Source organism: Trachemys scripta, chromosome 6, assembly GCF_013100865.1.
Source record: "Trachemys scripta elegans isolate TJP31775 chromosome 6, CAS_Tse_1.0, whole genome shotgun sequence".
NCBI classification, from domain to species: Eukaryota; Metazoa; Chordata; order Testudines; family Emydidae; genus Trachemys; species Trachemys scripta.
The window spans coordinates 93,088,236-93,219,680 of record NC_048303.1 but is presented as its reverse complement, the minus strand read 5'-3'; the positions used below and the strand labels follow the sequence as shown (position 1 = coordinate 93,219,680).

At 39.4% G+C, this 131,445-nt stretch overlaps 2 protein-coding genes, 1 long non-coding RNA gene and 1 pseudogene across 3 annotated transcripts; 1 reads left to right on the top strand and 3 right to left on the bottom strand.

The window, feature by feature from the left end:
* Nucleotides 1-11,158: 11,158 nt before the first annotated feature.
* On the bottom strand, nt 11,159-20,556 carry LOC117879375 (cytochrome P450 1A5-like). Its single transcript, XM_034774519.1, has 7 exons — nt 20,228-20,556; nt 16,873-17,712; nt 14,403-14,526; nt 14,068-14,157; nt 13,864-13,984; nt 13,184-13,270; nt 11,159-11,750 (listed from the first exon to the last, which is right to left on the bottom strand). The coding sequence occupies exons 2-7, from the start codon at nt 17,692-17,694 to the stop codon at nt 11,468-11,470; spliced, it is 1,527 nt and encodes a 508-aa protein (XP_034630410.1). The 5' UTR covers nt 17,695-17,712; nt 20,228-20,556; the 3' UTR covers nt 11,159-11,467.
* Nucleotides 20,557-26,677: 6,121 nt separating this feature from the next.
* Nucleotides 26,678-31,847, bottom strand: LOC117879310. Its single transcript, XR_004646234.1, has 3 exons — nt 31,741-31,847; nt 27,556-27,678; nt 26,678-26,760 (listed from the first exon to the last, which is right to left on the bottom strand). It is a non-coding gene; the product is annotated as an uncharacterized LOC117879310 (long non-coding RNA).
* Nucleotides 31,848-49,357: 17,510 nt separating this feature from the next.
* Nucleotides 49,358-50,162, bottom strand: LOC117879633 (annotated as a pseudogene).
* Nucleotides 50,163-84,365: 34,203 nt separating this feature from the next.
* On the top strand, nt 84,366-130,863 carry ALDH1A1 (aldehyde dehydrogenase 1 family member A1). Its single transcript, XM_034773729.1, has 13 exons — nt 84,366-84,542; nt 95,819-95,923; nt 102,425-102,565; nt 108,320-108,449; nt 109,592-109,653; nt 110,937-111,065; nt 114,020-114,133; nt 116,670-116,772; nt 117,494-117,678; nt 123,518-123,682; nt 125,276-125,433; nt 127,018-127,092; nt 130,250-130,863. The coding sequence occupies exons 1-13, from the start codon at nt 84,447-84,449 to the stop codon at nt 130,320-130,322; spliced, it is 1,536 nt and encodes a 511-aa protein (XP_034629620.1). The 5' UTR covers nt 84,366-84,446; the 3' UTR covers nt 130,323-130,863.
* The last annotated feature ends 582 nt before the right edge of the window (nt 130,864-131,445 follow it).

Genomic DNA, 131,445 nt, shown 5'->3' with positions numbered 1-131,445 from the left:
CTGACTGAAATGGGTTTGCTCTGATGAAAATGACCTGATGCAAAATGCTCCCTCACAAAAGTCATTCCTTCCTGTGGTAATGCAGGGAGCTGTCAAAGAGGCCCCATTGCCTGGAATCCTAGGTCAGCCACAATACATTGTTCATTAGGAATTTTCTCTCTCCCATAAATTATACAGAGATGGCTTTAAAGACGACATTGTTAATATCAAACAAGGACTAACTATTAAGTCTCTAGTTCAGCAGTTACTACTCCAGTGGGGTGTCCCACTTCTTATACCAATTTATTGTTAATTCACATTAAGTCCTTCCCCCAAGGCCTCACACAGGGTTGCATGTATATTGCAATCCTACAGCTAAGCTAATTCTTCTAGAATTGGACTGGCTCCACGTTGGTGCCTGGTTGGGTTGCTGCACTGACAAGTGATGAACATGAACTGTAAAACTTTTATTGGTTAGTTTAATAATATTTATATTTTTAGGATGTGGATGAGACAAAGGAGCAGCAAGGGATGTACCAGCTTTGGGCAGAGACCCCCATCACAGATGAGGGGGTGTTGTGTGGAAAGGGTGGAGCAGAGAAGCACATTATGAAAGAGCCCTGGAGCGAAAACTGATTGACAGTGGGCAAAACTTTCAAAAGCACTTAAATGATGCAGGAGCCTAAGTCCCATTGGCTTTCAATGGGACTTGGTTCCTCAGTCACTTGGGTGCTTTTGGAATTGTGACCCCAAGTTTAGAAGCATTCTAATATAATTTTTAAAAATCTGGCCTGAACCCGCAATGGGATTGGATGGATGGGACCCCTTGTGCCCCCCCGAACCCCATTAACTTAACAGGGTCTGTGAGGGATCAAAGGGATGCACCCACATTGATCACATCGCAGCATCACAGTATGTCACATTCCTACTTTCATTAACAGGAATAGAGCTGGTCAGAAAATGACTTGTTTGCAAAAATAAATGTCCACTCTTCCGCAAAATGATAGAAATTTTCCCACCAACACTAAAGCTGGTTGAAACTCTAGAGAAAATGTTTGCAATTTTCTATTTGTTTGTTTTTAAAGAAATTGTGTACAATGAAACATTTCCAGTCAGCTCTAAACAAGAAAATTGAGTTTTACAAATGGTTCATCACTTTATTATTTTTGTTAGTGAAAGAAAACCACAGTTCTGACTGCTTTCCAACAATTTTTGGACATACAAATAAAAATATTGTAAATGTTTGTATTTAGAAAAGTTTGTCTAAATATTGATAGTTCCATTTGAGTTTAAATTCATGTTGGTTTTGGCTCCTTTCTGTGTAAATGTGACTGAGTGCAGCATGACTGGGAAATGAAGCCAGGCATGGTAGATAGCTATCCAGTACTAATATACATGCATGTATTTCTCCATTGTTTTAAATGTCCTTTTTTCCCCCTGGCCTGTAATATTCCAGAGTAATAAGAGGGAGAGAACCTTGATTCAGTTTTGTAACTTTATTATTTAAATCTGTAGCATAAAGCCTGTTTATAAAGATCATGTTACTGTAGTGTTTATATAATATATGTATGTGTTGGGGTGAAAGGAGCCCCTGCAGTTTCTGACAGGGAAGGGGTTAAACCCCATTTCACCAATTAGCCAGCTCCTCCTAGATTCTAACTAGAATAACTGGATCCGAGAGAGGAGGCTGCAACCTAGAGAAAAGTCAAGAGTCTCTTGTTCTTGCAGTCTGAAGAGTAATTGTAGGTCTAAAACAAGCCCTTTTTCTTTTACTCTGAAGACTGTAGCTGTAGCAAGACTTTTTTTTTTTTTTTTGGCTGTTAGTTCTCTTTTAAAGTAAACTGCATCAAAAATTGCTGAACTCAGGACAAGTGGCAAAGTGTCTTTTTTAATTTTACACAGCTCTGACTGGTACCCTGCAATAGAAAATATGATTCTGGGTGTGGACTTTTTTCCACTTAGTTTGTTTTTTTAAATGGGAAAATGGAATATAATTATCTCTTCTCCCTGTCCAATTTTATAATTAGACTTTTTTTTAAAAGTCCGATATGTTTTTCTTCCACACTCTCCTGAGAGATGGGTATGTTTAAAGTACATATATCGTGCCTAAATCTCAAATCTTGGAACAGGCCGAATGTTCTTCTGGCTAAAGTCTGTTCCTGGATCTGCCAAGGGATTCTAGGCCCTACTCTTGCACCAGGAAGTGTGTTCTCCTGAGCTCTGTGCTTCCACTGACTCTTTTTGGGGAACACTCCACAGCTCAGAGGGCGGCTAAGCAAAAGGTAATATTGGGTCATTAGTAGGGCTCTGTGTTATTAGGGCTCTGTGCGACCTCCTTGACTTCTGAAGCAGCCAGTCTGGCTGACCCCAGCTGCTCAGGCAGCCCTGGGGACAGACACACAGGCTGCTGCTCGAGCGGCTCTGCAGCCAGTCACTCGGATGGCCCTGCAGCCAGCCGCACCAGCCACTGCTGAAGTGATCCTACCCTCACCGCACTGGCCCCTCCTCTGGCAGCCCGGGCAGCTGGCCTCGGAGACTACCCAAGCAGCAGCCGATGCGACTGGCTCTGGGGACCGCCTGAGCAGTGGTCCCAGGGTGGCTGGAGCAATGGCTGGCCCTGGGGCTTCCTCTCTCCCCTCCGCTCCCCTCCCCCGCAGCAGTGGCTGAAGCTGCCGCTGGCCCCCCTCAGGGGTTCCTCCACTCTGTCCCCTCACAACCTGCCCCTCTTCATACAAGCACCACTAGTTCCCAAAAGGTATTTTGCAGTGATTGGGGGTTGATGATGTTGCATGCCCTCTGGATGGGGGGTTTATCCATTGGCCTCTCTATTAAATGGAACTTCACATTAATGTGGCGTTCGTGTTTTAAAATCTTTTAACATGCCTTCATCAAAGAATTCATTACACCTCTGAAGATGCTAGGAGGAAGAAATCCTTGCACTCACTGACCTCAGGGGTCTGTGGTAGTGTATGACAGTTGTGCTCGTTAGTTTCTTTGCACCAGACCCTGACACAATCTGAGCCAGTGTAAACACTAAGTACAGAAGGGACTGATTTACGGATGTTCGGGGGTGAGGGGGGCGCTATTATTTACATAGAAAAAAATTGAAATACATTTGATGGCAATAAGGGAAAGAAAATTAATATAAAATAAACTTCCTGACAGTGAATTGTGGCAGGGGATGGCACAGATAACCTAAAAGATCTCAGGGTCGAATGTCCTTGATTCGATTAATATAACTGGCCAGCATTATTTAGGGACACACTGTAAAATAAGCTGTAGGTCTCAGTACACCTAGATGAAGTGTTGACTGTTATGCACTGATGTAAAGTGCTGTACAAAGGAAGCCATTTGTAGTGCACAAAAAGTTTTATTAGTCCCCCAAAACCCAGGAACTATATACTATGTATGCTTGAGTACCATTTACTGGCACCTTATCTATAACTCGATAGATAGATAGATATATACACACACACACACAGTTATGCTGGAGTGAAACCTCAATAAAGCTGAATGGTATAACAGCCACTCTTCATTCAGGATAAATGTAAGAAGCAGTTCTTCTCTTTTTGGAGTAAGATACCTGAAACAATAGGAGCCATCACCCAAAACACAGGCCACATGCAAGATGGTTTCACTGGGTCAGAATGCAAACACAAAGAGTTAGCTGGACATTGGTTTTGGTGGACCTGAACCCAGATGCAGCCAGAAACACCAAAGAAGCAGACAGAAGGCACCAGAAAGCCATGGAGAGACAGAGAAACACTAGTAGCATGACCACGAGAGAAAGCTAAGATTGCTTTTTGGGTAGAGTACTGGCTAGAAAAAGAGGCTTGGAATATTAAACAAGGAAACTGTTTCCTGCTGTTTGATTCCTACTGTGTTCACTGAAACAGTACTTGGTATACATTCTTGGTAAATAAACAGGATTGCATCAAAGAAATACTGACCCCATCATCAATTTCTCCTCTTAATGGAAACAACCCTTAAAACACTGACTATAGTCTAACCACTTGGGTCAAAATGGTGATCAATGGAAAGGTCTCTTGTAACACTGTCAGTCTGAAAATGAAGAAAAAAAACATGAAAATGTTTGCAAAATTCTGGGCTTTTTTTTTTCCCCACATGTGTCAAAAAATCTAACCAACTCTATCTGTGTCACTTCTGGTTTATTACTAATAAAGCACTTACCTCTGTCACAAACAACCATGTGTCTCAGCGTGCCATGCTGCTATCTGCACTATGCAATGACATGGTGTCAAAAGTGACTGGATGCCACCTCCAGCATGGAGAGAAAACAAGGAAGAAGGAATAAAGGGGATGAAGGGAGAAGAACTCCTATGCAGAGATGGGGGAAGGGTGATGGCTTCTCAGCCCCCAAGCAGGCCCCGAAACTGGCTGTGTGATTGGGATAGAACTGGAAGGCCTAGGGTGACCAGATGTCCCGATTTTATAGGGACCGTCCTGATATTTGGGGCTTTTTCTTATATAGGTGCCAATTACCCCCACCCTCTGTCCCGATTTTTCACACTTACTATCTGGTCACCCTAGGAAGGCCAAGCATAATTTGTTTACTGAATTACTGATTTTGACTCTTGAATAAATTCAAGGACAGAATGAGTGGCTCATGGATAGTTCATAAATAGAAAAAACGGTTAAATTAACTGAACAAATTATGAATTGTTGCCCAACTTTTGAATTTCATCAATATGCAGCTAACCCTTTTTTCATGAGCACGAGTGAAGGCATTAAATAAGGCCTGATCTACACTTAAAATTTAGATCAACCTACCTATGTTGCTCATCTCTGAGTGTTGTATCCCTGTGGGTACACAGAGGTCTTCCATGGGGTACATCAACTCATCTAGATATTTTCCTAGTTTTACAACAGGCTACAGAAAAAGCACTAGCAAAGTCAGTACAAACTAAAATTTCATACAGACAATGACTTGTTTATACTGGTCTATATACTATACACTGAAATGTAAGTACAATATTTATAGTCCAGTTGATCTATTGTATTTTTATTTGGTAAACATGAGAAAGTAAGCAATTTTCAGAAACAGTGTGCTGTGATACTTTTGTATTTTTATGTCTGATTTTGTAAGCAAGTCATTTTTAAGTGAGGCTAACTTGGGGGTACGCAAGACAATTCAGACTCCTGAAAGGGGTACGGTAGTCTGGAAAGATTGAGAGCCACTGTTGTAGATATGCCAACCTAACCCCCAGTGTAACCGTTGCTAGGGAGGTGGTGTTCCTACAGCAACAGAAATACCCCTTCCGTTGCTATAGTACATCTACCCTATAGGCTAGATATGGCATAGCTATGGTGGAGACATGGCAGAACGTCACACCCAAGTCAACAGTTCATGCTACAACTTTTGGCTCAGCTGCAGTAAAGTACAAAATGTTGTGGTCCTTTAGTAGCTAAAAAGTGAATTAATGAACATCTTTGTAGAAATGCTAGGCTACTCTCAGTGTGGGTTAAATCTGGATTTTAACAAAGGTAAATATGTTATGTTTTATATAATAGTATAGATGTTAGTATTTTGCTTTTTAATTGTCAACTATTCATTCCATTATAAGATTTACAGCTGCCGGTTTCCACAACATATGATAGCACAGAATCGATCGTTCTCCATGTAGGGAAGTGTCTGTGACTTTGACTGGTATACTGTTTATTTTTTACTGAACCTCAAGGTGTAAGGAGCTATATTTTAACAGCACCCAGCAGATGGGGCTACAGTACAGGCTCAGACACTTATCTTACAGGATTCACTTTCTTAGGCCATCAGAACTACTAGTATAATATGAAAACACATGTAGAACGAGGTCTCCTTTCCTCAGTCTAATAAACAGCACTTACTTGATTGGGACTACTTGGATGTCATACAATTTCTCAGCCAAGACTAAAACACTAAGGTGTATACACATACTCACCCACAGACCCTTTACCTTTATTTATGCAAAGTACTCTGCAATTTACCGCAGGGTTATATCTCATCTATTAGAGGGTGTTTTTTTTTTTAACCTTCCCAATATAAAAACTATGAGTGCTCACTAGAGCTCTCTGTCTTAAGGAAGATGTAGGAAAATGACAAATTGCATTCCTCCTATCTTACTGCACTTCTAAGCTGCCCTTATGGCCACTTTTTATTTTTGACACATCCATCTTACATCAAGTATTCCTAAAACAGCTCCCTCTCACTTAGGCAGGATCTCATGCTAGGTACCTTGAGAAGGCACTTTCAAGTGTAATGTCCCTCATCACACTGGACATCCTTACTCTTATCTACCTGCTGAATGCTCCAAAGACTAGATGACATGACACTGGCATGATTTTTGGATTTGTTGACTTCTAGAGGCACTACTAGTGGGAACGAGAACAGGCATCATCTTCATCAGATCTCTGAGTTAAGGCAGACAGAATTGTACTTTTTCCATTAGATCAACTAAGAAAGCAGCCCCATATTTTCTGAGATCCAAGTCTCCATTATGGGCCTACTTATGTTATACCTTATGTTCTTTCCCGTGTCTTGTGTGTTCTGTTAATACTCTACAACAGCAGATTTCACAATTTCCTTTTCAGACTTCCATTATTACCATTCTTTCCTTGGGAATGCATTTTTCTGATGAATCAAGCCTGTTAGAAAAATGAAAATGGTACCAATTTTGTTAAAAGGGTAAAAATTGTTCTGATAATAGAAAATGTCAAGTATGGCAAAAATCAACTGATGTAAGTAAAATGCCAAAGCTTTCATGTAAAATTGTAGGCTACCAAACACAAGAAGGAAAACAAACATATTAAATAATTAATGGAAAATATGCCTATTTCTGAACTATAGATGGAGAGGACCTCTTTCCCCTGTACTGGGCAAAATAATGCTACCATTAACTTCAGGGGTTATTAAAGAGAGGTGATAGCCATACAACCACCTTCAAAAGCCAGGAACTTCAGATTTAAGATTAACCTTGCAAGTGACCCATGGAAAGTATGGAAATTAACAATTAAGGTAAGTTGCCCATACCATCTTAACTCTGCCCTGATTTACAATATTCAGTGTTTAAAGCCCCAGTTCCTCAAGTAATGTGAATATATGAAAATTTCAGCATTTTTTATTTCAAACCTTCATGGTTGTGGAAAAAATCCTGAAAGTGTGAACCCTAAAGGCTCAAAAATCAGAAAGCAGATTTAAAAACACACACATACAAAATGTGATTTTTGATCATTCTGGGGTAGGTTATTCTGAGTACCCATGTGATGGGGTGCCTGCACCACATTGGGCTCTGAGGGGTTAATAGAGCCCTTGGGAGGCTGTGCAGGAGGCAGCCAATCAGAGAGGAGCTGCGAGGAGCAGCCAGTCAGGGGCGGGCTGGCCTATATAAGAAGGGCTGCAGAGCAGAGCAGAGCAGCGCAGCGCAGCTTTAATCACTCCCTGAAGCTTGAGGAGGACTGGCTGCCTTGTAGGCTGATGACAGCAAACACCCTGGGATAAAGCAGTGCTGCAGGCAGAAACCTGGGAAGCTCAAGGTAGCTCCAGGTGGGCTGCAGGGATCTGCAGGCTGAGGCCATGAGGCAAGGACAAAGAGGGTGCTGCGGCCATGGGGAACAGGGGAAGTAGCCCAGGGATAGGGTAACCAGACAGCAAGTATGAAAAATTGGGATGGGGGGTAATAGGTGCCTATATAAGACAAAGCCCCAAATATCAGGACTGTCCCTATAAAATCAGGAACATCTGGTCACCCTACCCAGGGAGCTCTACAGAGGAGTCAGAGGGGATGCAGCAAGTGGCAGTCAGCTACAGGGTACCTGGGCTGGGACCCACAGTAGTGAGCAGGCCTGGGTCCTCCCCTACCCTACTAGCCACTGAGGAAGTGGCTGGACTGGGCTGTGTCATGAAGAGGATGCTGTGGTCATGAGAGTGATGTGGGTCACTGGAGCAGAAGTGAGGATGGCGAAATGCCACCAGAAGAGGGCTGGCGAAATGCATCAGCTAGCAGAGCTGATTGCCAGGACATCCAGTAGGGGGTGCTGCAGTGGTGAGTCGCACCCTGTCACAACCCACAAAACCAAGTATATTCAGAATTAAATGCCAAAGCTGCATCCTTAATGCCACCCCCTTTATACTAAGTTGAAAACAAGTCTTTTACTTCAGCATTTAGAGGGAGCAGTGTAGGGGGCAACAGATAATTTTGCATTAGTTTGTTACTGCATGTACAAAGTTTTGAAAAGGTTTAAATTCCCCCCTTGGAATTTAAATGCTAACCCAAGATAAAATGACATTTCTGTAAAAAGGAGATGCGTGTAGGAGATAGTGCTTTACTAGGAACATATTTTTAAATGTATTTAAAGGAATACAATTAACTTATGTTTATTTCTTTAAAAATAAAAAAACTAGCAAGTGTCTCTCATTATGTCCTCTCAGCCCTGTTCCAAGAGAATAATCTTTTGTGCCATCAGCTCACTTAACTGCTGTAATACTCGTTGGAAGGGAAGGGAGGAAGAAACAAAAAAAACCAAACAAACCCAAGCTATTCTGTTAGTTACCTGAAGCAAGCAGGGTAAGTATCCTTAATAATGAGATTCACTAAAGCAATGTGCCTGAGAAGAAAGCGTGCTGACATAAATAACTAAAGAGACTCTCCAGCTGAAAAGAGCGCTGCTGTGTTTTCACCACTCAGTGATGCACATGCCAATTCTTCTGATGCAGCAGAGCTAATAACCACCCTTCCTCCCCCCCTCCATTTAAGCAGGGAATGTTATAGGAGCACTCTGGGCATACTCACTAACCCATGAAGGAGGAAAAAGAAAAATCCTTATTAAAATTATATAAGAATTGCATAAAGGACACAAACGGCCTGAAGGTGAAGTCAAGAAACACTTGGTACAACTTTGCTGGGGGTGGGGAAGGGGGAAAAAGTGACTTTAAGTCAATTCTCTCAATTTTGCCGCAGGCCTTTTCCCCTGCCACAAGTCAGAGCAGATTTTGGATCTGTGGCACCTCTCGCTATATGCAGCTCTTACCCATTCAACAGGCATTGACCTTTTCTGTGTGCAGCAGAATAAAATACACTGTCATGAGCAAACTTCAGTATGAAAAGAAATGGTAACTTCCCTATTTAGCCCAAGTCTAATGCAAAATTGGTCGAGGAGATCTGACCTGATTCCACCTCTGGGCTACTCCTGTCCCACCATCCTTCTAAGCCTCTATATAGGATACTAAAAATATTGCATCTTCCTCTTTTATATTACAGGATACTATTGTTACAACTGAGCAGGTATAAAAATGGCCATCTCATTTATCATTTTCAGCAAATAATGGCTACTGTAACAGAAGTGTTTACACCACCCTATAACAACTTTAAAAATACAACCCAAATAATAGAAGTCAAACACTTAGACAACAAAAGTAAACAACCCTTTGTCCAACCCTATGCCCTATCCCAACATGCAGTGCATTAGGCAGCAGGAGAGAGTGATTACTTGTGAGACATGAACTTAAAAGTAATGAATGCAGCTGATAGCTTGTAGCTTCTCTTTAATGTCTTATAACCAGTAACCACTTAAGCTTCCAAACAAAACATTTTATAAGCACAAATAATTCCCCTTCCCTTCTTTCTTTGGGCCTAGTCTAAGGCCCACCAAAGTCAATAGAGAGACACCCAATGACTTCACTGGAATTTGGATCAGATCTTTTATGAAACCACTAAGAATATTAATTTTCACATATTCTTTCATTACATTTTACTTTTAGGGGGGAAAAGTATGGTTCAGTGGTTAACACACCAGCCTCAGCTTTAGGAGATATAGGTTCAAACCTCTACTCTGTCACAGATTGCTTGTGTGAGTATGGGCAAGTCACTTAGTTTCACTCTGCCTCAGGTCTCTCTGTATGTAAGTGGGATAATAGCATTTCCCTATGGCACAGCACAAATGCATTAAAGATTATGGGGTGGGGGCCATACAATACTTCAGAAGGAGTCCCCACTGCTCCTCTATGCTACTTTAGCTCCCAATGAGTTGTCTGCCTCCACTGCTCTCTTTCACTTACTGCAGTGATTAAATTGTCAGCCTCCCTACACCTCAGCCTGGAATGCATCAGTTTTCCCCTTCCTGCTTGTGAAGTGAAGCTGATGCTAATGATCCTGAAACAAATGCACCTGGCAGATCTGCCCTATAGCCTTGCATGCTATGTTGTTAACACACAACTCCCTGACCCCTTCTGGCAGCTGTTCTAGTTGTTTACTTGCTGTAACGAATCGTTGCCATCAAAGGCTTCTTCTCCTTATTTGGGCTTTTATGAGAAAGCTGGTGTTTGAGGCCATGCATCTTTGGTGTGGGGAACTGCTGTAGTGAGAATCTGACCTATTTGCTAACACTGTTTTCTCACAAAGTAAATGAAGAATTTAACCACACCAAGCCTTAACACAACCACAGGGGAGCCTTCCCCTTCCTTCACACTTTGTCCTGGGCTGGGAGGCAAGTTGGGTGTGTATGGGAATGATTCAGGCTTTGAAAGAATGAATTAAATGTCCTATGTATCAGAAGTCACAGTCCCTCCTCAGAGAATGTGGTGTTCCTGAAGAATTCACGGTCAAAGGGATCTTACTGAGCTCATGTGCTGCTTCAAGGTCTGGCTGCTTGAGAAAGGCGACACTATTTTGTATCAAAGCCTGGAACTGAGCAAGATTAACCAGATGGGAGGGTAAGTGATGGCACAGTGAATGCAGCTGCTACTACAGCTCAAGGGCTGTAGTAACAGCTGCAGAGTTGCTACATTGGTGCTTCACTGCCTGGGGAAATGATTTCAGGCCACAGTGCAAGGTCTGTTTACTTGGACTTTGGCTTGGGATCCAGAGTTTGGCCTCTTAATGCCAAAACTAAATTATAAATTTAAAAATTAAATAAATTGTCAGCCTCCCTACACTTCAGCTGCAACTAAATGTATCATGCAAAAAATATCATTACACCTTGACAGGTAAGACAGATTGTGTTATGTTCTTTATATACTGAAATGTCCTCTCAGACTGCCCTAGTATAAAAACACTTCATGCAATTACAAGAATCTTCAAGTTTAAGGCAATGAAATAAAAAAGAGACAACAGTGAGAGGGAACATGGAATAATTTGTTGTGGGGGAAGATTTCATTGAACATAACCTTGACTTTCTTAATTAAAACTGAAAAGCATTTTTAAACTTTATTTTTGGAAATCAGTGAGAAGAGGTGCACTAAAATAGTCAGTTACAAACAAAAATTAACTCAACTTATTCAAACAGTTAGCAATAACATAAACTGCAGTTAACTGATTAGTACAATCAGAGAGAAGGTGATTTAGGAGATTGTGTTTATTGTTATACACCTTTCATTTAAAAATGCACTATAGTAGCTTAGGTAATGGATAACCTACATTATGGATAATAGATTTCCCTACACTAATGTACTGAGTGATAATTATGTTTTGAAGTGCAGCTTCTCCAGATGCACTGTTCAGGTCCGCAGTGCCACTTGAATTTGGTATGGTTTAGGTTTCATGGATAATCCATACACCGGGGTCAGATCTAGCTGGTCTTGAAAGCATTTCTCAAGCTTCAGCTGTTGCAAAATGGTGGTGAGAATAATAAAAATCTCATTACGAGCTATGTCTTCTCCCAAACACTTTCTTATTCCCATTCCAAAACCCAAAACTTTCTCAACAAGGCTTTTGTTGAGTTCACCGTTTTCATTCAGAAATCTCTCCGGTCTAAACAAATCAGCATTTTTCCATAATGTTCTATGGCAAAAAGAAATAAATTTTTAAAAGCCCTTACAGAATATCACATGTACAGAAAACAAAGACAGAAATACAGAGCCTGTACTTCTAAATGAATGAATTTACTTATGACCAATCTGAGTTCTTGAATAAGTCAAAATGAAATTTGCATTGGTTTTTCTCAAAAATTCCCAGAATTATGTAAAGAGGGCATGAAATTGAATTTTGTTTAATCATTCAACTGTACTCCTTTGATCCATGCATGGAGTAGATTCCAAAGGGGGCTACCCAATGGGTGAACCTTGACAGTAGTGAGCAGTGCTGGAGGGATGCATGCTATATCTACCTGCATCCTTTAGAGACTGCAGTGGGAAAGTAACAGCCCAATGCAGAGGCACAGAACCTCCAAATGGGTGGTCCTGGTTCCCTGAAGATCACAAAGTGGGGATCCCCGCTTCACTGACAGAACAAATTGGAAGAAAACTGCACAAAGAGAACCTAGCAGAGATGTTCCCTCCCTCAGATAATGATTAACAAATGAAGCCTGCCTCTGCTCTCACTGATGCCAGCATAAAGGAGGAGAAAGTCCAATGAAGTTGGCAGAATTACAGTGGGGTAAATTCTGTTTCAGTGAGATCAGATTCAGGGCCATACTGGGTAAAGCATGAAGTGGACCAGATCTACTGCTCATTTAGCTGGTGAAAACCAGTCCTAAAGCTAGTTTAACTCTCTATTTGGGTACTCTCTAGGTAGAGTGGAGGCACCGCAGGGAAAGGGATGAACAAAGAAAATTGGGTGTGACTAGGATATCCCTGTGCCCCAATGATCCCCAGGTGCTGGGCTGACTCCTTGGGGCCATAGATAGCTGGTGTAAAACAGAGAAGCCTTGAGTTGTGTCAGGGCCCAGCCCAACACCCAAACTGCCCCCGGATTGGAGGAATGTATCGGTGGCCGAAACCCACCCCATCATTCCCCATTCAGCTGCACTGAGAACTCTTTAACCTCAGCTGAGGATTTAGACTCTACTTTATAAGAATAAGAAAAACATGGGCAGTTGCGCTAACTAGGCTAAAATTACTACAGTTATCAGGCTTTGTTTGACAGCTGGAGTCTAGAAATAATCTCTGCACCATATCACCTAAGACTATACATTGATAAAGTGCATGTTGGGGCTTTTCCAGGGAGGATCTGGTATTGGCCACTGTTGGAGACAGGGTACTGTGCTAGATGGCCCAATGATCTGTTTCCAAATGGCTGTCTCTGTTCCAATCATCTTCATAGACTGTTTTGAGGAGAATGAGAACTGCATTATCCTTGTATAGATATAAAATAGTAATGTACAATGTGTCCAAGTGAACACACGTTATCATTTTATAAACATAAGTGAAAATACTGACTATAATAAAGTGCCAAATGTCATTATGAAACATATAAACAAATTGGCAGATACTTACTCATCATGATTTACTTGATACATATTAACAAAGATACAGGTATCTTGGGGAATGAGGTACCCATTGAGAATGGTTTCTTTCGTTGCACTAGAAAAGGAAAATGTATCATATCAACATATGCTGATTATCTGAACATTCAGGGAACAAAATAGTCCTTTTTCTTATCCCTCTGGTTATATCTAATGGTTGGATGATCGTACTTATTGTTACTGAATGTTAGACCATGTCACAAGGCACCAGGCTTGATCCCCTTCATCTACAACAGCAAACTGTTCCTGCAAACTAAAGGCCTAATCTGATTTCACACCCATTGACACTGATGTAATACAACCTGAGTTACTCTTGATTTACACTGGTATAAGTGAGATCAGAATCAGGCCCTTAATGTCTATGGTAGAGCAAGAAGACAGTTGATGTAAATAGGTGGAGTTCTATTTTACTTCCATGGAGTGCCATGAATTAACACCAGCTGAGCATCTGGTGTTCATTTTAAGCTACGACTGTGATGCACTGTCATAACAGTATCAGAATTCCTTAATTTCCTTCACATATTTCACCTTGCCTATAGTGGAAAAATCGACAAATGGGGATTTCAATCTCAAATTCAGAAAGGAAGCATAATAATTATCTCTACAACTCATTTTATTTAGACAGAAACAAACTTGTGTTTTGCTTCTTACCGGTGAGGAATGGTAAATGGTATAAATGAAGTGTGCCTTAAGATTTCACTTATGAAAGCTTCCGTATAATGCAAATCTTTCCTGTCATCAAATCTTGGTGACCTGAGTCCAATCTTTCCATCTTCAAAGAAAAAAATAGGAATGTTTAATGTGCTTCATGAAATTGACACGGGGCTTCATTTTTTGAAAAAGTAAATACGTTACCAATTTCTTCTTGAATTTTTGTCTGAATGTCTGGGTTGTTTACCAAATATAGGAAGATCCAAAATAAACATGTTGATACTGTATCAAACCCTGCAAAATAAATGGGTAACCAGAATGCTGCTTTAATAAAAATTGGATTAAACACACACACACACACACAAAACATAAGACCTGATTCTCCTCTTATATTGGCCAGGGAGTCAATGAAGTTGCATTGGAATAAAACTGATGTACATGGGAGAAAAATCAGGCCCAGGATATATGCCTGTTGAAGTACACCGAAAATCTCCCAAGAGTGGTGTTTAAAAGGTTGGCTAGATTTTTTTAATACCTACCAGCTCCAAAGATGTCATTCACAGTACTTATTATTTTATCATTAGATAAGGGTGGAGCTTTTCCATCACTTCCTTTGTCATTGCTTATATTTATTAGAGCGTCAGTAATGTCTCTGAGATGATTCTAAAAGGAAACAAAAATCTCTGACATCCAACAAGCTTTAACACAACATTCTGTAACCAGTAGTTTCCTAACGTGAGATGCACAGACCATGTATCTTCATGAATCTTGGAAATTCCTGCTAAAACTATTCTTGCTAGTACAATTAATATTTTTTAAATATTTGCCACAAAGCATGGCAATTTATCTTGGAAAAGAACTGACCTCTGTATATTTCTGCAAAGGAAAATTAAGCTACTAGTCAGCAGTAGCTCAAAAAAAACATGGTCCAGATTCTGCTCTCATTTACATTCTGTAACTCCAGAGTAATGCCATTCAATCAATAGAGTTACACTGCATCAAAATCTGACACCATTCTATCAATTGTTGCCTGAAAATATGTACTACTAACTAGTAGAAACGGAAAGTTCCTTTCATTTGATTATTCCTGAAATGGAAAAATCAAGATAATTGAATTCATCTGAGCGCATATTTAATAATATGCAGATTACATTTAAAAAATTACTTAGTAAAATGAGGGACAGAAATACTAGAAGTCTGTAGATTTACTCTGGAAGAACTTGGCTGTCTAACTGCCCTTTGGGTCTTTGAAAATCTCCATGCCACTCTTCATTATAAAAAGCATGGGGCCAAATCCTGAAGTACTGTGCTACTAATCCACCCAACGAAGGGTCTTCCACTAATGGATCTTGCCTTTGTCTGACCCAGGTGTAGGAAGAGAGCAGGCAGTGGCATGGGTGGGCTGGGAATTTAGCTGCGGGAGATATCATCATCACCTCACTAATCTTGCAGGGAACCAACAGGAAAATGGGGCTGTATTATAGTGGAGCTGTACTTATGATTAGGCTTGGAAACATTCAAAATTTTTAAATCAATAAATATCAGTAAACATCAAACATGCAAAACAATGAAAAAAAAGTCCATTAATAATAATTGAAATGTACAGACAGGCAAAGTAAGAAAAATGTTCCTTGAGAACATATTAGAGTTTAATTTAAGGATATTTACTTTGTATATTTTGACATGGTACTATATTAACCATTTGTGTTTTAATGGTTATAAAGCTTTAACTTTGTACATCTCAATGTCTATTGTCATTGAATAATTATTGGCTGATTCACCCAGCCCCCATAATCCCCCACAACTGTTAAAATTCAAATAGATAAACATTCAAAAAGATGCTTAAAACCCATAATTTTGTGCAATTCTGAAAATTTAAATAGATAATAAAAAGCTTAAAAATAAGTATCAATATCTGTCACAATTATAAATAATTAAATTCTGCCACACCAAATTATAATGGATCTGTGTTAAATTTTCTTTAGAACCCTTCATGGTGGGAATTCATGGTCAGGGAGTTGTGCTGACAGGATGCAGAATGGGATAAGAGGAGCTGGGGCAGAAGAATGGACCCTCACTACAGACAACCAGGAAGGAAGGATGAACCCAGACCTCTTTTCTTGCTCCTTCTTTTACTCAGGTTAATCTCTTATTGAAGTAAATGGGATTTAACTGAGTAAAGACTCAAGAAATTTCCCCACAATAATCTGTAAGGAATGTCCAGGAGTCTGAGGTGTAGGGTATGGTTTTCCTCTCTATTGCACACATACATCTGGAGTATCTCCACTGAATGTTATGGAACTGGGTCCCCAGTGTTGTAAAACCAGTGCAACTGATATGAGAATCAGGTCCTTACATTATTCAGGACCAAAACGCTTCATTGTGAACAACTTTAAAAAATAATCCTGTAAATGGTGCTATTTCCTTCAAAAATCTCTTTAGAAGATGCAGACATCAGGTTTGCGGGGAACTTTTTATTATTATTATTTGTTTATTTAGTGATTGGTAGAAGTGGTCTCATGGAAATTTTTCTTCTGGAGTTAAAAAAAATATCAGTATCCAAGCACATTTGTTTCCATGCTAATTAATTTCCTTTGTATGGGCTTATACTTCTAGGAGGAAGTGAGAGATTCCTCAGTACAGCTCTTAACTACTTCAGTCTTGACAGGTTTCTGTAGCCCTCCCATTAGTCCTGGTCTGTGTCATATATGAAGAGTTGCTGAATTAATTTCCAGCATTTATGAAAAGACTGTATACAAGCCTGCTTAAAACAAGGGGCCTGATCCTCTGCTCTGTTGCACCAAATTTAGGCTTAATTCCATTAACTTTAAAGGAGGTATGCCAGCAAAACCAATGTACAAGTAGATAATCATGTCAGCATTTTAAACAGAGCCATAAAAATTCAACTTTGGACCCAAATCTTACTTGTGCAGATTCTCTCTGCCTAGCAGCAATAGAGAATACTCATTACAAAACTGCTGTTATTGGTCTATAGTTTTGAAGTCTCACCTTATCATATGTGGTATAATGTTCTTCTACTCGTTGTGCGATGAAGTTATTTAAGACCTCATAAAACCCCTGGGCAGCCTTCACAGCAGGGATTGGAAGGTACCGAAACCAACGTATAAAATCCGCTGGGTTGACAATACTTGTGGCTTTTAGAAAATCTGCATTGATCCTAATCATGCTAAGAAACTCTTCATCATTATATTCATACCTTTTGCCAAAGCACAGGGCACAGACAACATTTGCAACTGTGCAGGTAGTAATACCAGTGGGGTCAAAGGCACCTTTCTCTAAGGAGAGCTCCAAGAACATTTTCACCAGTGCTAAAGCTTCTGCACATACGTGCTCTTCCAGAAGACAAGAGCAAGTAGAGGTTTTGGCTTCTGACTTCGAAAAGGATCTTAAAGCTTTACTGGCAATTTTCTTGTGGAGTTTCCAGCTCTCTCCATATTCTACAGAAAATGACAGACTTTTTCCATCAGCAAAGAAAGAAAAGCTGTGCATCTTGGGCCTGCCAGCAAAACTCTCTCCATCTCTGAGTAACACTTGTTTCACCATATCTAGACCGCTCACCACCACAACAGGTACCATCCCCAGCTTTAGGAGAAACACGTCCCCATATTTTTTCCTCATTTGGATAAATGAAAGGTGAGGATGCTTTCCAAGCTGAAGCAGGTTCCCCACAATTGGTAATGACCATGGACCTGGGGGAAGGATGTGCTTTTTGGTCATATTACCTATTATTCTTACAGAAATTAAAATTAATGTCATAGTAAAGAGGGCGGCCATCACCTCTGAAAGGGAAATCTTTGCCTCAAACATCATTTCCAGAAGTAAAAGCACCTAAAAGAGAAAATATTGGAAGACTTAATCACTAGCAGTAACTAGAATAGCAAAAAAACACCATCCCCTCCCCAACCCCCAAAGACTTGAAATAAAAATGTAGACTTGAATAGAGGTGGGAAATATAGCAATACAAATTGAAACACTTCACAGCAGCATTTCTTACATTGAATAGACTTATTTAATTGCGGGTGGGAGGCTGGGGGGGCGGTGGGGAAGACGACGGCCTTCAGATGGCAGTGACAACTCCAAGAATTCTGACTATTTCAGACGATATTGCTCTTGAGACTCTGGGCCACTGTATATTGTAACAGGGGATCTGACTTGCTTTGACAGGATACAGCAAGACCTCCCATGCAAAGGAGGGGCAAAATGACCACCCTATGTTCATCCCGACTCTCATCCTTGGCTACACTGGCAATTCACAGCGCTGCACTTGCTGCGCTCAGGGGTGTGAAAAAACACCCCCCCTGAGCGCAGCGAATGCAGCGCTGTAAAGCGCCAGTGTAATCAGCGCCTGCAGCGCTGCAAGCTATTCCCCTCGGAGAGGTGGAGTACTTGCAGCGCTGCCAGAGGGGTATCGCAGCGCTGGCGGTGTGACTACACTCGCGCTTCACAGCGCTGTGAATCCGCGAGTGTAGCCAAGGCCTAAAGGGTCGTGCTAGCCTCATGCAATGGCTGTGCTCCCCCAACCAGACTGCGGCTGACCCCTGAACTGGGATACAAGAGGAAGGGAACTTTTTTCTGGCATATCCCACCCTTGCACACAAGAAGAAGCCAAAATCTGGTCCAGAGCTGCTAGCCTCTCACTAAAAGACTGATAATAAAATAACACACGCTAAAGTATTCACTTGGCACCTTATCTGATGAAGATGTAGTAATTCATTTGCAGCATAAAGTTTGCACAGAAGATAGTCACACAGAACCCTTAGGTAATATTGGCCCTCTTTCTTGCTGCTTTAAATCAAAAGGAAACTCAGAAAAAGAAACCAAGGTGGTTTTGATAGATATTAATAAAATATTTTATATTATAGTTTTCTTATTTTATGCACCAAAATTCATAATGCTGGTGAGTGCAGGTGTTCAAAAGAGATTGAGCTGCCTCTAGCCTTGGTGAAACTCATAGAAATCATGTCTGGAAAATACCTGAAAAATGGTAAATTAAGAGTCAATGTATTTGGGTGTCTGGAATACTACAGTGTAGTTAAATTCACAGAGACATTTAAAAATAAGAGTTTTGACCTTATCATATGAACCTAAGCACATAACTCAGTATGTTAAATAAGATATTCAGCTGTACTGATTGAGAAGACTGTGAATGGGTCTGTGAATTAAGGGTAGTGTTATTTTTTCCCAATGTCTCTGGAATTCCAGATTCTTTTTAACAGGTGATCTTTGCCATCAGTGGTTCGAAGGTATAGCCATCTTTTCATTTGGGGTTGATCTCAGTTTGATGTAAACAAAGCCCAGTGATTTCAAAGGCAAAGACCTGCAGTTTCATGGACCACTTTATTTAAATATTTGAGGATTTATTTAACACCAAGAGATTAACAATAATTATCCTGTTATTTACCTGAGACCTTGCTATCTGGTTTAGTTTAAGTTTGCATAGTTATGAGCCTGAATTTGTCTGCTTGCTGACTTACATACCAGAATGACAATGTGTATAAGTTTTGTGAGTTTCTAATAAACCACTTGAAAATAGTGATTGTTTCTTATACTTTTATATGGTTCTTGGCAGCTCATTATCTGTATCTTGTTGTCCCATTATTTGTGCCGTGCCCAACTAATATGGAACCAACACAAATACAATAATAAAAAATACAGATGCTCAGAAAGCCTTCAACATGCATTTCTGAAGAGAAATGACTCACTGATATTGCTTTTGCAAAACTTCTAAGATTTCCCATGACAACAAAATATGTAATTGTTTTCTCTTCAGTTTACTCTCCCAGTACTTTTAATGAGTCCCTGAATTTTGAGGAAGAGGATACTACATTTTGTGGCTGGTCCCATGGGATGTGTTTTTAAGTTTCCCTACTGGGTCCCCTGAAGTCTAGTTAATTATTGGAAGCCTTCCCTTGCTTTGCAATTCCTAAAATAAATCCTGGCGCACTTCCCACGTGTTGTTTGCTGGCTGATCAGAAGGGAATACGTTTGCTGCTTGTTTATGAGGACTCTTGTAGAAAATTTAAGGCCATCAGTTCAGGGCTGTGAATTTTAATCAATGAGATTTTAAAAACAACATATATGACTGAGATTTAAAATGTCACACTCGGACACTGCAAAATACTTCCTTGGAAGAAGGAGACGGCTTAAAATCTGCTTCAATGATGGGGACTGGGGATGGTTGGGAGGAGGGGAGGTTGTCCCTCGCTTACGCAGTGAGAGCTGAACAGCTGGGTTCTGCGAGTGAAACAGCCCAGCTCGGGCCAGGAATCTGGAGCTCGAAACCCTCCGACACGGTTGCTTTGAAATCTAACGCTGTTCTCCCAGGAAACTCCCATAATCTCACCTGGCCAGAGCAAAACTGAGGTTAAAGTCCAACAGCCTCTTCGCGCCCCTCTCTCCCGCCTCGGATCCTCCCAGCGCCTGGGCTGCACCTAGCCTTCAATCCAGCGCCGCAGAGACACCGCTTCTGGCGCTGCCCCTCCCAGCACAGGGCCCCGGGCGCTGGGGAGGGAGCGGTGCGGCAGGAGGGTGGAAGCAGCAGGCTAGCCGAGGCGGGGTGTCGGAAAGTTAGGGAGAGGGAAGCAGGGGGAGTGAGAGGCGCGGCACAGACAGGGCTACTGCTGTGACTAGTTTATAGAGAGATTTGTGTTGTTCTAGAGGATGTTATAAAAAAGGGGAAGGGGAGAGACTGGAAAAGAATAGGAGGAGAGGGGAAAAGGAGGGCGGAAGGTAGTTGGCTTGCCCCATATTGTGTCTGTGGAGGTACTGTGGTGGGAGAGTCGATAGGGGAGGCAGAAGGCATGTGAAGTAAGGGAGGAAAACTGAAACCAAGTGTAAACTGGCCAAGGGAAAGGCTGTTTGGCACCCACTTGGCAATTACATAGTCATCCTTAAATTGGGCCTCTGGAAGTTTTTTTCCTGCCACACGATATGAATAATTCATCCTGAAGGTGGGAATTCTTTCCCAGGCCCTATGCTGATCCCCACCCCTCATCATGGTGCCCTGATGCCAAGGTGACAGACACAAATGCCTAGGCTCTCCCAAAATATTTCAATACATGGACCTAAAGCTCCTGCAGTTCTAAGGCCCAAATATAATAATTACATAATACCAACTCTCCTTGACAATGATGTGCTGGAATGCAGTGGTGAAATAATCAGGTCCCCAGTATTGTCACTATGCTATTGTTTGTAACTGCAACCGTGCATTTTCAGTTTTTTAGCTATCTTGTGTCTTTTCCCCCCAACTCTGTTTCCTAGTAGCTCACTTTCCCCAACACTAAGAATACCAACTTCCTCTGCCTTCCTTTAAACACTGTAGCTCTGACCCTCTTCTCACACACATATTTTTCTCTTCCCCAGTCTGTCTGCGCTCCAACTCTGTGTGCCCTCAACATCATCTCTGTATTTTCCGTAAACCTGTACAATTCCAGCAACCGCCTTGTTAAATATTCTGTCCAGACCTTTCTCATTCTAGCAGCTTATCTCGCCAAATTCCTGTGTGCTCCATAATTTTATCTTCCTTCCCCCAGTTCTCTGCACCCAACTGTCTCATACTCATGGGTTTCCCAGACACTTATTAATGGGCAGTAAGAGAAGTTACATTTGCAGAAATGTAAACTTCTTTAATTAAAGTAAGGAGACCATTATATGGGTTCTTCTTCAACTCTGATGATAGGATAGTTTTGGGTACTTGATCTAACCCTTCCAAAGAGGAAGTGGTCTGTCTGTTTAAACTGCTTAACTCTAAAAGTATCTCTAAGTCAATTCAAATGTATAAATGTTATCTCTGTAACTATATATCTTTGTCTAGAACTATAAAATGATACCTGTATTACTGACCCTCTTTCTCTCTCTGAATAATACTGGTATAACATAGGCTGCTTTACCTAAAATATTGTTAATTTGATTTTTTAGTTTATATTAGCTTTGTGAGTCAGGCATGTTTGTGATCAGTTTTTTGCATAGGAGGCTGTCTCTTTAAGGACCCATTCTGCCCTTTGATGTGTGTGCTGGATTCTCATTGACTTTGAGAAATAGAAGTTGTATAGGGACATTTGAGGGCAGATTAGGTTCTAAATATTGATTGCTTACCTATTGTGGAATACTTTGATATTTAAAATATATAATGGTTTTCACTTTAATAATAATAATAATTTGCTAAATTTCACAGTGTACAGCTGGTTGTAGATATGGTCAGTTGCTACAGTCTCTGCTTATACAGACAGCACTGGTGGGAGCTGGAAATGTTTGCCATTGCAATATAAAATTTTGCAATTTGTTTTTCTTATGAAATTTTAACCTTTGTTAAATTTTCCAATTTAAAAAAAAAAAAAGAAAAATATGATTTCACCTCTTTCTAGTAGTGATTATTTTTACTTTGACTTATGTCCTTAAGTATGAAGGTTAATATCCCTTATAAATGTCTATCCTAGCTGCAATAAAAGTAAATTGTATTCTTGTTAATCATATAAATATAGAATCCATTATTGAATCCTACAAAGTTGGTTGCTTTACTAACATCCTGTGGCAGTGCATTCCACAGGTTAATTATTCAATTTGGAATAAATATTTTAATTACTTTTAGATGTATTTCTTTTAAATTTACTTAGGTGACCTATATATTCTCATTATAATAAAAAATGCCCAGTTGCCTAGCTATATACCATTCCATGTTTTATATATCTTTATTATGAATCCTCTTAACAACTTCCTAAGCTAGATGGTCCTCATCTTTTTAATTTCTGATCATGAGAAAACGTTTCTATGTCTCTAATAATTTCATTGTCCTCCTCTAGACCTTTTGTTTTTGAGATAAGATGATCTAAATTGAACGCAGTAGTTGAGTACATTGTTGCTACAAACACTGACATTTATATTCTCAAATTATTATTGTATCATGTTTGGAAGAAATGTTCATATTCCGTACTGGCATTACATAAAGAAACGGAGCCAAGCCTTTTTATTAATCACAAATCTAGTTTATTGCCTTCCACTTTAGACATGATAATAAAAATAATTGCTTCACAAGCTATTTCAGTGCTTAATGTCAACATAATACATATTGAATGTTGTTTATTATTCCACTGTCTTTGTCTGCACTGTTGATAATAGCTGTTGACACAAGGCTATAATTTAAACACATTTCAGACCAGTCATTTTGTCCAATCTGTATGGACATCATATATGTTGGACAAGCCTGAAATTTTGGTTCTTTCATCACAAATTTCCATACCTAATTATATCCCTGATCCTGCAAACACTTCCACTTAAGCTTAATTTTACTACCATGAGTAATTCCATTGATCTCAATGGAACTATTCACATGAGTAAAGAGGATAACATGGACAGGAGCAGAACCAGGGACCGGTGTGGAGGAAAGTCAGAAGAGGGTGGCTAGGGATCAGATGGATATTTTGGGTGGGTGGCAAAAAAGGCAGGGACTGTGGAAGAAGGACTTCAAAGTTGAGTGGAGGGGGCCTGCTTTGAGTCTCTGCATCAGCACAATGTATCTATGGCTATGCCCCAGTAAATGACATCCAGATCTAAGGGATTATTTCAGTTTTTGACAGGGTAATGGGAAAGCGGTGAAGTGGGTAGATCTCATTTGTGAATGTTGAACAGCACAGCATAAAAGAGGGAGATTAATCTGGCATACTGTGAAGTGTAACAGAAAAAATATCTTGCTTGACTCTCTCCTCACTACACAGGTGTAGACTAGGAATGACTTTAATGAAATCAATGAATTTACACTAATGCAGAACATGCATAAAAGGATAATCAGGCCTAACGTAGCCGTTCCTTTTATTCCCTGTATTAGATGGAAGAGAGAGTCTAGCCAATGGTAGGGAGGGGAAATAAGTTGATTGTGCTAATGACTGCCATATACGTAGTACACAACTAAGGGTTGAAAGGATGCACAAATGATATTACTCGGTATAAATCTCAGAAAATTACCATAAATACTAGCCTGATTACTAATATAGGTCCTGAACCTGCAAATACTTATTTATGTGCTTCTCTTGTCTACATAGAGCAGCAATGTGCACTATGGGGTGTGATTTCTAAAGCACACTAACGTGTTGTGCATTAATTGGTCCATGTAGACCCTGGTGGTGCACATTAAGGGTTCCTAGCATGCTTTCGCGTAGTACTGTTTGAAACACCACTACATTCAAGTACACTAGGGAATCTTTTGTGTTCACCAGCAGGGTCTACACATACCAATTAACACACAACATGTTAGTGTACTTTAGAAATCACACCCAAATTGCTGCTCTGTGTACACAAACCCTGATTTAAGTCCTTTTTTAAAAGCAATTGTTAAACTCCCCCTATTGTTTATGAAGGCCCAGATTTTCAAATGGGTATGTCTCTGATTAAAAATTGGGACCAAAATGTATTTGAAATTTATGTGTAGAGAGATGGCAATTTAAAACTGTTTAGGTTTCATAGTTAGTCCAAAATAGTAGATCTAGATCTATTTTGTGGCCTATCGGATGCTTGATTTTCAGTCTGTCTAGTAACATTGTTAGGAAGATGAATGTTTCCACGTGAGCAAAGCTTTCTTCCAGATACCTCCTCTTGCCAATCCTGAAGATCATTACTTTTCAGCTAGGTCCTTGATTTCTTGTCTATTTTCATCAAGAAATCTTTCAGGGCTAAACAAACCTGGGTTCTTCTATAATTTTCTAAAAATAAACATTACACTGTTAGGTATTTGATAGTTTAATATCTCAATTCTATGAGGTGCTGAGCACCTGTAACTCCCAATGAATTCAATGCAAATCCAGGGCAATCAGCTCCTTGGAGCATCAGGCTCTAAGATAGCATGAAAATACATCCCTAATTTTACTCACTGACTCATGCACAGCTCTTTCTTCAGAACAATAGAAAACATGTGCTTTTTTCATATACTATAAACATGTTCAGGTGCTGAAAACCTGCAGCTCCCAATGGGCTCAGTTGTATTCAAATGACAGCCAGCAGCAAAATTCCTATTGACCTAATTGGGCCTCAATTCAGGAAAGCATCTCTATCTGGAAAGTATTTCGGCAGGTGCTTAGCTTTAAGCATATATTTAAGCCCCACTAAAGTTTAAAGTTAAGTATGTGGTTAAGTGCTTTCCTGAATCATAGCCTGGAAGCCCATTGCCTGTGATGGGAGTTAAGGGTGCTGAGGATCTGTCCCTAATAGTCACAGAATAACAGAATGTTAATGTTGGTAATTTAAAAAAGTAAACCTCTCAATATTTGTTTAGTCGAGTCTATTCTTATGTATTTTGCAAGACTGATTTATATTAGAACAGTAAAGTTCTTTAATGAACCAAAGAAGAAACATAGAAAACAATAACTGTGAAATGCATCTGATACTAAGGGCTAGTCTACACTAGAAGCGCTACAGCTATCCCATCGGCATAGCGGTGTTCACACCAGTGCTTAGTGTGGTGTAACTTATGTTGCTCAAGGGGGTGGCTAATTCAACCCCCTGAGTGACATAAGTTATACTGCCATAACCTGTAGTGTAGACCAAGCCTTAAGAGTTGCGTGGAGAGAGGGACTTAACAAAATTTGTATTTGTATATTATTTTTCCAATATAGGTCACAATTATTTAGCTTCAAGTTAATGCAAATGATGATCACAGAGCATATAGGTAATAATTAATAACTTATATAAGAACATAAGAATGGCTCTACTGGGTCAGACCAAAGGTCCATCTAGCCCAGTATCTTGTCTTCTGACAGTGACCAATGCCAGGTGCCCCAGAGGGAATGAACAAAACAGGTAATCATCAAGTGATCCACCCCCTGTCGCTCATTCCCAGCTTCTGGCAAACAGAGTCTAGGGATACCATTCCTGCCCATCCTGGCTAATAGCCATTGATGGACCTATCCTCCATGAATTTATCTAGTTCTTTTTTGAACCCTCTTATGGTCTTGGCTTTCACAACATCCTCTGGCAAGGAGTTCCACAGGTTGACTGTGCGTTGTGTGGAGAAATACTTCCTTTTATTTGTTTTAAACCTGCCTGTTAATTTCCTTTGGTGACCTCTAGTTCTTGTGTTATGAGAAGTAGTAAACAAGACTTCCTTATCTACTTTCTCTACACCAGTCATGATTTTATAGCCCTCGATCATATTTCCCCTTAGCCATCTCTTTTCCAAGCTGAAAAGTCCCACTCTTATTAATGTCTCCTCATATGGAAGCTGTTCCATACCTCTAATCATTTTTGTTGCCCTTTTCTGACCCTTTTCCCATACCAATATGTCTTTTTTGAGATGGGGCGACCACATCTGCACACAGTATTCAAGATGTGGTCATACCATGGATTTATATAGTGGCAATATGATATTTTCTGTCCTATTATTTATCCCTTTCTTTATTATTCCCAGCATTCTGTTCACTTTTTTGACTGCCTCTGCACATTGAGTGGATGTTTTCAGAGAACTATCCACAACGACTCCAAGATCTCTTTCTTTCTTATGACTGATCTTTTGTCTAGTTTTGATCTCTCAAAGAAGTCACTACATGTAAGAGATTAATCTCATAACAAATATATAGATTCATAGATTTTAATGCCATAAGGGACCATTACGTCATTTAGTTTGACCTCCTGCATAACACAGGCTGTATAATTTTACCAAGTTCCCCCTGCATTGTGCCAAATAATGTGTGTTTAACTGAAGCATGTCTTTATACAGATTTCATCATGGAGAGTCTGGATATTCAGGATACATACAGTCTAAAACTAGCGATAATCTTGCATAGTGGGCAATAAAATACAACTTACTCATCATAGTTGATTTGATATTGATGGATGAAAACACAGGAATCTTTGGCAATAAAATATCCACTCAATACAATATCTTCAGTTGTACTGCAAGAAAACAAGGATACTAAAAAAATCAACCAATACAAATTATTTGTAAAACACTCGGACAATAAGAATCCTTTGTCATTTCTTTGCGTTTTGTTCCTATCTTTCTTTTAATGAAAATGTTATTTATTTTCTTAAGCAACAAAGAAAAAATACAATATAAATCATAGTTACATCCTAATATAAAAATATGTATATTTAGGTGAATCAGATAAACCTTCTGTAAGCCAGTGAGAGCTGTTGAGTTCTTAGCACAGGGATCGGCAACCTTTGGCATGCGGCTTGCCAGGGTAAACACCCTGGTGGACCGGGCTGGTTTGTTTACCTGCCGCATCCGAAGGTTTGGCCGATCGCGGCTCCCACTGGCCACAGTTCACTGTCCCAGGCCAATGGGGGCTGTGGGAAGCGGCGCGGGCCGAGGGATGTGCTGGCCGCCGCTTCCCGCATCCCTCATTGGCCTGGAGCGGCGACCCGCGGCCAGTGGGACCTGCGATCAGCTGAACCTGCAGATGCGGCAGGTAAACAAACCAGGATGCTTACCCTGGCAAGCTGCGTGCCAAAGATTGCCGATCCTTGGCTTAACAAATTTCAAAATCAGCCAGATGCCCATCTCTGGATTTAGGATCCTAACTTTAGGCTCCAGTTTTTATATTGGCCTAAATAATAATAATAATAAATAAAAAACTCTTAATATGGTGTAATATCTTTAAAAGCTACTATCATCATTATTATGGAAAATTATCGATGTAACAGTTTTTTACAATACAGACTGCAAACTTTTTACTAAATACTTACCAATGAGGAATCATGAAAGGCATCTAAGATGCATGTTGAACACTTCATAAATTAAAGCTTCAGTGTAGGGAACAGAAGACCTATCTTCAAATCCGGGCAGCCAGCTTGACCCAATTTTCTTATCTGCATGTGCAGAGACAAAAACGAATGTCAGTGAAAGATATCACACCATACTAAGAAATAGACTTTGATGAGTGTAACACTTTACAAAATGAAAACATGCATATTTCATATTTTCAAAGAGGCCTCAACCTGGCCTCTTGGACTGAATGGACAGAGCAACTAAGGATGAAAAAATGGAAATACATAAACCTGGCTGTAGAACTTACTAGTTGCAAAATAGTTATGACAGTAACAGCCCTAGTGCACATGCAGTTATAGAAAGTGTTTTATACCCGTATAACTTATACGGGTATAAAGCTGAAGAAAAGTGCTCTGTGGCTCAAAAGCTTGTACCTTTCACCAACAGAAATTGGTCCAATAATATCTATCTATCTAGACACTTTTTAGACTCACTGAGCTTAGTAGTTTAGAGGCTGGTCTATGTGAAATGCATGTGATGTTTCCATTCCAGTTCCCAGTAGGCTCCACATAACATAGGCATCACAGCTGGGATCAGAGAGGCTAAGCACTGAGGGCCTTGTTTCTTGAGTTGTGGAGTGATTCCTCTGAGCCAATGAGAGTTGAGGGCCCTCCCGCCTAACAGGAGGTGCACAGCCCTGGTGATATGAACATGGGCCTCTACCTCTATTACTTGCTTTTTAGACAGTTGTCCAGGTCAACAACAACCAAACGTTTTAAATACCCCTATCAGGTTAGGCTTGAGGCCATTATAAAGGTTCTGTGAAGAAGTTTCTCATGGCTGCTGCCTCAGCTACATTTTTGTTTCTAGTCCAGTAAAGGCTTTTCAATTCTAGCCATGTTGATCTGGCACGTTTCAGGGTAGCTAAATTATTTCATTGAAAACTAAATGAATTAAAACATCAGATTTAAAATACAGAGCAAACTGTAACAGAAAGTGTGTTTAAGAAAAGATCCCTGAGTAGTTTTTCCCCCTCATTGAGTGACTGAAAGTGCTGTGCTGCCTGTTTCTAAGACTGCCCAGCACTACTAAACTGGGGGGAGGATGGGTGGCTAACATGAGCAACTTTTAGATTTTTTTTTTAACTATCTTGTCTATTGAAGTAATTTTGAACATTGTTACTGAAAACAGTTTGTCATAACTTTTAAAAAGTATGTGAAACTAAAAACAAAAAATTCTATTTTTTTCAGAAAAATAATTGGCATTTTTTGACCAGCTGTAGTAATGAATAGACTTGGAGATGGCCTTCAGAATACAGGTGAATTTCACTCTGTGTGTCTATCACTGTGGTACATGAGTACTTGGAAGCAATGTGGTTGGATATATCTTGAATGAGAGATTTATTCTACTCTGATTTATCCAATTTTTACACTGGTGAAAATCCAGTGACTTCAGTGAACTCACACCTGATTTACAGTAGTGTGAGTGAATGATTTGTCATTTGGAAGTGGTTAATGTTTGATTTTAGAAGATTGTGGTTGCCTGAAATTTTTTGCTTATATTGATTTTAGATGAAAAACCTTTGCATATTTATGGTGGCAACTCAATGGTAGCATGGTTATTAAATCTATTTTCCCAATTATTATTAAATGGGAACTGAAATGCCTCCTTTATATTTTGCAACAGTTATAGTTCTGTACATTAGTAATGGCAAATACACTGAAAAATCAAGGAAAACTTTAAAACAAAGCTGCTCTTGAGTGTTCCGGAATGTAATGTACTGGCAGGATGACAGAAGAGGTCTGTAGCTTCTAGCATTTAGCAGTAAAATTGTTCTAATGTTGTGTTTACACAATTTCATATCTTACCTCTGTTATATTCTAAGTTCTCAAATTCCACTGAACAAAAATATTCTGAATCACCAAAGAAACAAAATTTAAAGACTGGCCTTCCTAGAAATATTCTGTTGCTGTGTTGCAGTCTGAAAGCGGGTGCTAATACAAAAAATAGGCACCATAGATTCTACTTAGTTGTAATACACATTCGCTTGCATAGAGATCTTCTGTGTCTGTCCGTTAATCAACATTCATAAGTTTATCTGAGCTGAGAAAATGAAATGAGCCTATGTAACAATTGGTGAAAGAAAATCAAAGATATAATGTAGCTGAGAAGGGATTTTCTGTTTTGATTTGGTTGCATGTACCAGGCTTGTGATACATTTTGTTAGTTTATGTGTTCTAGACTTGACTAGTCACAGCAAACAGCTTTGAAAGGTTGGACTACAAGCCTTGATGTTATTTTAAATGGGAATTTTATCTTCTGTAATAAACAGCCTTAATGTATAACCGAAAAATACAGAGATTTAAATCTTACAAGATTGAGAACAACTGGAATTAAGTCATTTGGAATAATTACAGATTACTAGAAATGAGAGGGGGAAAATGGTCCCTGGACAGGACTGGCGTGAGGGAAGTCGTCTTTGCCCCTTTCCTGCTCCTACAATGAGCAAAGGTCTGGCAGACCTGAGTACTAAGCCCACTTTTTTCCCTTTTGCATTGAAATTACTCTTTTTTTAAACTGTGTGGACAGTGATCTTTGAGGCTCTGATAGGGCCATGGAGGACACCCCCTTGTGGAAAGAAGAAATACAGTTACATTTGGCTGCATGAGTGGTCTGACTGGTAGTACAGTATGCTGTCTCATGGCAGAGCCTGGTCTGAGAGCCACATTAGGGCTTCTACTCAGGGTAACCGAGCAGAGTCATTGTTCTTTGCTTCTGAGGAAGGCTAAAGCTATTTATCTATGATGTTTTGAGTACTGCTACATAGAGGGTAGAGTCAGAGACTGTGGGATTCAATATTGAGTAAAATGGCTGCCCAGAATGAAGTTTTCTGTGAAAACCCAATGACTCAATTTGTAACTGCCAGTAATACTGATTGTCAGTTTAGGAATATGCTTGGGGTTGGGTTAGGGTCAGGGAAGGATAGCCCTGCTCACCTGCTGGAAATCTTGGGGCCACCCACACACTGATGATGACCACCTCCACTAGAACGATATCATGCAAGACCTTTGCTTGCACAGAGCTAAGCACACTGTGCTCCCATGGCCCTCAAAGAGAGGCACTCAGCACTTTTTCTGAAGCAACTAACTAAGAGCATTGAGAAAAGAAAAGAAAAGAAAAGAAAAGAAAAGGGAGTCAGATTCATTGGTATTTTTGTCATGTATCTTCTGTAGATTTCCATAATTTAGCTGTCACATAGCCTATTTACTTTAAAGATGAAAGACACAACAGAGTTGATGTAGTCTGCAGAACATTTATAAAATCTCAGTTTCCAATGAGGTTTAATTTGAGCTTAAGAGGGAAGAAAAAAAAACAGGTGTAGAATGGAACTGGATTAAGGATTAAATTGCTCAAATAATATTGAGGAATTCAGACACTTATTCAAACCTCTCTGAACCTTTTTTGGGCTGGAAATCAAGCTAGGAGTCTCACACAAACTGAAGGAACAGGCACAATCACACTTTCACTAATAATGTCAATGGAAATTTTGCCATTGATGTCAACGGGATAAGGATCAGGCCATTGGAATAGGCCCTTGAGTGCTTCTGCTTTCCATGTCAGCCAAATTGTAAATTAATGTCTCCTAGAAATACATTTAATTTTGCTTTAAGACAGTTATTGTCCTGTAACCTAATAAATGCCAATTGACTGTTAAATTAATTGAACTTTAATAAATTAATGTAATGGATTTAAAACTCCATTGTCATGACCATCTTGAAGCTACATAGAGCTCTTCCTCAGGTTTCTTACTTTTTAATCATACGTTTATTGACATTAGAGATGTTTAGGGTTTGTTTGCACTGCACTGGAATTTAGAAACAAAATATATAACTTTAAAAATTACAAGACATTCTAAACTGCACTTGCATTGAAGTAAAAACTAGTAAAACTTTTACTAGTAAAAGTAAAAACTTTTTCTAAATGAAGGGATCGCTCGTCAAATGTATTTCAGTTTTGTAAACTATTCATGCAAGAGCTCTAAATCTAGAAATATACATTACTTAAGAAAATATGATTAATCCAACAGTACCACCAATAAGAAACAAGTTGTTATTAAAAAAGCAATTTAACTTTTAAAAGGTTATAAATACAAATATACATACTGTGATACAGAATCCTATCCATCAATTTTACCCAATCTGAACATTATTTTTCCTCAGAATTATTAAAGTGCAGTCTGTACTTTCTTTACAATCCATGCATTTCATTAAAAAAGTTATTCCTGAAGCTATTCTGCTTTTTTTTTTCTTTTTTTTTTTTGATGGTAGAATCTGTTTTGGAAAAAAAAAAATCCTTTCAAAGATTTTGTTTATGGAGTGTAGTGATGATGGTGGGTGGATGGGTATTTTGCAGCCAGTTCTGCGTGGAGCTCCTGCAGCAGTTTGAGGCTGGAATGAAGAACTTTCAGACACTCTTGTGCTTCCAAATTTCAGGGGGAGGAGCGAGGAGGATGAGTTTGATGTTGGAGAAGCAAGCACTAAATTATAGATGATGGAGAATGTAATTCACACAGCTATGTGTAAAACATCAGTGTGTTTTCTGAAAAAAGCTTCAAAGAACATGTGAGGCTGCTGCTAAAACCTTTCCCCTCAAAGGAATCACTCTGACTATACAGCAAATGCATTACTCCACAGGAGAGTTTGGAATTTCAGCTTCTCTTTTTGTACTCTGCCTCCTATTCTCTCTTCTCCTCAGATTCTTATAGTGCTCTCATTACTGTAGATTAGAATCTGAGCAAATTCCAGTAGTGCATAAGGAACGTGACTATCCCCCCCCACTGCATTCCCCCACCACCACCACCACACCTACCTCCTTGCTGTTTATTCTTTCACACGTCCTCTTCCCAGGGACTTAAGTGTATGCTATGTTGTGTAGAGTTATTTTCACACCCTCTTTTCCTTCCTACCTCTTGCTCCTCACAAATCTGTGTTCTAAACATTTTCATGACAACTAGATGAGAACTGCAAATATCCCAGTGAATCCATAACATATGGATTTAGAAATAACATCATGCATTGCTAAATTGTCCTTTATTTGTTAGCCATTCCCTCTCTTATGCAAAGAGCACTAGAAAGGACAGGGAGGTATGGAGAGAAGGCATGAAAAAAATTAACCCATATTGAATATTACAAAGCATAGCAAAGTTTTAAATAAAGAGGCTTGCTCTTTTCATATAAAAAATGTGATACCTTTTCAATGAACCAACAAAACACTATATTATACAAGATTTGTAGTTAATACAATAAGCAAATTATGAATATTATTTATAGTTTGTACAGCAATAACACTTCATAGACAGACACTGTAATCCTTCTGCCCCTTCTATGCTCTCTTTTTTTTAGGCAGGTCCATAGGGTTATGTGAAAGTACATATCTAGAGTAGTAACGTATCATATCTGCATAGCTGAATATGCCTGAATTCCTCTTGGTCTGCCAGGGTCACTGCATTGCCATGAAATTCTGCCCTCTGCTTTTGCGGGGTGATTTGGGGTATGAGGGTGCTATTCGAGGTAAGGTTACTTCACCTTCTTTCACTGGAGTGAATTGCCCTGGCTTTAGTGGAGCTACAATGATTAACAACAACTGAGGATCTGGCCCTTGTCCTTCCCTTCAAATACCAACATAACTCTTTCCCTCCCTACTTATCTGATACAGCCTCTTATCTTCCCCACAGCCTTTCTGCTCCACCAGTGAATGCCAGCCTCAATGCCCTGTTCATCCATTTCCACCACAAACATCTCTGTGCCTCCTATCATGAAGCCCCTTGCTCCTGGAATAAACTCTTTTCTCTCATCTACCAAGCTACTTCCTTCTCTTTTAAATCCTCAGTGAAGAAAAAAGACCTACTTATTTTGTAATGTCTACAATAAATGGCTTAATTATATATGCTCTTTCATGTATTTATTTTCCTTATTTTATATACAGTATGTTGACAAATTGGAGAGGGCTCAAAGAAGAGCCACTAGAATGATTAATGAATTGGAAAACATGTCTTTATAGTGACAGACTCAAAGAGCTCAATCTATGTAGCTAAACAAAGAGAAGGTTCAGGGGTGATTTGATCACAGCCCAGAAGCACTACACAGGGAATAAAATAATTAATAATGGGCTTCTCCGTCTAATAGACAAAGGTATAACAAGGGCAATGGGTGGAAGTTTAAGCTAACCAATTTCAGACTGGAAACAAAGTGTAGATTTTTAACAGTGAGGGTAATTAATCATTGGAACGATTTACCAAGGGGCATAGTGGAGTCTCCATTGCTGGCAATTTTAAAATCAAGATTGGATGTTTATATAAAAGATCTGCTCTGGTTCAAACAGGAATTAATTCAGGAATAGCCTATGTTCTGTGTTATGCAGGAGGTCAGATTAGATGATGAGAGTGGTCCTTCTGGCCTTATCTATAAATCTATATGAAATAGCAACAACTAACAGAACCACCAAGCTGCACACACAGCTATTCCGATACCCACAGTGAACAGAATCTGTCTCTCCTCTTTCTGTGTTAGCAAAGTGGGGAACCCCAGTATAAATGGGCCACTAGCTGCCAATACTATTTCAGCCTTGTATCAACTAACTCTGCTGGCAATAATCTATGACAAAATGCTCACAACACTTATTTTGCCTTGATTTAGTGAGAGCCTCACTCTGTTCAATTTGTCTGCAAGCAAGTGGTGAGAATGTAGGTTAACACATTTCTGTCATGTAGTGGGGCGGCTGCCCCACTCCCTGAGATTATGGGCTGTGGCAGGCCAGTGGGCCTGTGCAGATGCACAGCCAATCAGAGAAGGGCTTACTGGGAGCCAATCAGGGCCCAGGTTGGAGATAGCCAATCAGGGCCAGGCTCAGCCCTATAAAAGGCTGCACAGGGAGAGAGTAGTCAGTCTGTCTTAGGCCTTCAAGAGGGGAAGGTCTATCTCCAAACTGGGAGACTAGCACTGTGGACAGAGCAGTGCTGGCCAGGCTCAGGGAGCAGAAGGAAGTTCTAGCCTGAGGCCTGCCAGGCTGCAGGCCCTGAGTGGAAGGGCCTAGCGGGTGCAAGGGGCCGTAGGGGAAGCAGCCCAGGGAAGCGGACAGATGAGGGGAGAGTAGGAGGACAGCGAGGTTGCCGCCAGAGGGTCACTGGGTCGGGACCCAGAGTAGAGGGCAGGCCTGGGTCCCCCCCCACCCCCTTGCAGTACATCTAGCTATTGGCTGTAGGGAGTGGCCAATACAGACCACGCCAGATCCCTGATGGGAGGGATTAGACTTTGGGGTGTGTGGTTGACTACGGTGGCTGGACAAGGAGACTGCTGATTGACACCCCACCCCCCGGAAGGGGGTGAGGAAAGATGGAGGGGGCACTGCCGGAGGGCAGTGGTCCTGAAGAGGACGCTGCGAGTTGGTGAGCGACAAGGGCGAGATGACGGTCAGTACACCACTAGGAGGGGGCGCTCCACTGGACTGAGCTAATTCCCAGAACAACCAGTAGGAGGTGCTACAGTGGTGAGTCCCAACCCCATTACATGTCACAACCCATGAATCTCAAATCCAGGCCTGCAAGATTCATGGGAGCTGCCATGCTTCAATCCTCTCTGTGGCAGCCTGCTGGCAACAGCTTACCTGAGACCCATGAAGACCAGCCCCAGTGTGAGGCTCCACCCCTGATGTCCAATTGGCCAACTTCCCAGAGCAGTTGATTGGCCTGACTTAAGCCAGCAGTAGGAATAAAAAGCTGTCTGAACAACTGGGTCCACCCTCTTTTGGACTGTGTGCTTCCTGTCACCTGCTCCTGCTTCTCCAGCTTGCTCTCCTAGCATTCAGATCTGGCCTGACTCCTGGTGGTGGAATTATGGTTCCTGACCTCTGAATCATCTCCTGCTTCTGACCTCCCAGTATCCCAACCCAGCTGAATCTTGACTCCAGTCTCATGACTGTGGACTCTGGCTCTGATTATTAGGTCTGGCTGCCCACAACCCAGCTGTGACAATTTCCTGTTTTAGTTTTGTTTCCCCAATTAATAGTACATTAGACAAAACACTTATGTTAATGAGTTTTTGAACTCATGTACAATGTTCTAACATACATTGTACACACAGATATATGTCCTGAGCATGGCAAGAGATCTTATGCAGACATATAGGTCCTTTGTAGTATTCCACACATACATAAAACATGAGACAAATTTACTGAGCCAAGAAATACAGGAGTCAGGAGTATGGCCTAACTTGTTGAGGTTAATTAATCAGGTAATTATTAATAATACAAATCAGCCTGAACCAAATGTTCTAATCTGAGCAACACTGAACTTTAAATCAGAATTCAAATCGGTAACAAACCCCAATCTGAATTTTGTGATTAGGGTTTACCTCTGCAATATCTCAAATGGGAACCCAGAATCCAAACACTGCCAAATTTTGAGATTATTCAAAATCTGAACCTGGATAAAGTGTTGTGGCTTTGCCTCATTTCAAATTATTATTGTTTGATTGTTAGGAGTTATGAGAGACAAGGTTATATCCATTATTTAGAAAGACTGTGGTGCCCTCTGATGTTTGCTTTTTGAAACTACCCAGAGAGATTTATTTAATGTATGTTTGCTCAATTTAGAAACTATGCTCAGTCACCAATGTCTCTGAGCACATATATTCAGTTAAACACAATACTTTTTATTTTTTTCAACAAGCAGTCATTCTGACAACAAGACTCTGACATTTAAATCTGGGAACTGTTAGCTGGGATTCCTAATCTGATTTCAGTTGTTGTAGTTGCTCATGGAGAGAAAAAGGGCCTCCCAAATTCACTTCTGCCTCAGTCAGAGCAGAGGTGAACCCTGACCTCAAATTACAGGAGGTGATGATCTGACCATGACATTTGTAATTTTCACCCCCATAGTCACCAAATCTTATCCAAAAGCAACCCCCAGGGTGTGCCCATCTGAATGCATAAAGCCAGAAATCATCTTTGGCATGACATGGTGGTCACTATTATGATCTAATCCTGATTCTATCCTCACATTTGTGGTGCTGTTGTAGTCATATTGGTCCCACCATATTACGAAGACAAGTTGCATGATCTTTTATTTTACCAACTTCTGTTGATGAAAGAGAAAAGCTTTCAAACTACACAGAGCTCTTTTTCAGATCTGGGAAAGTTATTCCATGTCACAGCTAAATACAATTGTTTAACACAAGTAGTTGGGAGACAGACCTGTCCTTGCTTACAGACAACCCCCCAACCTGAAGCAAATACTCACCAGCAACCACACATCACTGAACAAAAACACTGACCCAGGAACCTATCCTTGCAAAAAAAAGCCCGATGCCAACTCTGTCCACATATCTATTCAAGTGACATCATCATAGGACCTAATCACATCAGCCATACCATCAGGGGCTCGTTCACCTGCACATCTACCAATGTGATATATGCCATCATGTGCCAGCAATGCCCCTCTGCCATGTACATTGGCCAAACCGGACAGTCTCTACGCAAAAGAATTAATGGACACAAAGCTGACATCAGGAATCATAATACTCAAAAACCAGTGGGAGAACACTTTAACCTGTCTGGTCATTCAATGACAGACTTGCGGGTGGCTATTTTACAACAGAAAAGAGAGTCTGAAAACAGACTTCAAAACTGAGCTCACTGTGATCAACACTGCATGTAAAGTTGAAATAGAAGCTTTTGATGACATTGATTATAGGGAAAGAAATTCCATATGTTCTCAGAATGTGCCATAGGCTGGTCCTGTGAATGCTATCAAAAGCCTTCTCAAAATCTATGAAATTTATGTAGAGTTGCCATTGCCATTCTAAGCACTTCTCTATTAAGTTTCGTAGAGTGAAGATCTGGTCTGTGCATCCACACCTTTCCAAAAACCAGCCTGCTCTTTTCTGAGAAGTTTATCAATTGCCTCTGATATAAGCTGGACTATGATCTTAAACAATACTTTGCTTGGCAATAATAAAAATGTGATACCATGCTAGTTATTGCAATCGCTGAGACTTCCTTTCTTTGGTATCTTCACTATGACCCCATTGGTCCACTCATCTGGCACTTTTTCTGTTTCCCAGATTGATGTAAATAGAGGGGCCAGGATAGAAGCTGCTAATTTATGATTTACTTTGAACAATTCTGCATTCAAGTTATCCTTGCCAGGAGCTTTCCCATTTTTTAAGGATTTAATAGTTTGAATGATCTCTTCCTTAGTTGGAGTGTCTGTGTTATGAAGATCATCTTCTGCCTCCTGGATGTTTGCTTCTCTTTAGGTGGCTTCCTGTTCAGCAATTCTTTGAAATGCTCTGTCCAGCGCATTTCTTGTTCTTTTTCGGTTGTTAGTAGATGTCCTTGTTTGTTCCTGAGGAGAGTGTTTGTTGGTGTCTGCCGTTTACCACTGATAAGCTGCGTCATTTTGTAGATGGTTCCTTGTTCACCATGAGCAGCTGCATCCTCTGCTTGTGTTGCCAGATTATCAATATAATGCCATTTGTCCACTCTCACAAGGCGTTTGACCTCCCAGTGTGTCTTGCTATATTGCTCATGGTATTTGTCCTTTAGCTTCTGGGACTTTGTGTCTATAACCTTTTTCTTCAGGGCTCATCTGGTTTCTATGGCGTTCCATGTGCTGGGTGTAATCCACTCCTTCCGTCTCTTCTGCTTGTAGCCTAGACAGGCTTCACTGCTCTGTTTATAAATTGCTGTTACTTTCTCCCACTTCTTGTTGATCTCCTCATCTGCATTCCCCTCCTGTTCATCAGGGTCTGCAAGTGCTTGAAACCTGATCTTTAACTGCAGATTGAAGGCTTTCTGTATTTTAGGGGACTTTAGCTTGTCAATGTCATAATATCTATGTCCCTTTTCTGGTGGACCCACATATCTCAGTTTTAGTTTGATGGAGCCTGTCACAAGGTGGTGGTTGCCGCCAACATCTGCACCCCTTCTCACTTTTTCACTTCTGTCAGTGAGCGTCACCATTTGCCATTGATCATGATATGGTCAATCTGGTTCTTATCTCTGCCAATTGGAGAACACCATGTCAGCTTGTGAATTTCACTATGTTCAAATAGGGTTCCGCCAATGACTAGGTCATTCATATTACAGAAATCAGCAAGCCTTTCTCCGTTTTCATTCATGGTGTCACATCCATGTCTTCCCATTGCTCTGTCATTGTTTGGGTTGTCCTTACTGACCTTGGCATTCAGGTCTCCCATGACGATAATTAGGTCGTGGTGTGGTACTCTCTCTAACTCCGCCTGTAGTGCAAGGTAGAATTTGTGCTTTACTTCTTCATCACTGTCATTTGTCGGAGCATAGCATTGAATAAGGGTGATATTATGTTTCCCTTTCAGTCTGGCTCTCAGAGACAGTTGAGAATAGTCAGAAGTAAGGGGCTCCTTAGAATCCAAAGGCCTGGTTCAGAGCCCACCAAAGTCAATGTAAAGGCCACAAGGGCCTAAATCTCCTCCCATACTAGTTCCATTGAAGTCTGTGGCATTTCATTAGCATAAAGTAGTGTAAGTGAGAGAAGACTCAAGCCTTAATGTTGTTCACAACCTAATAACAAAAAGAGCAATAATCTGTCTCAGGCCAGTGAGTTTTTGGCTTCCTCACTCGTAGCTCAGTCCATTGACGTCACTTTCATGAAACCAAAATTCTGTGAGTGCAGCAGGAAACGTGAGAATTGCATTCAGTTCAGTTAGCAGTACAGGTCTGTCGCATCTTACGCTGGGGTTACGTTCCACAGTCAGCGCGTAAAGCGAAAATCATGTATAGTCAAAACTACATTGAGTGTAACGGCGGGTGGAATCGTCCGCACTACAGGTACAGTATTAAAATTGTTATTTGTCTCTTTCTTTTGTTTTTGCCGACCGCGTAAAGCTGAAATCGCGCATGTTAAATGCGCATAAGATGCGACAGACCTGTATTAATTCCCACCAACTCATATCGCTATTGGAAGGAAACCAGCAGTCCAGATACTACGCAAACCAAAGATATACTACAAGAATTTGAATCCCTTTATGTTAATTTATACACATCCTCCCTAATAAGAGAGAGTCCTATGAAGGTAAAGTCTCTGAGACCGAAAAGCAGCTGGTGCAGGATGGGGTAGAATAAGTGCCCAAGAACAGAAATGGGGGGTTCCACTCTCATGCTCCAGCCACTTCATCAGGACAGAGCTGCTCTTGTGTTTTTTTTTTTTTTTAATTATTATTTCTCTCTTCTGAACAGTTTCTTTGCATCTTTTTTCTCTTGGCAGCATCAAGAGATTTTGGAAGATGATCCTGCAGTGAAACCTAGGCTAGACTGGATGGAACGGTGTCTCCACTGATCAACAAGGTACTTGTACAATGCATTTTGAATGCAGTTCAGATCCATGAACCTCTAATTAAATAATATGGTACCCACATTTAAAGTGAAGCACAAAAAAGTGAGCTAAGAAGCTGATATAGCTCAGGGTCTACCAGCCTTTACCCTTATAGAGGCCACCAGTGGTGGAAATTCAGTTGGAAGGGGACAGAGCACTGTTGGCTGGAGCTGAAGCCGGGGCTGCCCACAGGATTCAGGGGCCCAGGGCAAAGCAATTTCAGGGGCCCCTTCCATAAAAAAAAGTTGCAATACTATAGAATACTATATTCTCGTGGGGGCCCCTGTGGGGCCTGGGGACTGGGGCAAATTGCCCCACTTGCCTCCCCCCCCCGCCCGGGCAGCCCTGGCTGAAGCTTCAGCTGTGATCTGAAGCCACCTTTCTGGGAGAAACCCCAACAAAGAATTTACCATTACTGAGCATGGCTCAGGATAAGTCACCCTTGGGATACAGGGGCCAGGCTGGGACCTAGGTGCTGTAATATATTCCCTGGAATGGCAACCAAAGAAGGTACTGTGGAAAAGCCAACTTTATGACAAGTTATCCCCCTTGTCTAACTGGGATCAAGAAATTAAAGGAGAACCTAGAATTCAGCCTTGTCCTGCTTTATATCAAAAACCTGGTTGGCTGAAATAACTCATAGATGTGGAGACAGGGGTGATGTATCAGTTGTGATGTCAGATCTCACTTTTGTGGCATGTCTCATTTGCAGTACAGAACTGAAAAAAGGAGGTATTGGTTAATTTTTAGTTGATGAAGCTGAGACACTGATACTAGTCATGAGCCAATTTTCTCCCTCTCTCTGCATGCACTTACAGAGACATCCAAGCAATACCAGAACCCTATTTAATAGCACACCTCCTGCAATGATCTGTCCACATTAGAGGTTGGTAATGTTTTGTTTGCCACCAGGAGGTGCAATTGATCTTTCCAATGAACCTATGCGGGCTTTCTTGGCTTGGCACAGTTTCTTTTCAGTGTCAATAATGCTTTTTACTTTGATAAATGTTTTCTTCTGTGTTTGTCTGTGGTACTTCTTTCATGGCATTTGATGGTGGTGGAGGATGGATACGAAACTTTCACATCCTTTGACTTTTGTGTTTGCTAAACTGTACTCCCTCTTTGAGTTGTTCATCTCTTTCTTCCTTCTTGTCCTCTCACAGTTCCATCTTCAGTTTCTCAGCTTGCACTCAGACCTCAGAGCCCAGATAGTTTTCCAAATCTGGACAATCACCTTTGCTGTTGTTCAAGCCACAGTAGAGACAGACAGAAATTTCACCTGCAGTGAGGAACCCCCAAAATCACTGTCTTCCTGGCAGTGAGATTTATTAGCCTGTAAAAACTGCCTGAAGGAAAATGTAGAAGCCCCATCATTTATGACATTTAAAACTAGTGTATACAAAACCCTAGTCAATGTACAATGGGGAGCAATCCTACATTAGAACGGAGACAGACTAGATGCCTAAATGAACTTTTCCATCTCTAGATTCTATTGAACTAATTAGTGAAAATCTACCTGATTCTTTCCTGCCTTGTCCTTTGTGTATTAATTAATAACTTTACAATCTAGATATAAATCACTGTCATTCTGAAATGGTAGGGTTTAATGTCCACTATGTATTCACTTTGAACAGGTGTAAATTACCACACAAGGTGCACGGCTGTGGAGAATTTTGGTCTGATTTAATCAGAAGAAGTGGTATTTACATGTTTTAAGAGCCTGTGTGTGAAATCTGCCATATCTGCATTCAGTTGTACTTCCATACTTTTTTTTTTTTTTGGAGGAGCATGGCAGGTAAATTTGCCTCCTGTGCTGCGTTCTGCAGGACATTCCTGATTTTTCTGAGGCTATCCTGCATCCTGCAAATACAAAGCTGCCAAGATATTGAAAACATCCCCAAATATCTTTGCGACTAAAACATTATGATCTGACAAATGGAAGGCAACATTTAAAAGATGGCAGTCTGTCTAGAGTTCTTTCCATTCTCTTTTATCTGGGCCTGAGGTAAATGCATTGTCACTAGTAATGGATTCTTTTTCTATATTTTCCATTTTTGTTGCACTTTTGATATTTCTTCTCCAGGTTCCCCCATATTGATTTTCAAGGGCACCTGTACTATTACATTTCCCTTCCACTGATCAGCTGTTGAGATTTTCCCTCAATTATTTCCTTTTTACTTCTTTGATCTATGGTAATTCAGGGGGAAACACTTTTTTTCTTTTTCTTTTTAATAGAGACTATTGATTAGCCAACATATTCTTCACAGGACTATGTTTACAGTTTCTGTTTTAATTTATGCTGTCAGATAAGGAAAATAATTTCAGTAACAAACAAAAAACATACTTTGTTGTTTTAAATTTTCTCTGTCCACAAAAACTTTTCTACTTTCCTTCAACAGCCCAAGATAAAATCCTCCAATATGTGTATTCTCCAAAAAAGTACTTAAAATGGGGCTCAGTCGGTTCTTCTTTTTCTCATGTTCTTATGCTTAAAGTGGGAAAATGATTTTTTTAGGGTCTAGATTTTTAAAAACAATTTAGTGTTCCTGAAAAATGTCACCTGTGTGATGGATCAGTTGAGATTTGAACTAGTAACTGCTTGAAGACATAGCATGACACTTTCTGCTGTAAGTCTGAAAGAAGTCTGAAGTTGAGTGAGAAGGAACAATGCAAATTTCATTCTCAATTATCAGTGATCCAGAAGCAATCCCTTTTTTTGCTGAGAGAGTATTTTTAGACAGTTTCATTCAGAAACATTGTGTGAATTACTGCCTTCTTTGGTATCCCTGATTGAGGCATAAAAACATTCTAAACAGTAGCACTATGTTGTGGGAGAAGTTGATAAAGGAGCTTTAGTTGCCCATTTTGTGTACAGTAGTTTAAAGGAAATACTGACAGTGTCTCAGAGTCACACTTTAAACAAAAGGTTTGTGATTCATATGCAAAAATGTGCAAAAAATGAAGACAATCACAGAAACTCCCTTGGGGCTGCCAATTGATGTGCCAAGACTACTTCTGCCCCTGCTTTACCTGCCAGCTTGGGACTCCAGCACCCTGTCTTGTTGAGCCAGACACGCCAATCTGATCCAACACAGACCCAGGGTCTGAATCACATGCCCCAAAGCTGCAGACTTAACTGATAGCAACTTAAGAAGTGATCCTGTCTTTAACAGGGGGCCAATTCCCAATGGGGTTCAAACCCCAAATAAATCCATTTTATCCTGTATACAACTTATGCAAGGTAAACTTATAAATTGTTTGCCCTCTATAACACTGTTAGAGAGAGATGCACAGCTGTTTGCCCTCCCCCACCCCAACCCTCCCAGGTATTAATACATACTCTGGGTTAATTAATAAGTAAAAAGTGGTTTTATTAAATACAGAAAGTAAGATGTAAGTGGTTCCAAGTGGTAACAGACAGAACAATGTGAAGCAAAATAAAATACAACATGCAAGTCTGTGTCTAAGAAAGCTGAATACAGATAAAACCTCACCTTCAGAGGAATTCTAGTAAGCTTCCTTTTACAGACTAGTCTCCTTCTAGTCTGGGTCCAGCAATCACTCACACCCCTTGTAGTTACTGTCCTTTGTTCCAGTTTCTTTCAGGTATCTTTGGGGGTGGAGAGGCTATCTGTTTAGCCAGCTGAAGACAAAATGGAGGGGTCTCCACAGGCTTAAATAGACTTTCTCTTGTGGGTGGAGATCCCCTCCTCTCTCCTATTCAAAGTCCAGCTCCAAGATGGAGTTTTGGAGTCACATGGGCAAGTCACAGGTCCATGCATGACTCAGTTTTTACAGGCAGCAGCCATTGCTTACCTGCTACCTTGAACGTCTTCATGTAGACTTCTTATGTGGATTGGAGCCTTCCAAGATCCATTGTCCCTTAAGTGCTTCTTGATTGGGCACTTAATTTGCACATTCCTTTCTCAAGAAGCTGACCAAATGCTTTACAAAGGCTACTTAAAAATCAAGCCAGTACACAGCCAGTATTCATAATTTCGAATACAAACATGATACATGCATACAAATAGGATTAATAGATTCAGTAGATCATAACCTTTACAGAGATATGTTACATGGCATATATAGCATAAGCATATTCCAGTTTTGTCATATATACATTCATAAGCATATTTCCATAAAGCCTTATGGGGTGCACCATCAATATCCTGTTTTCAGGTTGGGTGAGTTGGGCACAGTTAGATGTCTGCTGCTTGTGCAATCACCTGGTGTGCACTCACAACTGAAATAATTGTGCATGTAACTGAGCGTACTTGTTTGTGCACAAACCTCAGGCCTCTTTTCTCAAAACTGGGCCCTTAATACTTTTGCCAAATATCTCTGTAAAAAAACCCACAGTTAAAATGGGAGCATAAATGCCACTGATCACTAGATGTTTTCTTCAGCAACTGACTTTCATGGCACCTATTTTCTAAAGATATCAGCAAATTGATCTCAAAGGCTCCAAACCTGCAATCTGATCCACTAGTGTGAAACCCTGGGCCGATGTAGAGCCAAGCTCGGGTCTCTGCTAGTAGATTTGAATGCAGGATCTGGAACTCAATATATACAGGGATCATTTCACCTATCCCTGAAAGGCTACCTGTTAATAGCACATCACAGCTCTGCGCAACACTGTACGACAGGAAACAAAGAACACTTTCCCCAGTTATGACTAACAAGGACATTTTAAGTAGCAAAAACAAAATCCCCAACTGGAATTTAGCCAGGCACCACCTCTAAAATCCCACTCTTAAGAAAAAATGCTACGGTACTGTGGGTCTCAGTTTTGCATCTCATCTGAAAGGTGACTCTTTCATCAGCTCAGTTCTCCCTAAAATGTATTGAGGAATTGGTTTGGGCTTAGTTATGCCTTATAAACACTGGCCTGTGTTGGGACTGCGCTGTTCTGTCTAGAGGGCTCCCCAGGAGGAATTCTGCTTCAGTTAGACAGTGTTGTCCTCAGAGCTCCCCACATACACTAGAGATGCACCCACTGCTTCAGAGGGTGCAGCATATTTCTTCCTGTATACCCGACAAGCCCCATTTCTTCTGTACTTGCCCCTCCCCTGCTTCACCTTTGCTGAGAGGGTGCTGAAAAGAAGCAACCCCTGCACTTTCATGAACATGTGAACTTCGATTTTTTTACCTGGCCACTGCTCAAGAGTACAAGGGAGGTTTTTTTGTTCCCTCCCCTCAAACTCCTCAGGAGCAGCCAGGCACTATCAAGCCCTCAGTTCTGACTGAGAGGGGATAGAATTGCAGCTGCCTAGGGTTTTGCTTTGAAATCTTCCATCCAAGGACTGATTATCCATGACCTTGCTGAGCTTGTGTTTGATCTTACAAGACCACAGCCCAAGGTTGCATGACTGCCAGTTAAGCAGACAGTGGAAATTTAAAGTCAGATTACTTTACAATCTAAGCCATTCTCTTCAAAAGTCTGTTTCAGGAGCCCTAATTTCTACTGACTTCCTGGTATGTTGCTACTTGGTTTCTTATTTACCCTGTCCTTTCACAGCTGTCCATTAAGGGCTTGAGTCACAACTATGTTACTCCCGTTTTATGCTGGTGTAATTCCATGGCTATACTGGCAAAAAAACGGGAGTAACACAGTGGTGAATCAGGGCCTAAAAAGGTTTTTTTTTTATACCATTTTAAATTCAAAAATTTGAATAATATCACACAATGAATGCCATTAACAAATATAATAAAATACACAGACAAGAGTTACACGTCCAGCTCTGTAATCATTATATCACAATGAGCCATGCTGTGAGTAGAAATCAGTGCAATAACTTTGTAATTCTTAATGGTATAATGAAAAGCAGATGCAGAAGAAATTTTAGCAAGCCTAGCAAGAGAAAGCAAATTATTAACACTTCATGAACTTGAAACTACTTTATAAGCTTGAGGAACTCCCAGACAGCATCAGACAGATGAAACACAGATACAGTTTTATTCTTTCCAGATAAATAACAAAGTTCATTTCTATGTATATTATGATCCACTTAAATTGCCGGTAAAATCACTGAAATATCACTTCATTAGCATAACCACTTTGATCTGGTATCGGTGGGGTAGCCGTGTTAATCTGGATCTGTAAAAAGCGACAGAGTCCTGTGGCATCTTATAGACTAACAGATGTATTGGAGCATAAGCTTTCATGGGTGAATACTGATCTGTTATTTATGAGCAGATGTGGCTGGGAGCAGGGGATCCAGATACTTATTTCTGCTAAATATAGTCAGTGTTTAACCTACACATCAACACATGTAGGTGGCTTTACTAAAGGGGGTTTTAGTAATTTCTCAACCAGACATAACAAAGACCAGCATAGTAAGTAACTGTGAACATGTGAAGAAAAATCTTCAGGTGAAATTTCAGCATATAGATAGCTTACAAATAGGAATAAAATATTGGAAATTGTTGTCACATTTTACATCTTCTATTCCTGGAAGCAAAAATCAAATATAGCCCAGTGATGCAATAACATACTTTACAGGGCTTGTCAAATTTGTTTTAATTTTGATGAAAACCCCTCTGCTGGCCTTGTTACTTTATAATGGGCTGAACACAAACACCTAGTTCTAAGGTGAAGAGCTGGGGATTTGGACTGGGACACTCCCTGGAAATGATATTCAGCCTGTGGCTCTTCATCACCATCCTATTGTTATCTTCTCTACATGGAATAAGATATTGTATAATGTCCTAAATGATAATTTGACAGTTGGCCCACTGAAAAAATGGTAATTTTAAACAAAAATATAGTCAGAGACACAAACGGACACCCTCTCACAGAGCCACTGCGCAATGGGCACTCTAACCCCATGGCTGGAGAGGCCTGCATAGGACTTTGTGAGGTCTTTTATAGTGTAGAATATAGCAGGGTCTATGCAGCAGCAACAGATCATCTGACCCCACCCTGGAACCTTCTCCATGCCCCACTTCCTCCTTTTTCCAGTATTCTGACTGCAGGGACTGACACGGAGTAAAGATCCACTCCGCACAGGGGATGTTCATGTACATGAACACATCTCTCCAAACGTCTCTTCCCTTGCCCCCATCCCCCTCCATAGCCTCCCTGCTGAGTTCCGATAAAAAGGTTGTCAGTGTTGTGTGAAATATCCCACCCTGATATCAGGTGTTGATCCTGCTGGGGAATAATAAGTGACTTCTGTTCAATCACTGAAGCAGGTAGCCTGTTATATAGCCTATCCGAATATAAGGGAACTGGAAGTGTCTCTTTAGAAAGAGAAGACTAAGGCTATGGCTACACTGGCGCTTTACAGCGTTGCAACTTTCTCGCTTAGGGGTGTGAAAAAACACACCCCTGAGCGCAGCAAGTTACAGCGCTATAAAGTGCCAGCGTAAACAGTGCCCCAGCACTGTAAACTAATCCCCTTGTGGAGGTGGAGTACCTGCAGTGCTGGGAGAGCTCTCTCCCAGCGCTGGCGTGCGACCACACTCACACTTCAAAGCGCTCCCACGGCAGCGCTTTGGAGTTTCAAGTGTAGCCACGGCCTTAGGGCAGGAGTGGTCAACCTGAGTCTGAGAAGGAGCCAGAATTTACCAATGTACATTGCCAAAGAGCCACCGCAGCCCCCCAGTAGTTCCCCCCACACCCCCGCTCCCCAGCACCTTCCGCCCTCCAGCAGTCCCGCCGATCAGTGCCTCCCCCTCCCTCCCTATTAGCTGTTTGTGGTGTGCAGGAGGCTGGGGGGGAGAAGCAAGGGCATGGTAGGCTCAGGGGAGGGAGTGGAAGGGGTGGCGTAGGGGTAGGACCTGTGGCAGAGCCAGGGGTTGAGCAGTCAGCACCCCCGGCACATAGGAAAGTTGACGCCTGTAGCTCCAGCCCAGAGTCGGTGCCTATACAAGGAGCCGCAGAGTAACTTCTGAAGAGCCGCATGTGGCTACAGAGCCACAGGTTGGCCACCCCTGACTTAGTGTGTGAGCTGCGTAAAGCCAGTGTAGAATTCTCTGATGGAACCTATTTCCACTGGAAAATCAACAATAGTGAGAGAGACTGAAATGATTGGGAATGTTTACTTCAGAAAGGAGATGAAGAAGAGGGGTGTGATAAAAGTATATAAAATAATGAATGGTTTAGAGGAAATACATCAGGAACTTTCTTCCTGTCTCATAACACAAGGGGATATTCAATGAAACTGAAAGTTGGCAAATTCAAAACCGATAAAAGAAAATACCTTTTCACATAACACATAATTAAAATCAATGTCACATGATGTCATTGAGGCCAAACACTTATCAAGATATAAAGGGGACTGGATAACAAGACTATCTAGATTAGCATTAACTATTGTGAACAAAAAAAAGTTTTGGAAGGGATATGAAACCTCTCATTTGAGGTTTAAGACAAGCTAACTATTTCTGATGAGATGTGCATAGGGAGCAGATTATTACTAGGGATTGTCAGAGACCGGATACTGAATAGATTGACCACAGGTCTAATTCAGTATGGCAACTCCAGGTTTCTATGTAGATTCAAGCACTAATAGCCTTGTCCTGAGCTCAGAGCTGCAAGTCATATGAACCAAAGCAGAATAATCAGGGTATAAGAGCTCTCAAATGTAGTTCCACTGGATCCTGCAATCCTTTGAAATACGCAGACCCGAAGAAGAGCTCTGTGCAGCTCGAAAGCTTGTCTCTTTCACAAACAGAAGTTGGCCCAATAAAAGATATTACTTCACACACTTTGTCCCCCTAATAGCCTCTGAAATATGCATTTAGGACAGCTACATCTTTTATATCTGGACTAAAAGAGACCCTCCCTGGGGATGTGGTTTGAACCACAGCTGAGAGGTCTCTGACCTCCATCTATTCATATGCCACCCTCTAAAATTGTCATATAAACAGCAAATTTATTGAATGCAAGTTTGTTTATAACACAGTAGAAATAAACCACTCCTATGAGACCAGACCCAATGCCTTGGGAAGCCACTAGGTGGTGATGCCTCTCCAAATCTTTCCTTCAGCCTCCCCAGGCTCTCCTCACTCCATTGAATAATCCTGCATCTTCCAGTCCCTGCCAGCAGGTGGAGCTGATTGCTGCCATCATCAGTCTCTGTCACAGCTGACTCCTCCACTGCAGATGGAAAGGACAGGTCCTCCCAGGTACCAGAGGCTGGAGGAGGGATATATATACATACATATGGGGTATGCACATTGTTCCCTTGTGGTCCTTACCAGCTGCTGTCCCTTGGTAGTACAGGGCAAATGGATCCCTTGGCCAGGAAGTGACTGCCAGGCCTCACGTGTCTGCAGCAACCTGAGGTCAGGGCCACCCTGCAGGAGGCAGAGTCTGAGAGTGGAGCAGGCAGAGCTGGGCTGGGGGATGCTGTGGGCCAGCCTGGTCATGTGCACCACGCCCTCTGCTAGAAGTAGGCCTCGAAGTGGCTCTGCGCATAGACCAGGTACCCAAACTCAGTAGTGGAGATCTTTGCTTGCAGGATAGGACTAGAGGCCCCCAAAGAAGTGAGAGGCCAGAGTGAACTGGCTGATCTCAGTGAGAATCTCCTCCTCAATGCAGGCCTGCTCCTCATGCATAATGTCCTTGGGCCTCCCCAAGTCCTCCCAGAGGTAGTGCCGAATGAAGTGCAGCTACTGCTGGCAAGGAGGGTAGGGTCTCCATGGAGGTCTTGTACAAGGGCCATGTGTCCTGGGTGTAGTCATAAACCCACTCACAGAAGTGATTGCCAGTGTTGAAGCCCCTGCAGTTGTAGCTGCTGTACTCAAAGTCAGTCAGCATCAGCTTGTCAGGGGTGAGAGCGACTGGCACCCCACCAGCAGCAGGATGTTCCCTTCCTGGACGTCATTGTGGCAGAAGACCGCAGGGGGAGGGCATGTACTCCAGCAGCTCCCTGAGGCTCCTTATTCCTTTCTGCAGGTTATAGGCTTTGAGATGGTTGAACCTCTTCAGCTGGGCTTGCTGGGTGAAGGTGAGCTCGGCTTTAGGTACCGTTCCGCGGTCCCAAATCGTTCAATGGCTGTGAGGTTACTGGGATGGCTGGGGTAGTCTGAAGGGCTCTGAGGATGCAGGAGTGCTGGGGTTCTGTGAGTGCAGAAGGGCTGTGGAAGAGCAGAGGTGATGATGAGCTGTGGGATGCAGTTCGAAGTGGCAGAAGGGCTGGGAGAGAAGTAAGAAGAGACGCACCACATAGCGTGGGAATGTAGATCCCCATGGGAAGAAATTCAAGAAGCCCAACATCGGGGGAGAATGGGAAAAAACAAATGGCTTTCCAGGAGTGAGGGGGAGAATGAGAGAGAGACAAACTGACAAATTAAGGGTAAGAAAAAACAGATGTGGAAACCAGGAAAAGGTACCAACAGAACCTGCCAATTGTGCTCTTTTAATCTTTGCCTCAAATGAAGTTTCCAAAGGGGAGTGAGGACAAGTTTTCACATCTGCTTTATTTAGATGTTACTAAATGTGCAAATGGACATCTAGGTATACTCCACAGTTGATGGTTGGGTTATGTACAGTAGCACAGAGGCATAGAAGGAATACTTTAGAATATAAGCAGGATATACGGTATTATACCAGTAGATACACCCAATCATCTCAAACTTATCTTTCGTGCTAAATGTCTGTTTTATGATTGATTTGGTGACATTATTTTACTTGATCCTTGTATGGGCCCTGAGGATTAAGAATGGATATTAGAGAGGTCAAAGGATAACGTGAATGGAACTAAAATGGAGGTTACTATTGCTGTTGGTTGAAATTTTCTATTTAACACTTTTTTGATGAAAAATGACCTCTTTTCTAAAATGAACATTTTCCCAGAAAGTTTTTTTCTTTTGAAATATTCTGAGGGAGGGGTCAAAAAAGGAAAAACGAGGAGAGAGAGTGGGGAGAGAACAAAAATCCAAACACACATATGTTTTGGAAAAGGTGTGTGTTTTCATTGAAAAATTTGAAATTTTTTGAAGAAAATACTGAAATATGTGTGGATTTTTGTTTGTGAAACATATCAACTATGGGTATGTCTACACTGCAGTGTAAGTCCAGGGTGAAGGGGGAGGGCCCCAAAACCCAGGCTCCAGCCCAAACCCAAATGTTTACACTGCAATTGTACAGCCCCCAGTGTGAGCCTGACTCGGCTGACCTGGGCCAGCCACAGCTGTATCACAGGTCTTTTATTTTCCCTTGTGTGTTTCGAGATCTTCTGTTAAAGTGTAAAAAATCACGTATTACCTATTCTTATTTAAATACTTTGATGCTTTGTATTTACCCATTGTGCCCTTTGGGGAAGGTGCTTGAAATCATATGCAAAAGTCCAATTTTATCAGCCCAATTTTTGAACTAAGATTGTTCAGCTCGTGGCTTCATGTTATAATCTTTTGTAAAGTACTATCAAACTCTATGAGTTAGCAGCGCTCACTACCGTGTTCATTTAGCTCTGGTGTGACTGAAGAAAAATCATTAAAAATAACAAACCCACATCCAAAATCAATTTAATATTATATCCATTTAATAATTTCACTTTCATTAATGAATATTAACAAAGTCTATGAAATGAAAGCTATTTTAAATACTTCAGTAAACAGGAACGTATAGAACACTCAAAAGACAAATATTATTGTGGTAACGCTGTGAACTCTCACATAAACAACAATACATCTCTAAACAATCAGTGGCTTTTTTCTTTGGTCTTTGGGACAATGAACCCAGATAGATTTATCAATAGGATGCATTAAATCATTTAATAAGCCAAATTCTACTCTCAGTCACATCAGGGTTAATCAGCAGTAATGCCATTGAGTTAAGTGATGTACCTTGGTATGAATAAGAGCAGGAATTGATCCATTCATTTTTTTTTAAGTGCAAAAGTGTCCAAAAAGTAGATAATTCAAAAGTGGGAGGAGGAAGATATGAATGTTTTGGCTCAAAGCCTCTTTCAGCAACTTACAAATCAGTAAAGGATATTTTTATTTCAAATGTCCAATCTATCAAGGATTCAGTTGTACTGAAGAAACTAATGTTCAACATGTGTAGGAAAGAGGGAGGAGATATTTAAATAAGCATTTTGGTATTAACATTAAAGTTTTATAGAAAACACATAATTCTAAAGAGAAAAATAGGACTAAGATACATTGATCTCATTAATGTCAATCTCCACAATGAAATAGAAACCTGTATTTAAGAGTGGGTTGTGTGGATGCATGATCAAACCTGTATATTCAGCTTCAACAATGGGAACAGAATTGTCATTGATTTTTTGATAAAAACAATCAATGTGCCTAGAAGGAAATAATTATTAAACTGGAAATGAGTACGTTTCAAAATCAGTGTGCTGGAAATAAATATTTCCTGCTGAAACAATCACATTTGAAAAATGTACAGTTATATGAGTGTGCTATTGTTGGGAAGGAATAAAAAAGGAATAAATCCAGTAGTGCAATATAAATCCCAAACCGTTCATTCATTAACTTAATAACAATTATGGTATTTATTAAATTTCCAAAGAAACAGTATTTCCCAGAACTGATTCCAGCTGCATTAGCAGGATGTGAGCAAGAAGAAAACCAGACAGAAAAAGAAGTCGCGATATATTTTTCTTAAAATTTTTTACCCCATTTTATTAATCACAAATTAATTCTGAAATATTTTTAAAAGATTTTTTTTTTTACCAGATTGCTCCCATCTCCTAACAATAAAAGCAGGAACATGAAAACCTTGCTTAAAAAATGTTTGCTGTACGTATAATTTCCATTCTTATGCTGAAGATTAATCCCATATTAATTCCATAATAAATTATTGAACCGTATATTAAGTAATCTATTCAGTGATTTTTCCCAACTTTTTTGGAATAAATTATTAATATAACATTTGCACAATATAATTTTAAACTGACTTATCAGTTTGGTTAATGTTTATAAAAGGGACAGAGAGAGCCTGTGATTATGGGTTATAAACATTGACGGCCCCGTGTAAATATTGTTTCTTGTGTTTTTATATCCAATTTATGTTAGTATTTCTAAACATGACTGCTTGAATAGCTGCTTTAGTGAGCAACACTTGTAAAATCATCAGATCTTTTAAAAGCTTTTCCATTAGAAAGGAATAAATGCAAGTAATGGCAAACATCCTAATCAAACACTTTACAGTTTACAAAATCTAGATTTAAGTCTAGCAGAGGCACAGACAACACAGGCCGAGAGGGTTTCTCTTGATCAATAATATTGTCCATCATGCATCCAGAATTGTAATCTGGCTTTTTCATCATCAGGTGTAACTCAGCTCAGATCCCAGTGCAGATCAGGACCACACAGTAAAAGATCATTATTCTGATACTGATTCTCTTCTCACTTTCAACAATTTTACACCTGTGTACTTATGCCAGATTTAGACCTGAGAGGGGAATCAGGGCCATAGTTAACTTCCTGTCCTCCACTACTTCCATCATATCTTCTTCTCTTAGATACATCAGCAGATAACTAGAGGAATAATTTTAAATGCAAAAAAAAAGTAAGCAAAGCTTGAGGTTCTGCTGGTATATCAGGAATTTTAATAAAAGGATCATATTTGCTTTTTGGCTTTCTTCTTAATAGGAAAATAATTCAAACTTTCAGAAGAAATAAAAGCAGCCCTTAAAGAAAAAGAGCTGCAATTACTAATGATAATTCTTTGTAAAATATATAGTGATTTATACCTGGGAGGGATTAGGTCTTTGCTTCAAATCCCCTCTTGACAGTTGAGGCCCATAAGTATTATTGAAAACAAAACTGGGATATAATATGTTTCCCAAGTCATGGCAAGAATCTAGTGAAACTTTTAGATTTGAAAATCTTACTCCAATCTTTACACACTGGCATTTTAATAATATAGTATAAACTCCCAGCAATATCTGCTTTCACTACCCAACAGCATAAGTTCTTGATTCTGATCTTACTTACATCAGCTATAAAGTGGTATAATTCCATTGACTTTAGTGGGGCTACTACTGATTTTCTAAGTACTGGTGTAAATGAGATGAAAATTACAACTGGGCAAAATATTTTGGACAGTTTTTTTTCCTGAAAAAAAATCAGATTTGGGTCAACCGAAACATTGCCAAGCTCATGACAAATTCACCAAATTGTTCCAGTTGAAAACAAACACAAAAAATTCTGAAAAAAAAAAAGAAATATTTCATTTTGACAGTGTTGAAATAAAACATTTTGATGTTTTTGATTCAAAATGTTTCATTTCAAATTTTTCTTCAATTTCATTAAAAAAAATTAAAGATGTAAAAAAGTCTAAAACTAAATGAAACTTTTTTAGGTTAAACAAAACTGACCCAAAACAATTTTTTTTTTAATTATTTGCAGAAATATTTGAAAAATGTTCATTTTAGGTTGACCTGAAACTATTTTTTATTTTATTTTAGCAAACAAATCTAAAATTCAGTTATTCACACAACTCTAATCAGAATCAGACCCTAAAGCAGTGTGGTGTCCTTCGTTCAGATGGAGGAGTTACACATAATATCATGATTAATAATGAGCATTTCCAGAGCATTTTACATGATCAGTGTACTGTACAAACAATAATTAGCAGTATAACATTTATCACAAACCCACTTCTCTGCATACACTGAGTAGATTTAATGGAACGAAACTGTGCAAGTTAAGTGTCAACTCCAGCAGTTTTTAATCAATGGAAGTTTTTTTATCAATAAGAAGTGCAAGACTGGCTTCTATAATATTAACGATATAACATGTTTTCAGGAATAAACTTCAATGAGATTCTAAAATTAAAACAAGGACTGTAACATAACCTTTTTTAACAATTCAATAACTAGCTGTTAATGTATTTATTTCATATCACTTAAAAGAAAACTGAGTTTCAGTACAAAGATCAGTTGAGTAGTCATTTATAAGTGTCATGACATACCAAATATCCCATAGCATCATTACATTTCCATCTGTTAGTGTACAAATTATCAATGAAACGACACATTTCAATCATTTTAGAAGTCTTATGATTTACAATGACAGTTAAGTACAGAAAGCAACCTATTTAAGTATAACTCAACTTGCATTACTGAGAAGATATGCCTAATAAATCCTTTGGACTTATTCAGTATTAGTAGAAATTAATTCAATTCATTTGCCTACCTGGCAGCAGTAAAACAGCTTTCAATGCAGGGGTTTCTTCATCAGGCAAAGTAGCTGATTTGAGCAGTCCAACTCCAGCCAAGCTTTTTTAATAAAGCATTTATCCCAAGAACAATCCTAGTTCCACTGCAACAAGGGCAGGGTCACACATGCAACAGAAAACATAAACAAACAGCAAATGCATTGACACGGGATTGCCCAGCAAAAGATAAACTCCAGTTCTATTCCATCCAATCTTCTGTGATTAACAGGAGAAAACATTAGGCCCTTCTCATAGCCAGTTTTTTTTCTTCTGAGTGACCCTGTTAACTTCAAATAAATCCAGTATGAAAAAGGCAGTCCTGGAAGGAAACAAGCTTCATTATATGGAAAAGCAGAGAACAGGCTTTCATGTGACAGATCTCTTTCACAGATAGTTCAGGCTACCTTCACTTCAGCCAAGTTCATCATGAAAAGTCACAACAGAGCCTCTCACAACCAGCTCCTATTCTGATTTTTTTTTAAAAAACCAAGATGCTGGAACCAAAGATGTGGGGAAACCTAAATGATGCTATCAAATAGAACACTTCCAGGTGCAAGCACACATGCACACTTGGCCTTGATCATCTTGATCATCCAGTTCTGGGTCCCCTGGTGGGTGATCCACCTGAGAGCTGGTCAGTTCACTCCAGAGCTCTCTGTGATCTGAATAACTGTACATTCCAACACTTTCATCTTGAATTTCTTCTATACCTGGGATTTCATAAACCACACATCCTTTTGTGACTCTAATTTCTGGAGCTGGCTTTTTAACTGCGAGGACATGCATTGTAGGAAGCAGTTCAGTGACTGAGAATCACTCACTTTCTGCTAGATTGTCTCTTGTGTTATTTGCCAGCAGCTGACAGTGACTCATCAGTTCCTTTTTGTTTTGGGGGACAATTTTCAAGCAGCATTTTTTACAGTACTATGTAATTATAAACTAGAGTTAGAGATTTGTTGCTTGGCAACAAGTTTAGCAGTATGCTGACTAGAATCATCCTGGAGAGCCTTAACTTAATTTATTCCTTGAAATCAGATACATGAGGGATTCACAGAAAATTCTAAGTTTGTGTATATTCTCTGGTTTGATGAAATCTTGCCTTATAATTAACCTGGAAAATGTGTTATTCTGGTTATTCACATTATCTGGTTCCCCTTTAAGAGTAGCAGAAGCAACTAGTTATTTTTCAGCTTGCTTAAGATTTTTGTTCCAAGTAATAAGATAACCAACAAGATTTGCAACATGAACCAGGTCACCATAAAATGACTATCAACAGTACAGAAACAACTGTATATTTGTAATATCATCTAGTTGCATAGCAAATGGACCTTAATTTCTAATTGTTTTGCTTAGACTCAGATGAACTACTTATCCTCTGAAAGACAGGATGTGATTCATCTTGTGAGGTTATTTCCTGCTATAACACTAGATACAATTTTAGCAGCTCATCTGAAAGATAGAGACATTTGCTTCATTGTCACTGCCATATATGTGACCAAAATGAACAAACCTTCATAAATAATAGGTACAATCATGCCAGACTCATAGTTCAGAGGATGGTCTTGTCTATGCTCTCACTAGCCTGATTTGGCTACTTCTAGTGAGCTTTTGGCTCCAAGACCTTCAGAAGAATGAGGATGGAAATTGATGGACAAGTGCTAAACAGTCCTTCATCCTCCACTGGTCTGAAAATGACTGAGTGAAAGAGTGGATCCGAAGAAGTGGGCTGTAGTCCACGAAAGCTTATGCTCTAATAAATTTGTTAGTCTCTAAGATGCCACAAGTACTCCTGTTCTTTTTGCGGATACAGACTAACACGGCTGCTACTCTGAAACCTGAGTGAAAGAGTGATATTAATGTGACTATTTCACCATATGTCAGCAAACCTAATTAAATCAAAATAATTTCCCCACCACATACTGTATTACCATCCACAGGGAAATCTTCTTTAGTAAATATAATCTTAGATCATGTTTATTTTTCATACGTTACAACTGGGGAACCTGAAAAATACCAGGAATATAAAAGGTATTAAAATATGTGCAAATTACTAAACTGAGTGCAATTCAAACACCAAAAAAGAGTATAACATTTCACCATTTTTGACTCTTCAGGCCTGATTTTGATCTAACGCTGGTCTAAATCTTGATTTGAACTCAGTGCAGTTACACTGATGCAAAACTGGTCTGAGATAAGCAACAGACGTGAATCTGTGCTAACTGCTTAGAACTTTTTCACAGCCCTCTGTGCCCCAAAGCTTGAAGAGGAAAGGTATAGACAAGGCCCTTGTACTCTATGGCACAACCTTTACATTTTGTGGCAGGATTCGGTGAGGATGTTAGCAGGAAATTCCCTTATCCCCTTCCCACAAATCACACACAATTGTGGCTTATAGCTGGAAATCCTCATTGACATAAAATTAATCAATAATTATTTTCAACAGTAATTTTGGAGTAATTTTTTTTTTTTTGCTATACTTACCAGGTGGCCCAGCCCTTGCTGTTGGCTTCTCAGTGTTGTTCAGGCATCTACCAAAAAAACTCCTGTGTGCCAATTAATTCCCTCTTATGAGGAAAGCTGAAGAGGAAGAGGTAGCCTCAGGCAGGTTCTGCCAGGTCAGGGAGCCAGAAAACAAAATGTCAGTCGCCTGGCTGCAGCAAAATAAAAAAATTCCATGGTAAAATATTGTATTCTGTGTCATCTTGGACAAATACCAGTTTCTACAGCTACAGAATCATGGGACCCTAAATGAGGTGGGGCAGTTCACCTATCTCACTGTGATTGTTTTAGCTCTCTGCAGGTTCAGACCATGTCTACATTAGAGACCTTACAGCGACGCCGCTGTATAGAAGCAGCTACGCTGCTGTAAGATTTCCTGAGTATCCGCTCTATGCCGACAGGAGAGAGCTCTCCCATTGACATAATTAAACCACCCCCAACAAGCAGCAGTAGGTATGTTGGCAGGAGAGCATACATAGCTGACATAGCGCTGTCCACACCGGCACTTCTGTGGGTGTAAATTATGTTGCTCAGAGGGGTATTTTTCACACCCCTGAGCGACATAAGTTATACTGACAAAAGTGCTAGTGTAGACATAGCCTCGGGCAGTCATCACTCCATCCTGTACGCTTGGTTTACAGTTTTAAGGATGTTGCACAATCAAAAGGGATAATAACATGTTATTTAAATGAAAGCTGAGTTTCTCAAACATAATTCTGCAGCATGGGGTGAAATACAGTATAAAGTTGGTGGCTGATTAGTCACTAGATTCATGGGCCTTCAGGTATAGAGTAGTGGCTTGCAAGATGGAATTTTTTTTTGTTATGATTAGTCTTTTAGATAATAGCTTCTTGAGAGGCTTAATGTTAAAGACTGTCATTTGAAAGCAAAACTTGCATCTTAAATTATGATCTGTCTGATAAGTATATGACTAATTTATACATGGGAAAGATTATTAATGGCTTGACATTGTCACTTAACTTCTTTTCAAACAACAGGCTTCTTGCTTGAAAAGTGATAATTACAGTGTGAGAGCCTATAAACTCCTCCTGTTCTGCAGGAGAGAGGTGAATGCCAGGAGTAGGGTAACCAGACAACAAGTGTGAAAAATCGGGACAGGGGTGAGGGGTAATAGGAGCCTACATAAGAAAAAGCCCCAAATATCGGGACTATCCCTATAAAATTGAGACATCTGGTCACCCTAGCCAGGAGTGTGCATGGGAATTTGCTGTAGCATAACAAACTGTTCTCTACTTATTTGTTTGTCATAGGAGGCTAACAGAAATGGAGAAAGTGACAGCAAAGCAAATTGTATTTAACTTTTAAACAAAATGTATTTGTGCTAAGTGGCTAGCATCGGATTCTGTTCTCATGCTGGCGTAATTCCATATAATGTGAATGCAGTTGCTCCTCATTTTGATTTAAGTTGTTTGACATTAAAGGAGACTCAGGCCCTTCATTCTGTCTACATTAGCACATGATCATGACTAAAGGCACAGCCCTGAGCATTGGATTGTACATAAATTTCACCATGCAGGAGTAACCCAGGAGGCATTTTATGGAGGTGGTCATATTTTTTTCCATTTACAGTTTTTCTTTTGGCAAAAAAATCACTGTTTTAAAAAAATGAAAAAAATTGTAGATTTTTTTGCATGGTTTTTGAAGTTTCTGGGGTTTGGATGAAAAAACAAAAAAAATCAGTTTTCAAAAATCAAAAAGTTCTTAGTTTTCAGTTTTTCAGTGAAAATCTAGGGGGGAAAATAACATTTTTCATTTCTTGTGTTTTGTTTGGTTTGGTTTTGGGTTGGGAGGTTGGAATATACTTAACATTTTCCAAAGGTACAGCTTCTTAATCTCTCTTTTGTGCCTAGGCTACTTTGTATGTCTACTCTGGCCAGCAAGAAGTGGGAGGGGTCATAGCCCAGGGCTCACCCATTTTTGCCCCTCTCACAGAGGAGAATATCCTAAGAGTAGGGGCTGCGCTCCAACCAGACCCCAGGTCTTGATAGGTCAAGCAAGGGGGTGGTTGAGGAACAAATGTCCCTACTTAGTTAAATAAAACAGGAGGACAATGTAGCTCTAAATGAAATAGTTGCATATCTGATTATTGTATCGGTGTAAGCTACACTGCAAGGATATCCTATATACATAGAACATAGGAGCATGTGAGAGCTCTCCTGACATTTTGCACAGAATGGTCTCACATTACGCTAATGTAGTCATGGTGGGGCAATAGTCATTTTTGTCCACCATTTTGTTTTCCTTTTTTCATGAACACATCCGTTCACATAAGGTTTTTTATGTCCCAGTAGGAAGGCCAGTTTGCTCAGTAAAACTGTGAGAAATTATGCATTGTGAAAAACATAATTTTCATTGAAAAAATGTTATAGATTTTGGTTCATAAATCTAGCCTCTCTCTTACCCCCACACCATATCCACATGCATGCGCGTACACACACAACTTTCCTTCCTATTTATTTTGGTAATAGTTCACTAGCAAAAGGGAAAGATTTTCCACCGATTTTTTCAAACATATTTAGATTTAAACATTGATGTGAACAATCCTCTGTTGGGCAATGAGACTGTGAGGTGAGAAATAACTCCAGCCAATGATCATACGGTTAACTTTAGTTCATTTTCATAATCCAGAACTATCAAATACAATGCTGTAACATTTATTTTGTGCATTTTCCCCTCATATTTTAAAAGAGTCATTTCCTGGCTATAAAGTCACAATATTACAGGATGGTTTTTCCAAAGGGCTCAGGCCTGATCTCTTCCCCCTCCTCCCCCATTTCTGTAGGAACTAGCCTGATCAATTTTTGAAACCTTTTTCTTGTGGGGGGAAAACAATGAAAGTGCCAACAATCCTGCCTCAACTAGAACTCTGTTATTTACATTGGCAAATGTGGAGGCCAGTGTCTGTCTTGCCTAAAAAATCACTGAGTGTCTTGGATAATTATCAGTAACTGAGAATGTATTTTTAATATGTTTGCATATATGGAGAATAAGAATGTTGGTATAACATGGTCTAGATAATACTTAGGCCTTGCCATGAGTGCAGGATGACCTCTCGAGGTCCCTACCAGTCCTATGATTGCTGCACAGTGTTCTAAATTTCTTGGTACAAGAAAATGGTGAAAAAGTTTGGTTCAGCCCAGAACGAAACTAACCAATGACCACTGACTCCCGTTGATTTTAGTGAGCATTGGGATCAGGCCCTAAAGCTGTATACTTGTCCTGGCCATGATTTCTGTACCAAACCAGTGACAATTAGGAGTTTTCACAGAAAAATCCTGGGGCCTGAATATACACAGCCCTGTATTTGTTTAGTTTTTTACACCTGTGAAAAGTGAATGTAAAATGAGTGTAAAACTAAATCAGAATGGTAGCATTTTACACCCCTTTTCCACACATGAAAATGGCCACATAAGATACATGGCAGTGGAGAATCAGGACCGTAGTGTTTGTCACACTTTTTTTTTTTTTTTTTTTGCTATACAGGTTTGTTTAACAATGATAGGAGATCTCTAATGTAGCTGTAATTTAGGAATGTATAACATGCTTTATCAGATCTAACTAGGCTAGCCTTATTTGCTTTTAAATTATTAATGGCAGCTATTTAGCACTTTTCAAGTGGAGAATAATTTAATAATATAATAATAATTAAAATATTCTGTGCCAACAACTTTCATGTTTTAAACTAAAATTATTAGTTCTCTCTCTCTTTGCCATGTCAAACAAGCAGCCTTATTAATTGTGTGTATTTTAACTCAAACACACAGTTTCTGTGAATGTTTAAATGCTGATGACTACAGATGTGTTCAGATGTAAAGATGTTTCCATATGTGTGCAATGAGTATTTGCACTTACTAATTAGCAGCACACACCTCTGGATGTGCAAAGAAAGTACATAGTTACAGATATACACATGCACACCAGCGTGTACTTACAGGATCTGAAAATCAAGCTGTATGTCCTCCCAGGCATGTCTTTGGGGGCAGATTTATTCAGCCCAGTTAGAAAGAAAACCTTTGTTTTCCCTCATAATACTGCATGCAAAAAAAACTGTTGAAAATTGTACCTGGATGAGAGACATCTATCCAGTGATATTTTTAACTACATGAAGGGAGAATGATTACAGTATCTTCAGCAAAATATTTCCTCTTGGGAAGTTCCAGATTCCAGAGGCAGTGGCTGTGGTGTAGTGTGCTTTGTATTAAATCTGAAAGGAGGTGATCTATAATCTCACTTTCCCTTTTCCTTCCCCGACCCCTTCTCCCCTACCCAAAGTCTGGTCTCTGGTTTTGCACCCCTCCGCCCCTTCCCGTCTTTCCACTTGCTCTTCTGAAGATGTCCGGGATGGTTAGGATTCATCAGGTCACACCTCAGCCTGTCAGGACACGGCGCCTCCTTTGCCCTGCTTCAGCCCATCGCTTCATTTCATCTGCAAAGAGGCTGGCGACGAGCTGGCCTCGTTAGACACAAATAACCACAGTGAGCCAAAGGCAGATGGCGATTTCCTTCTCAGTTACCTGTCACATCCCCTCGGTTTTTGCTAAACCAGCCAGTGCTTTTATTAACCCCAATCAGAGCCATGGCAGAGAGGCAGACACACAGACAACAGAGCTTCGGACAAGAACTCCTACTTTCAAGTTGATAATGACTTGAAAGCAGAGGAACCCCAAATCTGGCCTTCCCTTTGCCCCAGCATCATACCCATCCTGACAAATCTTTCCTCATCTACCCTCCCTTTCTCCCCTTTTCTGCCCTGACAACTCACCCCTCCACACTCCACCTCCTACTGAAACTCCTCCCTCTGCTTACCGAGCCCCTTTCCAACGGCTCAGCTTTGACCCCTCTCCTGTCCCTCTGAATGGTTGCTTTGCAATATTTCCCCCCACTTTCTGAGCTTGACCTGATGCCTTGAATCCCCTTCCCCTTCTTCCCTTATTCATCCTTACACTACTTTTTACCTCACCGTTTTACAGCTTAACTCTCCCTTCTCACCTGCCCTTCTTTACCCTCCCCACCCTGAAACCGTCTTCACCACACTCTTGTTAGTAGCCTGACAGTTCTTCCTACACCGTTACCCCTCCTTTCCAAGCTTGACATGGCCCTCTTGTCACCCAGCACTCTTATTCCCCCTTTCTTGGCTTGACACTCCATGTCTTTCCTCAGCCTCTGCTTCCACAGTCTGAACATCTTCTCACTCTGTCTGATTTCTCCTTTAACCAGTCTGTCTGTGGTGCATGTTAAGGGGGAAGCTCTCCTCTCTGGTATATGGTATTGCCTGTGTTACAACTACAGTAGAAACATTTACTGGCTCCTCTTCTGCTTGCCATGAGGCTTGCATTTCTGGCACTGGACAGAAGAGAAAGGAGATACCAGAAGGCCCAGCCAGAAAAGTGTGTTAGTTAATTTGATGCCTCCACTGAAGTAGAGGCTGGACACGGAACATGTTCCTGTTAACACCCACTGCACACACATGTACACACACACATATTGGTCCTGATTCTTGTCTCACACCAGTATAAATCAGGAGTAGTGCCCCTAGTCAATGAAGTAACAGCACTGTAGACCTGGTATAACTGAGATTAAAATCAGGGCTACTGTATTTATGTTTAAGATCACCAGAAGCTTAAATTCATGCCTAGACCTAGAAAGTCTTCCAAAGAAGTGGCATCAAAAATATATGCTTTCATATAACTGTTTTATATCTTATACAAAACTATCAATGCATAGAGATGTAATTATAGGAATGAAAGTTGAAGATTAAGATTTCTCTTTCTTTTCCACAAATGTGTGCGTACACATACACGTAAACACACGCTCTTGTAAGCCACAAATTATGTCCACTTACATCTTAAAAAGCATTGTGTGTGAGCACTGCAATTAGATCCTTCCATCCTGACTTTTTGTTATGTTGTATATTTTTAACTGGTATCATAAGGAAAGGTGCATTTAATTTTTGGTTAGAATAATACAAAACCTGCCATTTTGCTGGCAGTTTAGAAGAAGTTTAAAAAAAAAATAAAAAACGATCAGATACCACTTCCTTCCATGAACATTTAGCAACTAAAAGTAGTATTTTGGTTGGCAAAAATAATGTGGCAATAAATCATGTATTTTTTAGAGGTGGGTGCAAGGTAGGAACAGCTGCTGATGGGATATCAGATTTTGGAATCTGAGCTGTTCCCCTGTGGTGCTGAAATACTTCCTAACAAGAAGCAGGAATCTAACACAACATTGGATTTGTTATATTTATTTAGTAATTTTACAGAATGTCATTGTCTTTTCTTGGAAACCATGCAACCATCCCACCCCCAAGAATGCAGCCTAACTGTATCAATCTTTTTTTCCTCTTTCTCCGTCCCCTTTAAATTGCAATTCAATCCCTTCCAACTCATGATCTCTCTTCTCTTCCAAGCTTCCCCCTACCCCCTCTCTCTCATTAGTTTAACTTGAGTTAATTAGGAAGAGAAGGCAGCCCTCAATCTGTTATGTGTTAAAATAGAACAATCCAAACAGAGAGGCACAGACACAACTATGTGATTTCATTGTCTACGGGAGACAGAAAGCCAGTGGGGCTTCTCTTATCAAGGCTAACATCTTCCCAATGGTTAATCTAACTGGCTTTAAAATGTCCCACAAATGCAGATCTAGGATAACAATCTTTCCGTGTTTCCTTTTTTTCCATTTCATCATAGGCAAGAATGAGTGAATTGGATTGACGTGGAGGTGATGGAGGAAGAGAAATGGTCTACACGTCAAAATGACAATGTATATTACATGGTTAACAGAATGAGTGGTACGTGCAATAGCTATGGGTATTTTCATCTGCTCTGTTGTATAATAAGCTGCTTTTTCTCCCAAGTGTATCATCAAGATCCCTCCCAATTCAATGCAGATTAAGTGTTTGTTTGAAGGATCTCTTTCTATGAGTAATATCACTTGATAAATGTGGGATTGAAGTAAGAATCTAAGTATTCACTTGTTGCTATTACTGCTTTGTGTATATATAGAGGTCATGCCTGGTGCTGTGACTATAGTGTTGATCACAGACCTGAGGGCAGGGTGTGCTGTGGAAGTGAAGTTTAGCAGATCTGGGAAATCAAGCTTTGGTTGTAAAGGTAAGGCCTTGGACTACTGATTGTCTGAATATGGTACATTTTGAATTTGATAAGATGCATGTTCCAAGAAGAAAAACATAATAGTACACCTACAAAGAGGAATGTTTATAATGCTTTAGCCCTCAAAGCAATGTTATGCCATATTATATGAGCTACCAATATTTAAGTTTATAGCAATGGTTAAATAAAACTGACAGCTTTGTGTGAAGGTGTGCAAAATTTAAGATTGTAATTAGTGTTAAAATTTATTTGTGAAGTACTAAAATGCTTAATGCAGATGCAAGTATCTTTGAAATTTAAAAACATGTCAATAATCTTTGACATATGATATGCAGGAGACAGACTGAAAAATCAGGGACCTTTGCTGAGAAAAGGAGAAAGAGACCTTAATTGTTTAGGGAAAATATTCTGCTTTCCCCCACCCAAACATGATTTTTGAATGAGACAGAGAACCAGAATGAAGAAGAAGAAAGGGAATTTGTAATGAGGAACAAAGTACAAGCTTCATAATCAGACCAAATAAAGGCATTAAAAATAGGGGAATCTAGTATTTCTTTTGAAAGGCTTTCCTGGACGTTTGCTTTTTCTGAAAGATTTCAGGCTAAGCAGAATGCAGTTGACTTCAGACAGGGATATACTGTAGTAAATTTGTTTTCACTAGATTTTCAAATAAAATCATGTTTTCTTACAAAAATTAATTTAGGGCCAAAGTGTGCTCACCTTATTGAAGAGAGCAGAATTTGCCCCTTAAATTTACCCAATGTTTTTGTGCTTTATACAGTAATTCAAAGTTAGTCTTCAAATGCTTTTTCTGTGTAAAAGATTTTATATATATTGCTTGAAGTATTTTCTATTAATAATTATATAAAATATTTTTAAAAGAAAATACTTCAAGTAATGGCTCTTGACTCAATATTAGTAACCAGTGGCAGATGGTATTATGTTCTAGTATTTCCATTTGCTCTTTTCTTACTATAAGTGTCTTAGATCACAGTGTGAAATGTTTTTAAACAGGCAATTGATTGAAATGTTAGAAATTACAACATTTTGGCTTAATTTAAAAATCTCAAGGAGATTAGAAACAACAGAGTAGTTAAGATTAAGAAGTGTACATATTATTGCTATTTGATGTCTTATCAATTTCAACGAAATGTCAGTATGCTAGAGAGTTTGTAAGAATAGCCATAACATACAGATATATGGATGTATACTTTGTTGGTTTACTCAAAAAGTACAATAAGTATTAAAATATTAATGTCCATTTACCAACTCCAAATCTCTGGAAAAGCAATCAAGGTTTCCCCTTTTGTAACGTTGTTCTTTATGGACTATACTTGTTGTGTAAGACTAATATGCTGTGGGTCCCTAAAAAATTGACTTTTACTGGAGTAGATATTTGGCACCATGTACAGCAGATTAGACCCACAAATCCCATTACTGTTCATTGCCTTTGCCCATATCAGACTGCCATGCAAGACACCTGAAAATGTACCATTCAAAGCATAGCATGCATCTCAGTATAACAGGGGTAGGCAACCTATGGCACGTGTGCCAAAGGCGGCACGTGAGCTGATTTTCAGTGGCACTCACACTGCCCGGGTCCTGGCCACTGGTCTGGGGGGCTCTGCATTTTAATTTAATTTTAAATGAAGCTTCTTAAACATTTTAAAAACCTTATTTACTTTACATACAACAATAGTTTAGTTATATATTATAGACTTATAGAAAGAGACCTTCTAAAAATGTTAAAATGTATTACTGGCACGCGAAACCTTAAATTAGAGTGAATAAATGAAGACTCGGCACACCACTTCTGAAAGGTTGCCGACCCCTGCAGTATATCATACAGAATCCTTGGCTCCCAACAACAGCCACTGAGGGAGGGGTATAGAGACAGCATTGCAGTTGGAGGAGAACAATTTTAGAACATAATTAGCTAGCACAAATATTTGTTTCTAGTCAGTTAAGTGGAGCTACTGTAGAAAAGTGTTGTTATTTAAGAGAGAGAAATGACAATCTAAAAGATTATGTAATTTATCTACTATAAAATTTAGGCCTGATTCTGGTTTCTCTGCACACTTACAACTCCAGCTGAACTGAGTCTGGGATTGTTGAAGACATACAGAATGCAGGATCCTTTTATTTGTAATAAACATATGCTATAGTAATTTCAGAATAATGTTTGCATTTGAGTAGAGATATATGGGTTGTTTGTGTACCAGAAAAATCAACAGTATCGGCAGCTTTGTGTGTTGTCTAACAGCAAAACCTAAAACACTTAAAGCTCATGTACTTTATAATTTGTCCTTCACATTCCATTATCCTATTTACACTGCTTTGTACCAAAAAAACAACACCACCCCTATGTCTGTGGATAAACAGATTTGCTAGTAGAAGCTGCTTCAAATGATTCAGTTGTGTTGGTAGGTTACCCCCTATGACCCTAAAGCTGATGAGTGTATTGCAGTGGACTTTACATTGCTCTTTTCTGTAACATTAGATAAAGATCAAAACAATTATATTTTTGTACCTAGTGTTATGCTACAAGTTAAGTATTGGAGAACTAAAATAGAGAGTGATTAGTGAGTAGAAGACAATATTTATTTTGCTTTTACTTAACTGTGTGTGTGTGTGTGTGTGTGTGTGTGTGTGTGTGTGTGTGTGTGTGTAGCCTGAATGTTAAAAAATAACATACATGTACAGTGTTAACACCCATAGAATTTTGCAAGTCTAAGAAGTCAGGGGAAAGGTATTGAAAGCACAGTAACAACAGAGTCCAATGTTCAAGTCGTAACACCATATTTCTTAACTAAAATGAATATTTTGTGTTAGTTGTGTAGTACATCAACAATAAATAACAGATTCCATTTTATGCGCTACTTCAGGCATGTACAGTGTATTTACCACTTTGTCGATTTCTTCAAAAGGCAGAGATATAGCTGGCGATCTTAATGACTTCACCAACTTTTTAATATTAACAACTATTAACAAGGGGTTTGAAAATTCAATTTTTTCCATAAACCATTTCCTACAAACTGGAATATTTTACACTGATTTGGAGTGTTTTATCTTCAGCAGTGTATGTTTTATCTTGCAACCTATTATCTTTGGCAAGGATTTAATGCGGAAAATAGAATTGTAAGTTTAAATACAAAGGGCCTGATTGTCCATTTTATTGCCATTTCCCCACAAGTCCAGTTTATTTTCCTAGAAAAGAGCATTAGGTATGCACTTTTAAACATGAAGTAGGCCTTTTGTTAATCTTTGAATCTGTTTTCTCCTTGCATTTGAGTGGTGTTTTCTTCATATCTGGAGGGGGATTACAGACTTGGGCACACAAATGGTATTTCATGGTCTAACAAAAAAAACAGTGGTTGAAAATACTGAAAAACTGGCTGCAAGGTATGTGCATGTACAGGGGATAACCACACCCTAGGCAATTGTAGCTCCACTGTACCGACAAAGTGTGCAGTTCAGGCTAATATCCATATTTTACAATAACAATTACATCACATGGTGAGTAACTTCTGCAATGCATGCTACTTTCTTAAAACAAACCAATACCTAATGAAATTTTAGTTTTTAGGACTTCTTTATGGGAAATCTGTGTTAAACAGGTCTGACTTATTTCTAATTTTAAGCCCTTTTAACATAATGTGATGATTACCGGTAGTTTTTTCATCACTTTCTATTTAAAAAAATAAATAGATTTTTTTAATAATACTTCAGTGAAAAGGAGAGTTCTGGGTGGTGTGGTTGGTTTTTTCCCCCTAATGGTACAGTGGAGATGCAGTAAAGAGAAAACCACTATAAAGTATTTTATCGAAGGGAAATTTGACTACTATATGTTGATGGTGCAGACAGATATCTGATAATTAATTCATTTGTAGGACAACAAAGCAAAGAGTTTCTGTGCCCATAATGGATTTCCCCACTCGCCAATGTACTTTCCTTTCTTTAGGTTGGTCCACCACATATTAAAAAACGCCAAACAGACATATGTTATGTAACATAAGATCCCATTACTACGAATGCTTACTACAAGGCATAGCACCTACTACCAGGATTGCTTATGCTGAAGTTCCTCACTGGCACTCCAGCTCCAGGCACACACCTAAATGAGATTTCAGAACATAATAAGTATCTTTAATCGATTACTATGATAATATTTAAGTCCATTCTTGGGCATGAGGATCTAGTCTTTCCTGTTTTTTAACACATGCTACCATTACTAATATGTTTCAAATTACTAAGTAAAGTTTAGTGATCTGAAAACTTTTTTCTTTTCACACTGAAGAAAATACTACATTAAACTATTTGATTTTCTGATATGTGGTTAGATTAGGGGGAAATTATTAAAATTATTCACAAAGATTGCATTTGGCAAATGTTGTGAAATTAACATGTATTTATTAAAATATTTCTCAGATACTTAAGAATTTCACAACATTTTCCAAACAAGATATCTGGGAATAATTTTAATTATTATTATCCTAGTTCTAACCACAACTCAGAAAGTCAAACAGTTTGATATTATACATAAAAATAAGATGTCACTGAATGAGTCATATGTGTGTATTATTCAACTAACTTTACTTCTTAATTCAGTATAAAATGCAGCATTGAGTATTACTTTGACCAAATGAATTTGAAACTTGTTATTAAAACTTTATTGCATTAAGTTCACTATTATGGTTCTCATTCTCTAAGTTAAGGACAAAGCTCCCATTGACTTCAAAGAGAGCAAGATAGATCCTTCTATCTCCATACACAAATAAATATTTAAAAAAAAGATACATCATTGACTTTCATTTAAATGAATTATTTTTACAGCCATGGCTGCACTGAAAATGCACAATATACTTACTACAATCCAATCTAATATAATATAATATCCATGTATGTGGTATCACAATCTAATATAATGTCCTTTTATATGTGGTATCACAAACTGATTTACAGAGTCAGTCATACGATTAATGTTGTTAAATACCATATACACTTTGCTTTTCAAAGGGTCTTATGTTGATTATCCTTTCACCCAAAATCTGTGGTTTCTGATGAAACACTTTTAATTGCATTAGGTGAACCAAAAATACATGATACAATTCTCAAAACATTGAATGCTCTTGAACTATGAATACTATATGCAGCTATAAATTTACCTAGTCGCAAAGCAGCATCTTAATAACTTGCCCTAGCTTGGTATGAGCTTGCATGACTTTACTGGTAGATGACATTACCGCCTAGTTTTACAATTGTTCTTCCTCTTCATTGTAAATGATGGCACTTGAATGTTGTAATTTTCTCTCAAAGTACGGACATTTTGTAGTTTTACTAAGTACAATCTTGAGTGGGTAGGAGGGAACAGCAAGGAATTCCATTACTTATTGCATAGACGTGATGGTATTCCATTAATACTATTCTGTAGGACTGACAATCCTAATGAATTAACAACAAATTGTATAGAGGGAAGAAAGTATTCAGTGCAGAGAATTTTGGTTTCTGTATGTGATTAACTGCATTATGTAGTCATATCTGTGTAAAAGTATTATTATTGTTATTATTTCTACAGCACCATAAGTAGATAGAGCCCCTTACAAATACATACATTGAGAGGTTTCTGCTCCTGAGATGAGATTTTACACAGTAAGGGATAACAAATTGTGGAGTGGAAAAGTGGAAAATGATTATGAGAGTGACATTGTAAGGTCAGATGTGCTTAGTGTTGTGAATCTATTTTGTTAGCTTCACTTTTCATGTTTGAAAATAAATGAATACACATATTTGACTTGGTGGATGGTGCAAGCCAAGTGAGATGGTAGCAAAGAAAGGGTGCCTAAAGAAGTGAGTTTTGTGGAGAGATTATAAGGTGCACAATAAAGTAGAATGGAAAACGGGTATCAGGGATGATATTCCAGTCCCAATGGAGACTGCGCAGGAGGTGCAGAGCTACTTGCGTGGGAGAGGGGGAAATAGGGTGCATCCCAGTGTGCCAGGTTACAGATAGTAAGTCATGAGCAGGGAAGTGATATGAGACAACATATAGCCATGGGAAGATTTATTGAGGGCCTTATGGTTGAGGGGAAGAAGTTTGAAGGTAATGCAAAAGGAGATTAGGAGCCGATGCAGAGACCCAACAATGGATATGGTGTGGTTGGAACAAAAAACAAGGAAAATAATTTTAGAAATATGTAAAATATGCTCATAGTTGTCTTCTAACTCCCAACAAATGTTAAGCCTTACAGTGATTTAATTGGTTTTGGAAATATTAGCATATTTTACTTTTATTGGCACAACCTGGATGTTATGGATATATGTGTACTGAATGATATAAAGGAGATAAAAGGATCTGATTATGCTCTTATTGAAGTCAGTGGGTGAAGGATTAATCCTGTTCATTAATATTGAATCATACTTAAATATAATAATAGACAAATATTCAGAGCTAAAAGTAAGTAAGAATCCCATATTGCCTATTGCAATCTGTTTTTAACATTTTTGTTTGTTTCTATTTATAGCTTGGGACATATACAACCAATGTTCAGTCTAAAGTATATTTCAGTCCACTATGTAGCATATCTTCCGTATCGTCTCAAGCCCTTCTTTGTCATTATTAGCATCAGCAGTTTCAGTTTGCATGGAGCCTGATAAACCTCCCACCTTTTTCATTTCTATTTTCCTGGGATTTTCAGGTATTAATCAACCCCAAAACTCAAAGTGAACCTCAGCTGTATCTGCAATGTCTAGCTTGGTTTTGAAATGAAGTCTTTCTCATCATCTATGGGAAGAAAAAAATTTCATGCAAAACTCATTCCCATGTTTGTATGAAACTTGGTGTGGTATTGGTTTATGAGCCAGTGGAAATCTAGGTTGAATTTCAGGTTGGCTATGAAAGACCAAATTCTGTGCACCTTACTCTTGCAAAATTCCCACTGCAGTTACTGGGAGTTCACCAAGCTGGATATGGCATGGAAGGTTCATGCAGATTTAATCTTTATCATCACTTTTTACCCTGACATATCACCTAGACTGTATGCCACTTGTTTTCAGGAAGTCTCCCAAATTGTTGGGAATCAAGAGAAACTTGGTTTGCTGGAGAGCGCTCTGTAACAACCTCTGACTCACTTTTGCCTCTGTTTGCTCTACAATTTGCTGATTCTGCAGGTAAATTGCTTTTTGATTATTATTATTATCATCATTAGCAGGGGCTATGACTTTGGGTTATAATTCAGGTAATGTATAATTCTTATATTTTTATCATTATGTTTAGTATAACTATAGTTATTGTACGTACAGTATGACATTGTCTGTCACACACACCCAAACCATAAAGTTAGTAGTAGGAGAGTGTGGATTCAACAATAGATACTGTTGTCAGGAACTTAGAAAAAAAATCATATGCACTGAAACTTTATAAGCATACACTGATTTTTCTTGGGATACATGAACCAAATATTAAATGAAACATTGCCTTTTCCAGTGTACAGCCATCATATTCTCTCTCATGTACAATGATGGAAAACAAGTAGGCATTAACTACTTTGTTAGCTGATAAATTTAATAATCAAACAAAAATATATCTCTTTTCATTTCAAACTTTTTGAAGTATAGTAAGTTCTTAAAGGATTTGTTTTAGGATCAGGGTTTGTTTCTCCTCTTAAGATATTTGGGCAGTCCCCAGCCAGATAATGTTACACACACGTGGCAATGAAAGGATTTAATTTACATTCTTGATTATATAGATTACGAGTGGCCTGAATCCACTGGTTACCAAAACTTGCTTCAGAGCATTATTCTAGCCAATATTATGTACAATTTAAATAGAACAGAATGAAATATATAGTGTGAGATTAAAAGATACTCTCATTATTTAACCATGTATTTTTATAGCAATTATAAACAATTATATATTTAAAAAAAACAATTATAAAAAGAAAAAGTAAAGGGGAGAAAATATTTATGTTGCAAATAAACAGCTGTCTTAACATTTGGAAAATGTCTGTAACCATACTGGTTCTTGTGAATGAGTGGACTAGGTAGATAATGTATTACCTTTTGTTAGACCAATATATTCGTTAAAATATACACATTTCTAAGGCAATGATTGCCAATACCTGGAGAAAGGGCTTTTTTATTTTCTTTGGCTACTTCCCTAATGGTAAGATGAAACACATGTATTAAATGAATCTGAAATTACAGCTGCATTCGATGATGCTACTATTCTGAATCTGTGAAATATTCTTGCAATTAAAAAAAATTTTAAACAGGAAAGGGATTTGTTTTGTGCTAACTCTAATTTTGGATGATATAGTTAATAGTGTCACTATACAACATGCAGAAAATTCAAACACATTGGGGTTTTTAATGCAGGCTTGGCTATCTCTAGGATTTACTATGTACTGTAATTGGGTTTGCTTTATACTTCTGCTGACTAACAGCATTCCTCCAACAAACTAGCAAATTAATTCCTAGATTTTTAATTGATAGGTTTGATTTTTGCTTTAGGATTGTTTTCCATTTCTGGGTATAAGTGGGTTTTATAGGAATGCCATTCCCTGACTGAGTTTTAGAACTGGACTCAAATATACATTCAATGTACGTTCATATTATTTGCCACAAAATATATTAATTTTTAAAAATATTTATTTAATTAAATGAGACTGTCCTACTCCCACTGAAGACAATAGCAAAACTCTGATTAACTTCATGCAGAGCAGGACTAGCACCTAAATTAAACTATATTTCCAAAAACTACAATAAAGTGTTCTGCTTTGTTTATTAATTTTTGCTTATCAATGATGCAGATGACTTGAAACCTGTACATCACTTGTTCAGCAAACAGTATACATGTGATCACAAAACAACCAAATACATGAGAAACAGGTATTTCGGATGATTAATTAATGAAGTCAGTTACACTGTATTTAAATTTGAGGATTAGAGGTGTACTACAGAACAACGGGATAATGTAAATTCTACTAATTACCTTAAAATAGGGTACCTCTCAAAATCCAGGTGTGGGGGGTTTATTTGGTCCATGATAAAGTTAGCAGTCAGTGGTGAAATTTGGATTCAGATCTGGGTTTGGATTCAAAATCCGAAATCCAAAGTTTGAGTGTATTCAGATCCACAGTTTTGGTTCAGGCCCATCTTTAATTAACTGTTCTGGACACGATGAAATGCTCAGCAATGTTTTACAAAATGTAAATGGACTGATGTTTTCTTTTCTTTTGTAAACGCCCTACTTTCATTATACGTCTAGGATAATATTTTGAGTTGCTCAGCAAGTTAATCTGAAAATGTTGTCTGATAAAGCTCTATGGGCAATCATTTTTGATAACAAAGATTCTAATGACATAGATGGAATTTTCCTGACCCTGCCCATTCCACTTCAGATTTTACAAATTGGGGTCCTGATCCTGTAATTCCTCACTCAGGCTAGTAGTTCCTACTGAAGTCAATGGAAATACTTGTGTGAATAATGGCAGTGAGGCCAGACTCCAGAATAGACAAAAGGTCTAATACTGATCCCACACTGGTTTTACAACAGTTTAACTCGATGCAGTTCAGCAGGATTACACCTGAATTACTGCAGTGCAGGTGAGATCAGAATCATGCCCTGCATGTTTACTCCTGTACTGTGTGGCAAGTGAGTACTGGATCTCGAACTGTACATGATTTGTAATGTAAATTTCTAATCTGCCGATTCTGAGATCCTGTAAATCAAATGAAAACAAATGGCACTGCAACTTATACTCATGATGAACTTTCGCCTCTAATAATGCCATTAGTAATAATAAAAAAGTGGGTACGGGCTATCTTGGAAAATGCATTTGGGTATATAATCAAAAGCTAAATGTGAAGGTAAGTAGGAGAATAAATGTCTCACCATTACCTATCCCATATTATCAAAAATTTCTAACTGTACTACATTTATTAAATACTCCCTCAAACTCTCAAAAAAAGGAAAAAGGGTTATTTTTACACACAAGACTTCCATAATAAAGGACATAATCTTCCACAGACACACAGGCTTATAAAGCACACAAAGCAATTATGTAAAATCAATTGAGGCTGTCTAAATCTTGGCTTTGAAACAAATGTTCATGTAGGGAATGCTGAAAACTACTTGGCAGCAATTGTTACTAACAATGCAGGTTAATAACTAACAACTTTGGCCTTGATCCTGGTCTCACGCAAACCATTTTTACTTCACTGACTTCAGCTGAATCACTCCTGATTTACTTCAGTGTGAGATCAGGTTAAGGTCATTTATCTGCAACCTGTGGCATAGACCCATCTGTTTATTCAGACACAATTATTTGAGAAAACTTTGAACCATTTAGCTAATTATTACTCTAGCATTACTAGCAAGTTGGGAGATGAACAGAATTACATATCTTAAATTCTTTTAACAGTAGAAAAATGGAAAAAAATTATGAGTTCTTTCTTCAAGTAAAACTTCCTTATATAATTCAACGGTCCTATAGAATATAATAAGGATGAAATCAATAGTGTTCTATAGAAATTATTCTAAATCTTTATAAGGTCAAATTCGGCTGCCATGAGTGCACTGAAGTCAATGGAGTTACACCAGCATAGAATTTGCCTCAATAAGTTTCATAGAGAATACTATTTTATTTATATTACATTATCCCCTATTTATTATCCTGTAATTATAACATATTTTCTATAAGTTTCTTGAACCATCTAGACATTTATAACAGGGACCCATTTCTCTATTAATTCTAGAGGATAGCCAAAAGAAACTAGGAAATTTATACTGTTCTATTAAAAGATGTAATCCCATTGACAGCAAAGATAATTTTGCTTGAGTAAATGCCACAGATTTTTGTTGTATTAATTATTAATTATAAATCTGCTGATTTCTTTTCATTTGTGTGTGCTTGACCCTGCAAACACTCAATATCAGTCATAGTTTTTCAGAGAGTGAGAAATCCCATTGAAATAAATGGGGTTACTTGGGATTATATGATGTATACCTTGTGGTAAGTGTATGCAGGATCAGGCTCTAATTTAAGATTCATACTTGCACTCCTGATTGGGATCAGGGCCGGCCTTAGGGGTGAGCCACCTGGATGACCGCCCAGGGGTGCCACGGTCAAGGAGGTGCCATGCTGCAGCACAGAGGTGTGCACTGCTAGTGTAGAGTCAGAAACTGCTCCTGGCTGGCAGGGAAGCGGTCGTGGGGGGGGCACCCAGATTTCTCCCTGCTTCCTCTCTGTGGAGGAACATGGGTGGAGGCGAAAAGGTGATGCACATATACTGTTCTCCCCACCCCAACTTTCCTCTGCACCCCCCTCGGGGTTTTGAGAGAGAGGTAGCATGGAGCAACACCAGGGCTTCCTGTATCCAGGTCACTTTCCCCACCGGGGCTCTGCTATGAGGCATCAGGAGCTTCTGCTCTCCTTCCCTCCCTTTATGTAGCCCAGGTGGGAAAGTGATCTGGATGCAGGAAGCCCTGATGTTGCTCCTCATTACCCCTCCCCCCACAAAAAAGAATCTAGGGGTCTGCGGAGGAGCAGCGTTTGAGCTGGGGAGCAAGACGCAATGCCAGCTGCTCTGTGCATCCAAGTTATTCCCCACATGAGCGCAGGAGGGGGGAAGGGGTTGGGGTGCAAGAGGGGCATGCAGGGGTTAGAGGAGCATGAGAGGGGGCAGGGGGCACAGTGCAGGGGTTAGGGGCACAGAAGGGGAGTGCAGGGGTTAAGGGTGAAAGGGGGTGCCTAGATTCCTTTTGAAAATGAGATTTCAACTCTTAAATCAGTGAGATATTGCAACGCTGAGTGCAGCAGCACCTAAATACCCTTAAAAAGCTGGACCTGGGTCCTTATTGACTTGTAAAGTTCTCTCTTCTTACATTAATTACTATTGGCATTGTTATTGCTGTCATTAAATAATTATTTAGTGCCCAAATTTTGCTAGGCACAGAGAAGACATGGTCCCTGCCCCAAACAACATACAATCAAAATTAGATAAAACAAAGGAGACAAATAGTAATTGTCAGGGTAATAGAAAGAGGGATAAATGTCATAAGAACACATGGTTGCTTAGACTGGTGCACATGCTTCTAATGAAGCAGTTTGCTCCAGCTGAGCACAGCTAGTTTTTACATAAATATGCCTGGATGCCAAGTCAATCTCTGTAATGAGCAAAGACTCTCTCTGCACTCAAGAAATGTTAATCCTCTCTCTTGGACCTGCTAACCACTGACAGGTTTTGTATCCCCCTGGGAAATACCCTAGCATTATTAAATCGTAATCACAAAATATTACATCTACAACAGATATATAACAATTCCTAAATCTTAAACAGGAAACCAGTTTCCTGGGGCAGCCCCCAAGGGCCTGATCTTGATGGACCGTCCAGTCATGTCATATCAGCCCAGTTGGGCTTAGGTGTTGGGGGGTCATGACTAACTGGGCAAAGATAGCTTCCAGACTGGTTCTCTTCAGCCACCTGGACTATTTGTAGGGTCACTCAGGTGCATGCAGCCCCTTTTCCTTCCTGGGCTTGTAGCTGAAGATTACTTTTTCTGTCATTCATGTTCAGAATATGGTATGTAGGAGGCTGGGAGTCCCCCAACCTCCACTGTGTTTGGCTCCATTTTATCCTTTCCTATACGTAAGTGTCTATTTTTAAGGGGTTATGGCAATAATTGTAATGACTAATTATTGCTGTATTTGTTACAACTTTGCGCATAGTTCTTGCCAATGCACATAGAATATAGGAAGTGGAGTGAGAGATTCACCTTCTAAAACTGCACACAGTTGGGAGAACTAAAATAATGTCATATCAGCAGAGCTAAGCTTGTTGATCTAGATGGACGACATGGTATTCTTCTGCAGTGGCTCAGGTTTGGAACAAGAACAGGTAATAAGGCAGAAGACGCACTTGTTTTGTCTGTTAGGCTCGATGTGAAATTACTAGATTCTGGAGGGGTTTCAGCAGGATTAATATCTACAAAATATTGGCATCAGCACCCTGCAGAGTAAGTTAGCTGGAAATCAATTAAGGTGTTATATAATGTGACCAGTACTCCAAAAGTTTCAGCCTTGCCTTTTCCACCTATCCCATTTCCTGCACACTTCATTGTGATGCATACATAGCAATACAAATTAAATTAACCATGACTACTGCAAATTCTTTTATATGAATAGAACAGAAAGTAGCCTGTATTATAGTATTTGCTTAGACTTGTTAATGATGGAGATGTTGTCAAGAAGTATTTCTTGTGACACTGCCTCATATGCTGTTACATTTTGTCTAGTAAAGGTAGAATAAATAAAATGAGAACAAACTGCAAACCTGGGTACCTAAAGCTGCCCACTCCCCTACTTATATTTAGGCACTTAAGTAAGTGTGCTGATTTTCAGAAGTGTAGAGCACCTAAAATTGCTGTTGAAGAAGAAACTGCTCAGCACCTCTGCAAATCAGGCCACTTTGGCCTGCATTCATAACTCTTAAAATGACTGTTAATAGACCTTTTATGTTCACTTCAAATCCATTGTGAATTCTTATTGGCTCGGGTGTTGGTAAAGGGGGTAATTCATTTTTCATGTCCCTTCATGTCTTTGGCTTCTCTGCTCAGACTGCTAATATTGGTGCAAATTAGTGCCCCAATGATGGTTTTCTGATGCTTATTCCTGTCCTTTGGGAACTGGATAAAGACCACTCATTTTGCATAGCCATTTATTAGATGTCCAAGATTTTCAATAATGCTCCTAAACCCCTTTCGCAATTTGAAAACTCTTCCTCTAGATTAACATAACTTTCTGTCAGTACCAACATGGGATAGGTCTGAACCACTGAAAGTCTCCCTTTATCTCCTGGCCATCCAGACTCTGAAGAAATGTCTCCGTTTGTCTCGTGGGACACTATTTAGACTTTTTTTGAATGGTAATATTTTTCATAATTTAAATGTGTGCTTCAGCATATTGATCTGTTGTCTAACTTCAGCATACATGATACAAACCTATTAATAAAACTGGTGACTGAATCTGCTTATCTTGTGGACCCAGAGATGGGTTACAAAAAGGCTGAAAGAAATTGTAAAAGGGCTAGTCACCTTTTGAAACAACAACTTTCAAATATATATATTTTTCTTTATCACACTTTTTAGGAAACTTGTAATAATTGTGAGGATCAAGAGGAATTCATTCAGCTGGGCTTTTACCTGGTCAACAGCTGCCAAAAAATGTGTCATTTGGAGCATTCTCAGAACATCTGAATTGCAACAGTTAAAGATGGGGAACACCTACTCTCCAAACCCTGTGTTGTCTTACATCTAGGGCACTTTGAGTGAAATATGGATCATCTTATAAGTGCTATATAAATAATAATTTGGAGTGCACATGTAAAGGATGCTAGCTTGACTCCTGCAATGAAATGTAACCAGTTTATGTTAAGAGTGAGACTATCTGGGTTTTCCCAAAACCCATTGACTCTTTTAAAGGGCATCTCCTTCTCTTCATATAACTTCATCTTCTCTTTTAGCACATAACTCTCCTTTATATTTGACATGGATATGGTGCCAGGTTTTCTTCCTTATTTGGTGATGTTTATGCAACGTTGTATATATATGAACCAAAAAAAAAAAATCCTTCCTGAAATCCTGAACTTCCTTATGAAAAGACAACTCTGATTAAATAGTCAGTGAAGAAGTTTACTCCTCTCCTGTCCGTCCCTCCTTTATATAGTGGGGCAAATCCAGGGCACCTTCAATTTTTCCACCAATGCCATAGTATTAATATAATGTTCAGGAACTCAATTGGCCTGATCCTATACTCATAGACACTCCAATTGATTTCTATGGAATGAAATCAAGCCCTGTGTGTTTAGGGAGAGGTATTTCTGGCCCTCGTAGTTAATCTTCAGATGTATTTCACCTTGTAGCGTAACAAATGATTAATTTTATTTGGGGCATAAAATAAGTTACTTATAAATATAAAATAATTGTTATTTTAAGAATTATTAAGTTATTTTAAGGGTTGAGAAAAAAAAGTCATATTTGGAGTTGTGACATACTTGGTTAAAGGCAACCTTCAATTTATATCCCTTACAAACAGAGTTAAAAAAGGCAGGGCTTACGTAGTAAATAAAGTATTTAAGCAAGCAGGGTCCTCCATGATCAGAGCTACTGTGCCTTTTGATTGATGCCAGCAATGATCTTTTAAGGATCAGTGTATTGGAACTGTGCTGTTTCTGGAAAATAAGAACGTTCAGTATGGTCCTAATTACTGAAAGTTCTTACGTAAGGGAGCAGTGTGATATCACTATGATCAAATGGATATTGTCTTATATGTCATTTTCCTTTGTTTTCCTTCATTCTTCTTGTCCCTCTTATTTTGTTGTTGGTTTGGTTTAGTTTGGTGCATAGTGGATCATTATCTCTGTTCATATGGACCTGAAATATGGTGTTATTTATTCGCACTTCAAGTTTAGTAATGACGTGGTATTTGAATATCAGGACCAATAATGGGAGATTATGGCATTTCTGACCTCCCCACTTGCCTCTGACCCTCCTCAGGATCATAAATAGTGGACAATGGTCCAGAATTATAGTAATCTCTACAACTAAAGACAAAACTTTATATGAGGATTATTCCCCTCTGTGGAAAAGTTTGAATGAAGTATCAATAAAAATTGCTTTTTAAAGTAGTTTCCCTCTTTAGTTTGTAGTAGTAGTAGTAGTAATTTATCTCATTTTACTTAATCACAGGGGATGTATATGAGATGGCCTACCCAGTCCTTTTAGATTTAGAAGGCAACAGTGTGTAGGATATGTGTTGCTTGGATAAAGGTGATTTGTATCCCAATCATAGTGTCAACTTAGATTTGCCAGAGAAATGGAAACTACCACATTCAGAATTTATAGTCAGTCCTGCCATCTATTCCTTGTAGAGAGCAACCCAGAAAGACCTGATGTACCTCTGTTCTTTTATCATTTCAGGCCAGTTGGGGTAAACAGAATAGTAAAAATCACAATGAAAATACATAGCCAGGTATATTTTAACATCATAAAGATGATTTGGTGTAAGCTGTGAAGCAAAAGGGCCTGGTAGAGGGCATTAAACCAAAAAAGAATGAACACACAGACACACACGATAGTTGTCTAGGAACATTTTTGTCACTTTGTTGTTTTTTGTAAAATCTCCACTCCCATAATCTCCACTTCATAATTAGCATGTGAAGATCATGTTATGAAAAGGAGAGGAAGAGCACTTGCTGATGATGTAAACATTCCCCTTTCTGAGCTGGTGGCAGAGGTAATGCAAAGTAAAATATTTAGATATTATGCAGTGTCTCAGGACACCCCAAAGAGTGAGATGTTCTTGTACCAGACTTGGAGTATGGGGGAACTTCTCCTTTCCATATAACCAAATTTGTGATAATGGTGTAATGTAACCCTATAAAATAAGATATGTATTTTACATACTATCCTCAGAGGTATCAGATTCACAATATGAATTTCTGGCCACGTACTTTATGTTCACTTCCCCCTTTATGCCATCTTCTAAAATACACTCATCTTCTGATCTACATTATCCACATTTGAGATTGTGGATCTCCATAAAGGATTATATCTTTGCCTTGAATACACCTTGAATAAGATTACCAGAACTGAAGTGCTTCACATACTACTGTCATTTTCAAGTGCATTTGTAATCTGATCACATTTTGATATCCAGAATAAACTAACCCTGACTTTGGATGGCTTGATAGTTTAGAAGTTTAGTTAATAATGAGTCATATGATTTAAATGTTTTTTTTTTAATCTTTCAAAATTTGATCCTTAAAATTTGTAAGTTTATAAGTTGGAAGATAAAATTTCACTGAATAATGACATATACAATAGTGGAACAAACTTGGTTTAGTTGTGGAAAGATGTAATGCCAGCTGTGAAAGACCTATTTCTAGTTGATCCAAGATTGTCAAGGATGAGGGAGATAGAAGCAAGAGGATTTTGGCTGCTAGAAGTAGTTTTTCTGGAACATTTTACCCAGGGTGGGAGGAGAAAGCTTGGAAAGGATCAGGATGGAGGTGTTTGGGTTGGAGGAAAGTTTTGGCAACTTGAATGGATGGGGCTGGAGAGAGTCAGACAAGAACAACTTGAATTTGAATATATTCTCAAAAATGTGGAATTCATGTCTACTTCCATGAAAGGTTCAGAATGGGTATTTCTTTTTCTCCATTTATGAAGTAGTAGGAAGGCTCATGCTTCTGTATTATTGATAACTGAAGGGGAAATACTATGTAGATTATATAGCTTCCAAATTATATGTAACCTCTGAGGAGCACTGAAGGAAACCAACATAAAAAAACCGAAGTAGAGCCCTTAATCTTAGTTGGTGACAGTTTACACCCACAGCACAGTAATTGCATCAGTAGAAAATGACAAAGCATGTTTACTAAAAAACTTGACATCAAACTCTGTCCTGCTTGTTATGCAATGAGATATATCAAGTGACTAATTTTATTGATGATTCTGTGAGGCATGAGGCTGTTGGCAAACAGCTCAATGCCAAGCTTGTGTTGCAATACATATGACTAAAGACGGAGTGCTTACAACCTTGGTGATATCTCCCAATGTTACTAAACCTGAGGTATGTAACTGGGTGCTCTGAAATGCCCTGTTGGTGGCTCTCTGTTTGTTTTGTTTTTCTTGTTTTTAAACTTTTTGAAGAAACCAATGTAATGCATTACAATACAATTGATGTTGTACAGCTTCTTGCACATAAACAGCATCCCAAAACACATTAACAAATTTTATAACAGAATTGAAAAGGTTTTTTTTAAAAGATAGCACTAGAAGAAAAAAGAAATCAATGGGTTTAGGCCAGGGAGAAAAGTTGTACTATCAGATAGCATTTGAAAATAGATGGAGAATCTAGTTACAGGAAATCTCTTGTAAGTTGAGGATCTGCCTCTCACACCAGCAGTGGTGAGATAACAGTGTAAGATGAAGTAGAGAGGCACATGGGCAATACTGTTCTGATAGGAAGAGGAAGATTTCCATACCTGGGAGGTATGGGTGAGATCCCAGGAAGACGCCAGAGATACAGACCGGGAGGGGAGATTGGATGTCTGAATCAAGAAGGGAGATAGAATTAGATTTGAGGATGACACACTTGCTTCCATCTTCAAAATATTTTGCAGAAGAAAGTTGTCATGAACTTTCAAGTTTTCTTGACTGCTCCATCAGAGTCACTAACGATGTCAAACAATATGTCCAGATGTTATATTTTAATTGAGGTTTAAGGTAAAGATAAGATGATGATTGAGATGGAGAAGATAGATAGAAAAGAGCAATTGGTTAAGGACTGAACATTGCGCATTGGTATCGAAGAGCAATCTTTCTACACAGAAGGAATCGTCACCTGATACAAGGAAAGAACCTTTGACAAATGTGTATGTGATGAGATTTGCCTGTCCAGAATGACATTGTGGTCTGCTGTGTCAAAGGCGTCACAGATTTAATAAAGAATGAGGAGGGGGAAAGAATTGATTATGGTGAAAAGAAGCAGGAGGAGAGCACGAAAAGAGGCAATTTGTCTGCTAAGGCCTGAGTGAACCCCAGGTTGAAAATGGTCAAGGATGTTGCTGATTGATAGGTGACTAGATAGCTCACAGAAATCTACCTAATCAGATATTTTGTTGAGAAAGGGCTACAGTTAGAATTTCAGGTAGAAAGGAGAAATTTTAAAGAGGCAGGCAGTCATAGAAAGTAAAAAGTTGGGAAAAATAAAGGTATTATTGACAATAATAGTAATGTAAGGTAAACACCTTTGCTCCACACTAAGTAATAGAAACTAAACATATACAAGCATCAGTGGGCACCTTCTTCAGCAGAGGGGCACTGGATGCAATAGTACTCCAGTAGTCCACTTTTCATAATGAATTACACATTGTTATTTTAATAAATTCAGATACCCTTTCTAGCGGGCACTGCTGAAAAAAATGCTACTTACAATCTGTGGAGCTGCCTCAGAAAAAGAATAGGCAATTTTTTGTTTTTATCTGCAAATTTTCTTTCTTTGATCAGGCAGGTCCATTGTTTTGTCCCTCCCTTAAATTACTTGGTTTTGGTAAGGGTATGAGGACCTTATATTAATACATTTGTCTTCATTCCACATGTTCTACAACAATAAATGTTATCAACAGGAATGATGATTTGTTCCAAGTGTATTAAAATCACAATTGAGTACTTTACAGCTCTGGAAGTTATTCTGCCTGGCTCTCTAGTGGGAAAGGCTTTGACTGCACCCCGAACTAACATATTTGTCTCTACCTCCAAACTGAAGAGCCCAGGTTTGAATTTCTGGACCTGCCCGATCTAAGAAAGATATTTTGCAGGTAAGAACAAGAAATGCTCTAATATTTGCAAACTTTCATAATGTCTTTCAATACAGTTTATTTCTGAAGAATTTGTATCATACAGATTTCAACCTAAGTGAAAACACTGCTGCCCTTGGTGTTAGAAATAAGTAGTGTCATTTTCTTTTTGCAGTGAAATCTTTCATCCAATCATAGACTTGTATGCAAATATACCATAGCCAGTTCAGATAAAATAGTACAAATAAAGCTAAACGCTCAGTCAGGACAAAATCACTCAGCTTCTCTGATTCCTCATTTCACCTGTGTTTCAGGAACTAACTAAACATGTCAATCGAAAATACGAAAAAACAAATCCCAGATAGAAATTCTGCTCCAGCTCTGCCTGCACCACTCAGTGATCTGAAAATTAAGTATACTAAGGTTAGTAGTATTATGCATGTTTATTAACTTGCCTTAGGCATTCATATAAGACTATATATGTACTTAAGTAGTTTTGTTCAAACCATCGAAATAACACTAACTCAATTATTGTTTGCAGTGTCATTGTAGCCATGTCAGTCCCAGAATATTAGAGAGACAAGGTGGATGAGATAATCTTTTCTGAAGAGCTCTGTGTAAGCTTGAAAGATTGTCTCTCTCACCAACAGAAGTTGGTCCCATAAAAGATATTACCTCACCCACCCTTGTCTCACTAACTCAATTGTGTATTTACAAATATTTACCTAGATTTAATTCGTATATTGTAATTTCTGGAAATGTTCTCTGATCTCTTCTGTCACGAGAAACTCTTCTAAAGAGTTGGTAAGTTTTATACTACTATTTTTTGGTGTGCTGTCCATATTTTTTTCAGAAGCTAAGATATGTGGTCATAAGTATCCTGGAAAATGTAAATGACCCAGAGAAGGAAACATTTACATCATTTCAATGAACAGGAAGAAAATAAAATGTAATTGTAGAATATGTTAACAGTTAGTCTAATTTTTAAATAAACTGGGATATTTACAAACAGATTTTAAGAAATATGCCAATGATGTTAGTCTGGAGGAAGGTTTTTTTAAAAAAATAAAATAAAACAAAACTAAAGCAAGGGTCCTCCTGCATTTGACATATTTTCCTACAGATAATAAATCTGTTTGTCTTGCTAAGCAAGCCACTATCAATAAAACAGCTAAAGTCCACCATTGCTAATTAGTCAGTATTATCAGGAACGTTGTACAATAGCAAATTCTTTCCATGCTCATTTAAAAACACACAGATAAGGTAAGCATGAAATGGATCCTCTGGGCTAACCCTAAACTGAGACTTGTATTCCTGGCTTAAAAAGACACTTTATGTGTTTCATACCACAGTACACAGAGAGTTGCAAGAGTCTCTGAACTTTGAGCAAACAGCAAAGTCATTGGTAGTTTCTGCAATCTCAGACTTTCAGGTACAATGTTTGGTAGAGCAAAGAGAAATGCAGTAATAAACAGAAACTGAGAAATTTCTATAACAATTGTAGCTTTTGCTGGCCATGGCTATCTCAAGTTCTGGACACAAATCAAAATGCCACATAGTATGTTACTGCTATACAGAAAAGTTCACAAGTGAAACAATCAAGAAAGTGTTCTTGTTGCGACTTCTTGAGCTAACCTTCAATTTTTCCAAATATAAATATTCCCAGATCATAGTCTGTACCTTTCTCATAAAGATTGAACTAAGCATTCTAAAGAGATACTTAACACACTGAAGAGTCAATTGCCAGAAGCTGGGAATGGGTGACCGGGGATGGATCACTTGATGATTGTCTATTCTGTTCATTCTCTCTGGGGCACCTGGAATTGGTGACAGTCGGAAGACAGGATACTGGGCTAGATGGACCTTTGGTCTGACCCAGTATGGCCGTTCTCATGCTCTTAATTTGGATGGATTAATTTTTAAATTGTTAAAGATAGTTTGGATCCTGAATTGGGGAATGATCCTGAATTCCTTCTATACCTTAAACTCCTAAAGCGACATGCCAATGAAATCAGTAAGTATTTTAGGTATTTAAGAAATGTAAATTGGCTCACATGTACTGGTAAATATTTTACTTTGTTACAGTAAAGAATTAGACAATGATTGTTTAACAAATTATTTCTGTTGTGATGCTGCGGAAAAGAGCAGGTCCTATGTCGCTCCCACAGCCAGGCATCAAAGCACAATTAGTTACTTATCAGGTAGTTAAATTACATGAGAGAGCAGAAAAAACAAAATTTCTCTTGCCACCGCTGCTCTTCAGTGTCTGAGGGAAGACCATGGTGTGTGGAAAGTTAAATCACTTACGGTAAATAAAGGAAAAGTGAAACATAAATATACAATATATTTTAATCATTGCAGCTAGAAGCAAAGAAGAGGAAATAATAAAATGGTTTAAAATTAAAAAAAAGTGTCAAACCCTGCTCAGCTGCCACCTAACCCTGTAGGTGCCTAAAATCCCTAGGTGCCTGAGTTTCCACGGTTACATATGGTACGTTTCTGCCAGTGAGGATGCACACAGCCAGCTCATTTTAAGGCTCCTGGGCACCTATTTTATGCCTAAGCACAGATCCTCAGACTAGGCAAGATCCTCAGACTAGGCATTCCTCTGCCTATTTCACCTGATCCAGCAGGCATTTTCACACAAAATAGCCCCGGGGCAGAGGGAGTATGAGGAGGACTCCTCCATCACAGCCTTTAGCGTGTGGCTAGAGCACTCATCTGGAATGTGGAAGACAAGGGTTCAGTGCCCCCCTTTGTCTGATGTGGAGCAGGGATTTGAACTTTTTTCCCCACCTGTCAAGGGAGGGTCCTGACTAGCTGATTATGAGATATTCTGGTCTGCAGGTCTCTCAGTCTCTCCTATTGAAGCTGTTCCAATGTGTATGAATAATTAAATATGCATTGGGCCAACGAGAGAGTAGGAATGACTCTGTGGCCCAGTGGTTGGAGTATTCCCCGGATTGATGAGACCTGCATTCAAACTTCCTTCTCCACACCTAACAGAGAGGAGAATTCAACCAAAGTCTCCAGTGTCCTGGATAAAGAAGAACAGGAGTACTTGTGGCACCTTAGAGACTAACAAATTTATTAGAGCATAAGCTTTCGTGGGCTACAGCCCACTTCTTCGGATGCATATAGAATGGAACATATATTGAGGAGATATATATACACACATACAGAGAGCATAAACAGGTGGGAGTTGTCTTACCAACTCTGAGAGGCCAATTAAGTAAGACAACTCCCACCTGTTTATGCTCTCTGTATGTGTGTATATATATCTCCTCAATATATGTTCCATTCTATATGCATCCGAAGAAGTGGGCTGTAGTCCACGAAAGCTTATGCTCTAATAAATTTGTTAGTCTCTAAGGTGCCACAAGTACTCCTGTTCTTCTTTTTGCGGATACAGACTAACACGGCTGTTACTCTGAAAAGTGTCCTGGATGAGTGCTAAAATATATAAGGGAGGCCTTTTTCCTCACCTGCGTGCCTCCTCGGCATTTCTTGCAAAACATGGTTTAGACACCTAACTCCAGCAAAGAGTTCATGGCTGAGAATCCCAGAATTTAGGCATCTAACTCCCTGAGAGGGGCAGAACTTATGTTACATCCATCTCCTCAGCATTTCTGATTGACTAGCTTAGGTGGCTCCCCGTGCAGCATGCTGGCTTTTGTGGGTCCCAATCTTAGGTGCCAAACTCTCCCTATGCATTGTATAGGGCCTAGATGCCTAACTTGGGGCTGTGATTTTCACTGGGTAGCAAGATGCCTAAAAGTGAGGCACTACAATGCTCAGCATTGCAATACTTAAGTCACTTTGTGGATCTAGCACAAAGAAAGTGGGGCAGAATCAGACCCTGCAGATTCCCTTTAATAGTGTTTCAGGTTTAATTGACTGGTTTTTGATGGTTCAAGGAACTCTTTAGGTTTGGCTGAATTGGTGGGATTTTCCATTCATACCATATCAAACACCCACAGATGATCAGGATAGAGTGGCCTGGTGTCTGGTTTTTGACTGGAACACCCGGTTGAAAAGGGACCTTGACAGCTCTGGTAATCTGTGCTGACCAGACCATTAAAAGTCTGGTTGGTGGTGCAGTGGATCTAAGGCAGGCTCCCTAAGGCTCCCAGAAGCAGCGGCATGTCATCCCTCCAGCTCCTACGCATAGGGGCAGCCAGGAGACTCCGCATGCTGCCCCCACCCCAAGCACCAGCTCTGCAGCTCCCATTGGCCAGGAACCGGGGGTAGCGCCTTCAGATGGCGCAGCGCGCAGAGCCACCTGGCCACGCCTCCGCATAGAAGCCGGAGTGGGGACATACCGGTGTTTCTGGGACGTGCATGAGATAAGCGCTGCCCGGAGCCTGCACCCCCGCCCCACTCCCATGCCCCAACCCCCTGCCCCAGCCCTGATCCCACTCCCACCCTCCGAAACCCTTAATCCCAACCCAGAGCACCCTCCTGCCCCCCAAGCCCCTCATCCCCAGCCAAACCTTGGAGCCTACACCCCCAGCCAGAGCCCTCACCCCCTCCTGTGCCCCAACCCCCTGACCCAGTCCTGATCCCCCTCCCATCTTCTGAACCTCTTGGTCCCAGCCTGGATCATCATTCTAAATCCCTCATCCCTGGCCCCACACTAGAGCCTGCACCCCATGCCCCAGCCTGGAGCCCCCTCCCACACTCTGAACCCCTCATTTCTGGCCCCACTCTGGAACATGCACCCCCAGCCCAGAGCCCGTACCCCCTCCCACAACCCCTGCATCATCCCGGAGCCCCCTATCATACTCTGAACTCCTTGGCTCCACCTGCCAGCCCAGAGCCCCCTCCTGCACCCCAAACTCCTCATCCCTGGCCCGACCCCAGAGCCTGTAGCTGGAACCATCACCTCTTTCCGGACCCCAACCCCAACCCCCTGAGCCAGCCCGGTGAAAATGAGCGAATGAGTGAAAGTGGGAAGAGTGAGCTACAGAGGGAGGGGGATGGAGTGAGAAGGGGCTGGGTGTGGCCTCAGAGGAGGGGCAGGGCAGGAGGTGGGGCAAGGGTGTTCGGTTTTGTGTGAGTAGAAAGTTGGCAACCCTAGTACAGAACTATAAACTTGGAGCAATTATCACAGTTGGTAAGAGTGTACACGAGTGGATACCAGCTATTTTTCAATATTGTGTTTCAAATTTTTGATTTAGTGTTAGTGTAATTGGGCACAGTGCTCCTATTACATCCCTTGGGCCTCTTAAGAGCAGGCATTCTGGGAAATGTAATTTCCCGGGAGGGACTGCAAGTCTAGAGGGCACATGACCAGGAAGTCAGGTGACCACCTTTGGAACAATGCAATGGGTAGCCTGAGCAGTGAGCTCACTGTGAAGGAATATGATGGCTCTTAGAGAGAGAGTCTCTCCATGACAGGAATTATAGGATACCTAGAAAAGGTTACCTGTAGGGAAGAGTGTGTTCTTCCCTTCCCAACTTACTGAGACTTGCTGGCCAGGTTCAGGTGTTTTAAGTTGTTTTGCTGTTGTTTTGAGTCTTTTTGTAATGATAGAAGCCATTCTTGAGGAAATAACCTTGGATTGAACTGGTTTGTTTATTGCGGGGGCGGGGGGTGGATGGGGTGTAATTTTACCTTCCTGGCTGGCATATCTGCCCACTATCTTACAGTGGGCAACAATTATATCTAGTTAGATGGAAATCTTTCTTGCTAAAGGATAAACATGGGGTAAATCCAATTTGTAACATGGGTACATGCTGAGGTTTGCTGCAGAGCTGAGGATGCGGAATTTCATTCACTGAAGGCATAGAGTAGTTTAGGAACCACTCCTCAATTGCTATTGAAGCCTTCGGGGCTTGAAGCCTTTGCAGAGTAGCCAGTTGCCAGTTGGGGACCAACTGCCAGAGGATTCACACAGCAGATAATCCTGCCTTGTGCCACCCTTAAAGAGACCTTTGGTCACGCACATAAAGAGGTCCTGCAGAATTCTGCTCCACAGCATACAGTAGACGTGCACACTGTGCAACCCTGTGAAACCTTCTCTCTTTCTGCAGAGCTGCAGGTAGGTTCCACTTCACACCAAGCCCTCTGTGGGTCAAATGCTGTCTGTGTGTGATAAATAACAATAGTAAAATACAGCCCTCTTTGTCTTAAGAGTGTCTTGCAAACACTAATCAATTTTCACAATACACTTGTGGGATGGAGAAATATTATCTATATTTTCCAGATTGTGAAACTGAGCCATAAAAAGGGCAAGGGAGTCCAAAGCCATAAAATAAAATCCCCAGACAAGAAACTTAAGACTTCAGTTTTGCCTAAACCTTACAAGGCTGAAGCTAAACCCTTGCAGAGCTGCCAATTTCCCACATTTCTGATGATCTGGAATGAATTCCTGTAACCCAAGTAGTTTGGAGAATCAGGATTTTACTATACTTTTATCACTGAAGATGAATGCCAATCAAATGAGATTTTGTTTGCAGCCGCCATAGAGCTACCATCTGGGTCTGTATTTTTAAATATAAAGCTTCAGAACTGTAGAACCGTGTCAGAATCCATCTATAACAAATGTTGAGTTCTAGTTCTAGTGGAACGGACAGGAGTGTGAAGGACAGCTATTCATATGGTCATTAAGAGACTTGCCAACTTACTTGAAGATCTCAGTGAAAACAATAGCTATACAGTGCACACAATAACATTTCTAAGTAAAAAGTTACTTGCAGCAAAGATTTGACTTGTCAAAACCTCTTAAACCCAATGAGTCATGGCCAGTCCTTACAGGTGAACACCAATGCAGCATGTGCAACAGTGGACGAACATCTGGCAAAAGAAACACCTTACTATGGAAGACCTGGATATCTGATAGCAAACTGCCACACCATGATGGAAGATAACTGCTACTGCTTTCAGAAGCATGGGCAACGAGTGTACTGCAATGCAAGCAAGCCAGAGGCTGATCTTTGTGGCAGTGTCTGTTCACGTTGGCTTGTGCACTAGCTATTTCTGTTTTCAGTACACCCCAACCCATGTGTCCATGCGGTGTACACTCCAAAGGAGCATAGCTGCCAACATACTCCGGAATATACCCAGTGTTACAACATATGTAACATTGTGTGTAGGTTGGATTTTGGCTTTTTGTACCATTTTCTTTAGTTCATACCTGTATAAGCAAAGTCATAATGTATCCTAATGGAGATGTCTGGATACTGCAATTTTCACTGCTCTTGTACATTGTACAGGTTTGTACATAGTGAAAGGTTGGGATTAGGAGGAAGTGACATTAGGAACAATAATAAGTAAGGGACACTAAAATAATACCATTGTGTCAGTACTCTAAATGTAGTACTTAAACCAATATTTGAACAACTTCCAAAAAGGGTATGTTTCACTATTACTCCTTTCACAGACAGATATGAATTTGGCATACTGTAGCATACTGGGAAATCAAGCAAGTTAAAACAAATTCCTACTAGGCTGAGCTACAGAACAGGGTGATATTGGAAATGGGAATCATTTTTTCTCGTGCTCATTCTGCTGCAGCTTTGTCCTTCTGCACCCTCTGATTTGTTTCTGTGGTGGTAATATGAGGGACTGGCAGAGGATCTTTGTGCCAGAAGGCGATGGTTTTAGCTATGCTCATGGAGATATGCCCACTAAAAAACCTCCACTTGTTGCAAAATATAATGCAGAGAGTGAGGGGTCTGGAACCACAGATAATGGAGCAGACTTGATAGGGGACGGTACATATTTTTACTATTGGTCTTCTTATATAATAATGCCCACAATAAAGAATAGCTAAGGTAACAGCAAGCACCAGTGTGAGCACTAATCTTTTTACCCACTAGGATATTTCTTCCTGATGTTTTTCCTACTTCCTTTTCTAAACCAAACTATATGCTGCTTGTGAGATATTTCACCAAAAAGTGTTGACTTTTTTGTGAAAGAAAAATTAGCTCTTCAGAGCTGGTGAAGAAATCTTTAATGGAGTGTGGATATTGCCCAGTTAATAAACAAAACCTTGTTCTAGTTAACATTTATATCAAAAACAGTACTTTAGAAATCATGGACTATAAGAGACCTCAGGAGATCATCTAGTCCCAACCCCCTGCTCAAAGCAGGACCAATCCCCAATTAAATCATCCAACAGATTTTTGCCCTATGTCCCTAAATGGCCCCCTGAAGGATTGAACTCACAACCCTTGGTTTTACAGGCCAATGCTCAAACCACTGAGCTATCACCTGATTGTTGAGTGACTTACTTCCCACTGGGCTCTTTTATAATTCAATATCAATGTTAAGATTTTACAGGCACTCAGTAGTTAGAACCCTACAGATCTGACATATATGGGGAGGCATTTTTCCTGTTTCACTTTCTCAGCAACTGCTGGGCCAATCCAGTTCTGCACCACTCTCAAAAAGAGGCTATGTCTTAAAGGCACAAAAGAGATCACAGTATTTGATGCAGAACTATTATAATCAGTTTACTAGTTTATGTTCACCATAAAAAAAACCGCTTACCCTAATTTACCATGGTAATATGTGAGATGTCAATTTTTCCTTGTAGTTACAAAAGAAAATAACTGCAGTACCTCCAATACCACTTGGTGGTAATTGTAGGTTAATGTTGACTTTTTTGATAGCAACTGCTGTGGTTTCTTTCACAGCATTTTATAGGGAAACGTTGTTTATACCGACTGAACAGGCACTTGTACTAACCTGCAAGCAGGATTTACAAGTAACTAAACACCAAGGAGAGAGACAGAATTACCCATGTATGAAATCCTCATTTTGTGTAGTTTTAGAACATATGCAGTCAGCTTCAGGATGATCAGTGTGGCTTAATACCAAGGGGAAGGAAAGTGCTATATGGAACAGACTACAAAATTCAGAGTAAAAAGCCGATCCTGAAACTTCTCTGCCGTCTTTGAAGAAAGTGCTCACATTTGATTCTGTTGTCAGCCAGACAGTCTAAGGAATTCTTCTTGGGGGGGATTATTCCAGAGTAAGAGTGAATCTGCTAATAAGATAATCAAATCATTTCTTGTGTGAGTGACTTGATTTGTGCTTTTAATGATACTGATAATGGATAACTATATCCATTCCATCTAGTTTTATTAAAGTGTGCTTGTGTGCCAGGATATCTCAATGTTCTTATCTGTGCAAGAGGGTGGTTGTTCCAGCTATAAAAAGGGAAATTGGCACACGCTGGTCTTTCTGCCTGCATAAAGGTTAAAGCTGCATATGTAATGCAGTTCCTGGCAAATATGAAATAATCTTTGGATGGTGATCTCAGCAGTTTTAAGGCTGCTGCATAAACCAGTTTGATTATCTTTGGTTTATGCTGGCCACAGTACATTTTTTGTTTTTCATTATGTTTGTGAATTGCCAAAAATATGCTCAGTACTATATTATATAAGAGCTTAAAATCGAAAAGACAGAAATCAATAAGGCAGGATACTTAGAAGGGAGAATAGCTTACTGGTTTGGTTTGTTTGTTTTTAAATGTTACTAGCCCACTTCTAGTGCAGACCGTGCAAGAAGTTAGTCATTAGAAATCATTGGAATGAGAACCAGTTGCTGGTTTGGTTACCTGGGATGAGGAAGATATTCCAGGCAAAGGCAAAAGCATGGAATAAGGCACAGAGAAATGTATGAGAGAAGGAGATGCATGGAGCATCAAGTCTGGTGTCATTTGTAGAGGGAAAATGGTGAAACAGACATGATAAAAAATTTAATCAGAGATATAGGGTGGAGAAAAGTTGTGTAAGGCTTTGAATGTGAGGGCAAGAAATGCTAATCTGATGTGGTGGATGACGGGGATCCAGTGAAGACACTCAAAGTGGGTGGTGACGTAATCACAAAACAACTACTGTATATCAGAAAACCTTTATTTTTTTCTCATTTCCTATGATTGGAAATCCCCTTTTCACAAAATATATAACACTATAGCAGATACATTTTAAAATCCATACACCGCCTCCCCCTCACCCTCCTCCAAATTAAAAGAACATGAAGGTTGCAAAGTGGAGCTCTCTTGGGAACTAAATTTGGTAGCCATCTTGTCTAAAAATACTACACCTCTACCCCGATATAACGCGACCCGATATAACACAAATTGGATATAACGCGGTAAAGCAGTGCTGCGGGGGCGGGGCTGCGCACTCCAGCGGAGCAAAGCAAGTTCGATATAACACCGTTTCACCTATAACGCGGTAAGTTTTTTGGCTCCCAAGGACAGCGTTATATCAGGGTAGAGGTGTATGTGGTTATGTAATTAAAGACCATGCACCAAGTTTCTTGGTGTAAATTTGGTGCAGCTCAGCACCAGCAGAAAAATAGGCCCATACTATTGTAATGCAGATATACAGCCTTCACTTTTGTGTTGCTAGACTTTTGAGAGCTTCACTTTGTGTTTATGTGAAACTTCCTAGGCTTTAAAATATATCACATCTCACAATGTTTTCACTTAAATAACACAACAATTTATAGTTTTGTAACAGTTTTAATAAGTTTCCAGCATCGTTGCATGCATTTTGAAATATATGTGCAATGTGTCTTTAAGCTCCATCTAATAATTACAAAGACAATCCATGATTTTGCTAAATAAGCAGTGTCATTGTAGTAAATGCCTCTTGATCTGTGGATACTCCTCCATGAAATGAAATAGATCCCTTAGTTCCTGTAAAAGATTAATAGCATTACATTTCTGCTTTTAAATAGGCTTTTATTAGGATCATATTTAATGAAGCACCAATCCGCAGGCCAGAGGGATTTGGAAATAAAATCACAGAGATTAGAGTTCCTTTTTATTTTTCTCCTGTGATATGGAAGTAGAGGAGTATACAAACCACATTTTCTGGCTTTTGCACTATGCCTCAATGGTTCCTTCTTTGTTGTAGATTTCATTAAACTGGCTGCAGCTCTTTAGTGTTGTCTTTCATTTCAGAGGCACATGTTGTTTGAAAGGAAATGAAAGAAAAGTTAGATAAATGGTTAAATAAAATTGATCTCTCCAAAACATCTACGACTACTCTGACCTAGTTGTTTGTCATCTTCTGTTAGGTGACAAATTGTCTGCCTCTGAGGCAAAAAGGCTCCCCTGGCAGCAAAACCTGTGTGGTTCTTCTGGGCAAAGGGGAGACAGGATTTCAAGAGGGCTATACAGGGAGTTTACATTCGCTGTGCGGCACAGAGTTCAGTTCCCCGAGGAGATCCCTGTATGCTAGAGGAGCAGGACAGGAGAATATACTGCTACATAGTTCCATCTGTCATCCCTACCCATGTTGAAGGCATATATTAATACTAGAGGAGCTGCAGTAGTTGTGTAAGTGGATAGAAGACTCTATAAGTCATATACTGCCTTCTATCCACTTGTGCTAGTTCCCTGAGTGCCAATAATCTTAAAGAAGCAATTATTTTATTATATGAGATGAAAACCATGAGAGAATGGCTGCATTTTTAAGTCAATGGTGACTCAAAGTAGATAGATGAATGTTACTGAAATTTTCAAAATCTTTAAAATTCCACATTTATGTATCCATATTTACTCTGCAGAAATCGAAGGGGCCTATTACCCATTAATGCATAGGGACCTAAAACAAAAAAGGATCATTGGATAGCTCTCAGCTATCGGATGATACCATGTTGATTTTTCATTGAAACAGGTAATAAACTGTGTTATTGATTATGTTCCACTCTTTGTTTCCTTATTTCCTTGCAGATATTTATAAATAATGAATGGCATGATGCAACTAATGGCAAAAAATTTGCAGTCTATAACCCCGCAACTGGAGATAAAATTTGTGAGGTAGAAGAAGGAGACAAGGTAGGTTTTTAAAGCTTCGTCATGTCACGGCTTTCTTTGTATCCAATCCAGCAAGGCAATGAGACATATGCTCTGCTGGTGCCAATTGGCACAGTTCCACGACTTCAGTGAAGTTATACCAGCTTCCACCAGCAGAGCATTTGGCTCCACAACAGCTTTGCTATTGATTACCCTGAGACCAGGATCAAGATCTTTGTATCACGCACTACTCCAGGTTCACAAACTACTGTACACCGGAGAAGGATTTAGTCGCTTAAGTAAACTTGAAAAAAAAGAGAGTATTTTAGAAAGAAAGCCCCAAACCCTGTGTTTAGCTAATTGCTTTCTTGATTCATCTTACTATTATTCTGGCTATTTATGTCTGACTTCTTTCCTCCCATACTGCCCAACTCCTTGTTCTGATTGTTCCTTCAGTGAAGATATAATGATATACCTGATATGATGAAAATAACTGGGATACTACCTATTCAGATTTGCAGTGATGAATGCGGCCTGCTGAATCACCAGCACCAGTTCCTGCGAAACAGAGCTGGCTCATACATGCTTAATTGTTAAGATTTGATGGGAGGACTGCAAAAGGTGGTAATAGCTGAAGATAAATGTACTTATTTTGCCATGTATAAGACCACTGGGGGGGGAGGGAATCACTTATATACAGTAACTTCAAAAATCTGGAACCCTAAGAACTCAAGAGCAAATTTCCTGTGTTTTCATAATTTTGTATAATTTTCTGTTTGAAAAGACTTTGCTTAATAATACTATCTACTTTCAGTGCACATTATCAAGTACAGGGTGATATGTTTAAATATAGTAGGCTTTTTTGTTTCCATAGTTTTAGAGCTGATGACCAGAGACATTTTTTGGATGAACTCTCTAAAAGGAAGCCTGAGATGCGAGTGTTCTATTTCCAGCTGACAACTGTAGAAAAACTTTTAACTAGACCTGTGGAAAAAATTACTGGTTTTATCTGTTAATGTTTTCATTCATGCAAATATTTGCCTTTGTGTATATTCGTTCCCAAGCATGCACGTATACACAGGCACACATTTTTTCTGTTTCTATAAAGTTTTCTCATTTGTGACATCATTTTTGGCCTCAAAATTGGCCCATTTTTGCTTCAAGAAGTTTGCACACAAATAATGATTTTTGTGAATATAAATGTGTCTGTGATGAAATTAATAACAAAATGCAGAAAACATTCTTACCGCGTTATAGGTGAAACCACGTTATATAGAACTTGCTTTGATCCGCCGGAACGCTGCTTTACTGCGTTATATCCAAATTCGTGTTATATCGGGTCGCGTTATATCGGGGTAGAGGTGTATCAGCACCTGGAACAGGGTCAGAATTCATGAATCAATAGGATGATTTCTTATCTTCCACATGGTTTAGCCTGTTATGGCTGCACACAAACACATAGAACTCCACAGCCATCCTCCATCCCCCCGCCACATTTCTGGACAAAATTTCAAACTCCAGTCAAATCTGACACAAAGAGTTTTGTCACCTATGAATGGCATGGACTACTTCTAACTGACATGGATTAGATTAGTAAATGGAAAACATTTCCACTTCCCCTCCCCACAGTTCACTGTTTCCAGTCATAAAATGGGCATGATGCCAGTGAGTTGCCCAAGGTGCACTTCTGGTTTGAGATGATTAATCCGCTCCCTGCACTGGTCACTGAGCTAGTAAATTTGGAATGCTGCCAGTTTCTTTGCTATTTGCTGGTATGCATGGTCATTCCAAGTACTCTGACTAAAGTCCACGGTTTTGCTGGCTTTGTACCAGAGTTTTACCCAAATCTGGCTGTGCTCCCATGACCATGAAGCAGCATGATTTGCAAAAGTCTTCTTCTGTTCAGCCTTCATTGGAAACCCAGAAGGCTCTCTCATGGTGTGTTTGTAGCTTGGCATTGGAAAGACAATGGAAGGGTTAAACACTGACTTACCAAGCTGCTGCATTACACCAATGGGGATTGTGTCTGTTTCCCTTGAGTGGATTGGAGATGCTAAGGACAGAGAGGACAAAGGAAGTTGTCCCATGAAACTGTGGGATACTTTTGGCAGACTCCCAAGACCAAGTCAGAGGAGGCTGCATCTACACAGTAAAGCAATAGAGCTTAAATCCTGGGTCTTGGCTTGACTTGGGCTCAAACCCTCCACCCCTGCAGGGTCCTAGGACCTAGGTCTGAGCCAGAGAGATTTGTGTGTAGACAAAAGAGGGTTTGGGCTCAAGCCTGAATCTGGGCCTGGACTTACATTGCAGATTGTCATACCCATAGTTTCACTGTCACAAAAAACTCTTCATATTTAGCCGAAATGCCCCCTTTCTTAAGTTTTTCTGATTTCTCCCAGTTTTATTGGTATTAACTAGACCAAATAATTTGTTTACTTTATTATGTGTTCAGCCTTTGAATACATAGGAGCACAGTTCAGTGTCTCTGTTGCTCAGCTTCCCATCCCCTTCCAGTAATCATTTGGCCCTAATATGGTACAGATCCAGATTCAGCATAAAATATTTCGTCGATAGCATAATTCTGTGGATTCTAAGTTCCAGGTTTCAGCACTTTACCAGATACCTACACCATGGATTTGATGATAGGATTCAGGTCCAAGTGTGATTTGTCTGGTAGGTGTCCAAGCACAAGAGCTGATTATAAGATACCTGGCAATGCTTGGAACATCTTTGTTATGCAAGTTTGGATCTATTTCTTATAAAACAGATGGCTAGATAAAGTCCCTCATGAGAATGGTTTCCCATGGTTTCAAATACCTCAGGAAGACTCATGATGTAGGAAGCATGGCTGCATTTATTGAACAAATGCTCAGTGCAGGGCCCGTGCAACCACTAGGCGAACTAGGCGGTCGCCTAGGGCACCAAGTGGTTGGGGGCATCCAAGATTTTTCCTCCCTCACCTCTGTTTTAAAAAAAACCTCTAGTAAATCTGGCCCTATGAAATCTGGTCTTGGAATTTTTCATTTTTGTCCTTCTCCAGTCCAGGTGGTCTGTAGCTGATGCTCAGAGTGGCTTCGTCTTCATTTTTCATTCCTTTTGTCCTTATGCAAAGAATTTCATAACCACTCTTGATTGTCTGATTGTATGTCACTGGCATTGTAGGTACCTTTCATGTAAAATGCTACCCTTCTACTTCTTCTCTTTTTAATCTTTAAAAATCAAGTTACATTGCAAATCAGGTTGACCTGATATTTAATCATCCTCAAATTAAATTACTCATGACCTGAAACTGTTCACTTAACATTTGAAACTCTTGTAGCTTTCATTCTTTACAAGCAATCTAACAACTCCTTAAATAAAGAGATAATGCTGTTCAGCATATAGGTTTGCTTCATGTCCAGTAATTTTGTAAACTAATGTGTAATGACAACTGCTATTAACTAAATTGTCTAGTGAAATGTACAAATCTAGTAAATTACAGTCATTGTAAACCTAATATTCTAGAGTCTAGTCTTTAGATAATGAGCCAAGAGATTTTAGGAATTTAATTTGTGTGTACAATAGAGTTAACAAAGAGCTGTACACTGCCTTTCAGTGGGTTTTTTTTTTTTTAAAGTGAAGATTACAAAGCACAGACACATATGTGGATGGGAACTGTTTTCCTTTCAGTTAGATGGCTCTTTCAGGCTATGCTCACTAATCCTGAAGGCCCCTAGTAATAATAAAGCATGACTACATTTATTTAACAAATGGTCAGTGAGATGTAAAGTAAATGCACATTTATAACAAGTGTAAAAAAAAAAATTAGTAAGTCTGGCCCTGTGCATAATTATCTGTCTCTGTCTCTTGGTGTAGATTTCTATATTAAATTTAGTCTCATACAAATGACAGAGCAGGCTTTTATATTTTTTGCTCACAGGACTTAATTAGTTGAATTTAAGTTTAGCTTTCTGGTTTTATGGATTCAAACTAGCTATTTTTGACTGTACAGTTGAAAAGATCCTTGCAAAAATAAGCATTTGATCATATATAGACTATAAGCATCTATTATCCTTAGGCCGATAGGCATCATAAAATTAATCGGTATTAATTATTATTTTATGCAGTTGTTCTGGGTCATTAATATCTGATAGAGTGCATGGGAGAATTTTGAAATTTCAACAAGTATGATGGAAAATGTCTTGAACATATTTGCATTTTTTTTACAGTCAGATCTGCACATTCCATTCATTATATGATATTGGAACCACAAATAATTAAAATGAGAATTTGAGACACATTTGAGACAATTTTAAATCGTCTAGGCCAATATTTTCCCCTTGGGTGCCTTAAACTAGGCACTTAAATAAGTGACCTAATTGTCAGAGGTGCTGAGCACCCACGACTCACTATTGGCTTATGTGTAGATAAGATGGGTCATGAATTTGTGGGAGTGAGGAAGAGGATCTGCCACTGTGCAGACCATTCAATCCTCTCTCTCAAAGCAGGGCCACGTTAAGGGTACATGAGGGCTACTTCAGCCATTGAGCTGAGATTGCCTCTGCAGAGCCGCTGCAAGGCTACTCCATGGGTTTGTAGGGTAGATGTTCCCTCATTCTGCTGTGCATTTCCCCTGGTATCCATGCTGAGTGAAGGTGTATGGCATAAGACCGTTGAGACATTGTGTACCATTGATTTTTTTTTTACACTTGTAGGAAAACATTACATCTAAATCAGTACGTGGATTACATTCCATCATACAGTGTATATACACCCCTACCCCGATATAACATGAATTTGGCTATAATGCGGTAAAGCAGCGCTCCAGGGGGGCGGGGCTGTGCCCTCCGGCGGATCAAAGCAAGTTCGATATAACGCAGTTTCACCTATAATGCGGTAAGATTTTTTGGCTCTGGAGGACAGCGTTCTATCGGGGCAGAGGTGTAGTTTTCTCATCTGTGACAGATAAGTATCAATGTTCAATTTGGGATCAAATCCTTATCCCTTCACAATGTCCAAATACATGGGCTATGCATGTGGTAGCTCCACTGGTACCTTGGGGAAGGAATCCTCTCCATCTCCATCAGGCTACAAAATATTAGCGGAACTACATCTTAGCTTTATTGTAGCCTCAATATTCCCCACAGCTACTGTGCTTTCCCATGTAGGTAGGATTGGTCAGCAGAGCTACATGGTCATGAATCCACCCGCTCCACACACTCCTTTCCTTTATCCTGCCCCCAAACCCCATGCTGACTTGGACACAGAGAGCCACTGTGGAGCTGTCTGTGCTGTGATTGTAAGTACCCACTGTCGGAAGATCCTGCCTGCATAGCAAGTCTGCACTGGTTCTTTTGCTTTCTGAGCTCTCCATGACATGATTTGTCCCTCATTAAGTCATCCAAAGATAATTCAATTTCAGTTATCAATATTAATTTAAAATATTGGCCCCAATTCTCCTTTCACAACAATTTTACCCTAGTGTTGAATTCAGTAGAGTTACTCCTGATTTACACCAGTGTGAGAGGAGAATCAGGCAAATTACAGCATGGGACAAATTTTCAGAAGTTGCTGCTTAAATTGTACATGCAAATTGCACAGAAAATTGTGCTACAGATAAATTCCTACTTTTTCTAGAAAACGCTTTCAAAAAAACCCAAATGGCCAAATTGAACCTCCATTTGTATTTTACTTGGATTAGAAGCAGCAGGATGTGTGAAGTACGACAAACTCTCAAATACTGAAAATCATTTCTAAGTAGGCCTTTAATTGCTTCTTTTGCATCCTAGTACACCCTCCATGTAAATACAATTCCACACAGTGAAATATACATTGCTCCATCGTTGTGAAAGCCAAAAGATTAATAATAAACAGTATTATAAAAACTGCCATAGGCTGACAAGTTAACATGTTTAATGTAGAGACAGTGCCAGCATTGTGGAGTGCTTAGGGTTGGCAATTAAAACCTGGTCAATTAATCAGACGCTTCCATGATTTAGAATGCTTAGGTCCTGCACTTACAATTAAAAAAACAAAGATGATTTGTTTTCCAAAAAATACATCTGTGGTCATCATATGAAATATTTTAAGAGACATATTTTGAAACTGGCCTTAACCAAGCCTTTGGGGGGACAGGGGGAGGGTTAGGTCCAGAAGTTAGGCTACATTAGATGTTTAGATGCCTGATTTGTGGCAATTACCTGGACATTGAAATATAACTGCAAATAACTGTGGGTGCTAAAATGGGAGGTAAGTTTTTGAAAATCTAGACTTAAAAGTGGAGTTCCTTAATATACTTTTATGTATGGGCTTTGAGACTTCAGCTATTTCCCATATTACTTCATATAACTGGGAAACTTGTCAAGTGATAGTGAGCATGTTTGAAAAAAAGAGATGTAAAATGATTGTTCTCTTCTAGTTAGACTGTAAGCTGCTTGCAGCAAGGTTGATTTCTTGTATTTATTCTGCCTAGCACACTTAAGGTGCTGTACAAATAGCAAAAAACAGGATTATATAACAGAATCAAATATCAATCAAATAAATCTCCATATTGTTCACACACAGGACGACATAGACAAAGCTGTTAAAGCAGCAAGAAAAGCTTTTCAGCTTGGGTCGCCATGGCGTACAATGGATGCTTCAGAACGGGGAAGGCTCTTAAATAAACTAGCTGACTTAATTGAAAGAGATCGTCTAGTCTTAGCTGTAAGTATAAAGCATTTACAGAGAGAAGGGAAAGGGTGGTCTTATATTGTTGCCCTGATTTTCAAAGAACTCAGCATTGGTGGGAGAAGTTGGTGCTCAGTCCTTCTGAAAACCAGGCCATGCCATTGCTTGTTTTCAGCCAAGTCTCTGACTGGCTTGTTTTGTATTGCTAATTGGCATGTTTAAATGACCAGCACTTTTGTACCCTCATTCAGCAAAGCACTTAAGCACATGCTCAGCTTTAAGTCATACTCAGTTCCCACTAATGTCAATGTAACTTCAATGGTATTTAAGTACATGCTCAAAATTGCTAAATCAGGGCCTAAAAGCGAAGCTCCGCTCTTCGAGAATTACAGTGGATACTATTTAAAGATGGAAGGAATTTTGGATTTCATGAATGCACCGTTTTCATCACTGCCACTGCCTCCTCTTCCTCCCCCCTCCCTTGTATCTGACAAATTTTGAATCAAAGACCAAAGGCAGCAACATATTTGCTGTTGACAGTGAGAAGGTGAGCAAATAGAGGATCACCTAACTCTGAATATTTAGTAGAGTGCTCCTTACTGGAACATTTTAACAATCAGATGGCTGACAACTTGCAATAATGCACTTTAAAACTTTACATCAGTGCTGCAAATAGCTGTGTACCTGGTCCAAAATATTTACCTATACCTTTCTCTGTAGCCCAATTTTGTTGTCATTGAGACGTTCACTTTGCTATTGGAAGCAGTGTTAGAGATAGGGTCTTATAGTAGTTAGCTACATAAAAAATAACCAGCAGGTATTGTAGTTGTTCACAAAATCCTGAGCTGGGACAGTGTTTTGCTGCCAAAGATGCCAGAAATTTAGCCATAGCATCCAGTGTAGCTAACATCCAAGACAACACAATGATTTAACCACATCACCCAGAGTAATTCAATTACAGCATTCAAACTATACAGCCAGCAGCTGCAGATGGCACCAACAATTTAATGTAACGGAATCAGCATACTTAGCCTACAAAAATACATAAATATCTGCAAAGAAATATCCATTTGTCCTTCCCTTTCTTTCTGGCTATTCAGTCTTCTTAAATAACACTTGCCTGCATTCCAAAAGGCTTTTAAAACCAAAAATGAAGATTTATAGGGGCTGTGGTCACTTTCTCACACTTGAGAGTTGGCACTGCTAGTGTCTTGGGCAGTTTATTTTTCAAAAATCAGATCTGAACGTATACTTTTCTTCAGCAGAGTACGCACTCTAACCTAGTCCTGTCAGACCTAACGGAAGAACTAGCTGTCATACTTCTTGGGAAACACTGGGGGAGCTACATTTTGAGCCTTCCACTATTTGAACTAGTGGTTTACCTATTTTAAAGGAGTCGTACTTTTGATGTGGATTTTATATACCAATTTTAATGATGACATATACTGATATTTGTATCTTTGCCATACAGTACAGACTATATAGGTGTAAGAGTCAACAGTGTAACACTGTTGCAATAAAAGCAAACATCATTCTGGGATGTATTAGCAGAAGTGTTGTAAGCAAGACACGAGAAGTAATTCTTCTGCTCTACTCCACACTGATTAGGCCTCAACTGGAGTATTGTGTCCAGTTCTGGGTGCCACATTTCAGGAAAGATGTGGACAAATTGGAGAAAGTCCAGAGAAGAGCAACAAAATGATTAAAGATCTAGAAAACATGCCCTATGAGGGAAAATTGAAAAAATTGGGTTTGTTTAGTCTGGAGAAGAGAAGACTCAGAGGGGACATGATAATAGTTTTCAAGTACATAAAAGTTTGTTACAAGGAGGAGGGAGAAAAATTGTTGCTCTTAACCTCTGAGGGTAGAACAAGAAGCAATGAGCTTAAATTGCATCAAGGGTGGTTTAGGTTGGACATAAGGAAAAAATTCCTGTCAGGTTGGTTAAGCACTGGAATAAATTGCCTAGGGAGGTTGTGGAATCTCCATCATTGGGGATTTTTAAGAGCAGGTTGGACAAACACCTGTCAGGGATGGTCTAGATAATACTTAGTCCTGCCTTGAGTGCAGGGGACTGGACTAGATCACCTCTTGAGGTCCCATCCAGCTCTATGAAGAGAAAAGGAAAATAAGCTACTTTCACAAGACAGCTGAAGCAGTCAGATTTGTTTTTTACTTGCCAGTCCTATAATATCTAATTACTCCCTCCCTCCCCTACCAAAACCTTTTTTACGTCTCTGTTTTCCTTAATTTGTTTTTATTTCCCACACCTTCCACGTGATATTGGATCCCTCTTTCATTTTAGATAGGAGGTGTTCATAAACTCATAGATTCCAAGACCTCTGAGATGACCTCCTGTATAACAAAAGCCATAGAACTTCCTGAAAGTAAATCCGAGAGCATATCTTTTTAAAAAAAAAAATCCAATTTTGATTTAAAAGTTATCAATGATGGAGAATTCACCAGGACCTTTAGTAAATTATTCTAATAGCTAATTACCCACACTTAAAATTTACACCTTATTTCCTATCTGAATTTCTCTAGCTTCAATTTCCAGCCATTGGATCATTTTATACCTTCCTCTGCTAGACTGAGGAGCCCATTACCAAATATTTGTTTCCCATGTAGGTACTTAAACACTGTGATCTAGTCATCCCTTAACATTTTCTTTGTTAAGCTAAATAAATTGAACTCCTTGAGTCTATCACTATAAGGCATGATTTCTAATCATTTAATCATTCTTATGGCTCTTCTCTGAACCCTTTCCACCAATATCCTTCTTGAATGGTGGACACCGGAGCTGGACACAGTATTTCAAGAGAAATTGTACTAGTCCCAAATATAGAAGCAAGAGAACCTCTATACTCCTACTCAGAATTCCCCTGTTTATGCATTAGCCCTTTTGGTCACAGCATTGCACTGTCAGCTCATGTTGAGCTGATTATAAACCATGACCCTCAAATCTTTTTCGGAGTCACTGCTATCCTGGATAAAATTCCCCCATCCCATAGGCATAGCCTACATTCTTTGTTCCAGGTTGTATACGTGTATATTTATCCATATTAAAAACACATACTGTTTGCTTGTTCCCAATTTACCAAGCCATCCAGATCATTCTGTATCAGTGACCTGTCCCCTTCATTATTTACTACTCCCCCAATTTTTGTGTCATCAGCAAACTTCATCAATTATAATTTTACATTTCTTCATAAACGTTGATAAAAATGTGAAATAATGTAGGGCCAAGACCCAATCCCTGCAGTACTCCTCTAGAAACACATCCGTTTGATGATGATTCCCTGTTTACAATTATATTCTGCGACCTATCAGTTAGTCACCTTTTAATCCCTTTAATGTGTGCCGTGTTAATTTTATATTCAAGTTTTTTAATCAAAATGTTGTGTGGTATCACGTCAAATGCCTTACAGAAGTCTATTACATCAACACGATTACCTTCATACACCAAATTTATTATCTCATAAAGAAATCAAGTCAGTTTGACTGGATTTATTTTCCATAAATCCATGTTGATTGACATTAATTATTTTTTATTAGTCAAGTCCTCTGTCAGACACTCCATTACATTGCCTGGGATTGATGTCAAAGTGACAGGTCTATAATTACCAGGTCTTTCTGTTTACCTTTTTTAAATATTGGTACATTAGTTTTCTCCCAATCTTCTGGAACTTCCAGTGTTCCAAAACTTATTGAAAATCATCATTAACAGTCCAGCAAGATCAGCCAGCTCTTTTAAAACTTTTGGATGTAAGTTATCTGGACTTGCTGATTTAAAAATGTGCAACTTTAGTAGCTCCTGTTTAACATCCTCCTGAGATACTAGTGGAATGGAAAGAGTGTCAGCATATTATGATATGCGTACATGATCTGGTTCTTCCCCTCCCCCCCCCCCTCTGCCCCCAAATACAGAACAAAAATATTTATTGAACAAGTCTGCCTTTTCTGCATCATTATTATTGAATGCAGTGCCTTCCAGACCTCATCAACAATAGTTTGAGACTTTTCCCTTCCCAAAGCTGAACCAATTTGGATAGACTTAGAACACCCCTGCAAACACCATTGATCAAAACTTAAGGAGAATTCAAAGGTTTTTTGTTTTGTTTTGATTTTAGTTCATTTCATTTTAAAAAAATTTTTTTTGCATGAGTTTGCACGTCTGGCCAGGACCAAAAGCATAAATGCTGAAACTCCGATACAGTACATGAGGATTTTTTGGGATTTCTGGCCTAACTGGGAGCAGGAAATACTAGGTGCTTCTCCTACTGATGATCCCCACAAGAGCCTTCACACAGTTTAAGACCCCTGGTATCCTTGTGCATAGGGAGACATGAGAAAAACTGTTCTAACAATATTTCAGTCTCCAAGAGGTTTCTGAGTAGTTTGCTTAATCTTCAGCTTAGTTCTGGATGAACATGTACACCTTTGGTTGCTTAGTGAAACATCCCAACCTTTAGAGGTTTAACTCAAACTTCCATGATCTGTGTCTCAGCCTGGGAATCTGCCTTATTAGCAATAGGTGTTTCTGTGAGATTGCTTGTACATTCTGGGGCCATTTAGGTCAGAAATCTCAAAAAGCAGTAAGTGTACAGCTGGATGAATGTGAAAAACACAAATCAACAATGTTTTAAAAGTTCAGTTCTGATTTATTTTGAACTATGGGCAAATGTTCAGGTCCATTCTTAATTTATGTTAACCTACTTTCCAATCCTAATTTTAACTGTTTATTTTTTCTATAACAACATCTTTGCTATTCTGAAAAGTTTTAGTAAAATGAAGTCAAAATATAGTGGAATGTGGGATTTCTTTAATATTAACTCTTGGGCTGGAGTACTGACAGAAGTGGGCATCCATGATCAAGGGGAAAATTACAGATTTGGAATCAGTAACTTGTCACTCTGAGAGTTAATGTTTTGGATGGTAATTGCCAGGGGTGGAGGGAGGGCTTGAGTTTGGAAACCAAGTTAGAGGATTTTATTCATTCATTTACCACTATGTAGCTAGCCAATAAAAGACAATCCATTGTTTAGGAGGTGTTTATTTTTCCATACTGAAATGCTCTCTATCAAAGGCTCCTCATGTGTACAGGGCTCTCATATGCAGACTGGGAGACTTTGGTTTGGTTTTGGATGCCATTCTGCCCTGGGAGCCCTCCACAGTAGAACCCTGCTCATATTATTTGCAGATTATTCACTCTTTCATTGAGGGTCCATAGAAGGTCTCCCACAATACTGAAGAACCACAGTATCCTAGTGCAATGACACCTGAGTGGTGTTGTCATTGCTGGGAGCTTCTGCATTCCTTGGACATCATTGAGAAGGATTAACCAGCTCTGAATAAGCTGGTGCAGAGAGTGCAGACTGAGAAGGCCCACTGGCTCAGTATTTATGGATCCATTCATATCATCTGAGCCAGGAGCTTCCGGTTGTAGCTCTTTTTATACATATCAGTAGCATACTCAGTCTAAACTAGAGCAGCTTCACTTACTCAGCTAACAGAAATCTGTTTTTTTTTCCCCCAGAACCTGCGTCATTTAAAATGCACCACTATCAAATTATCTGCATAAATCACTGAGAGTAAAGCCCTAGGGAAACGTCTCGTTTGCAGATTTCCAAATTGATTTTTCAGTGGCTCTGCTTCCTTCAGAAAGTGATTTGCCTTCTAGAAAGTGAATAGACCAGAGCTGCAAATCTATAATTTGGGCAGCCAATAACAAGTGATAGATATAAAAAGTAACTGCCATTATTAATACATGGCTGATATGTTTTCTTCTAGACATTGGAAGCCATTGATGGTGGAAAACTTTTTTCCAATGCCTACTTAATGGATTTAGGAGCCTGCCTTAGAACTTTACGCTACTGTGCAGGCTGGGCTGATAAAGTTCAAGGTCGTACCATTCCAATGGGTGAGTCGTTTTAAGAGACTTTTCAAGTCAGAACTGATATGAGTGTACTGTGCCTTTGAACTGCCGCCTGCTAAAAATTCTGTAATGTGGAAAAATATCTTGCCTTGGGAAAGATTTCAGACAAACATTAATATGGGTTGGTTAAGCCTTATCAGATGCCTCTTTTTACACATTTGGCACAGTTAACATAACTTACTTATTTACATTTTTGGTATTTATTCAACTAAATAATATGAATTATTTACAAGAGAAATATTAGGTTCTACATGTGAAAGTAAATATGAAGAGTTTTTTTAAATGGACAATATTAGTGGTAGAGGTTACACATAACAGTGTAACAGTATTGGAAACCAGATGTTAAGAAAGGACTTTGGCTCAATAAAGACTAAGACCTGGGCCAGAAGAAAGTGAGGTGCCCTACTATTCTTTGATTCCATTATTTGAGGGTGGATGAGGAAGAATCTGACTGGAAGAAGGGAAGGGAAGAAATTCACCTGATTTAGCTCAAAGCCCATTCTGTTGTCCCTTCCATTGATCAACTCTAAGGAATTTGGCTGCCCAGCTTTCTCTCTAAGAAAGATAGATTTGTGATGAAGGAGGAATTAGGGAAAACTAGAGTGACAAATACTTCAAACTTCAGAGATTTTTGCATCACACAGACCTCTATACTAGGCTTACTGGAACACGTTTATTTGAAACCAAGAGGATTTTATACTTAATGGATTTCACACCAGCTAAAATCTAATATTAAAAAATGTCTGATAAGCACCTAGGATTGTGAGTAGCTTTTTTTAAAAAAACACTTTAAAAAAAAGGGAGGGAGGGGAGAAGAAGGAATTAAAAATGCTGAGTGGGTGTGCTTTACACACCGCGTCAGGAGGCCTACCCACCACACAGACAGAAGCAGAGCTGCCACTAGGAAAAAATCAGCCAGGCTGGGCAGACTCAAACACTGAGGCATGTAGGGAAGGTCCAGATTGAATCCAGATGTATTTTTTGTTGCATACTTAAATTTTGAAAATATCGTTTATAAGTACAAGAGTATGTAGCTATGTTTGGTAACTAAGTTTATCTTCTTTATACTTGAGCTGTTTCTCACAAAAGCTTTTGTCTGACTGTAGTCTTTTTTTCCTCTTGTTTAGATGGAAACTTTTTCACATTTACGAGACATGAGCCCATTGGTGTGTGTGGCCAAATTATTCCTGTGAGTTGGAACCTTTACATTAAAAAAAATGTTTTTTATTTAAAAGGAGTTGCTTTCAAATTTATCTCTGCACGAATGAATGTATGGATCTTTAACCATCAGAACCTTCCTTCTCAGGCCAGACTGCTTCTGGACCTGACCCTGAGAGGAGCTGTGCTAAAATCAGAAGGTGTTTGACATATGAAGGGTAAACCCCTCACAAAATACAGCACGGTTTAAAATATGTACAGTCTAGAATGTAAAATAAATTATTTCCCTACTGTAGTGCCTAGGAGTCTTAGTCATGGACAAAGACCCACTGGGCTAGGTGCTGTACAAACACAGAACAAAAAGATGGTCCCTGTCCTCAAAGAGCTTACAATCTAAGTATGAGACAAGAAATAACAGATGGATACAGGCAGACAAGGAGTAAACAAAACAATCTGCATTATCTCTTATAATAAGTTGTAAATCTCCAAGTACCTTTTGGTGTATTCACTGGCCACTTCACCCCTCACAAATCTTCAGAGGTGGCCAGTTGGCACATTGTACCCTCCTCTGTCCCTAGCTGCAGGCACAGAGACCCACTGCCTCCTGCCTGCATGAAGTATTTTCAAAAGAACAGACAGCTGGCCCACCTTGCCCCAGTTACATAGTCTGCAGCAGCTTGACCAGAAGATGTTTCTCCAGTGCTGTGTGGATGATTTAAAGACCCTTTATGTACCCCATGATGTTCATTCCCTATGATAGCAGTACATACCAACCCTAGTAGAAGGTAAACCTTTTCAAATACCAGCTACAGCAGGTTGTGGGGTGGAGGAACAGGCTGTTAGTGATCCTGAAGCTATTTCCTGTTGATTGTGAGACAACAAACCAATCAGTTGACTCTCTGGAGATGCACAGCAAGGGGAGCAAGCCAACCAGCCGCTCCTTGAAGACTCCTGAGAATGAGAGAACCAATCAACCATTCACCAAAGCCATGCAGAGGTGAGAGGTTGCAATTTACAACCCCATCCCCTTCAATAGGCCAATTCTGGTGAGATATTAGAGAGAGAAGGTGATGGCAAGATTCACCAGTTTCATCACTAAACTAGCAACTTTTGTCATGCTTCGCTTGAGTTGCATTAGATATTTTCAGCCTCGTCTGATCTCTAACTGCCAGTTTGAGTGCACTGAAATCGCATAAACCCAAATCAGTGGGTTTTGCACAGCCTATGTGACAGTTCGTGCTTCTATTGAAGGGAAAGCAAATGCAATACAATGTTGTATTAGAAATAGGATACATCTTCTCATCTGTCTTTTAGTGGAACTTCCCTTTGCTTATGTTTGTCTGGAAGATCGCTCCTGCCCTTTGTTGTGGAAACACAGTGGTCATCAAACCAGCAGAAGAAACTCCACTGTCTGCTATTTACATGGGATCTTTAATTAAAGAGGTAAGTTTGCCACAGCAAACTATTACACTTTCGAAAAGGCCAGTACAGTAGTAAGAAGTAGTTTGCACTGTGCCAAAATAGAAAATAGCATATCTAGTCTTGTACTATGGAATTTACTGCAAACCACTGAAGCAAATGAAGGGTGAAAAGCTTACATATTTTACAATCTAGCCTACTGAAAAAAAATCCCATCACATTAACAATCTAGTAAACTAAATTTCTTGGCAAATGACTGTTTTATAACAGCATCATACCTTTCAAAGTTCAAAGCAAACAAGAAGCTTTTGGAGATGACTGTGATTAGTTTATCATCATGGTTATCTTAGTAACAAATCTGTGTGGGTGATTTTACGGAACACATATTTTGTTCACCTGGGTTTATGATTAATGAGGATAAAATTAAACTGCTTGACTGCTGCCAAGCATCATGTACAATATGTCCAGGTATAATACACCTCCTGTGCTTCTGAATGTCTCAAGTATAATACTCCTTAACATTCCATTGGTTTCAAAGTAATGTTACTGGGTGTCACCAAGCATAGAAGCGACGCCAGAGAAGAGTGTTGAAATGGTTAAACTGCCTCTCGTTACGGTCAATAAAACAAACTAAAAACTTTATCTAGATGTGATTACTGCCACCAAGGTCAATAATCACCAGGTCAGTAACTTCCCCAAGTACTACCAGCCCTGACTCAGCACATTTTAGTGTTCTGCCTCATAACAATGACTCATCACAAATACAGCCCATAGTACGTTTAGGGCAAACATAAAAATATGATGAAGTGGACGAGATTCACAAAAAAGCCAAATGCTGCTCATAGTGAGTCACATAGGAAAACTTTACTAGAAAATACAATTTGGGGGAATTGCTTTTACTGCTCAAAGTATTCCATCTGTTCATTTTAAACAGCTAAAATAAAGATGATGGCTCCATTGAAAAGCAATATAAAAGAGAAATTAACTTAGTTCTACCCTGACCTTGATGAAGTACCATCTCTCTCTAAATATAAGATTAACATTCCTGCAATAAGGAGTCGACTGTATTCAAAATCTCAGTGCTGTTGTTCAACAGAGTATAACTGATATAATACTATGGCACTTTTATATAGAAAGGAGTAGAATTACTTTTTTAATTTTAAAAAAATCAAGTTTTATCATTTTTCATTTTGTTTCTGTTTTCTTTATCCAAATTTCACCTGTTGAAAGCTCAGGTATATCTGAAGTTTGAATATATCCAGATTGAATATTTTTGATGGATGCTCCGATATAAGTTATAGGGCACTAAAATGTGCAAATTCTTATCAAAGTTGTCAAATTGTTTCTGAGTCCAAATTTGTGAACCAAAATTCATCGCAGCTCTGCTTTTGCATCTGAATCACCTATTGAAATCTGAGCTTAGTAGTAGTGGCAAAAAGTTGTTACTCTGATAGCTGCTTTATGTGAAACCAATTGGTGATCCTCATTGGCAGTCTCATTATGGAGATGAGTGAGGGAATCGATTTTTAGACCCTACACTCTCATTTTCTCCCCCTAACGGTGATCCTTTTAGGTTAGGGACAAAACACAGCTAAGGCAGCATGGAGAAGATTTCATTGTTGCAGACCCATTCTGTGGCTAAACAGAGGACTTCAGTTGCCAATGACGTCAATCTGGAACCTTTAATGAGCACTTAAAAAGACTAAGTTTAAAAAGAAATTAAAAAACCTGCTTATATATGTTATTATATTACATTTGATATTATAATTTAACATGTATATTGTAGTAGGGCCTAGAAGCTAACTAGGGTCAGGGTGCTATTATGTTAGGGAATATGAAATAACTTTTAAAAAATATATACAATATGTGTATGAGTCTCAGCTATGTGGTATTCTTAATTAAACATGTCTGTCTGGGAGTTATATTTCACTATTAAGTGCCTCAAAGGCTTCTTATTTCAAAGTCCCAGTTCTACTCTAAAAAGGGACTCTGTTAAAGTGATAACACGAGGGATCCATGTTTATTACCTTCAGTGATTCCATGCCACATTTGTTTCATGTAAAGTAAAACAATCTTCTGCTAACTGCCAGCCCTGCAGACCCATTCTATGAAATTGAGACCCACCTTAACTATACTTACCATACACCTCAGCTGGGTCTAAATTAGGAGTGAGGATTCATGAGCAGGAAGGGAACCCAACTTGATTCACAGACCCTAGTGGGATTTTGCTGGGGTGGCAGTTGCGGGGGGGATATACGCTGTTTGTAAACTGAGCAAATTTCATCTGGAGTCACTGAGAGACAATGGGTTTGAGTCAAGCCAAAATTTATACACCAGGGAGAAGGACAGCATTAAACAGAATGCTTTTAAACGGAGGCTAAACAGCCCATTTCCTAGGTACACCGGACATGCCTCCTCACTAGCCAGATCCACCCACTTTGTATTGGAAAGTTCCTTGCTAGCAGTCAACCACCAAAGACCTACAGCTCAGGTTGTGCCAATGGAAAGAAGCAAGCCATTCTGTGTGGCACACTTCAATGACATTTTTACAGTCACTTTCCAGAGCAGAATCTCACTCTAAATCAGCAGTCAAATGAATGGAATTGCCTTAATGAAGCTGAAAAAGATATTAACCAGTTTTCATGTCATTAAACATTTTCTGACTTGGGGAGGGGCATATTGAATTAATGCTGTTTCACCATTTGACAAAAGCATTGAAATAATGACAGAAAATGAGTCTGCTTTTCCAAAAGAATGTCTGCAATGGATTGGAGCAAGATACCTAGTCTGCAAGAAAAGCAAAAAAGACAAAACTGTCAAATAGAAAAATATTTGAGTTGGGGGTGAGAATGACTTATTGGGTGGTTGGGGAAAAATTATTGGGGAGCTGTAGAATAGAAACAATTTAATCAGAGTAATAGAAGTGCTGATCCAGTCTTCATCGTTAACTCATAGTTCTGTTGGTTTTTACAATTTAGGTTGGATTTCCACCAGGGGTAGTGAATATTGTGCCAGGTTTTGGACCCACAGCTGGAGCAGCAATTTCTCACCACATGGACATAGATAAAGTGGCTTTCACAGGCTCTACACAGGTATTATTCTGAATGCAAGTAACTATAAACTGGAGTGCTCTGATTTTCAGTAATGATTTAGTGTCTAGCTTGCTTTATGTAATTATTTTAACTTTTTCTTTTTTGGCTGCTGTTTTGTTAAACAAAGTCTGTGTAATGATTTGTTAGTTACTGAAAACTTCAAACATATCTAAACGATGTTTGTACTGTAGGAAGGCCTCTTCAAACAAAGGAATCCAATGAGATACAATTGGTTCTAATTTAGCAGCAGTACTATTTTAAAGCTTCTTTTTTAAAATATTATTCTCATATCTTTTTTGGGGGGTGAGGTTGTCTTAAAAATTTGAAAATGCAACAAATGGAACTTTCTACTATTTAATTTCAACAATGGCATTTTGGTAGGGAAAACCACCTGAAATCTAGGCCCAAATCTTGCAAAGATTTATGCATATGTGTGCACATGAGTGATCCTATTACAGTCAATTGGACTATTCACATGTGTAAAGTCAAACTTATGCATAAGTCTTTACAGGATGGGCCTCTGTTTAAATCAGGGGTTCTCAGACTGGCGGTCATGACTCCTCAGAGGGTTGTGAGGTTATTACATAGGGGGTCATGAGCTGTCAGCCTCCACCGCAAACCCTGCTTCACCTCCAATACGTATAATAGTGTTAAATATAAAAAAAGTGTTTTTAATTTATAAGGGAGGTTGCACACAGAGACTTGCTGTGTGAAAGTGGTCACCAGTACAAAAGTTTGAGAACCACTAGTGTAGATGATCACTAATGCCATAGGCCAGGGGTTGGCAACCTTTCAGAAGTGGTGTGCCGAGTCTTCATTTATTCACTCTAATTTAAAGTTTTGCTTGCCAGTAATACACTTTAACGTTTTTAGAAGGTCTCTTTCTATAAGTCTAGAATATATAACTAAGCTACTGTTGTATGTAAAGTAAATAAGGTTTTTAAAATGTTTAAGAAGCTTCATTTAAAATTAAATTAAAATGCAGAGCCCCCCGGCCAGGACCCGGGCAGTGTGAATGCCACTGAAAATCAGGTCGCATGCCGCCTTCAGCACGCATGCCATAGCTTGCCTACCCCTGCTTAGGCCTTTACCATGACATAAATGAGTGATGGCATTAATAACTCATATATCAAAGAAAATTTTCTTTGAGAAGAAAAGTGCATTTGATAATGTTTCCATTCAATAATTTAAAGAGGGGTTGCAGATAATTTCCCCAATCCTCACTTTGCAAAAAAGCGAGGATCTGAGCTAATAGTTGCCCAGTAAGGGCATTATTTAATTATACTGTATTTGTTTTCTGTGGGAGGTTTAAGAACACCAATGTTATAAGAGTGTGCCACACAAGAGTGTGAGTAAGAGACTGAATATATTTATCTATCAAGGGTGTAGCATCCAAAGGTTAACACACCTCTCATATGACAAGGGTCCATATCCACTGATTGCAATAGCTGCTTTTCCTCCCAGGAATCTCTAGGTCTGAGAAGAACCCCCACAGACCTTCGTAATGGAGATCAGTAAGGGGTTGGCAACATAATGCTTCCCATTAGCTGCTAGTTTGCAGCAGGTGGAGCTTCTCCAGAGCTTCTTACAGCTGACTGGTGCAGGGGAAGTGGAGGAAACCCCCAAACCCTGCAGTCATGAGAGACCAGGCCAGGAATCAATGACAATTCCTTCCCTCACAGAGTAACTTAGCAGCAAGAAAGAGCAGCTGTTCCTGGAAGCCAGAAGATCTAGGCACTATCAATTCCCACAAATTATCCAGCTGCAACGAAAGCCAACAGGACTCTACCGACTCTATCCCTCATACTGAAGCTGGCATCGCCACCCTACCTTCTCCAGTCCAGTTTGCAGGGGAGTCCCCTTAATAATGCAATAGGTGGAGGGGAAACAGAATGGTGTCATGGGCTGTGTCTGCCCTTCCCATATTCTCTAGTCCCCTCTGGGCCTCCTTACCTCATCCCACTGAAGAGGTAGAAGTTGGACCAGGAAAGAGTGGCCTGTGCAGACCGAGCTCCCCTCTCCACAGCTCCCCTCCCACATATGGTGTTTCAAAAGTCTTTCCCACTGCCTGGAGTAGAGGAAGGCTGCTTGAATGGGAGAAGGTGGGAGATCAGAGCCCTGGTGCCCTGTGACTGCAACTTTTCCTGCCCCCTATCTCAGAATGCCTGTGTTACAGAGGTGAGGGTGATGTTAGTGCTCAGTGCTGCTCCAAGACAGGCACATGATTGGTGAGGGAGGTGCTGTGTCCACGTGAGGGAGCCACAGAATAACCCTTCACAGATGCATTCATTAGTGGGACCTGGGCTTATCTCTGGTTTGAGGATGGGGGAATTCCTGGGGGACATAAAACTCAGGGACCCATCCCACCATCTGATCCCCCCAAAATGTTTTTTAATGATTCTCCTATTGGACAGTTACTAACCCAACCTTCACTTTTTGGGGAAAGTGAGAGCTGGGGATGGAACAACACTTTTAAGTTTTATGGGTTTTGTTATGAAAATGTTTAGATGAAATTCTCTTTTGTGCTACATTTTAGGTTGGCAAACTGATCACAGAAGCTGCTGGAAAGAGTAATCTGAAGAGGGTTACATTGGAACTTGGAGGGAAAAGTCCTAATATCATATTTGCGGATGCAGATTGTTAGTAGTTCTCTTTATCTTTTTTCCTGTTACAGCTACCTTCCTCTTTTGCTTCTTGGTCTTAGACAATGTATCCAAATCACTTTTGTTTTATTTCTTTTCTATGTGTACCACATTTTGCATTTGTCCAGTACCCGTGTGGGATCCTTCATTCTTTTCTAGTCATGCCTCACGACCTTTAACTTAATTTTCACTTAAAAATTGGAAAAAAGGATCTTGATCTGACATTCATGGAAGGACAGAACTTCTGTCAGTGTGTCAGCCCTTAGTAACGTGTGATAGTATCAGCTTTGGTTACAAAACTAGCTTCTGTTGTGAGATATAAATCCATGAGATTCTGGACCAATGGCAAGAGTGCTGCTAACTCAGGCAGATGGATAGCTGAAAGTTGATCATTTTCAGCTACCACAAATGAATGCTCCTTTTGGCACTGTTGACCCAGCATCATGAGAAAATGTGGAATGAAAATTCTGTACCATGTACTCAAAGGTGCACTTGTCTAAGTGTATCGTATTTAGATGTCTTTTGAATAGTAGCGTTGGATACATGTAAGCAGGTGATCATCTGTGCCTTAAAAGACCACTTAGTGGAAAGTTTTACAAATGAGGTGGCATGACAAAGGGAGGCAAGGCAGATTTTCCACATGTTCTGAGCATTCAAAACCAGTATATGTAGAGACGGTAAAGAAATGAGACTTGATTAAATATTCATTTCATTGCAGTGGACAATGCTGTGGAATCTGCACACATTGGTCTGTTCTACCATCAGGGTCAATGCTGCATAGCAGGCTCTAGGATTTTTGTGGAAGAGCCTATTTATGAAGAGTTTGTCCGCAGGAGCGTTGAGCGAGCTAAGAAAATTATCCTTGGTGATCCTCTGTCTTGTAATGCAAATCACGGTCCCCAGGTAAGTTATACTTCTCTAACTTTTTATGGTCCTGTAATGCTATGGCAAAGAGGCACTGGGATGAGGTGTACTCCCCACACTGGCCCTGAGAGGGTCTATTAGGCCCAATTAACCTATAGGCAGCACCTGGAGGAGCAGCCAGGGAGCAGGGAGTGATTAATCAGCTATGAGGCTCAACTGGATAGGAACAGGAGGGACCTGTATAAAGCCAGGTAGTTGGCAACAGAAGGAGGCTGTAGGGAAGTAGGCTGCAGTCACTCCTTCGGAAGAACAGAGGTGTGTTAGGACTATCGAGAATAGTCCACAGTTATTCCCTGGGAGGAGTGTTGGGAGTCTGGCAAACCCAAAGAGCGGGGAAGCCAGGAAGATAGAAGAAGGCTCAGAGGAAAAGCAGCAAGGAACAGGAGTGTAGACCTTGGCTGCTGTTTAGAGGGTCCCTGCGCTGGAACCCCGAGGAGAGAGTGAGCCCGGTTTCCCCTACCAGCCACTGGGGACATGACACAGGCCAGGCAGAGGACAGTGGACTGCCTGGGACAATTTGTTCTGGAAAGTCTTTGTTTCACCCTTTCACCCTGCCCCGGAAGGGGAAACACTCATAGTGACCTGGCTGGAGGGCTGGGTCACAAAGAGGAGACTGTGGTTCCTGGAGTGAGTGGGCCTCTGTGACAGGCACCACACTTTAAAATATATTCTATTATTAATTACTGTGATGGGTTGGATCACAGAAACCCCCTTGGGACTGCCAACCGATGTGCTGAGACTACCTCTAAGCCTATTTTCCCTCGCAGCTTGGTACTTCAGTGCTCTGCCTGGTTTGAGCCAGACACGCTAGCCTGTTACAAACCCAGACCCAGGTCTGAACAATGTCTCCCAAAAGCTGCAGGCTTAACTGAAAACAGCTTAAGAAGTGTTCCTGTCTCTAGCATTCAGATGCCCAGCTCCCAATGGGGTCCAAACCCCAAATAAATCTGTTTTACACTGTATAAAGCTTATACAGGGTAAACTCCTAAATTGTTCGCCCTCTGTAACACTGATAGAGAGATATGAACAATTCCCCCCACACACCAGGTACACAAGTACACAGCCAATATTCATAACTTCAAATACAAAAATGATACATGCATACAAATAGGATGAATATATTCAGTAGATCATAACTTGCAGAGATATGTTACATGGCATATGTAGCATAAAACATATTCCAATGATGTCATATTTACATTCATAAAGCGTTATGGGGTGCAACATCACAAATTAGAGTCCTGGAGAGGATTACATACCAGGAGACGGGCATTTTATGCCTTACTATCTTTAAGTAAAGGTTCTTGGGCAACATACTTCACCTCCTTGTCTCAGTTCCCTCTTCTATAGAATAGGGATAATACTATAATACCTACCCACCCCATAAAGTGCTTTGAGAAAACTCAGATGAAGGCCATTGTAGAAGTTCAAATTATTATTACCCATCTATACTAATCAGAGACCTCTAACAATAATATATTTAAGTATTACCACTGTATTATAAGTGAACAACTGTGCAGAAGTCAGTTACTGATATTTTCCCCACTCCTCCAAGGCTCTTGTGCTTCCAGTTCTGCTCCCCAAACTATTGCAAATTTTAAACACATTGTATCACAATTTGGTGGTGACCCATTTTGCTCTGCAGAACCTTAGCCTGTTACATAAATAACCAATTAAGCATATTTTAAAATATAACATTATGCAACTGATAAGGATTCTTTTTAGGTTACTTTATAGAGCTGTTAGATTGTTCCTTATCTAAAGTCTGACTAAAATGGGAGCAGGCACTGTAGGGTATGTACTGTAAATATACTTTTTTTACTCACTGTGTACCTGCTCCTTATAGAATAAAAGTATCTTCTTAGAGATGATAAAACTAGAGCTGAGCAAAGAAAACTCCCCAAAATTAATGGTTATAAAATGTTCCTCTTCCTGGCAACTGTACTGACACTTGGAATAATCAAAGACATCACAAAAAAATGGAAAAATACATCCAAAACCATTCTAGCTGGGGAGTTTGAAAGGTGTATCCTGTTAGTGAAGTAACAACCATATCCTGGGTTGAATAAACACCAAGGAATGTGGTGTTCATAACACTGAACTTCAGGGAATTAAGGTGTGTGTGTGTTTCTTAGTCTAGTGTGTGACTAATACTAAGCTAACATGAAGCCACCCTCATGTTATTGTTGCTGTACTGAGTTTAAAATTAAGTACTCCTGCTTGATATGAAAGAGGAAAACAAACCTACCACAATCAAAAGGACTGGTCAAACTGCTGAAAGGTACATTTCTGAAAAGGTTTAAAAGGAAAATAAAAAAACCTTTTCTTCCCACTCCCACCATGTCCCTTTCTTGCCCTCATTTTCATTCTCAGCTCACCAGCACCCCTTATCTTCCTCCCAGGCCAGCAGAACTTTTATCCCCAGAATCACTATACTATACTATTGCTTACACTGTTTTTCAAAACTGAATTGAAAAAGGGATGATGGACTGGATTCAGCTGGACATGGTGAACAACAGTTACACACATTCAGGACAGTAACTACAGTATTGTTTAGTAATTATTTCAAACCCTTCCCTTTTTTCTGTAAGTCCCTATTTTCGACCTCTTCTCAGTCCAAAAGGCAGCAGCAGTTTGTGATGCAGCCGCTTCTTTCACCTCACCAAGAGCTCCAATTGAAATATTGACATTTTTTGTACTGGAAAGTGAGTTAAAAGTGACGGGTGGGCCAGACCCTGGAGTTGAAAGAGTAGCTGTGCACTTTGGGGGAGGAGGTAGCTTAAAACTCTTACTTTTAGTTCTGCCCATTTCCCTTCTACTCTAGCTGCCTCTCTTCATTCTCTCATGCTGCTTTTATTTTTCTTGTTTCTCCTCCCCCATATCCATTAAATATAATGAGCACGGGATGTGTGTGTTTTGTTCTTTACATTATTGAGGTACCAGGACCAAGATTTTGCAAAGTGCGTGCTTAAAATTTGTAAGTCCATTTTTAGGTACCCTAAGAGGTCTAACTTTGAAAAGTTCTGAGCACCCAGCAGCTCCCATATAGGCCACTTATTTTGGTGTCTGAGGGACCCAGTTTGGAAAATCTTGGTTCCACTGGAGATTTGTGTGCAGATGTGATGTCATTAAAAGGACCCAATCAGAATGTAGACAATCGGTGTCTCCAGCTAATCTCTAACATGTAGGAGACACAGGTTCATTTTATTTTAGTTTTTTTAATTGACCTGCTAGAGAAATGTTCCCTCTTTAGCCCAATACCCAGGATTGGCAAGATTGCTATCTGAGATTCTATATGCAAAAGTCTTATCATTTCCAAGAGTGTTATCAAACAACCATGTAAGGCTAAGAATGAGAGCTTTATTCCATAGGGAAGCGGAGCTTCCCAGCTTCTCTTTGAAACTTGTCTCTTATACTGGAAGGGCCTGGTCATGACACTTTCATTTCTATTGTCAATGTTATGACACTTGATGTTATTTTGGGAGGTACTGCACAGTGGTACTCATGGGAGCACACTATATCATCATATATTCATTCATATGTACATGCACATTGACTCACACATTATCATCACTTATTATTATTTGGGTATTACAATAGGGCCCAGAGGCCTCTATCAGATTAAGGCTCCATTGTGCTGGGTGCTGTCCAAACAAATAGTACGAAACAGAGTCTTTCCTGAACAGCTTACAATCTAGTTTACATTATAACTGAAGTCCCCAAAGAGTTAATTTGGAAAGTGGACACAACTGCCAGCTATTTCAATTCAATATTTTCTATTCTTCATGATGTTGCACATATCAAAGATATTTTTCCCATGAGGATAACAGTAACCTTGTATATCTATTGGGTACAATAAGGCAGTTTCTTAAAAGTATAGTGGGTGGCCAAGGTAGGAAAACAGTTAGACTTCAATCCTCTTAAATATTTCAAGCTTTTCTCATAGCTTTTATTGAACCATTGGGTAGGTTGGAACCTTACAAAATAGACTGAAATGACCCAGGGTTCTCCAAAGCCTTTTAAAAATACTGTTTTATGGGAATGAATGTGATAATACTAGAGCTGATTAAGCTGAAGTGTTTGGCCTCCCGCCTTGTCCTTCTGTTTGCTTAGTCAACTCTCTGGTCCCCTTCTCTACTGTGTGGAAAAGGGATGAGGTGCAAAACATCCATGGTGAATTATGATATCAGACCACAAAGAATGAAAAAGAAGAAAAACTGCTTCCCAGATAAACTTTTCTGTGTATACTTTATTAGCTAAAGAGTTTACTTATTACTAAACTAAGTAAGAGTTTACTTAGAAACTCTACCAGTAAGGTTTCAAAACATAACCCTGATAACTGTAAACAATGGTTTTAGCAGTTGACAATTTTAAGAACTGGACAAATCGTGTGAGTATTACAGTGAGATTTGGCTTGAAGTCAAATTCTGTAGCAAGAGTTTAGTTGTCACCTCAGCTCTCTAAAGTACTGTACATATCATCTTAAGCAAGAAGATAGAACTCCCTTCCCCCCCTCAGCAAAATGATATAATAATGGGCAAAACTGCGCAATAAGAATGCTGATAAATGCTGGGCAAAAGTAAACAGTGTGCCTAACTGAAATTAATCAATGGGAGTTTTGCCACTAACTTCATTGGGACCAGGATTTCACTTTGAGTGTTGTGCTGTCCAGAGTAAGGACCCTATCTACACTAATGGATAGGGGTAACCATACTCATGGGAGTAGTCTTTCATTGTCTTCATGACTGGGTGTTTGTAGGGCTGAACCCCAAAAACACGCAGAAAAAAAATCACAAAGAAAATGGACAAGATAGGAAGGTTCTCAACCTATAAGAAACAGGTTGTGTTGTTGGTTTTATATTTTGAAACATATACAGAGTTACTTGTCCATTCCTTTCTGTAGGGAAATTTTGTACAATAGAGTGTTTATTTTGCTGCCACAATAATAACTTTCTAACATGGTCCAACTCTATTTTCTGTTATCAACTTTGCCATTTTGTTGGGAATGGCTTGTCTCAGTTGCATTCCCATTGTAAATGCCTGTTCCTTCCACATCTTGCTCGGATGGACCTGCCAAGTTGATATATGCTTGGTGTTGCTTGCATTTGTTTTTGGTGTAACACGATAAACAAACTGCCATTGAAGCTCAATGCCAACAGTTATTCTGTATTCCAGCAACTTCCAGTCATAGAACAAAATTAAATAGTACTGAATTCAAATTCTGCTGTGTTTTCTCCCTCTACTAGTGTTAGTAGAAGAGTGTGACCAATCCAGCAGTTTTTGGGAAGGCTTGCCGGTATATTTGATCCCAAACAATCTCACTGACGTCAGTGGGTGCTAGATCGGGCCCTACATTAGGATTGCAGGATCAGTCTCAGTGATGCCAACTTGCATGGGCCAACAGTAATCCCACAGATTTCAGAGTACAGACAGAAGTCTGCAATTAATGTATTTTATAAAGGAGAATCTTTATTTTTTATGCAATTAGAATATCAGCTCGTTTAGAACATTTAACCCTTTGTACTGTGCTTATATTTCTAATTACTGATATACCGGTATATGTTCTGGATACATTTCTAAGAATGCTGAATTTGTTCATCATGTTAAGTACTCCACACATATACCAGTATATGGGAAAAGCCTGTAAAGTTTTGAGAAGTTTAAAGACGAAAAAATTTATGGGGCATGCCAGCTGTTTCATTTCAACATGTAAGGTTTAATGAAGCTACAGCATTGTTAAGGAGCGATTAATGGGTTGGGAAGGGATTGCTATCAGTACATGCTACTTTTATCCCTCCTGCAATATATTTTCATTTAGATTAATGAGGAGCAGTTTCATAAAATCCTCGACCTAATTGAGAGTGGGAAAAAAGAAGGAGCCAAACTGGAATGTGGAGGAGGTCCATGGGGAGACAAAGGTTACTTCATCCAGCCCACGGTTTTCTCTAATGTTACAGATGATATGCGCATCGCCAAAGAAGAGGTAAATAAATTCATGACAGTCTGTACTTTCACACGCAGTTCTCTGCTTAAATGTCTGTACAAAACATCCATTTAAAAGGTTAATTTAGTAGATAAAATTTTTCACAATAAATCTTTCATTTTAGGTTGGTTCCATTTAGTATCTCTTTCTTAGTTACTTACATTCGCTTAGTCAACTCAATGAAATGTGCTGGAAAAGGAGAATAATCTGCCTGGCTAAAAAAGGTTCCAGTTAGAGTCTATATGAGACAACAGGTACAGTGGTTGGAATTGTTAGTTACATCAAGTTACATCACCCTATACTGCCAGAGCTAAGGTAACACATAACAGAGAAAACAAATCTTTCAGGGACAGCTTGTGAACCCTTTGATGAGCAGCTATTTGCTGCAATAGTCCCATTGACTTCAGTGGAACTATTCTGTTGAGTAGCTGCACCCCCATGGGTTCACAATTTGGCTGTCAGTAAGATTAACTTAAAGGGAATAAAAAAGCCCTGGTGCCTCTAGAATGAATGCTGAGGGTCCAGGCGCAACAGGAGAGTGGTTTAAAATAACCTCTCAGTCAAATAGATTTGAAAGCTGTTTTGGAACGTTTGTTTGTTTGTTGTCTAGAAGTCAGGTGGGAAATCTCACAGAAATATACTTCCTCACCAGATTTACTGGTTTCCGTTAGAACATCACTCCCACAAGGATAGCTTCTCTGTTATCTGCACTGATCTAGACGAAACCAGGATGGGCAAAGACAATTTAAAAATGTTCAAGTTTAATTTACAGTTTTGAACCTCAGAGGTTGACTTTCAATTTTAATTGGGAGGCGGGGGGGAGGGGATGTTCAGGTGGCTGCTTCCTTTATCCAAACCAATTCATATACCCTTACTTGCAAAATTAGGACTAGATGCTGCTGCTAGTAAAGTCATGCACAAATCTCCCATTCATTTCAGTGGGAGCAAGACTGAGCCTATGTAGTACTAGTCTCCTATCCCTAGTTACAGAAGTACTAACTAGTGCAGCATTGCAATTTCTGGCTGAGAACACAGAGCTGAATTAATTGCCCAATGACAGAAGAAGAGCTGAGTCTAATGAAATATTTTCCTGTATAATAGTTAACACCCAGAAGGAGAGTAGAATTAGTTATTTTACTTGGCTTCCTTGTTTAGTTGTGCAGGCACTTGTGGAGATAAAATGCTAATAAAAGGTTTATGAGAGGAAAAGCTGAATGTCTTTTTCAATTTTAAAAATGGAGTTGACAAAAAAATAAGTAATTTAAGAGTTCACTGGAACACTGAACAGATCTGGTAACATTCTGTAACTTCATGTTAGATGATCTTCTGTTTCTCTTTAATTATTTTCATGTTTACAATCATCTTACTTTAATTAATTGTAGACTCCATATTATTCTAACTTCACTTGCACTTAGGATAGTACTGAACATTTAGTTATCATGCCCTAAAGTCTATTTTCTTGATTTGACTAATAACATAGGAATAAGACTCATCTGACAGAAATAAATACTTTTGAAATAAATTATTTCAAACAGTAAACCATGCTGAAGTTTTCACAGATTTTAACTTTTTTTTTTCCCGGATGTGAAATAGATTTTTGGGCCAGTGCAGCAAATCATGAAGTTTAAAACTGTAGATGAAGTGATCAAGAGGGCAAACAATACTCAGTATGGATTAGCAGCAGCAGTTTTTACCAAAGACCTTGATAAAGCATTGACATTTGCAACTGCTCTTCAGGCTGGAACAGTATGGTATGTAACAATGATTTAATTATCCCTCATTGATAATATTTATAAAGTAGCCTATGCTGAAATAGTAGGCCATTTCAACAACACTTTATTGCGTGACTTACTATATATGTTTTTCTTCTAAACCTTTCTGAACTCTAGGGAGGCAGATTCTGTCCCCTTGCCCTCCAATACCTCATTTGTTATTATGTAGTATTTCTCATGAATCTGCCCGTTAGAAAGTCCAGGTGACTTGATGGACTCTTCATACACAATACTGTGGTAGCACAATATAAACTTAACCGAGAGTCCTGTGGCACCTTTAAGACTAACAGATGTATTGGAGCATAAGCTTTCATGGGTGAATACCCACTTCATCAGATGCATGTCAAACTCAGTTCATAAAACTCAGTTTCCCACGTTACCTTAAAAAGCCCATTCTCTTAAAATGCTTCAGACATCAACCTTGGTGGAGTGGCACCCTGGGGATGAGCTGAATGGAGAGAAAGACTCAAATAATTAATGCAGTTCTCCCCATTGAGAGTTGCCCTGGTGCACCAGTAAAGTGGCACATGGTAGTGAAAGGGGTAGACAGATTTTTCAAGGACCCAAAGCCTGGCCTTATTTTGTGTTAGATCTTAAACACCACACAATTAGCACCAGTCCCCTGTCCACTAAGATTTGTATTCTTTTGTGAATAATGTATGGTTACTGGTAAACCAAACAAATGCACCTTCTTACAAAAGTAATTTTAGGGTTTTGATTCAAGAGTAAGTATTTTTCTTTAGGTTATTTAAAATTGTATAAACCCTTTAGCGAGAGAGACAGTGTGGCACATCCCAGTAGTCAATAACCAAAAACATTTAAAGAGACTAATTTAAATAAAAATATTTTCTTGTCTCAAATAAATGTTGTTCTCCGTGGAAATCTGTTTTCTTCCTAATCCTCACTTGCCAATGTTGAAGTCAGTGGGACCTGGCAGTGAAAGAGAAGGGAATTAGAAGATGTAGAAATGAAGAATCCCTCAGTTGAAAATTCTGGAGGACTGAGTCAATTAATCAATTGAACCAGTAGAAGGCTCCCTCTGCCCACACTATTAATTCTGCTAGTTTCCAGCCCTATTAACAATTTTTGCCATAGGTAATTACACTTCTACTGAGGTTTCTTGTCCTCAACAGCAAATAATATAGTGTAGTGGAACTGTCATGCAGAATCCAACAGAATATCCTGAGTGAATAGTGAAATGACCCTAGATTTTGTTTCTGAGAACAAACCTGAAAGACACTGACTGTTCCTTGGGCTCTGAAAAATGGTGCCAGAACTTCACAGATTTTCAATAGGGGGAAGATTTGTTATAGTTGTCAGTTACAAATACAAAATCATCATTATCCCTTGAAGACCCTAAATTTGTAGTACAAATCCAATATCTACTACTGCAAATGCAAGTATTACTGTTTCACTGAAGTATGAACGACATACCTGGTAAGTATATTTAAGATCTTCAGCTGGTGGAAATCACCATAGCTCTACTGAAACCAAAGGCACTATACTGATGTTCACCAGCTGAGAATCTGGCCCATGATGTGTAAAGTCATCTTTCTTTTTCAGGGTTAACTGCTATGGTGCAGCATCTGCTCAGTGTCCTTTTGGAGGATTTAAAATGTCAGGAAATGGACGAGAACTGTAAGTAATGCTTCAGATCTGTAAACTAGGGTTTAGCTGCATGACATTCCCAGGAATTCTAAAACTCAACTTTGGGGGACCACTTTTACCATTTCTCACTAAAACGCTTTACCTAGTGTCTCTAGTGTCATACATTTCAGCTAAAGTTCAGAGCTTTCCTGTTATTACATATAGCATCAGGCAAATCATTTCATAAATGTCAGTAATTAAATTATTGACACTGTAGCCAGTGTCTCAAAGCATGAGCACTTGTGGTGAGGTATAAGGGCTCACATGTATATGCAAAATTGGTATTTGTGGGTGCAGTTTTCCATTTAGCATGCACACAGGAATATTTTCATGCAGTTACCTGAATGCTCCTGTATAATTTGTGGATTCCACTTTGGGTGCTCAGTTTTTGAAAATTCAACCCATCCTGCATATTATAACTAGTGAGGCACAAATTTCAAAAGTTTTGGAGGTTCATTTTAGTTTAGATGAACGTTTCCAGGTTTGCAGGTTTATGGCAACATTTTTAAATTGCTTCCCAGTTCCACTTTACTCAAAAGTATCCACAGAAATAGCCTTTCACAGTCTTCCAGTCCTTCTACCTCTGGTTTTGACCCAAACCACAAAGTGGAAAGGTGCATACAAATGAAAAGCGAACCGACTCTTTTGAATCTCTGAAGTTTGGTTCATATTCCTTTTGGATCACTTGTTGGTTTATCTGAGCCAGCTCACTCATTCCCACTTGTAATATTAGCAAATGTGATGAGTCATGTAATGAGTAATATCATGAAACACCTGACATCATGTAAGCCTGTGGCATTAAATAGCATTATGCCTTCTGATTTTCAGAACATACATTGAGAGCAGCCATTTGCATGTTTCTAAAGAACACCAATATATCACAGCAGCAATGTTCCATCTACATTAATTTGTTAACTGAAGGGTAAAGCCAAAACAATAAATATTTTCCCTTTCATTAAGTCTCATGATAGATACTTGCATCGAAAAACAGAATTAATTTGATAATAACATATGTACAGGTGTACTGCATCTGAGTTAATGCTCTCGTTCTAGAGAGAACGAGAAGGATTTTTCAAAAGCGCTCAGTATTGGCCTCAATCTGCTCCTTTTGGCAAAACTCCCATTAATGTTGAAGGGAACAGCTAGGCACTTTTGAAAATCCCACCCAAAGTGAACAAATGATGATTTAAGCTATTGCTATCAAAGACTGTTTTAAATTTGGTATGTGTCAAATACCTGAGGCAGCCATTTCTGAACCACTGTCTTTAGAAACCACTCTTTTTTCCCCCTTCCAGAAATCAGGAGATACATACAGTTATTATAGAATGATTTCACCACTGGAAATTGTACAAAAATAATGTAAACACTGGTATTCTCTATAATAAGGGTTTTTAAGGAAGTTGAGCATCTAATTCCCATTAGTGCCTTTGAAAATCTCCTCCCTCATGTTGTGTAGGAGTGCATCATCAAAGTTAATGGAGTGACATAAAAGGACAATCAGGAGGCAACATTTCCATTGGCTTGGGTGTCTAACGTGGGAATCTGAGTCATAAGTAAACCAAACATGAGCGAGAGAGAGAATGAGAATTTATGGAGAAAAGTCATATGGAAAAGAATAAAATTTTATGTTATATTTAGACTCATAGACTTTAGGGTCAGAAGGGACCATTATGATCATCTGGTCTGACCCCCTGCATGCTGCAGGCCACAAAACCGTCCCTACCCTTCCCTTGATTCTGCTGATGAAGTCCCCAATCCTGTGTTTTAGTGACTTCAATTGGCAGAGAACCCTCATGCTAGCGATCCCTGCCCCATGCTGCGGAGGAAGGCGAAAAACCTCCAGGGCCTCAGCCAATCTACCCCGGAGGAAAATTCCTTCCCGACCCCAAATATGGCGATCAGCAAGACCCCGAGCATGTAGGCAAGAGTCACCAGCCTGACCCTTGTTAGCCATTATACTATTTACCTTCCATAACTCTGTATTCCTCAGCTAATATGTTTTACCATTAAACCATTCCCTCCATAAACTTATCTAACTTAATCTTAAAACCAGACAGGTCCCTTGCCCCCACCGTTTCCCTCGGAAAGTCGTTCCAATAAACCTTCGTCTAATTTCAAGCCTAAACTTCCCCACGGCCAGTTTATAGCCATTTCTATACACAACATTTGGCAAAAACATTTTCAAGGAGTGGACACACAAATAAGTAAATGTGTGATAAATAACACAGTGAACAAGAAAGTAAATGTGCCAGGCTATATCTAGAACTAAAGCTAAAAGAAAACTTAGAAGGTAACCATTACAGTGAAGGTTATACAATTTTGCGGTTACAAAGTAAATAAATGAATGCTATGAATGTCCAAGTTGCCTTGTGAAAGTAATCTCAGTAAAGGATTTCTCAGTGTAGGATCCTGATAGTTGATAAATCTCAGCTTTTCTCATAACCATACTATTAAGTATTCATATAGGAGCCAAGATATAATTAGATTGTAGCAAGGTCTAGCTTAATATGCTATAAAACAATCAATTATGTCTAGACAGTATGGCATAAAATATATAACATCTAGGTAACTTGAAATTAAAGCATACAGGTCCATCCTGATTTCACAATGTGAAATTTAAAGGGCCATCATGACAGGTTAAGGGTCAGTCTGATTTAACTTTGTTTCCTGACTTCTGTTGGTTTATGTCAAAGCCTGAACAATATTTAAACATAATGTTGTATACAATTTCTTCACTAACTAAAAGTTCCCATAATGGTTTAATTATGTGTTTCATTCACCTGAGAATAAGAATCTTAGGAAAATTCAGACAGCTGAGGAAGGCCCTGCAAGGGGACTCTGTAAGCATGCAGGTGTATGTTGTGACAAGTTCCTGATTTGGGGCTCAGAAATGCAGTTTAAAGATGTGCTAAATTGCTTCAGTAACATTGTTTCATACCAAAATGGAAGTCCTTCGACACATTTTTCCTGGGAAGCAATTGCTTTTGTGTTGAAAATAGCATCCAGCAGTAGCCTAGCTATACTGAAAACTTCCAAGGTGACCAAGAAAATGTGGCCAGTTGCACAGTACTATAACAGATCCATTCTGAGACATCACTAATATGATCAGCATTGCAGCGAGTGCTATTGTTGTTTCTCGTTTATCTAGGGGAGAATATGGCATTCACGAATATACAGAAGTTAAGACTGTCACAATCAAAATTCCACAGAAGAATTCATAATGTTGCTTCAGGGCGGAATTTAGCATCTTCAAAATGCTAAGCAAATCTGCAAAGGTTAATTGTGTTGTGAAAATTTTTACATCCCAAATTATTCATTAACTTGCAAATAAGGAATTTGCTTACGTTAACATGATTGAGATTAATGTAGAAACTTTACATGTAATTAACTGAGAAAGGAACATTTTAATGCCTGGAACATAGCGAACAAATTTTGAAATTCTTATTGAGAAAGAACTATTTTTTTCAATGGGAGATATCTGTAGTGCTATGAAAATGTCTTTTTTTTCTCCATACATACAGCTTGTGCAGTTTGATTTAATGTGCTATTCTAAATATTAGATGGCAAGCTGGCTTTACATTTCAGGACCTTTGCAAAAGCACTTACAAATTACTATCAAATCGATATTCTTCTCTGTCTCTTTGGAAAATCATAGATTTGCTCTGGATACATATCTAAGAATGCTGAATTTGTTTATCATGTTAAGTACTCCACACATGTAATCTGGATGTAAACCTTATTAAAATCTACCTTCAAATCTAATATTGTTTCTTTTACTGACATTTAAAATGGCAGTAGTGTGTACTGTACAGTGCTCAGTGAACTTTGGATGCTACAGAATAGGCAGTACTCTCAACTAAATGTGCTTAAGTCATTAGAAATATATTAAGTTGGCTCTAGGAAAGCCTAATTCTTTGACAATGTTACTTATAGAAGAAAACTGTAACAAATACATAGGTATACAGAGACCAGGATAATCTGAGTCCAGCATTTAGGGTATGTCTACACTTAAAAGTGGAGGTGCAAATTGCAACTTGAGGTGACATACTCAAACTAGCTCTAATTGAGCTGCCATGCTAAAGAGAGAGTTTAGCCATGCAGTGGGAGGGGCTAGCTGCCCCCAAATAAGGACTTCAGTCATGAACATGGTATAAACCCCTAGAAAGACAGACAAGAAGTAGAAGCAGGGTTCCTTTGGGGTGGTACACCTGCATTATCTCTCTGTCCTGTTTCTCTTCTCCACTTTGTGTACACACACACACCCCTCAATGTTTTTCTCCAACTGTTCTCTTTAACCTCATCTCTCCATTATTTCCCCTCCTCTTCTTCCTGATCCCTCTTGTT

Bases quoted from the DNA above. Each gene is read 5' to 3' on its own strand.
- LOC117879375 (XM_034774519.1), bottom strand. From the start codon at position 17,694: ATGATGTTTGAGGCAAAGATTTCCCTTTCAGAGGTGATGGCCGCCCTC. The intron at 14,158-14,402 runs GTAGGTATTAAA...TTTATTTTGCAG, and splicing joins GAATGACATCTTTGGAGCTG to GGTTTGATACAGTATCAACA. The intron at 13,985-14,067 runs GTAACGTATTTA...TTTTCTTTGAAG, and splicing joins AAAAATTCAAGAAGAAATTG to ATGGAAAGATTGGACTCAGG.
- ALDH1A1 (XM_034773729.1), top strand. From the start codon at position 84,447: ATGTCAATCGAAAATACGAAAAAACAAATCCCAGATAGAAATTCTGCT. The intron at 109,654-110,936 runs GTGAGTTGGAAC...TCTGTCTTTTAG, and splicing joins TGTGTGGCCAAATTATTCCT to TGGAACTTCCCTTTGCTTAT. The intron at 114,134-116,669 runs GTATTATTCTGA...GCTACATTTTAG, and splicing joins CTTTCACAGGCTCTACACAG to GTTGGCAAACTGATCACAGA.